The sequence below is a fragment of the Misgurnus anguillicaudatus genome, chromosome 12 (assembly GCF_027580225.2).
Source record: "Misgurnus anguillicaudatus chromosome 12, ASM2758022v2, whole genome shotgun sequence".
Taxonomy (NCBI): Eukaryota; Metazoa; Chordata; class Actinopteri; order Cypriniformes; family Cobitidae; genus Misgurnus; species Misgurnus anguillicaudatus.
In genome coordinates this window covers 23,678,426-23,796,023 of record NC_073348.2, presented here as the reverse complement: position 1 = coordinate 23,796,023, position 117,598 = coordinate 23,678,426, and the positions used below count along the sequence as shown (strand labels likewise).

The following is a 117,598-nucleotide window of genomic DNA, read 5'->3' as shown; positions in this document are numbered from 1 at the left end:
TAAAGAAACCGACGTACTGATATGTTCCTATTCAATGCGTAAACCAACATTTAACCGCTAAGTGTCTTCGGGCACCATGTTTAGTTGCAACAACAAAAAAAATAAAACATTGTCTGGGTATTTTATTTTAATAAGCAGACCACTGTTATTAATCATCAAGTTTAAAAACATGTCCAAGGGTCTTTATGAACCAAAAAATACATGGACTACACATTATAACAAAAGGTAAACTATAGGCTACTTTACACTAAAATGAGGTCACGTGATTACATATATCACATGATGGCCAAAAATGGTACATGATGACAAAGCAAAATAAATCGACACATATTTACACAAACATCATATGCACAGTATGACTGCTAACAGATAATAAGTAATAAAAATCTTATGAATTCTTACATTGAGTAACTCTATACAGAGATGTTATTACTCTATAGAAAAGGACTGTTCCTCTTATGCTTTTTATTTCATCTACATTTGTAGCTTTAGTTTAAGAGGCCAGCCCTCTTTTCAACCAGAAGCTTGTTAAATAGCCCCCACTAGTGCCACTTTTAATACTGACAACACATAAATACTATGCAGCACATTTAAAGACTATGCAGAATTTTTAGTCCATGCAATACCAATACAGAATTCATAGATTGTACACGCATATCTCGACTTTCATTATGAAACAATGAAACAACTTTAAATGATTTAATAAAAAATGGCATGCTAATTTATGTGAGCACACAAATATATACAATGACAAATGGAAAAAATGATAAATGGACTTTATCTACATCATCTGGTGCTAAATATAGTCACCGAGCTTTATATCTGATATAGGATAAAGAATTAAGATGGATCAAGTCACATGCAGTTTTTGAGCCTTTCATCTGTGCCTTTAACAACATTAGGCCCTCAATGTGCTCACAGCTTGGGGTTTCGTGACATACAAAAAGACTTTGTGTCAGACAAAAGCATATTTATTGTGAATGTCTTCAAATTCACACATTGAGATGGTTTTATTTTATGAGTGGTTTTGTAAAACCGATGTGAAAAACTGGTGTGACTTTTTTAATGTGACAAGGCACTGTGTAATGAACATATACAGGCTGACAGGCAAAACCAATTCAGAACTCATACACTGAAAAAAGCAGCATAAAGTAAAAACAACTTAATTTTACTATTTATACTACCAAATTACTATTTTAAGATTTAACCTGTAAATAGTTGACATAACTTATAAAAACTATAGTTGAAGTTGTTTAGCTTAATTTTGTAAGTTAAAGTAGCATGATTTGACAAAAATGCTGCATTTTATTTACAGTGTATGTGTCTATATTTAAGCTGTACTTCTAACCCAAAAATGCAAACATATTTGAATGATTTACTTCCTAACTTATTTTGTAGTTAACATTTTGCTGTTGCATGATCTTGAACTTCACACATTGTGATGGTTTCATTTTGAGGTTTCACAGAAAACAATTCTGCGAATTTTTTACCATTTTTAACGTTAAAACAGTGACATTTTATATATATTCATTTCTATTCTTAAACACAAAATCAATTTGTAACTCAAGTTAGATAAGCAATTAAGTGATGAACAGTGGGGAAAATAAGTTTGCACTTAAAAAAACTGAAAATGTTTATAATTTTTTTAGTAGGTTTTTTTAACTGATAGAGACCGAATATCAAATGTCAAGAAAGAATTTGCATTTCAGTGAGTCATGCAATATTCAGTACATGAATTGGACAAAGCTGTATCCATCTCAAAGCTTATGTTAAATCACTATAGAAAGAGCATGCAGCATTAGAGCAGTGTAATGATTATGCTTATTTCATGAAGATATTTAAGGCTTTTGAAATAATGTATGAGGACATGCTGTTGTGTTTGCTTTTGTAATATAAGTGTTGTATATTTGCATATGGTAAATTCATTCATCTACATACTCCATTAATGTGATAACCGTGTAAATTCTCTTCTTCTGGTATTTAGCTGTTTCTCTATTTTTCTGTTCTGTTGTAGTAAATGGCTGAAAACTGTGTCATCATTTTACAATTTCTTTTTTTATAAATGTTTGGATAAATATTTACTATTGAAAAAGCATTTTTCAGTTATGTTTAAAATATGCATCAGAGAAGACTGTGGGCAATCCATGGGCGTGCCTTCCGGGGTGGGACACTATTTATTAAACCCCAAAAGAACAACATTCATCATTTGCAATATTCCCTCTAAGAGATCAGAGATGTCTGAAGGTACTTTTGTCAACATGAGCATTCTTGGGCCACAGAAGATACACAGAGAAGATAAAGAGGAGATGCATATCTATGCCAACTCAGAGACTGTAAACTGTTATGATTTTCATACAGGAACAGAAGACTCAGACAGCAGGAGAAACCTAACAGGTAATAAGACTCATTTCATGATACTGGATCAAATATTTAAATATTTTAAGAGGAACAAGTAAAAACAGTTAAAGGGATAGTTCACCTTAAAATGAAAATTCTGTCATCATGTTGTTCTAAACCTGTATGAATTTATTTTTTCTGATGATAACAAAAAAGACATTTTGAGAAATGATGGTTGACACACAGCAGATAGTGACCATTGACTTCCATAGTAGGAATTAAAAAATATGATGGAATTTAATGGGTACCGTCAACTGTGTGCTTACCAACATTTATCAAAATATTTTCCTCATCATTTATCTCAATACTTCCAAAATATTTTTTTCCTACTATGGAAGTCAATGGTCACTATCTGCTTTGTGTTTACCATAATTTCTCAAAATATCTTCTTTTGTGTTCATCAGAAAAAATAAATACATACAGATTTAAAACATCATTAGGATGAGTAATTGATGATGAATTTTCATTTTAAGGTGAACAATCCCTTTAAGGTACTAAGTCTATTTCTTTCTATCTGACATTTCTAGGAAGTGAATGTTTGTGGATGAGAAGCTACAAAGCAGCTACAGTGTGTTTGGGTCTGCTGTGCGTTCTTCTCCTGGTGGTGTGTGTGCAGACCAATGTCCAGTGTCAATTCAAAAACAACAAATTAACAAATGTAAGAGATACTTGGAATATTAATCTCACAGTTGAGAGAGATCAGTTACAAACTGAGAATATTAATCTCACAATCAAGAGAGATCAGTTACAAACTGAGATTATTAATCTCACAGTCAAGAGAGACCAGTTACAAACTGAAAATTATAATCTCACAGTCAAGAGAGACCAGTTACAAACTGAAAATTATAATCTCACAGTCAAGAGAGACCAGTTACAAACTGAGAAAGCACGACTCACAAAGAAGTTACAAAACAATACCGACACCACAACAGTGTTACTAGCCAATAGTACTTATGGCAACATTAACACCCGATAGTCCCATATTCACTAAAGAATTGGGAACTGCTAGGCAAAACTTTACTTTAAAGCTTTTAAGTCTCCACATCACTGAAAGATGGCATCGTTATTGGTGTAGTGTATTAGTCAGGTGCAGGGTTGTGAAGAATAGATACACTCTTAGAAAGATGTGTTAATTTTTTACACAACTTTTTATGTTAAGCTTGTGTAATTCCACATCATTATGTGTCATTTTGTGTTGATTTTGTGTTCAAATAAAACACGATTTGTGATAAAAGTGACACAAAATGTGTTCTTTCAATAATAACACAGAGATGTGTGGATTCACACTAAATGCATTGTGCCAGAGTTAACACTTATGTGTTGTTTTTAACACACCTGTTCTAAGAGTGTATCTGGGAGTTGATTCTGTGGCTCTAGTTTTGACATTCGAAATAGTATGATGGCTAAAATCTATCACCGATATTTTGCTTTATTGCAACTGCTTTTGCGCAAGCCAAAACAAACATTCTGGGCCCATGAGTGTATATGAAGAGCTCAGATGCCAAAGTCACTACCTCCTTTAACAATGAGATAACTTAGAGGGTTTTAGAGTGAACGTCAGTCAAATTTGTTAAATAATGAAGGGACATTTGTGAAAATAAGACTCTTTTGTACTGTGCTGGGCCTCTTAACCTGTGGATAACAAAATGTGAGATGGTGAGATGTGGGTTAATGCAAAATGCACATCCTATAGTGATTATTTCTGTGACAATAATGTCTGGGAGTTTCAATCCAGTTTACATCTATTTCTGATAAGCATATATATAGTTACTTTTTTAGGTTGACAAATTTGTAAATGTGCTGTTTGTAGTGTAATTGCTTGCATTATTATTGTTTGAAAATGTTTGGTCTTTTTAAATTGACAGCGTTTTGCTGACTGCATAGTAAGTGATAAAGCCAGGTCTGACATTTTATTTAAAACACATTTTACTGTGAGACAAAGATATTTTTTTAATTGTGAATGTGCAGTTTAAAAATTAAATGCTTTATTACTATTTTTTTTCTACCCTAATGTCATCCAGGATTCTCCTTTTTTTTTTTTGCTATTCCACCTAATGATTTTAAAAATCTTGTATGACAGATGAAGATGAAAACGTGTTCATAAATTTGTAGACTTTGCAAAACCTGTTTTTAATAAACTTATCTCGCACTCAACATTGAGATGGTTTAGTTTTGTGGTTTAGTTGTGTGAAAAACAGATAAAAAAGATGTTTGACACGTTACTCTGTAAAGTCTGTAAAACTAAACAAATACAGACATACTTACTTGTAATTCAATACATTTTTAAAGGCATATAAACCAATAAATTCTGGAACATATTAATGCAATGACAACACATGTTTGAAAATAACTTCACTGTAAAAAATTTCTGTAGAAATTACAGTATTACTGGGTATTACTGGCAACTAGCTGCCGGTAACTTACCGTAGATTTTACATTTATGTTATTTACTGGCAACATTTTGTTCGAAGTTAAATGAACATGAATTTTTTTTGAATTCATCTTCTACAGTAAGTTACTGGCAACCAGCTGCAAAATTACAGCAAATTTTTTACAGTGTTTCAGTAAGAATCTCCCTTCAACTATTGCACACCTAAAGGGAACACTGAAACATCTTCAAATTACAAAATTACAAAAAATGACAAATGTTGCAGTACTAAACTCTTCATTTGAAACCAACATGCAAAACAGCTGGGAAAACACATCTGTGGAATTTACTGGGGTTTGTATTATTGAAAAAGTACACTTTTGTACCTAAAAGTTGCATATTGGTATACCTCAAAGGTACCCATCTATACAAAATGGTATATATTAGGATCTTTTAAAAGGTATACCATCCCAGTGATGTCTTTTGTATCTTTTTTCAAAAAGAGTGTAGTAATGAGATGTTTCAGCTAAAACACATTTTCGGTAAAGTGTGATTAAGGCAAAATTATTTGTTCTTATTATTAAAATGTGATTGTATGATTACTGCATGATTACTTCTATGTGTTTGAGATTTAGTATGAGTTGAATTTAATGGAGAAGTTAAAATGAAGAACTATTAGTTTCGTGCCTGTAGCCACAGACCAACTTGAGCGTGTCTGTGGCTACTGCTCAGTTCTGCACACTGGTTTGTCAAGTCTATCCATTTTTTTATCAATTTTACAATCATATATATATATATATATATATATATATATATATATATATTGTAAAAAAATTTTTAAAATATATAAAGTCAAAAAAGGTAACAATAATTCTTTGCTAAACAGGCCCCACTTGTGGCAGAGAGGAGTGTTACACATATACCTGCTGCTCAACCCAATGCAACATCGTTGAAGTGTCCAAAGAAGCAATGAATCATTATTACACGCTGGGTGACATAGGTAAATTATACAAGAAGGGGTTTTCACAACCTGTATTGTTAAAAGGTCAGGGCCAATGTACAGCAATATACAATCAGATACTACAGCCCTGCTAGTGCTTCAACATTCAGCACAATTCAGTGCAACTGTGTGATGTGTTCATTTTAAAAGGGTCTCATCAGGTCTGTTTTATTTTATATATTAATTATAGTAAATAATAAACTCTTTCCCTTTAAATGTGCCTGAAATTTGATTTAATTGAATGCATGTTTATGTTTGTTCTTAAAGGAATATTCCATTTTCTTAAAAGAAAATCCAGATAATTTACTCACCACCATGTCATCCAAAATGTTGATGTCTTTCTTTGTTCAGTCGAGAAGAAATTATGATTTTTGATGAAAACATTGCAGGATTTTTCTCATTTTAATGGACTTTAATAGAGCCCAACATTTAATACTTTACTCAACACGCAACAGCTCTTTTCAACAGAGTTTCAAAGGACCACAAACAATCCCCAACGAGGCACAAGGGTCTTATCTAGTGAAACGATTGTCATTTTTGACAGGAAAAATAAAAAATATCCACTTTTAAACCACAACTTCTCGTCTAGATCCGGTCGTGATGCGCCAGTGTGACCCCACGCAATACGTCATGACGTCAAGGTCACAGAGGACGAACGCGAAACTCCGCCCCAGTGTTTACAAGTGTGTTGAAAGAGGACCGTTCCGACGTTGTTGTATGTCAACTGATACTAATTAATGTCTTTGTGTCAGTTTATTGTTTACAATGGTCTGCAAATTTGCGTTTTATGTAACACGTGACCTCCCTACGTCACTACGCATTTACGTTATGTCGCGCTGGACCGGACCTAGACGAAAAGTTGTGGTTTAGGAGAGCATTTTTTTTCTTCTTGTCAAAAATGACAATCGTTTCGCCAGACAAGACCCCCATGCCTCGCCCGGGATCGCCCATAGTCCTTTGAAACTCCGTTGAAAAAAACTGCCAAGTGTTGAGTCAAGCACCAAATGTTGGGCTCTATTAAAGTCCATCAAAATGAGAAAAATCCTGCAATGTTTTCCTCAAAAAACATAATTTCTTCTCGACTGAACAAAGAAAGACATCAACATTTTGGATGACATGGTGGTGAGTAAATTATCTGGATTTTTCTTTTAAGAAAATGGAATATTCCTTTAAATATATTTATACAAAGTTTTTGATCGATTGAACATCAATGTGTTATGTTACAAAAACGATACAAAAATGTATCAGTCTAAAATCTGCATTTGTATATGTGTTTGATAAAGAGAGAGAGAGAGGGGGGGGGGGGGGTCTTCAAATCTGAAGAGATGTTGTCATGGTGACCGTTTCTATGGAGACAGTGTTGCCTAGCTCAGCACCAATAAAATGTGTGGTTTGTTTTGACATTTATCCTTGATTTGCCACATACACTCAACTCACTCTCCACCTGACAATCTGACAGTCCAGAGATGTACTGTAAAAGCTTTTATTCACATTGCTGTATTTACAAGCAAAGGACAAATCATAGAGTCCAAAAAGGACACAAAGGCATTGGTTACTTGTTGCATAAGGACGTTTTGCAAATAAGGCAACAAAAAGTAAATACAAATACTGAAATGGAAAACAGCAGATGTCGGTGAAATTGTAAACATTATCATGTAAAAAAAATGAACTATCTATCTATTCACCAGCTGTTTGTTCCATAAGAAACGAATATTGTTTGTGGCTTTCTATAATAACCTTTATTTCAGATGGCTGAGAAAACAATTTTTACCTTAAGGTCACTCATAGTTCCAGGCACGTTTTATTTCCCCACCCTAAAGCAAACAGCATGCAGCATTTTTTTTTACTTGTGTCATTTATCTTTAATGCTACACGCTGCTGCCAGGTACTCAAATGTGGGTTGCCATATTTTAGAAATGTAATCCGAGGAACAGAATAAAAAATGTGTGCTGGTAGTGGCTGGTTTCTTTTTTGTGGTCACCAGCAAGCACTATTTCCATTTAAATACAATTCACATGTCTCAGGTGATCTATATTCCTACAGTTTTCTCTTGTACACCTCTTTTCTCTAGGAAGTTTTAATAGCTTTGATATCACAATTTTTATTTCTGTTATTGTATCCCAGACAAAAGACGACTTCGGGCCAGATCTGCATCAAAGTCGGCAGCTCCGGTGTGGATCCGGCGTGGAGTCGTCTGCTATCTGGAAAATCTGCATCTTCTTAATAATATAATGAAACTACCTATACTAGCAATAATACAAGCTTAAAATGCTTAGAACGCTTAAAACATTTCACTCATAAAAGCAGCATTAAAGATTCGTTTTGTAATACAAAACAATAAAAAACACTCCAGTAAACAAAGCCAAAAATTACATTGAATAGCAAGGTTATAGTAGACTTCTTGTAGAAAAAAGAAAAATGGTTTCATTATTATTATTATTATTAATACTAATAATATTATTGTTAATTCCTGTTTGTGGCAAGATAATATTGTAGAACTGGCTACACATATCTCAAAAGAAGGTAGATACTGTAGGTAATGTGATGAGCCCCCAACACATAAACAGATTGTTTTTTACACTGAGTAATGTGTTGTCTTCCTGCTTTTCGGTGAAATGATGTGGGAAATCACGGCAGTTGCCATCCTGATGTAAATACTACGGTTTCTAGTATTTGTCTAGGATACTTCAAAATCATCTTGGCAGAGTTCATTTGGTTGACAGCAGTAAAAAATATTCATCTATACACTGTATGTGCACCACACACCTGTCAAACCAAGTTTTTGAGGTATAGGCAATGCCTGACTGATTAGATTGTGCTCATCAGATCACAGCTTTCTTGTCACCACATTGTCATAGAAATGGTCCCCAGCTGTCAATAGGACGGTACCCTTTCAAAATGTACACCTAAAGAGTTCATAATAGTACCTCAAAGGTACATATTGGTACCAAATGTATACCATCTGAACCTAAGTGACTGTTAGGGACCACTTTTGACCATTTTTCTGACAATACACGAAAAATACACATATTTCCAGAACATTTAATACATTCTTAGCTTTTTTTAAACTGTTTTTGCATTTCATGTCTTGCTGGAACCATCAATATGTAGTAGTCCAAAATGAATAAACATGATGCTTTTCACTGTGAATCAGTTCTGTTCCTCATGTAGTCAGGAAGTATCACGTTGTCCTTGAGTCAGTTTAGAAATCTTAAAAATTAAGAAGGTCCATCCGTTTTTGCCCTATAGCCATGCAAACTCATGCTCAATAAGATATTAATGTTTGACACTGTCTTGTCTTGAAATAACAGTAAAACTTAATTGTATTAATCTTTTCTTGCAGATAGTGAGCCTGGCAGAAGATCCAGCTGTCCAGATCATGGTAAATCACTGCTTGATTCCTGTTGACAAACAAAAAACATGATTAATCATCAGTTTAAAGTAAGGGCTCAATCTCAATTGCAAAATCCTTCGAGTGCACTGGATCATTTGTTCCCTAAAAATGCAGAATAAATAAATTTAAACTGGTTTGTAACAACATGAGAGGGAGGAAATCATGACAGAATTTTCATTTTTGGGTGAACTACCCCTTTAAATAAACCTTATGTATTGCAGCAGTGGATTTGTCTCACACTTCTGTCACTGCTTATCACATTTTTTTACCACTTACAAATATAGACACACACTATGTATTATAAATATCAGAGACAGATCTCTTTACTGATGTTTGTGTATGCATTTAAAGTATGCACATAACTATGCACAATATTTGGACACATGGACCAAGTTGATTTGTAAGCAAGTGATGATATACCAATTCTTACAACATTTTTAGCAATTTTTGAAATTACTTTGGTGATTAAAAGGATGATTTTTAGCAAATGGGTAATTCTCACGAGAACCAGACTTAGAAGGTGTCCAGCATCAGATTTTTTTTAAAAAGCCCTTGAAGCATTTATTTTTTATTTTTTTGCACATATAAGATTAAGGTCTGAACTTACTATACTCATTATTTTTAGAGGATTTAAAAAATATTTCCTAAAGAATTATTTAAATTTTTTAGATTATCATTATCAAAAAATATCATTAGCCTACCGCAACAGGATATTCCATTAAATATATGCATTTACAAACTCATGTTTCGGTAATGAGAACAAAAAATTTGTCTAGGTACTATGACAAACAAAATTTCAACTTTTATCTGGAGAGAAAATATAAAAAACTGCTTTCCTGGTAGCCATCTTGAGTGTCACAGTCAATTATGTCCCTTGCAACACATTTTTTTTTTTAAATGTTAGTTCTTGAGGGCTTAAACAATGATTGAAAATTGTTGCGGAGGATGAGAAAATTTTTCTTGGACACATTTATATTCCTTATTATTGTCTCTACATTTATCAATGATCACCAAATAGCACATGTTTCTTTACTGTAAATGTTTAAAGTAGTATAACATGCACTGAAGATTTTTATTTTTTAGATTTTTTATTTATAAATATTTCCATGTCAAAGAACCAAAATCCAGTCATGGACACGTTGCAGTAATGAAAATGTTTCCCTTAAATGTGGGGGAAAAAATTGGTCCGTATGATGTTATTTGAAATCATGTGCAAAATAGTACATGAAGAGATGTTTGTAACTGTATGCTTCTCATTTTGATGCTCTTACTTTGCATTTACTTTTTTTACCAAAATGTTTCATGACACCTCATAAGTCTAATTTCGCGAGCATGCAGTCGGGTATATCGATGTCTAATCCAAATGAAGTGCATTCTCATATTTTTAAGGTGATGGAGATGTATGACCATACCTGTAATGTGGAAGATCTTGATGCACTGGTCTCGGTAAGAGCAGCACTTCCTGGGATACTTGACACGATAAACCCCGCCCCATTAGGGAGGGGCTGTCGTACGACCACGTTTCCTTTTCTAGTCTCTGCCAGAAACAGACTGTACCAATAGGCATCACTGGAAATAAGAGTAGAGTCAGCAATGGTTGAGTTCCTCTGGCTAACGATGCTGTTCCTTCCCTGAGGAGTCGCTTTCGAATGTTTGGGTTCTTGACATTTTAGCACGATGATGACCAGAACCGTTATGAGTAACAAAAACAACACCGAGCCCAGACCGATCAACAAATACAAGTTTAAATCTGTGAACAGGTCATATTCGATCGGCACCTCTGTGGTTTCTGTAAAATGTGTCACTACTTGCTCCACCGTGGAGACCTTGATGGTCACCGTGGCTGAGTGAGGAGGTTCTCCGTTGTCTCTGGCTATGACAACCAGTCGTTGATGTCTGGGGTCCCTGTAGCTGAACATGCGTGTGGTTCGAATCTCACCATTGTACTGATCGAGGCTGAACAGCGTAGTGTCGGTGATCTGCAAAAACTGATATGTTATACGAGAGTTCTGCATCGAGTCAGCGTCCAATGCGATCACTTTGGTGACCAGGGATCCTTTATCGGATGACCTTGGGATTATTTCCTCAATCACAGCACCCTGTGGACGCCATGGTGAAACTATGAGCGGGGTGTTGTCATTTTGGTCCAGGATGATGATGTGTACAGTCACGTTGCTGCTAAGTGGAGGGACCCCTGAGTCTCTTGCTTCGATATGAAATAAAAACTCCTTCTCCCTTTCGTAGTCGAACGTGCGTAAAGCGTAAAGGTTGCCATTCTCTGGGTTGATGGAAAACAGCATGGACATTGACGTGTTGGCAATCTCCTTTTCGATGATGACGTAAACAAGATACTGGTTTTCGTGTAGGTCTGGATCGTGAGCACTGAGAGAGGCTAACAAATCCCCAGGTTCATTGTTTTCCATTAAATGGATAGTGTAGAGGGTTTGGGAAAACACGGGTGCGTTATCATTGACATCCAGAATTTCAATACTGATTATTTCATTATCAGTCAAGGGTGGAGTTCCTCTGTCAGTCACGTGGAGTATGATATCATATTTAGAGATTTTCTCACGGTCCAGTGTCTCTGTAACCATAAGGGCGAAAAAGTCCTCGGATGACTTGTTCAGTGCAAAAGGTAACACCTCAGCATTATTGATGGAGAGAAGAAGTTTGCCATTGTCTCCGGAGTCTCTATCACTCATACTGATGACAGCTATTACTGTTCCTATAGGGTCACTTTCTTTAATTGCACCTTGAAAAGATTTTATAGTAATTTCAGGATAGTTGTCATTTAGATCAGTGATGAATACTAAAATTTTACATTGAGCAGACAGGGGAGTTAAAGCCTTGTCTTTGGCTTCAACATACATTTCAAAGCTTTTAACTTCTTCAAAATCAATCACATCCTTTACTCTTATTTCTCCACTGCTGGGATCCAAAGAGAACTTCTCCTGTGTTTTCTCAGATGTATATAAAGTAAACGAATATGTGATCTCTGCGTTCGTACCCTGGTCCAAATCTGTTGCATTCAGCTGCATTATAAGTGTCCCAACCGGTGCGTTTTCAATTAGATCGACCGAGTACACTTGGAGATCAAACTGTGGCGCGTTATCGTTGCTATCCAACACTTGTATGATAATACTTGCTGTACCTGAACGCGCAGGTGTGCCACCATCCACAGCAGTAAGCGTTAACGTATGCACAGCTTGCTTTTCTCTATCCAAACTCGCTTTTAGTACCAGGTCAACGTATTTTGTTCCGTCACTTCCAGACTGAATTTCAATGGTAAACTTGTCACTCTCAGTTAGATAATAGGTCTCTATGGAGTTCTCCCCGACATCGGCGTCCACTGCATTGGTTAAAGAAAACCTCTCCCCGGGGGTGGCCGATTCCGAAATGTCGAGCGGTATCCTCTCCCTCCTAAATTGAGGCGCATTGTCATTTATGTCCATAATTTCCAATTCGATATTAAAGATGCGGATCGGACTTTCAATAATCACATCCATCTTTAGAAAACAAAATGAGGATGTCTTGGCCGGGCACAAATTCTCCCTGTCTATTTTTTCAGCAATGAACAGCTCCCCGGTGGTTTTATTTATTTCTAGGTATTTTTTACTATGAATATAGTCCAGCTTTACCTTGCGCTCCGCGAGGCTGTGCGCGTCAAGGCCCAAATCGTTGGCAATGTTTGCAACCACGGAGCCCACAGGAATTTCTTCAGGAATGGAGTATCTTGTTATAGATAAGGCGACAGTCCACATAGCCGAGAGGACAACAAGGCAGAGGTGCCGCCTGCTCCAAAGCGCGCTTGGTTGCGGCTCCATTGCAGAGCGCAGAAACAGTGAATGCCAGCGCAGTGTCTCAGGTTCTAACGTAAAATGCAACGGAAGCTATTAGAAATAAAAGGTCGAAAGATTACATTTACTGACATTTTGTTTGTCATAAATCGAGCTCAGCGAGTATGTTGTGTCTTAAGAGAATCCAATAGCGCCGTGCTGTGGATTTCATCAATAAAGACCTCCAAATATCACACATCGGCTCAGGCAGGGCTGATGCTGTCCAACAGCTTCATGAAAGCAGCATAATGGCATGTGTATCTACTGCACGTGCTCACTTGTCTGCTTTTAAAAGTGATTTACAGCAGTGCAGAGACATCATGTGAACATTAAAGTTAACCTAAAATATATAAAAATCGTATTTATAAAAAATGTTCCGTTTTGCACTGCACGTTGACTTTTATTTTGAAATACTGTGAAATCATCATTGTTTACGTCCTTACTGACGGGTTCTCATTAAACCAAACATGTAGAGTGTTATTTTGCTGTACATTAACGAAAAAAAAAATTGACTAAGCAGTGTGGAATTGTTGGACATCATTTAACCTAAAGTGAGTTCAGCACCACGGACAGTGACACATTTTGGTTTGTCGTTTAATTTCAGATTTCTTACAGCTATTTTGGGGTTAGAACTAATAAAAACAATGACCAAATATTTTTCTTTGAACATGAAGCAGTGTAATTGTCCACGTTTGTGTACAACAGGTTCCAGTTACACACAATTAAGTATTATGGTGCAAAAAAAAAGAACATTTTGATGTCCATGTATGTGAACATCCAAGTCTTAGGAGGTTAAATATAAAATACTCTTTTAATAAAAATAACATTTATTATTAAACGATTTTGTACATAAAGAACAACAGGTATAGAACTGGAAAATAATAACTATTGCCTATTCTTAAAAATAAATTAGGCTACAGTTAAGCAACCACTTGTTTACGTTCCAGAGATTTTTCAAAATGCCTGACAAACAATTATAATAATAATAATATAAAAATAATAAATATTTAGTTATATTTTTTTGACAATTATGAAGCTAAAGTATACAGTACAATTCAATTAAAACGCACTATTTCTATACAGGAAATGCTTTCATGCACTGAAAAAAATTATTAATTGAATTTAATAAATTTTTTTAAGGTAAGTGGTTGCAATCAATTTAATTAAGCTACATTTAAACAAAAAAGTTTAGTAAAGTAAAATAAAATATAAACCTTTTGTTTAAATGTAGCTTAAATAAATTGATTGCAACCACTTACCTTAAAAAATTTTATTAAATTCAATGAATCATTTTTTTCAGTGTGTGATAAATTCAGGTTTTTAAAATATTACTTGAAAAAATCATTGGTTATTACTGCATCCTCTTGTTGGTTATTGTTTGGCATAAGCTTTATCTTCTTTCCAAAAGTTGAGAACGAGCTGTAGACTTCGATGTCAGCATTGTTAGCTAACTTAAGCGTACATTGTGTAGATGGTGTCCCTGGAATGTAAACATTATGTTGATAATCCGGTGGGGGTTGAGGTGGATCTGGTTGGTTGTAACGTGGAGTCCATGAGCGGTTGGAAAAGCTCCCAACCTTGGGTGAGCTCTTATAATCTATTTTACAAGATGAAAAAAAGCAGATTAACAATGAACCAATGGTTCAGCTTAAAAGAACACAATATTAAGATATACAAATGCGGCATCTAAAACAGGGGTGGGCATTCCTGGTCCTGGAGGGCCACAGTCCTGAGTTTAGCTCCAACCCTAATTAAACACACCTGAACATGTCAATCAAAGTCTTCAGTATTACTTGCAAATGACTCATGTGTGTTTGATTATAGAGTTGGAGCTAAAAGAACCAGAATAGCTCATCACTGATCTTAAATAGTTTGGTTTGCTGTTATTTAGTTTTGTTCTAAATATGTAAATATGTTTTACCATGAATGTGATTCCCCCAAGTCCAGTACTGAGAAACAGATTGATAAGCATAATTGTCCGAGTCCTGCATCATTCTGCGCTGCAGTGTCCTACCTGTATTTATTGAAGTATGACTGGATGGATAAATAAAACATGCATGTCAGATGTTTTGTATATGTAGGTGTGATGGGCAAAAAGCATTAATTTTACTTTACAGTAATCACCTTTTATATGTAGAATTGAGCTGGTTTTTGGTCAGTGTTTGGTCTTTGTTGCCCCATCTGAACTGTAAAAAAGAAAGGATAAAATATTTACACATAAAATGCACATAAATACAATAAACATAATTTTGTATGGCTGTAAGAGAAGAAAAACACATCCTAGACCAAATCAGTAAATATAGGAGCACCTGGAATTGGAGCAGTGATTTTTTTACAATGCACATCGAGAAATGGTTAACACTTTACATTAAGGTTGTATTTGTTAACATTAGTAATGCATTACATTAGCAAACATGAAATAACAATGTACAATACTTCTTAAACATTTATTAATCGTAGTATGTACTAATACATTTATAAAAGTAAGCATTGTAACAGTTAACATTTGTTAATTAATAATAAATACTATAAATAACTGTATTGGCATTAACAACGATTAATAATACATCCAGAATAGTTCATTGTTAGTTCATGTTAACTTATTGCTAAGTGTGACCACTTAGAAATGTATATTTTGTTATTCTACAGCTATACTGTATACACATTATTTTCAATATATTTTATTTTCAACACATTTCTTAATGTTGCATTAAATAATTACGTTGTAAGTCTTAAATAAAACATGACTGTATTTTTTTGCTTTTTTAGTTATATTCTCTCTCTCATTGCCAATATCTCATTTATTAAGTTACTGAAAAAACAAGGAATGGCATGAAAAGTGAGTTTAAACACTTTGCTAGGTAAAGAACCTTTGAAGTTCACAGATCAGCAACTTAAATGTCTTACTTCGTTTGGAGAGATCATCTCATTCTTTGTTACGAGACTGTGGCTTGCTGGGCTCCAAGTCAGAGTTTTGTGGCCCACATCCTTGATATTATTTCGAGAACTTGTTCCGGCAGGGCTACATGGCTTGAGGAACATAAAGTCACTTTTCGATGACTCTGGAGTTAAGTACATTTTATAGCAGTAGTTTTGACCGACTGGATCATTCCCGTTGACTTCCACGCAGTGCACCGCTTCCTTATGTCTTGGTGATACGTGAATATTCAAGTTAGACTTTTTATTAACATTATCACTGGTAGAGGCCTTAGAATGAAAACCACAACATGACGAACTGTAATGAAGAATGGTGTTTCTGTCCCTGTATCCTTTAACTGTAGCCAGGACAATAATAGCCACTAGAAAGGTAAATGAAACTGTGCCCAGGGACACTATTAAATACAACGCGAGGTTTGAGTACTGGGGGCTGAGTGCGAGGTCACCGAGATCAGGCAAAGATTCGGGCGCATTGTCCACAACTGACAAGATGATGGAGGCCGTGGCCGAGAGGGGTGGCTGACCGTTGTCCTTGATCAAAACCATCAGTTTATGCCTCGTGGGGTCGTTGTCCATCAGCCGGCGCATTGTCCTTATCTCTCCAGTGTATAGGGCAACACTGAATAAGCTAAGATCTGTAGCTTGGCGGACCTCATAAAAGAGACGTGAGTTTTGGCCCGCGTCTGCGTCCATGGCAGTTATTTTGGCCACTAGGTATCCAGCATCGGCATATCTGGGTACAATTACAACAGCTTCTGTATCATTCACGGGCATTGGTGCAACAACTACTGGCGGGTTGTCATTTTGGTCCAAAACAAATACGTTTACAGTGACGTTCGTGCGGAGGGGCGGAAAGCCAGCATCTTCCGCTTGAACCACGATCTGAAAGTTTCGGACGTGCTCGTGGTCGAAAGAGCGCAATGCGTAAATATTGCCATTGTCTGAATTGATGGACACGTAGGTGGACACTGGCATCCCATGGATGTCGTTTTCCAAAACAGAATATGACAAATAGGAATTCTGATCCACGTCTGCGTCTTGTGCTGTGATGGTGCAAATCGAGGCACCTGGCGCGTTATTTTCGGTTAGGTAGACTGTGTAGGAGGGCTGCTTAAATCGTGGCGCGTTATCATTGATATCAGACACCTGGACCAAAATGGTTTTCCTGGTGAAAAGAGGTGGCGTTCCCATGTCACGGGCAGTGAGAGTAATGTTATACTCAGAAATGGTTTCTCTGTCTAGAAAATCACACGTAACCAACGTGTAATAGTTTTTAAAGGAGGAGTGTAGCTGAAATGGCACGTGATGAGGAATTTCACAGTCGACGTTTCCATTCTCCCCAGCATCCTTATCCATAACGCTAATAACTGCGATAACTGTGCCAGGTGGTGCGTCCTCTTGGACAGGTGTGGACACTGAGGTAAGGATCACCTCTGGTAGATTGTCGTTGACGTCTAGGATATTAACCATAACTTTGCAATGTACAGCTACGGCAGACGGCCCGTTATCTTTAGCTTGCACATATATCTCGTGCATTCTTGCCTTTTCATAATCAATGAGTCCTTTCACCTTAATTTCTCCAGTGCGGGGATCCACAGAGAACAGCTCACGCACTCTCATCGGAGCGTGCCCACTAAAAGAGTAAGTGATCTCTCCATTGGGTCCTTCATCAAGATCCGTGGCATTTAGTTTAATGACCACCGTGCCTCGAGGTGCATTTTCAGCCAGTTTAACTTTATAAAAGTTCTGGTCGAACACCGGCGCATTGTCATTCGCATCCAGGACTGTGACGTTTATCTGCGCAGTACCCGTCCTTTCTGGCGCGCCCCCGTCCACAGCTGTAAGAACCATTAGGTGATTTCTTTGCTGCTCTCGGTCTAGCGGGGTCTCGAGAATCAGCTCAGCGAACTTGCTGCCGTCGCTGCGCGTCTGCACGTCCAGGATAAAGTGCGCGTTTACGCTTAGCAAATAAGAGCGCAGAGAGTTGTCGCCGACATCCAGGTCCTGCGCGCTTTCCAGTGGGAAGCGCGATCCAGACACGGACGATTCTGAGATGTCTAGGTTGAATTCACTCCACTGAAAAACAGGTGAGTTGTCGTTGACATCCAATATTTCAACTTCCACTCTGTATAATTCCAATGGATTCTCGATAACAACCTGGAGATGAAATGAACAAAAGGGATTTTGTTCGCACAGCTCTTCTCGGTCAATTCTTTCATTCACAAACAAAACGCCGTTTTCTAAGTTTACCTCCAAATATTGTTTTTTGGCGCCGGAAACTATTCTAAATCTGCGGATAGATAGTTTGTTGATGTCTAATCCAAGATCCTCCGCTATATTTCCAACAAAAGCCCCGTGCTCCAGTTCCTCTGGAATCATGTAACGAATCTGTGCCAGAACCACATCCACCGCACATGCGATTAATGTCAGGCAGGTTACCTGCCATGTCCACATCAGCAGCTCCATTTAAAAATTTAAAGTATGCTTTCAAATTCAGCACTCATAACTGGATCAAGAAGCTTTAGTAGATTTGCAAAAGCCCCCTCAAATGCACAGTAACACCGCAAGAAAGAACGGGCGTGATATTGACAATGAAGTGTTAAGTCCCTGCATCTCTTACTTTAATACCAAAGCGCGCGCCTCTGGCCAGTGGCAAGTGCGCACGAGTGAGATTGTTACATTTAGTGTATTTGGGCGAGGGAGAATGAGGGGTGGACGTGGGATGGGTAAGCTACTCTGTGTTAGGATGGAGAGGCACATAATTCATCGACTTCAACTTGAATTTTACACACAAAGTGATGTTAAAATCTCAGCCAAAATGAATTAGTCTAAATTTATTGAGAAAAAAATTAATCTAACAAAACATAGTAAACTATAGTAAAATTTCTAGGTAGTTTAGTGTTTTTAACTTTACCATAGTAAATATTAAAGTACAATATTTACTACAGTTTATCAATTCACTATTTGCTACAGATTACTGTGGTATGCATTAACAAAGTAGTAATTACTGCACTGTAAAAAATACTTTGCTGCCTTAACATTTTTTGTTAAATCAACTCAGATTTACAAGTCATGTCAAGAGAGATGAGTTGTCATAAGTCATAAGTTATAACAACTCACCTGTAGTTATAACAACTCATCTCTAGTCAAGATAAATAATAGCAAGTTGAAATGACTTGTAAATCCGAGTTGATTCAACAAAAAAATTTAAGGCAGAAAAGTATTTTTACAGTGTGTAAAAAGTGAAAGTTGGATTAAAAATGACTTTAGTTTGTAACACTTAAGAAAAATACAGAAAATAAAGTAAATATAGATTCACTTTAAGTGAAAAAATAAGCTTTTTTAGATGTTTTTTTAAAAAATCCCCTTACATGTTCACTTTAGGTGAACAATTTAAGTTGACAAACATTCATTTTTAACACTGTTAAAAATATGCAGCATTTTTGTCAAATCAAAATATATTTTTGTGTTACTTTAACTTAAGTTAAACAATTTCAACTTGATTTTATAAGTTATGTCAACTATTTCACAAGCTTTTCGTTGAATTGACTTGCAAAACCAAATTATTTTAAATTAATGCAGCTTTTTTAAAGTAGATCCAACTTTCACTTTTGCAGTGTAATTTACTACAGTTGACTTAAAAGTATAGCCAGCAACAGTAGGCCTATTTTAGAAAGTTAAGTTGATAATTAGCCTTTTTATTACAAAGTTATAATAAACAATCATATAAATGTACAAAATCATGCAAAAAAAATTAAATGGTAAATAAAACAAGCAGAATTCCTTGACAACAAAGGTGAATGCAATATTTAAAAATAACTCTGGTTTATTTCCTCTATAATTTCCGTCAGTCTCATCCCTTTCCCATCATGATCTGCCCTAAAACAAGAACCTCCTTGCTTTAAATAAACACAATCAGTGCGTGAAATGAGACCACAGCAGATGGCATGATCTTCCAAGAGCTCGTGCTCTTTTTAATTAACGTAGTGGGGATTAAAGGATCATTAGTGAACAGTGGTATTAAAAGGTTTTCGAGGCATAATCCCAAAATCGGGCTCCCGATTGGTTGAGCATCAAAACGCAGGGTTCCCATGATATCCTTTTGCTCTCCATTACCTTAAGTGCATACTAAATATCATAGAGCCGAGTCGGAAATAAAGCAACTTAAACTGATCCACCGAACAACCACATTAACTCTCATTAATGCCCGAAAGGGGGACACTTATATCCTCTGTGTGGTGGTAAACAGATTTTCTTTATCTTTGTTTAAGTTGAGGAAAAAATGTAAGCCATCATTAGGGCACTACATGTATAGCCTAGACTAGAGGTTTCAGCGGCAACAATTTAAACAAATGGCTTTTGTGGCCCAAACGTACTTTCCGGTAGACTTCCGCAATAAATCAGTAACAGAGGCCGTTTCTCAAATGGAAGCTGCACCCTCCAGAGGTCGCATAGGCTACGTCATCAACCCTGGTTTATTTCAGTTAACTAAGCATTCAATTTCATAAGTCATAAACATATTACTACAATTTACGATTAACTAAAAGTCAAATTTATAATTGATAATATTCTGAAATAATACGTCTTGATGACGTATGCAGCCTACAAATGTGACCTCAGGAGGCTGCAGCCTTCCAATTGAGAAATGGTCAGAGTCTCTCTAGAGTAGATTATTTATGATAACAAGCAAAATTGGATTATTAGAAAAATAAAATGAGGAAAAAGTCGATTTTTTTCTGATAACAAGCAAAGTAAGTTCAAATCATATATCTAAAGCACATTAACACAGAGCTAACGTTGCTACCGTGTAAAATGAATGCATGTACTTGAAATTCAAGGCTTAAATACTTGCCTGGCTGTCAAACCTCCCTATTTGTTACAGAAGTCACTTTAGACACTAGACAGAAAAATAAACAAACACAGACCGGAAGTTAACTTTGAGGCATGCGCGTAACCGTGGCGACCCGCCTGACTTCATATTTCTGTTCAAGTGCGTGCCAATAACCAAAATCGCTAAATTGAAAAGAAAGACACTGAATAGTAAAAAAAATGACTAATTTAAAAATAGTCACATGGAAGTTCAAACACCGAACTTGCTATAAAAGCTCTTTTTTATCACTAAATTGATTTTACCAGAGTGGTTTAACGATTTTAAATTAGTCTGTAGCCTCCATTAGTCTTCGGTAAACTCCATAAATGCAGATTGACCTACAGCATTAGGCTGTACTACACAACGGCCACTGTTATAATCTAACGTTAGTCTATAATATATTGTCTAAAATTTTAACATTAGTGTAGCAAATAGATCTATTTACAACAAACAGATATTGCACAGTCGGATAATCAATAACTTATAACAGTGAAGTCACTGATTGCAAATGAGAACGATTATGAAAATAAATTGTTTCAGTTATATGTTTAAAATAAATAATACAAAAATATATAATAAATATAATAAAATATATAAAAAATAAATATATAAAAAATATCGGAGCCATGTCATGACCCAGATAGACCTTCATTAATTGCACTTTCATGGATCGCCACAGGGGGGAGGCAAAGTCTTCTGCTAATTACCCCCTATTTCTCCCCGAGGGTCCAATCAAAACAAAGTGTACACTTTTATTTACACACCACATCTCTCCTCTCCCCCTGCCCTCTCTGTCTCTCTCACAAACTTACTCAAACACACATCATGTGGAGATGGGGCAGAGTGCCACAGGCATACAGGGAATATCAGGAATGCCATAGGAATGTGGGCAGTGTCCTCACCTCACAGACATAAACAGATGCTCCCACACATTCACATATCAAGATATAGACATACAGTTCAGGATGTTTGTTATTTTAAAAAGGCTGGTAGGTCTAATTCCATCTCTCTTTTTCTGGTAAATGAAGAAATGGAAAAATGTGATACGTGACAATAGATTTAAAGATCAGCCAGACATACAGGAGAGAGGATGGAGGTAAGGAATTATTGGACGTGGGAAGAGAAGTAGTCAAGACGGGAGCAGATTGAATAACACCTGCTCCTCAGCTGTGTCAACTGAACAATTCCCACAGAAGAGACGGATATTTATGGAGAGACTGAGAAATCCTGTCATACACCTCATGAGCTCATCCAGACGCCGCACTGTTGATGGGGCACAATGCTGCTCCGAGTTGGTGGTTGGAATCTACAATGAAGCAGTCAAAACGAAGCGAAGAAAAATACCAAGCAGACAGGCCCATAAGGACATCAACTTTACAGATATGAAAAGAAACGAGTGCTATAAAACACTTGAGCATAGCTCATCATTTTTATTTCACTGCAAAAACATGGAAACATTCGGTACACGCTTTCCAAAAACTTCTTTATGTGCCCAAAGGGGGGCAGCAGCAGCAGTGCTCCAGAGTGAAACTTCAGCTTAAGTGAAAACAGATGAGGCACATGGCAATCAGCCACATGTAATACATCTAAATCAAATTTCGCTCTCACAAATGCTCAAATGCTTTAGTGCTAAATGACTATCATGCAGTCGTAGTGACCACAACCAAACCCCCTCCCAAAAAAATAAGCCATTTCCAGATAGATAGCAGATATAAGCTGGTTATGTTTAATTATACACAAGTGCATTTAATATCAGAAATGGATATGCAATCCTGATGTTCAGCTTTATTACGGATTATATTGTGTGTGTGTTTACTAATCCTATTGACTGATGTGTTTGTGAATCTGATTTACTCATTTACACATCTGCCCAATATGATGTACGGTGCATTCATGGTACCACATTCTAGTTAACAAGAAACCATTTTCTCACCTATTGTAAATCAGAATAACTCATACCTGATGTTCCCAAAAAAACGGCTTTCATTGCACATCTGCTGATCTTTCCACAACACTGTTTTTCTGTCTGAACATCATTACCAGTTAAAATAGTTTCACTCTGAACACTACGCAATGGTTTCCCGGATAGGGATTATCTTAAGCCAGGAGTAGGGCCTTAGTTTCATTAAGAAATATAACTAGTTTGAACAAACATGCCTTACTAAAAACATTACCTGTGTGCATTTAAAGGCAAAACAAATGGTACTGATGTATTTTAAGATATGTCAGAGCAAGGTGTTTTCAGTTTGGACAGCGCTTACATTTTTTTTAATCTAGGACTATTCAGGACTAGGCCTTAGTTATATTAAAACATTTAAGGAGTTTTTACAAACAAACCTTACAAAAACATTACTGGTGGGCATCTTGAGTCAAAACAGTGGTACTGATATATGTTAAGATACTGTATGTCACTACAACATGTTTTTAAATTAAGGCAGGTCAAACATGCATTTTAGTCTGGGGCTACAGGATAAGCCCTGCCCCTAAATTTACATAAAGTTTGCAGCAGTAAAACAGTGTAAGACAATAATACACTCTTTAAAATGATGGGTAATTTTTAGCCCAGCGTTGGGTCAAAAGGGGACAAACCCAACACTGAAAAAAATTATTCATTCAATTTACTCAATTTTTAAGGTAAGTGGTCGCAATCAATTTATTTAAGCTACATTTAAACAAAAAAATTTGAAAAACAAAACAAAAAACTTGTTTAAATGTAGCTTAAATAAATTGATTGCAACCACTTACCTTAAAAAAATGAGTAAATTGAATGAATCATTTTATTTTTTTTCAGTGAACCTGTTGCTGCGTTGTTTCAACCCAAAATGCTCCAGTGTAAACTTTTTATAGTTTCGATTTTTGAGAAGTTGGCATAACTTGGAAAAACAAGTTGAAATTGTTGAAACTAATTTGTTTAGTTAAAGTAACATAAAAAGTGATTTTTTTAACACAATCTCTCGGAAAGTTGTGTTATTGTCACAAAAAAAATGATTTATTTATTTTAGGGCTGGGAAAAGATTAATTGTGATTAATCGCATACAAAATAAAAGTGATTTTTGGCATAATATATGAATGTGTGCTGTGTGTAATTATTATGTATATAAAAATACACACACATTCATGTATGTATTTAAGAAACATTTACATGTGTATATATATTTATTTATATTTTTATATATTCTATATTATATATAAATAAAAAATTATATATAAATAAAAAAAATCTGACATGAATATATGTATTTGTGTGTGGTTAAATATACACAATAATTACACACAGCACACACACATATATTATGCAAAAAATAACTTTTATTTTGTATGCGATTAATCATGATTAACCTTTTCACAGTCCTAAGTTATTTGTGTCCATGGCACAAAATTCAGCTTTTCATGACTTGAGCATGAATGTCTTTTTCGTGTCACACGCACACATTTCTAGAAATACTTTTTCGTAGTCATGGCACGACTTTCTTTTTCGTGTCATTTTATGTATTGTTTTCTCCTTTTTTCTATTTTAAATCATTGTCGCTTGGGGTCGAGGTTAGATTTGGGGTTTGAGTAAGGATGTACTTTTATGTATTGGTTTCTACATGTTTTTCTTTCGCTTTTAAAAATATTCTAGGAGTTTGGATGTCAAAAAAATGTAACAAAGTGATTCTAAAAAAAAATTTAACTAAGTGATTCTAAAAATTTGTGCGAGTGACATGAAAAAAACATTCATGCTCAAGGCACAAAAAAGCTGAATTTCGTGCCTGGGACACGAATAAATTAATCAAATATTTCGTGACTATAACACGAGTTTCCATGAGATCATTCTGATTTTTTTACAGCGTGGGTTGCAGGGCTTGTCCCTTTTTGACCCAAAGCTGGGTTGAAAACAACCTTGCGTTTATTTTTCATAGTATAAAATCCCAAGTGTATGTGTAACCTCATTTGCAGGTGTAAATGGTTATTTGAAATACCACAGACTGACAAATGTACGCTAGGTGCGTTAGGGTTTGACCTTGCAATCACTGTGTGTGTGAAAAGCCGTGTGTGTCCTCCCAACATCTGTCAAATGAATTATATTCGTTCTCTAATCTTTCATAGCAACTAATCTACCTGCATAAACTGCAACACCCCAACATTCGTACTTTATTAAAACACATTCTTTGTAAAAAAAGAAACCCTGAAAGCTGTTTCATATCAAATGTTCCATCTACACAGGCTTGTTTTCTCATGTAAGACGGCAACGTTGCTATGTAGTAAACTTTAACCAGGAGACAAGTACATTGATGTGTGATGGTGTAAACACCACGTTAATCAAATCAATCTGCCTTGTGTTGAGTGTCAGATATACGAGTGTGATTTGGGTTTATGGGCATCTTACAAAATTGATTTTCTTTATTCTTAATGTTTGAAGAGGCAGATGAAAGTTTAGTTTTGAAGATGATGAACTGTAACAAACTTGTTGTCCAGTTTAAGGAATTGATTTCTTACAGTTTTAATATGAAATGCACCTGTTGTTGTTTGTGTATACATCTTTCCTCTCCTCATTCACTCTCAATTTAGGGCATTTACTGTAATAATTCTGAGTCAATAAGTGTGATGGGTTTAAACATCAGCTCCCTAAAATATACAGATGGACTCAGTAGAATAGCATGTTTGCTAAGGCACCTGGCAAGCCACGCAGCTCTTGCAAAACTTGACGCTAATGCAACCCAACATTCCAAAATCCGAAAACTATAAAAACTGCTCCTCGCAAGACCGTTTTTTTTTCTCGGGTGCATGTGTGCGTGAATTTCCCGAGCAGTCGTGAGGTCAATTATGCTGTAGCAAAATTGGAGGTGACTGACAGCTGGCTGGGACGGTTGACAGATTTGAGGAATTCGGGCCCTGGCTGAATGTTAAACACTTTTTCCACAAAGCTCAAAGGAACAGTTCTACCTATTAGCAATTCAAACACGGACGCATTCCTTTACCTCTTGCTACTTATGCCATGCAGTCCTGGATTTAGCGAGTTGTTTTAGGCAGGACCAATTTCTTTTTTCTCCCGAGTGCCAAGAATACCTACATATATACTTTAAACTAGCAGCGAAACTGACTGATAACTATCAAAACAACGATTAGGATGACAAAGCGCCATTGCGTGCCATACATAAAAACAGAGGGGCCGTGCATGTGCGTGGTTACAGGAGACCTGTGGTCAGCAAACGAAAACAAATTCATCTCCACTATGCAGAAAGAAGGTAGAGAATGTCCATTTACGTACTTTCAATTCACCGGCTGCGGTTGCGCGCTTTCGCCAACATCGAGAGAGAGGAGACCTGTGGTTTTAACTCAGCCAGCTCGAAGCAGAGGGATCGGGGGGGGGTGTGGAGTGATGACAAGTGCATGATGTTATACATTGCAAATGCGAGTGGGAAGTGACCAATGTGGGTTAATAAGCCATAGGATGAGGAAAGAGTCCAGAGCTTGCAACGCAATGGGAGCACGGAGGGCATACGGGGTTTGGGAAAGTTACGAAAACAAGTCTGGTGGTATTTTTTGACTGTTTGTGGGCGCATCCACCATTTCGCTTAAGACGTAGCTCTACTGTTGAAGCTTTGCATGGTGAGCGATTCCAAGGTTGTGGGTTCAAACCTTAAAGAATGCATAAAATGTAAACGTGTTACCTACAGTGACCTTCTTTGTCATTCCTCTCCCTTCGTTATTTAGCTTCCCACTTCCTTTTTTTCCATCATTCAGGCCGTCTTTTCACACTTCACTCCTTTAAACACCTTCGTCCCCCTCCGTCGGCTTGACTCTACCACTGTTTCCCCTTCCTCCCTGCCCTGCTAATCTATTCCAGAAGAAAGGCTACCATGGAGAACGCATAACAAGTGCTCATACTTCACCACGGGCCAAAAGAGAAATAACACAGAGAAGGAAAAATGGGAGTGGGGTACAGACAGGCAGAAAAAAAAAGGAGAGAAAGTGTTTATTCAAACTCAAAGCTGTCTCCTTTGTTGTGGTAGGGACCTGTCTTATATTAGAAGCCCGAACTCCCTTCGATGTCTGGAAAGATGGAAGATGGGCCAAGAGGAAGAGAAAGAAGGAGACGTTCGGAGACAAACATGTGAAGGTGAAACTCCTACTTTGTCTGAATCTGGTGGAATTGGACATGTCAGGCTGAGAAATGAAAAGAGGGGGGGTTTGGAAGTGGTGAGATTTAAGGGGGGAGAGCAACTCCATTGAGAGAATGGATAAACTATGCTCAGTTCTGGACCGTGCACACATTCACAGCATTCAGGCAGCGCTCCAACTAATCCTTTGATTTCAAATATTGATATTCATAAAAGCCCTTTGGTATCCGAGAAATCCTGTCGATAAAAAAACGAAACACTTTGAAATTCAGAGAACACTTTGAAGAGGATGGAGAGAATGTGGGTTTGATATCTCTCACACGAAGATCATTTTTGTTGATCTGCATTTCATCTGAAAAATTTTGGGTGGAGGGTCTGGCCGACCCAGACACTGAAAGACAAAGAGCAGAGAAAATGCTGGTACAAAAGGTTATCCAATCACAGCGGCGTATTGGGAAGAGAAAATGTGAAGTCATAGTTTCCTTATTTGGTAGCTTTCCACACATCAACGTGTCTATATATCACATCATTACGAGCTCCTAATTGTTCAGCAGAACTAAAACATCAAACCATTAAGATGATTAGTTGCATCTGGATCTTTAAGGTGAGGAGATTTCGGTGAGTTATGGGGTCCTGTGTTTTAGAAATGTTACACGGACCATTTAGGATGTTCAGAATTGGCAAGCGTGCCATGACCTGTCTAACTACCCACCAATTTACATCTACCTCCGTCTTTCTCCTTCCCTTGCTAACATATAACGCTCCTGCTGGATGGGGCACAGGGGTACTGGGGCGAGAAAGGGGGTGGAGGCGCTTGTTGGCTGACCCGGGTGTCTGCGGTTCTGTCGTGGTCAGAGGAGGGGGGAAACGGGCGGTGTTTCTGAAATCCCTGTGAAATGTTCATTTTGGAATGCCTTGCTGCTTACATACCACTCTCACGCCCTATCTTCTATTTTGATGTGTTCAAATATGTACTAATAGATTGTTTCTCATCCAGGGGCGCACTAGAAAGCCTACAATAAATTAAGATAAAACAAAACAAGCATTAAAATAATCTATTTTGAATGGTTTGAAAAAATGTATTTATATGTATGACATCACTTTATATAAAGGTAGGTTTGTGTTAACAGTACATCAATAGCAAATATAAAAGTGCAAAGGTTGCGTCGCTTTCCTCAATCGCTCCACCTTGGTGATGATAAGTGAGCTCGAAGCATCGTCCCATCATCCCTGCCCCTGCGCGCACCCCGCCCATCTCCGTTCCACTTCAGCAGCGCTTCCTTCTCATTCAGCAAACGCACTGTCCTGTGGCGAGAGAGAGGGGTCCTTTCCAGCCCACGGCTGAACAAAAGAAGCCTGAAAGGAAGAAAATCTATCAAACACTTCTTTAAAGCCGGGACGTCCTCTGAATTGCAGTTTTTCTTCCAGTTTTCCATTGCGCTTTTATGATACCTCTGCGCATTTTGGAGATTCCAAAAGGAGACGCCGGGAATCTTTGTAATAGCCGTCTATTGTCAGCGTGACATGGGGTCACAGCGCAGGGCGATGACCTGTTTTTCACCTGTCGTTCTCCGAAACGTTGGACTCGTGGACGTCTAAACAGGTTTACACGCGGGAAGACTTTCTCCAATACGCGCTCAGATGCTCACCCGGGTCTGTGTCCGGTTTTGGCACCAATTTTTGAAACGATCGCCCGAAGCCGGCGCAGAGATCTCACTGTCCGGGGTGTCGTTGGAGCGATGCAGTCCATCCTCTCCTCGGCAGTCTTGCTGTAAGTCAAATTTAAAGAGATCGTTCGGCGTAAAGGTTTAAAATAAGTAAAGCGCGTCCATTTAGTTCCTACTGATGGTGACAGTCGTGCATCTGTCCTGAACATTTGTTGTGTTTCCCATCATTGGGTCAGTAGATAGCTTCAGCAGATGCTGCGTTCTCACAACAACACAAACCCTCCTCTGATAACAGCTTGCGCAGTAACAATGAGCATTTATATCTTTGCACTGTTGCTATTTTCATTTTTGATGCGTTTGCTGTACAATTTTCATGAATTATGAAATTAGTTTTTTAGTCAAATAGGAAGTGTCATAAAATAATAAGTATAAGCAGACTCACAATCTTTTTTTGTTTCACCAGATGCTTCCAGGCTCTGTTACTGCTGTACAGCCCATTACAGGTGCCCACTATCTGTATATATATATATATTAATTATCAAAAATTAAAGGATTTATCAATAAATAGTAAAAAAAATAAAACTTTGGATGATGTGTGTTTGACCGGCTCCTATATTTTTTCAGGTGTTAGCAGTGGAAAATGTTAACTTTGGAGTGCACGTGGAGAATCAGACAGGGCTGCGGGACGGTCTGAGTCGGAAGCACCACAGAGTTTATCAACTGTACAGCCGGACGAGTGGAAAACATGTGCAGGTGCTCGGGAAGAACATTACCGCTGTGGGAGAGGATGGAGACAAATATGGTAAGAAGTTTAAATGGTCGTCTGCAAGTAACACCATGGATTTAACAGACATTTTGGGGCGGCTTCCCAGACAGGGCTTAAGTCTAGTCCAAGACTAAAATTCTTGTTTGAGCGGTCCTAACTAAAAAAAGCTTACACTGACATATTTTTAAAATATATCACTGCAATTATTTTGTCTCAAGGGTCACACCAGTACGTTTTTTTTTAAGGTTTGTTTGTAAAAACTACTTACAACGCCTAGTCCTGTTTTAACTTAAACCTTGTCCCAGAAACCACCCCTTTGAGATTAAGTACACTGTAAAAAATTTGCTGTAATTTTGCAGCTGGTTGCCAGTAACTTACTGTAGAAGATAAAGTCTAAAAATGTTTCATTTTCATTTAACTTTGAACAAAATGTTGCAAGTAAATAACATAAATGTAAAATCTACGGTAAGTTACTTGCAGCTAGTTGCCAGTAATACCCAGTAATACTGTAATTTCTACAGAAATTTTTTTACAGTGTACACTACTAGAAAAATGGCACAGGAGCCGACACTGCAGTGGTAACGTTAAAAAAAGTCCTAATATCTACATCCTATACATTTGGTACGAATATGTACCTTTTATGTATAAGTGCACTCTTTAAAGGTGTATGTTTTGCTTTATTCTTTTATAATAACCGTCTTTAATGTTGCTGGCTGTCTGTGGTGTGTTTCTTCACAAGCTCAGCTCGTGGTGGAGGCCGACACCTTTGGGAGTCAAGTAAGGATACGAGGGAAGGAGACAAACTATTATCTGTGCATGAACCGAAAGGGCAAGCTCGTGGGAAAGGTAAGTTACTAGGAATTATTGCAAAAAAAGTTGGTCCAACTCAAAAATGTAAGTTACATGGTTGTCTTAAAATTTTGAGTTAATTCAATAATCATTTAATATATTTTTTAAGTTGAATTAACTCAAACTTTTAAGGCAACTATGTAACTTACTTTAAGTTGAACCAACAAAATTAATCTTTTTTACAGTGTACATTACACAATATTTTTTTATCCAAAGCAACTACCAGTAAATTCAAGCTCACTATACATTATATACTGTACTGCAATGAATGCTCTACCAAGTGGACTACAGGAAGACTACAAAATAACAGCAATTTACAGTTAAAGTGACTCATTTTCAATAAGCAACTTTGCCAGTTGCGGAAATGACTTAACGCAAATGAGATGTGTTGCTCCATGTCACTGTACTGTTACCGTTCGCAATAACATCGCCGTTAAGAGTGAACGCCCCATTATTTCGACCACTGTCTCTTTTGCGTGCATCTTCGTTGGGCTGCTGTTGACGCATCATCTTTCAACAGCTGGCCAACAAGAAGCTCATTTCTCAACAATTCCACTGAGATCACAATTCGAGTAAGCAGATTTTTGCAGAATGAACCGGCTAATATTTCTGAAAACAGTCGGTGTGCCAATGTTCTTGATATATCTGGCTCTAATCACATTAATGTAATTGTTTTTCCATTTCAGAAAGCCAGCAATGTAAACGGAGGCTGTGTTTTCATTGAAATAATGCTGGAGAACAACTACACCGCTTGGATGTCGGCGCGTTACGCGGGCTGGTACGTGGGCTTCACCAAAAAGGGACGGCCACGCCGGGGACCAAACACGTTACCCAATCAGCGAGACGTGCATTTCATGAAACGCTTCCCTCCGGGTGAACAGCCCGACCTGCAGCCCTGTAGCTTCACCACTGTTAGCAAGAGGAGCAAAAGAGTCCATCCGGCCCCCACCTCTCCTCAACCGCTCCCATAATGCAACACACCCGACAAACACTGGCCAAAGGACGACTTCTTACAAAGGATATAGAGACGCTCGAGTGAAACACGACTCGGACCGACCTCTCATTAGAAGTCAAAGGATGAGGCTGAATGAACACTGTGTAATCACGCAAGCATAACCAAAGACTTCTGGGCAAGCGTCCAGAATCTTAACCCTGACAAGGGGACCAAGCACTTCAGGCACTGTGCAAGTCTTAGGCCACCATTAGATTTGTTGGTTGGCAATTGACCATATAGAATTATTTCTCAGTCTATTTACCGATACACAACAAGAACATATAGGAAATTTGTATGCGGGATTAAAAATAAGCTAAGCTATAAGCTAAAGATGTACCACGAGGTGTCGCACTAAATACCGACTATGTTTTGTGTACATATTTCCTGTATTTTATGTTTGAATTTTAATAAAGAGAGAGTAAAAGATAAACCTGTATGGTCATTAAAACTTGCTAAAACAACAGCTGGTGGTGGCAAAAGACTTTTGCACAAGACTGTATTCCTCGCAAACGCCTAGTGTCCCAGTAACTTGTACATGCCTGGAAGACTGGTCATACTCGACCAGACAAGACCTGTGGACGAACATGTTCACGTATGAAGAGGATTAAAAGACCCGTTTCGTGTGCCTATCAATGTGTCAACTTTGGGCCTATAAGATCCTTGCTCGACTGGGTAGGGCTGGGTATCGATTCGGATGTTCCAGATCGATTCGATTCACAAGCTATCAAATCGATTTGGTTTTCGATTCCGATTCTCGGGTCAATTTTTAGACTCGATTCATCTCAATAAATATAGATTATATAGTACATTATATTAGAATATTATATATTTTATGAGAATATAGACTGAATGAATGAATGACAGGCTCGCCTCTCGCACCTTGGTAACATCGCGGAAGGCAAAAAAAGAGGGTGACATCTAGTGGAGAAGACTAGTAATTAGATTAACGTTAATGTTACGTTCAATGTTTGCGGAAATAACATAGACTGTAAAAAAAGATGGACGACGCGACGTCGCCTCCCTCCATTGTAATGAATTGAAGCCAAAAATGTCCGGCCACGGTCTCCGACATGTAACTTAAAAACTTCAGTTTGGAGCCAAGGCATGCGCAGAAGGAATCGTCCGTAGAGCCAGAGCTGCGGTATCAAACTTCCGCCCAAACGCTCGTGTGACCAATTCAACCACGCCAATCATAACGACACGCCCCGTTTCTATAGCATCAAATTACTAGCTAAAATGAAAACGTATCACAAAATTAACAATTGAACATATATCAGCGTGATAACAACTACTTGAAAGTACCAAAACCATCTTTCAGAAACTTTATATTTTTTTAATTTACAGCAGAGTCCCATTCGTTTGAATGGAAAGGGCGAGTTTATAACTTGTACTGCAGCCAGCCAACAGGGGGCGATCAAAGAGCCAGCAGCTTCTCTTTTCAAGACTAATGCTGCGTTTACACCAGCCGCAGTAGAGGCGGCAAGCGGGGATGATTTACATGTTAAGTCAATGCAAAGACGCGATTAGGCATCCTGCGGCACAGTACGTGCGAATTGAGCGTTGCCGCAGGAACCGCAAGAGCTCAAAAATCTGAACTTCGGCGGATTTCCGCACCGCGTTAACCAATCAGGACCTTGTAGTGACGTGATTACAGAAAGCGAGCGGAATGGTGGAGTCGCAGAAGCCCCTCCCATCTTAATTTCCGTGTGAATTTCTCGAATGACTAGAATTTCACGCAAGAATGAAACAAGTGAACTCAAATGTTCAAGCGTCCAACTACCGCGGCTGGTGTAAATGCACTATTATGAGGCACACCCAGGAAATAAATATGAAAAAAACAGGATTCGTGGCCTTTGAGAATCGATTTTGAATCGACCACGTAAAAAACGATTAATCCAAAAATAGATTTTTTTGCCCAGCCCTACAACTGGGTCTGTAGCCAAAGTCCATCAGAATGTATTTGAGAGAGACTTTCCAGGTGAACGTCTGTTGTTTGCTTGATCTAGACAAGAGCTGATGGTTCCAGACATCAGTAATAGCATAAAATATAAATACAAGAGATCCAGAATCTGTCCACAAAAATACAGAAGATAATGAAATGCTAATTTGATAAACATTTTTAGCTACCTAGTATTTAAAGTATGTGCATGCTGTGTGGGCCAAAGTATTCCGCATACATCCGACAGAGACTTTTATCCAAAGTGACTTACAGTGTGTTTAAGCTGTATATTTTATGCATTTCCTGGGAATTAAACCCATGACCTTGGTGTTTCTGGCGCAGTTTAAAACCGAATTCTGATCAGCACTGATGTTTAAGCTGGTAAAGTTACTATCCAGCGGGAGCAACTGCATGGGTTGATTTTCACATGTACACATGTATCAGAGTTATTATAACGGACTCAGGAGCTTTCGGCCCTGCAAGTAATGTTATACAAAAACAGTTGGTGTTCGGCAAATTCCTATGCCCCCAAAACCTTGAGATGGAATATTTTGATACTATTCGTGCTATTAAAATATTTATTTTGTGTATGCAATGAGTAATGGGTTTTATATTGTCCATGACAACTGCACTAAGGGTCCAAAAAATCTCTACAGCACCTATTATTGCCACCTAGTGGTCCTGGGGGATATAAACCAAGATGTAAATGTTCCATAAAGGGCATTTAAAAATGATCATCGTTTTCCGATTTTCATCCCTACATCCATATTTCCTAATTCGGATCTAAATACAGATCATTTATGTACCAGATAATGACCATCTTGGAATTACTACTCAAGCTGAAAAATTAATGGGTGATAGTTTTCGGAACTAATAATAATAAAGTTTTAGCTTCGCCTACATTCCTGATCACAAGTATTATGCAGTAGCTGTCTGTATTTTGCTCTCCCTCTGTCTGCAGACTTACTTTGATCCTCCCTCTTTATAAAGTATCCATCCCTCTCACACATACACCATTACATCTCACATCCCGACAGCTCCTGGTGTGAGCCTGCAATCATTCATACTAATGACGGAATCCATGGAATTCCATTCTGCATTTCACACAGTACGGAATTCTCGGCAGCGATCAAGATAAACTTTACGAGTTCTTCGGATTTTATTACTGACGGCTAACGATTTGACATTTAGACATTGCTTTAAGTATGAAGCATTGAAACGCTCTACCAAATTGGATTCATATTGTGCCTGTTGCTATAAGAAAATTAAAGCGCTGCCAATTTCCACATTTTCTGAGCAGGAGGTAAACTTAAATATTTGAACAGCGGCCCTGCACCCTCGCAGTGGTGCTTGTGAAGGATTTTGGCAGCGGTTATGGCAGGTTAATGAAATCTGGGCTTTGCCGGAAAGCCTTTATCTCAAACAGGCAAATCTCGCATGGATACACACACATACACAATCGGAAAAACTCAATGTGCTTGTGCAAGGTTCAACACTCCTCCACAGTCAATTACTTTATTCTTATTAATAATGTTTTTTCTTTAAAAAATCTTTTCAATATACAACACCATTTTAGACGAGACAATTCTGCTTACAACTAAATTCAGATCAGTTATGGGTCATTCAGAACCTAGACGAGCAGACGGAGACGGAAACGAGACGGAGAGAGGAGAAAGACGACAACAGAGAAATGGAGGGACATATCAGGAGAAGAGAGTCAAAGAACTACAATTATTCATACGATTTCACAAGAAAAGCAAAAAAATTAAGTCATTTTCCCAAATAAAAAAAAAGGAAAAGCATAAAAAATCCATAAGACAGAAACCGAAGGTTGACCAGCACGCGTTACGTCCCATTGCTTGCTCATTCATGCAGAACAGTGTTCTGGGAAGGACGAGGCCTTCTCACTTTAGTTTATTCTTCTTTAATCCATCAATGAAAATGAACGAAAACAAAAGATAGATACAGAGTTCGTTTGCCCAGTGGGCGGAGCTGGGGCAGCAGTCACTCTGTACGTGGGGACCGGGCTCTACGCCCACCTTCACAAGCTCTTCTGTATGGCAGTCGCTCCCTCCATCTTGTCCCCTCCTCCGCAGAGAGGGAGAAAGAGAACCGATTCAGTTTGTGTGTTGGGGCAGCCCTCAAAATGACAGATGAGGGGAGAAATCAAATGGGCAGATGGAGAAAGGAGGGTAAAGGGGAGGGGTGATGGTGGCGTTCCTCGACCTTTGATCCTGGCACACTTCCACAGAGACTGGGTCACCCGAACAGTCCCCACACGCACTCACACACACGCCGCACGCCACCAGGGCTTCCCTGCTATACAGATCACAAATGCAATTTAGAGTTGTATGTAACCAATAATACTGATGAACAGATCTAATGTGAGTTTAGTACTCACTTAAGCCAATGAAATTGTAATTTAAAGCAGAACAAAGCTAAAAAGAATAAGCCTATTAAAAGTGTACTTATCCAGGTCTGGAAAGCGAATTTCCTAAACTTCCCACGGTCATGAAAAACCCTAAAATTACATACATGTGTCAATAAAGTCCATGCTAGCACGGCTTCCCTGCTATCTGGATATGTAGGTATACGTGCGGGACGGCGACCGTCCTTCCGACTGTCCGTTGGTCGACACATTGAGGAAGTCCCAGATAAGGATAGTGTCATCGTGGGAACTGCTGATGATCTGGAACTCGTCAAACTGAAGCCGGAACACTCGGCCAGAATGTTCCTAGAAGGAGATACACAGGAACCGACAGAGACGGTTATTGAGATTGATCCTTAATATCATAATAGTAGAGCCATCAATATCAATCACGGAGCGGATGACGATGCAAATCTGTCAATCTGGCACGATATAAATGCGTGACTCACGCGATGCGAAGCTGAATAACAGCTTGGAGACTGGTAGGTGTAGTGTGAGTGGGTGTGTGTATTAGGCAAGCAACAGAGGATACAATTAGATTGGCATTAAGCATCATTTTATTTGATAAAATTTTACCTAATGGACATAAAAATGTAGTATGACTGTTACTATATGCTATATACTAGTTTTGAATATGTTAACAGCTGATATTGGCATTTATTGTGGCATTTGCAATACTGATAATTACTAGCCAACCAGAGCCTTTTGTCAAAAGGTTAATAAATTTGTGACCCCGTCTTTGAGATCTATAATCTAAGTATGAGATTAAGAGCATCAAAGTTTGATTTAATCATTGACCTTATTCTGGCAAATGGGTGATTCTCGCAAAATTAGATTTATGAGGTGTCTTGAAACATTTTGATAAAAGTAAATGCAAATTAAGAGTATCAAAATAAGAAGCATACAGTTACAAACATCTCTTCATGTACATGTTATGAACATCTCTTCATTATATTATAATTAAAAAAATCTAAAAAATAAAAAGCTTCAGTGCTTGTTATACTATAAACATTTACAGTACAGAAACATGTGCTATTTGGTGATCATTGGTAAATGTAATAATAAGGAATAAAAATGTGTCCAAAACCAATTTTCTCATCCTCTTCAATCATTGTTTAGGCGCTCAAGGAACTAACATTTAAAAAAATAGTTTTAAGGGACATAATTGACTGTGACACTCAAGATGGCTACCATGTAAGCAGTTCTTATTTTTTCTCTCCAGATAAAAGTTGAAAGTTTGTTTGTCATAGTACCTAGACAACTTTTTAGTTCTCATTCTCGAAACATGAGTTTGTAAATGCATATATGTTGTGGCAATGATACATTTTGATAATGATAATCTAAAAAATTGAAATAATTCAATAGGAAATTTTTTACTGTAAAAATAATGCTTATAGTAAGTTCATACCTTAATCTTATGTTAAAAAAAAATAAAATAAAAAAATTCTGATGCTGGGACACCTCCTACATCTAGACTTCGTGAGAATCACCCAAATACATGATGTGAAGTGTGCGCAGCGAACAAGAGTATGTTTGATTATCATTTCTGTCCAGTTCACTGCTTTCACCGAGTTTAACCACTGCCGTCATCATTTTTAGTTTTGGGTATTTCATGTCATAATAAATTGTTGATTTGAGAACTCACCACAAGTGTACGCAGACAGAGAGTGCTGGCCGGTGCTCGTGGATCAAGAGCAGCCTGCAGGTCCCATACTTTAATTTTACTGCCCACACAAAAACGACACATTACAAAACATAACCACCATAAAGCATGCATCAGCCAAAATCCCCCTCTCTATACATCTCTTCTGTTGTAAAGCAGTCTTTATACATAATCTACAGATAATCTGATTCAATTGTGGGATTAAATGTGACTGCTCCCTCGGCTGTAAGGGTATTGTGCACCGCTCAAGTATTAAGTTAGATTATAACAAAAAGCACAGCGAATACAACTTCGCAATTAAAAATGAGAATAGAGATTATTTACCAGCCATAATAGCTCAGATTTAATCCTAAACTGCACAGCAGTGAGTGCAAGAACAATTTACTTATAGGTTTATTTTAAAGTTACAGTATCAATAACCACACTTAAACGTACCCATCATATGCTCCGCTTACGATCCGCTTGTTATCGAAGCGAATGCAGCGAACAAGCTCCTCATGCCCTTCCAAAACTCGCAAACACGCTCCACACTCAATATCCCACAATCTGATAGAAAATAATGTCATGTTTTGATGTCAGACCAAAGACATTGACTATTAACACCACCTGTTGTTTAGCTTCTGTGTATTCATACACACCTGATGGTGTTGTCCGACGAACCACTGACCACCAGTCTGTCCCTATACTGCAGGCAGGCGATTCCTCGCTTGTGACCATTCAACGTCCGAACAAACTCGCAGGTGCTCGTACTCCACACCTGCAGAAAACAAACACACATTTGTATGACACAACCGATCAGTGGGATTAAATAGGTAAACATACTTATTTACAGGAAAGTGAATCTGCAAGCGTATTTTCAAATTAAAGCAGTGTGTGAATATCCGTCCTTATGTAAAAACACCTCTACACACACACACACCAGTCGTACTGCCCTGTCTCATTATTTGGGGAATGTTTTAAGAGGGTGGGGTCTGCAAAATGACTTGGCACATCTCCCAGGGCGATGGGTGGGTTGGGGCTGTCTGTTCCTGGAATCCTGACTGCCCACAAATCCAGCATCTGGAAGAGAGAGGCCGCAGAAACGAAGGGCAAACGCGATCCTTTACAAATGCAGTCTAGAGCAAATTCAGCTGTTGGTGGACTGCTGCCCTCTTCTGGCAGCTTCTGGCATTGCACAGGTCAAGTAGATACCAAAATATTAACCTTGATCAGGCCGTTTAATCTAGCAGATGAAGCAGACAACTGGCTGACTAACTTTAATTTCCTAGTCTTGAGGTAGTGGTACAACATTTACATCGTACAAGGTTGAAACACAGATTTGTGAGGCTTGTGACACTGAATAGACAAAAACCTTTATGGTTCGATCCCCCGAAGCAGACACAATGTACTTGTCATCAAAATCGACAACGTTGACGGCAGCTCGGTGGCCGACGAGTACGCGACGAAGGCTTATGTCCGTGGGAGAAGCCATGTCCCACACGGCGATCGAACGATCCTTCGAGCAGGTCACCATTAGCCCGTTACAGAACCGCAGGTGTAGCACGGCCTCGTTGTGATGTATCAGAGTGTTCAGAACCTCCCCCGAGTTCACGTCCCACACTCTGACAAAAGAGACAGAAAGGCGAGTCAGAGCTGAATTCATCGAAAGGGGGTGGGGGAACAGGGACAAGAGAACAGAGGACTTATAGAGAGCAAGTATGTGATAGAAATCTGACCTGACAGTGGAATCAGAGGAACCGGTAACAATGACTCTCTCATCGTATTGCAAACACAGCACGGATCCCGTGTGCCCCGTCAGGATCTTCAGGCACTCCAAACTCTGTTTATCCCATATCTGAAATCAAACAACAAATGACATCTTTTCACAAGAGCAACAAAGGCATTTCATATGAGCCCTATATAAACAGGAATACTAGACCTATCACTTCTGGGTTGATGTACAAGGAGGAGAATGATATAAGATTATGATATTTTACAATTCCCACACTGATTTTGGAATGGAAGCAAGCATAGGAAAATGTATAATAGGGGTCTTAAACGACACCTTATCAATAGCGTTGTAAGTAGATGTTAGCGGCATCTAGTGGTGAGATTGTGAATTGCAACAAACGGCTACATCCAAAGCTCACGCATATGTTTCAAAATGCATAGAGAAGCTACAATAGCCACAAGACAAACATGTCATGTCCGAGATAACGTAGTGACAGAATACAGGCTCAATACAGCAGTTTGTCTGCTAAGGGCTACTGTAAAAACATAATGGCGACTTCCATGTAAGGCGACTCGCGGTGCATGTAGATAAAAACGGCTCATTCTAAGCTAATAAAACAATAGAGTTCATTATGTAAGGTCTTCATACATGACTGATAATGTAGTTATGCATGCATTTGTGTCAAGAGATCTTTCTAAAAGTTATGCAATGCATAGAGATGCATAAAGATTAATCGCGATTAATCTATAAGCAGAATAAATGTTTTTGTCAACTGTATATAATAACTTTGTATAAATAAATGCACACACATGCATGTATAATTTAAGAAATGTTTACATGTGTATATACACATTTGTATATTTATGTATCATTTATATTGTATAAATATAAATATTTAATTAAAATTATACATGCATGTGTGCATATTTATATATACACACACATATATGATGTAAACAAAAACAACTTTTATTCTGCTATAGATTAATCACGATTAATCGTTATGCATCCCTACGACCAAAAATAAGTGAACTAGGGATGTCTCAAAACCACTTTTTCCATTTCCGATACAATTCCTATACCAGAATTGCACACACACACACGCACACACGTTAAACATGTATATTGCTTTCTGCTACATCTAGTATAATTTTACATGTAAAAACCAATAATTAAAATTGTTTACAAGTTACAAGAACATTACTAATTATTAATCATGGCTGTGTTTAGGAGAACATATAATGGGTACGTTTAATCAAATAAGTATGCGAAATAATTTTCACAGTAAAAAGGCTTTAGTGTGCAGATGGTCATTTTGGGAATTATACGCTTGACCTGATCTTTTATGCACATCCTGGGTGCAGAACTGAGGCACCCAAATCATCCTGTATGCTACGATTATGTGCTTCATGGGCATATTAGAATTTCGGATCGGGACATCCCTAAAGTGAACATGTAAGGTTTGTGCAGAACATCAAGATGAGCCTCTTAATTTGCAAGCAAGCAGATTCAGTATGAATGTCATAAGCAAATTTACAGTAATTCCTATTTTAGAACCATGACTTTGTAATATTTGTAGCAGGAATGCATGGTTATACCGATAGTCCATCACTGGTTAAAGGGATAGTTCATCTAAAAATGAAAATAATGTCATTAATGACTCACCCTCATGTCGTTCCAAACTTGTAAGACCTCCGTTCATCTTCAGAACACAGTTTAAGATGTTTTAGATTTAGTCCGAGAGCTTTGCTGACCCTTCATTGAAAATCTACGTGCTGTTGTAATGCGCATGAGTTAGACTACAGTCACGTTCGACGCGGATGACGTGTTATCTGGTGCGCCCCAGCTGTTTTGGGGTTTGTACACCCGGGCTTCGTTACAGACTGAGGGAGACACACGCTGTAAGTTTGAAAAAAAACAACAACTTCGCAAACATGTCTGTGGATAACATGTCATCCACGTCACTGCAGTCACGTGACTTTAGTCTCGCGCATGCGCTTCACAACAGACGCGGAAGAGAAGACAAAGCCGAATAAAGTCGTAATTTTTGCTATTTTTGGACCAAAATGTATTTTGGATGCTTCAACACATTCTAACTGACCCATTGATGTCACAATGTCACATGTACTTTGATGATGTTTTTATTGCCTTTCTAGACTATCAGATTTTCAATGAAGGGTCAACAAGCTCTTGGACTAAATCTAAAACATCTTAAACTGTGTTCCGAAAATGAACGGAGATCTTACAAGTTTGGAAAGACATGAGTGTAGGTCAGTAATGACATTATTTTCTTTTTTGGGTGAACTATCCCTTTAATAAGGACAAAATTAATAGCCTAATAACCCCTAAGTCAAAGTATAAGTGAAACTTGTCTTAGCAGACACCGCAAATAAAAACAAAACTCCCAAACGCTGCTATACCGATAAGATCACCAACACCATACATCCGTGTGACTGCTAATAAAAACTAATGCAAGATAAAAATCTCTCCTGCAAGATGACAATGACACCGTGAACAAAACAAATCAGCTACTCTGCTTCATACCATTTCATTTCCTCTCAAGAGTTTCAGTATTATTGCATAAGTGAAAGATTTCAAGTCTGTAAAGCCAAAACTCACAGCATGTGGTCGTTTCGGTTTACAGAACTTCAAATGCATCACTTCATCTTAAATTTAGAATCTGAAACCCTTTGTGGGTGAATTGTCGTGTTACTCCAATACAGTGGTTCTTAAACGTTTGGGGCACGCCCCATCTCAAACCAAATCTGAATTTAACATATTAAATGTTACAATGTGGTGATGTTGGTTTGTAGCCTTTTGAATTTATGATAAATTAATGTACTTTAAAAATTGTAAAAAAAAATGGATCCAACCTGGCACCATCTCAAACCCCAACCCCAAGTTTGAGAACCACTCTAATATTCTAATACAACATTTTAGGTACAAAAAAGTACCAGGATTAAACATTTTAGGATTACAAGCGCTTAACGTCACATGTGGTCTACCACTTGAACAGCATGGAAAAACATCACAAGTGTGAGGTGGAATCAGATCGTGTGGTTTCCACCAGTGACGGCCTAAATCGAGTCACTAGCCTCGCACCAGATTCATAAGAAAACCACAGAGCACATCACACCTTGATTGAGTTATCTCGCAGGCCGCTGATGATCTTCTCATCGTCGTACTGCAGACAATAAACTCCCTTGCTGTTCTCCGACCTGCACTGGATCCTCTGCAGGTTGTGCCGTCCACATCTCCAGTTCGCCTCGATGGTCTGAGAACGACAGTGGAGAGCAAATGATGACCATTTAGCTTACGCATCACTTCAGTAACAGGCTGTAACTGATTTTGCTAAGTTTTTCATTAAAGATGAATGCTTAAGTGATCATTAACATTAACAGAGAGCTTTGCATTTTATTACTGCATAAAAAAATGTACATTAAAATAGCTGATGACTGCGCACTCCCATTATTCAGGAGCAGCTATAAAAACACAGAGCAGTGGACTACAAGAACCATGCCAAGTTAACAAATGTTACTAACTTCTTTGGCTTATAACCATTGGCTCATGTGTGGCATGAACAGCTAAGGGGTATCATATTGTTAAAAATTGGTTTGATAGATGCTAGAGTCAATATATATTAAAAATATTCACTTATATAAAAAAGACCCACAAATATAAAATGTAAGATTTGACATCCTGAAAATTTTCTCATAACAGTGTGAATTGGTCAAATAAAAAAGAAACAAAGAAATGATGGCTGCTGTGCCCACCTCAATGTCCTGAATAATTTTCGGATAAAGAGAGCGATAGTACGAGTTGGGAGGAACTTCTGTCGTTCGATTCTTAAACAAATATTTTTCCCTGTGAAGGAAACAAATAAATAACCCGGTTAACCATTGCAAACAAACATCTGCTTGAGGTATTATTAAATACTGACAAGTCACAATTCAAAGCAAACTTTAAAATGTTGCAGACAGGTTTAAAGTGTCTGTCTGCAAGAGAATAACACTGTGCAGACATAATGATGAGTTTGCCGTTAAACCCCCATGTTTAAATTAAGGGGTTCCCGTGATGTAAACACGAGTGACTCACCACTGGTGTCTCTCTGAAAGGCCCTTCCACAGCGGGTCTGTCCGAACCATACGCTCGATCAGCTTCTTCCACAACATGCCTTCAGAAATCACACGCTGCCATTCCTTGCACACCAGCTCAGCCGAACACAGCGAGCGTGCATCCAGAAAAGACAAGATGTTCTCCGCTATGTGATCCAGACCCTGAGCTGAAATACAAAAAGAGATTTTGCTACCAACATGTAGGGCTGTATGGTCCATAAAACAGAATTAGGGGCCGATCACACCAAACGCGTTTATGGCAGTTGCAGGTGCGTTTTTTTTATGATTTTCTATGAGCAGAGAGCGTTATGCGTGCCGTTTATGCCGCCGGATGCAGCACACGCTTTTGAAGGAGCGCAGAGGGCTAAAAAAGCACCCAACGTCATCCGTCTCTTTCCATTGTCCAATCGAAAAAGGGGAGAGGCGGGCCTTATGTTGTGGTTACAACCGTTTTGCAGTTGCTTGAAAGAACTGGACTCCACTCGCTCACTCTCTCCTGTGTGTTTGTGCACGTCTCGCCCTCAAACAAGGTCAGAGCAAGTGCCCTCTTTTAAAAGTTTCTGCTAGTATGGCAGTTAAGAGCAAAAGAGCGCTCACGCTTCAATATTTGATTGAAAAGCAAGCTGACTTGCGTTTCCAAGCATTCAAAGCGTGTTTGGTGTTATTAGCCCCTTAGACCGCATGTATGCGTTACCTGGTAGTGCCGTGATGAAGTCCCTTTGGAGCATGGGTTTGAGGTAGGAGTTTATGTGGCCGTGTTGGTAATGGCACATGCGTGAGATCAGGTGTTCCACAAACTCCACCTGGTCGGTCTCAGACCACTGATCGAAAAGCTGAATGCACACGTCCTTTTCCTTCTCGTAATTTCCCTCCGACGGCCGCTTCCTGGAGCCCGTCAGCGGTCCATTCACCTGAGGACAGAGATAGGTAGACTGGGAGGATTGTATGAGAAAAACAAATAAATAGATATGTTAGGCATGGTAAGACAAAAAAAATGTCCATCTGTCCTGGAAAGGATCAAATGCATAAAGCATAAAAACGTAGCATTTGTTGGCAGGCATGTTTGTTTAGCCGAGTGCATAACGGCAGGTGCTCTACATGCAGTTTGTGGCTCACAAACTATGGAGCTGTTTATACCTGGTATTAAGATGCATTTTGGTCGATCGGATTACAAGTGGACAAGAGGGACACATTCACGGTTATCCCTTTTGTCCATTTTGGACCGCTTGTCCGAATGGGTGGTCTGTGGTCGAGTCCCTCTGCTTTCGTTTAAATGTGAAATGACGGGTTTTAATAGACACAAATAATATTATGTCAGAGTCTGATGCTTGCGTTGTTGGTAAACATGCTACACAGAGTTTTGTACATGTAAGAGCTTTCTCTGATATTTCAGCGCAATTGATAAAATAAGTTAAAATAAGCAATTTTCACACACTCAAAAAATGAAACAACGACACTTCAGTTTTGTTAATAAAAGCATAAACACGACACTGAACACTGTGGGCTCGCGCTAGAAGTGATGTCCGATGGAAAAATATTGTGCTCGGTACATCACATTAGATCAATAAGCGGAGAGTAGGCGTCTCTAGTGGCTGCTCGAACACATTGCGTCACGTAAACCGTAAACACGTCAGACGCATATTGTCGTGTCAGAGCGATATCAAAGCCATAGAAAGAGTGCAGATAATCCAGAAAACGAAAGAACGCTGAAGGACGCACAGATCAAATTTGAACAGGTGTGATACACAATATGGACAGTGAATTTGTCAAAGATGTAAACAACACTGGTCCAGAAGCACTTCCTGTTTCAGTTTTTTAACACTAGATAAACGTTGGGATAAAATACAACCAACAGAACATATTGAACTGAATCAAAAAGTTAAACAAACATCTTAAAGATAAAGATATATGAGAAATAATAAAAAACAGTCACAAACTGAAACAGGAAGTGTTTCTGGACCAGTAGTGTTTACATCCTTTGAAATGGTCTACAAGATGGCGTAAGTTTGAACATTCAGGGCTCTCAAAAAATATTAAGCCACACTTAAAATGTAGGAATGTCACAGTATTACATAATAACACCCAACCAACAGACAAGAACATTTCGCATTTCACAAAGATCTTTAAATTGCAAACTAAAAGAAACATTGTTCAGATTTAAGTAGAACATGTCCATACGTTTCAATAACCTATATGTTGTTACTATGTAGTAAACAGGGGTGGTTAGTTGGTTAAAAGCAACTAAATAAATAGGACAAAAAAGTTAGGTCAGTTGAGAGTAGGGGTGGGACGGTTCTCAGTAAAAATCCCAATCGTGCGGTTCACCTCCCTCGGGTCGGTACGTATATAATCTGCAGTTCATCAACACATCTATAATGTTTGTTTTTTTATAATAAATGCGATGCTCCGCTATGCCCTGCATGACTGTACTGTAGATACAGAGTGCCTGAGTCTCACGTTCATCACCGTTACAGTTAGGGATGGGCACGAGTACTCGATTGCTCGAGTACTTGAACGTGGCATTGATGATCGATCACAAAAACGCTGATCATGTGGGTTTATTTATTTATTTGTGGTTATGGCAGCATTTGGATGTCTGGTTAGCATTACAAGCGGCTGTGGTAAAAAAAGACTGGGTGCGCTTGTTTGACGTTGTGCTGAGCTTCACAGACCGGCGTATGACATCACATCAGTAACGTTACCATGCATGATTGATTCAAAAACAAAAAAGATAAAGAAACGAACACACCTCACGTCACTGAGGCACTATGGTTTAAGGATGCCGTGATTTTGGGATTCACTCCGGTAGGACGAAAATACAGTCAGATGTAAAATGTACAGCGCCATCACAAATACCATCTAATCTTTAAACATCACATGTCAAGAGATACCAGAAAGCCATACGAGCATTAACATTACATCTTGAGAACAGGTGAGTGGATGACACGACACAGCTAATCGCTAAAATGATAGCAAAAGCTGCTTAATGTTATGAAGCTTGTGCTTTGGCTTGACCCGTTTCAAAGCGCGCTGTTATTGTGCACATCCACAACAGGAGTTCTATCAAGTACATAACTTAGTTGAAGTCTTGCATTTTGTGCAGATAAATGCACGTTGTATAATACATTTATGTTGTATATAAGGCTTAATTTTACCAAAGAGTATAGAAGCAAAAGAGGGGAAACTCAATAGAACGTTCCATTGCAACAACAGCGCCCAGCAGCAGCAGCAATCATTTAGCACTTGTTACAGCTTATTTTCAGATAATTAGACAAGTCTTCCACTTTTATATAGGCTAATTTTACAAACATACCGACATAAACTCATCCACACATACTATTTTGGCTCCATATACATACACATAAACACACATATAAATCTGAATTGCTCGCAATAGATTAAGTAAAAAAAAAAACAGTTTTAGGATAACAGACAGAGCAATGCATCATGCATAAGATTATCATGTTTGTGGCGGGATATAGGGGATTAATATGTACAAAATATATTTCATACCTAGTGGAGTTGGTAACTAATAATAATAGTCAATGTGTAAAGTAGCATAAAATAGAATTACATAAAGCAAGAAAAAACTACCTCAAATGTGTATATTTAATGATTGGATTTCACAACTGATAACAACAACAACACAACACATACATACAAGACAATACAGCATTTCGTGTAGGTGAAGCAGGTGAACAAAGTTTCAATTTAAGAAACTTACTATTGCGCTTCTGATTTGGCTGTGAGATTCGCTGAGAATAAATTGAGAATGAATTGAGAATGAATTGGCTGTGAGAATTTTCATTCCAAAATGGCGGCCGCGCTACTGAAGCACCACTCGTGACTGTTGCCAAAAACGAATGAGAGTTTCCCCTCTTGTGCTTCTATACTCTTTGATATTATGTAGAGCGCGTCGGCAAAGAAGCGCATCAGTTTGTGTTTATTAACCCTTTAGTTTCACTTCATGCAGCTTTTCCTGTTAGAGGTTTCTGTTAAGAACATTTAATTAATTAATAATCTAGTATGTGTTCATTTTTTTCTGTCATAGTTTCTTCAAAATTAGGTTTTATTTGAGTGTTTTTAATAAAAATATTTTCATTTTCACCATGATGTATACGCCCCGCCCCCAGTTAATCGAGTACTCGTTTTTCAAACCTATGGATTAATCAAAATGAAAAAATGACAAATGCACATCCCTAGTTACAGTAAAGTAGAGCAGTTTAACTGTACTGTAAGGCAATCACTTGATGAGACTGCATATGACAAACCATTAATCATCATATAATTTTACTGTCTGGCTGCACGCAGCAACAATGGTCAAAATGGGAAAAAACTGTAACTGTAGGCATTGCTCAGCGCAAGTTTCGCAGGGTACGACAATACGTTACACTTTTGACGAGTCCGGGCATGAGAATACTGAAGCGCAGGTAATCCCGAAACCATTTAAACAGCCACTCCACACAATGCTAATTCAGACGGACACATATATTTTACAATAATACTAGCAGACGAGCAAAATGTTATTTCCAAACTATTGCAGCCTTTCTGCTATAGACGATGCAGTTTAAAACTCTTGCACAGCACCTTTTTGTATATGTACTTTGGCAGCAGTTATACCAGAGATCTGTGATCAAAATCGCACCAAAACTGAGAACGAACTGACAAACGCACAACAACCCACAAAGACTCCAATCTTGACATTTCGACTTCCATGGCAGCAGATTATTTTGGATTGTCAAATGGAAAGCTCTGTGTTACAAGCATTGCAGTTTGAAATGCACTTTGTTTTCGCTTGTGAAATAATAATTCAAATACATCTGATGGGAAGTGTCGTCACAATTTTTTTTTTTTTGATTTGGCAGTAGAATGTGTATCTGAACATTGCTAGTACCGATACCATGACCATAAAACCGCAATACGAACAGAACAGTGTAAACCGTCACACCCCTAGTTGAGAAAAGATCTAGCATCAATGTTTGATTGTATCAGATTACATCTACAGTTACTACCTCTGACATTGAAATTGGACAAAAAGAGATTAATCCGGCAAACTATATAATAAAGGGCTGTGAAATATGACACAGATAAGCTCACAGTCTATATATCAAGCATCATTGTCTTTCACCCACGAAAAGTCCTCGGTAGTCCATGGAAAAGCCAAACAATGGCCGGCTATTGTTTAATCTATTACTTTAACAAACTTTGACGTGTATGTCCAAGGTACGTCTCGTCCACCTCACCTTAAACACTGCGGTGATCTTTTGGGAGCGATCTGCAGTCTGCGAGTCCATGACAGAGGTGTTCTGCAAAAGAAATCGCACCGTTATTTCTTTCGATACACTCGAAACCAATCAAACTAATCAAATGATCCAACCAAACAAAAAAATGACACAATAGAAAATGGATCAAGTGGTATTTATTGAAGTAAGAAAACCATTCGTGTTTCTTATGCTCACGTATGTCATTTGATCATGGAGCACTGTTTGCTGACAAGCTGACCAAGAGCCTAGGATCTGTATATGGTAAACACATAAACAGATTCTTCATCAGTGTTTGGTATAGATGGGGATCAGGAAGGTTGTGTAGGGGTTTTGATAACAGCTGTTCCCTAGCCAAGGCCACGGTGTGGATACCCTTACACCCCAAAGCAGGCACAACGGAGATAATGCCATCCATATCACCGCTCTTAATATCCACGTGCACCTGCTTTAATCCATAATAACGATTCTTATTATGAATATCAGTCAAATTCTGCAAACTTAAGACGCATTCGGGACTAAATAAAGCTGATGACACATACAACTCAAACAATGACAATGTAGGGTTTCATTTGAAGTCATTGTGCACCTGCTTTAATCCATAAATCATATTCTTATTATGAATATCAGTCAAATTCCATAAACTTAAAACATACGCCTTCGAGACTAAACAAAGCTGATGACACATACAACTCCAGCAATGACAATGTAGGGTTTCATTTGCAGTCATCTGTATCAAAAAGAGAAAGGTAAATATATAAATGTACACGTTTGTTATCAACCAAAAGGCATTTATCCATCATCCTCATGTTTTACATTATAAATGGACAAAATTAAAGAGTATTCACTCCTACCCGTTTCATTGTAACCATGGCAACAAGAAGCAAATCCATTCTTCACAAGTGATTCTGTTATTGTATTGACTACCATATTGATCGATTCAGACCTTATATGAATGCATTATTGAACGAATAATACGAAGTTTAATTTAAAATAAAACGTACTGTTTTATATATCTAAAACGATATCAATTATATAATATTATACTGCCAAATGTATTTAAAAACTATGGTGATGATAGTTAATGAAAAGATAAACGAAACACACAGAAGTGACCAAATGCTGCACGTGAAACCAATAAGAGGAACAATGTTTTCCTCAGGAAAGAGTTTTATTTGGATTGTCTTTTTTTAAAGTGTAAACTGGTGTCTGGTAAAGTTACACACAGTTATACTTTAAGAAACCAAAGCACTAAGTTCTTATTAGGAAATAATAGCCATTCGTGTTTTTTTGCGAGGTAACGTTAATGATTTGTATGGTTAACGTTAGCCACCTAGCTGCTAGATGTCGTTGTTGATTTTCAACCGTGAATAGTTACATATTTTATAATCAAAGTGGCCACTATAATATAAATAAACACGTATCCATTCGTTGTACTTATAATAGTTAACAAAAATTGTTTTATGTCATCTTCTTTGGCTCGGAAACGTCACCTTAAATTGACAGCGCGAGCGGTTACTTCCTATTACGCAGCTTTAAACCCGAGTTATAATATGTCCTACTATTAAAACAATGAGTCTTCCTACGTACGAAATTATACTTTTGAACACTAAATGTCACTGTTAAGACTATAGAACCTGTATATGAAACACAACCTTCCTTTATGTGTCAATTTTACGCAGGGTTGAGTGGCGCAGAGGCGCCGCAGTAAAGCTCAAGTCACCGGCTAAAGTCGTTGAGACTCCGACTCACCACGATGCCGCGGTAGCGTCGCTCCCTACATAGTTCACTACATATCCTCAACCTTTAACGTGAACGGTTATTTGTCTTGTTTACAAACCCCGCGGCCGTTCAATCAAATGAAAGGCAAGCGGGAGAAGACAAACAAACGAGCAAGAGAGCCAAAGAACCAGCGATCCAGAAGTAGGGCCCTCCCTGTCAGGCAAGCCAGCCATTTCTCTCGCTCTCTCTCTCCTTCCTCGCCCCTCCTTCCCCCTGCTAACTCAATCGATCCTTACACTCTTCGCAGGCGGGTTATCTTCAAAATGGCCGCCCCGATAAACGGCCATATCGATGTATAATTTCTAAAGTATCGAAGACGGACCGAACCGTATTTTACAAAGTATATCCGAGTACTCACCATCAGCTCTAAGGTTTTGTCCTCCATCTCCGGCTCCATGTTTGTTCCCCGAAACTCGCAGCGAAAATGGAAACCCCGCCCTGCGACACACGCGCGTCAGAGACGGAGGAGGAGAAAGAATCCGTGAATCGACGTTTCCGATTGGCCGTCAAATAACCAAACTTGACCAAATGGGCGTTGTCCGCGTCGTGATTGGCTAATTTCTGCTGCTAAGGTACAAAGCGGGGACAGCTACGCTACGTCATAATCGAAGGGATATAATCCGTGAAACTACATTCGTGGTTGGTCGGCGAATGACAAAAAGGGTTTTGTGCGGTTCTGAACAGAACGGCTATTGGCTAATCTCTGGTGCTAGGGTAAAGAATGGGGGTTATCCCCAATGAATCACATTTTTGCTGAGATTGGCGGATAAAAGTGATGTTAGCAGGTGATAGCGATACCTGCAGTAAAAATAATTAAAAAAACTCCTACACCAACAATATACTGTCATGGGTAATAAATGCACTAGGAATATCTAATGCATCGTTTATACTAAGCTTTTAAAAATGGGCGTTATTATTTACGTCTTTATCTCCCATAGAATATTGTAAAATAAACAAATACTTTGCAAAATAAACAAGATTAAAGTGCAATTAGCAAACAATGAGAACGTTTAATGTCTGTGTCCAGATGTAACAAATGATTTATACAAAATAGTGATGGAACAAAGAAAATGATAAAATATACAACATAATTAAAATATCGTGGATCATTTTGATTTTCTCCTTTTACATTATTGGATCAGTTTATTTTAGTAGGTGTCAAAACACCGACTATGCCACAATTAGTAAAGGTTCAAAATGTCATTGGCAGTCTTTATCTAAAACCAATCTGTTATTACAACATAACTGGGGCAAATGAAAATAAATTAGACCCTTTAGAGTCTGTGGTTCAGGAATATGACTTCTAAAAGGAAAAAAAAAACAGCCAAACTGACATTAACTCACTCACACATCACAGTTAAACACAGTAATCCCCCCTCCCCACCCCATAATACGTCCAACGTGACATTCCCATGCATGTGTTCAGCCGGTAAAGACGCCATCATATGCCAATGAGTGCTGGGAGCTAAGATTTGACGTGAAATAGCAGGAGGCTGAAGTTAGGGTCCGGATGCTGGTACACTGTGCGGTCATATCTCGCAAACTGCAAAAATCAGGCACTCATATATAGTTTATTTCGAGAATTTGCATCTCCTGGGGCTGAGGAAAACAAGTGAGAGAGGAAAACTGGTTCTCGGTATTCATGAAGGAAGTGGTGGAACACAGGGGGATGGGTCCGGTTACCATATGGTCCATTTGAGGGCAAGATGTGGGCACAATGATGTGATGGGAGGAGCGGAGTGTACCGCTGGCTCAGAGTGCATCATCACCACCACTACCTCCACCACACTGGTTTACAGCAAAAACAAGGCAACATATATCAAGTCTGAGCTCACCAGAAAATTATAATGGAGGCCTGGTAATAGGTTTGTAAGCAGTACAGCGCGACTGCTTTCATTATACACTGAATAAAAGAAAATATAATACATTTGAATAAAATAACAGCAGCATATGCATTATAAAAGAAGAGTTGGAAGGAAGAAAGGAGTGAGATTAGAAGGGAAGAAAAAGTAGATCTCAAAGCCTAAAGTGTGTTGTGAAGAGCCGAGGCAGGATAGGCAGAGACAGGCCATGCCGTTGCGATGACCCGGTTATTAGTGTAGAGGAGATAACTCGGCCTCTTCCAGTTCAGAGATGGAGTCACTGTATTTTTAAAAGCCAAGGACACGTAGACCCTCTGACGTGTTTTCAAATGCTTATTCTCCCTCCTGCTGATTCGATCTCCTTCGCTCCCCTGTCGTTTGCGGGGTAGGTGAAGGGGGAAAATCTTATTTTGGAATATTCTTTTGTGTCAGTCCCGACTACCTAGTAGTCATCTAAATCAAAGAATTCGTCATCATCCCCCTGGTACTCCATGCCTTGGAAATCCACCCGGTACCGCAAAATTCCTGGAAAAAGAGCAAGTAGATAAGCAAGTAGATAGAACTAACACCAGAACTAATGTTTACTCATATGATCATTTACAGCGAGCACGTACCACCAATGCCCCCAAAGCCTTTCACAAACTGTGAACCTTCCTGGCTCTTATCTGTAACGATTTCCAGCGTTGCTCCGAACTTCTTGTAGTTATTGGCGAACCACTCAAGCAGCGGCATGCTCTCAATCAGCTCGTGCTCCTGACCCGTCTAAAACAAACGCATACTGCACAGTTAGCCTTACTGTTTATAGGGCTTTCTGGAAACACAAAGATAAGTAAATATTACACAACAGGAATGATAGATCAGTTCAACCAACTGTGTATGTTTATACCCAAATACATCAAAGCAAAACTGTTATGAGCTCATCATGGTATTCTTAGGATTTAAGGGTTTAACTACAAAAAATGGCAATAAGATTTCAGCCTAAGGATAAACCTCAAGTTATTGAGATTATCAGTGTGCCCAAATATGGGACCTCCATAAGGTTGTTTAATGGGAATTGTTTAATGCTTACCTCCTTATCAGTAAAATGAGACTTGTCCTTCTCCTGTTCTGGTGTTAAATAGAGTATCTTTTCATCTAATAAAAAAAGAATGAAGTTAATATGAGCAAAATCAACTTTCCAAAAAAATTGGTGCTAAATAAAAGCATGTATACCATTTTCAGGTGTAGTGTTTTCTCCGTGACAGCGCAAGACATAGCGCATGGTGTCCAGGTTCTCGTAAACTATAAGAATCTCCACCGCTCCCATCTCCAACGCTTTAAGCGTGTCTTCAACTCCGAAACAGTATTTCCCTGTGTCCTGACTAATCTCATCGAAATATCGTCCTGAAAGAGAAAAAAAATCCAAGGAAGATCATGAAACGTCAAGCATGAAACAAGGGTAAATCAATTTCTTTGAAATTGTATGTATTGACTAAAAGTCCCACTGTGGGGAAAAGCATTGCGTTTTTTTTATTGCTGTATGTCTATGTGGCTTTTTAATGTTTTCAGTCATCTTTAACACCATTGCTGAGTATTTTCCTCATAAAATTGGAGACTCGTTCCTGCAGTTAAAAATCGCCTTTGTTTCCAACGTCACAAACACGCAACCAATCATATCAACACAGTTGAACGTGTGGATCAGTGGGTTCATTTATAGATATTATGTATGGATGCCGCATAGACTCAGTGCTCACGTATGCATCGTGTGAAATAGTGCTGCCTCACAATTAGTCGTGACTAATCGTTTGCAGAATAAAAGTTTTTGTTTACATAATATATATGGGTGTACTGTGTATAGTAATTATGTATAAATACACATACACACATGCATGTATATAATTATATATAAATATAAACATGTATATACACATGCAAATGTTTCTTAATCTATATTATATATAAATATAAATATTTATTAGATAAATATATTTTTTCTTAAAATTATACATTTATGTGTGTGTATTTACATAAACATAATTATTATACACAGTACACGCACATATATTATGCAAACAAAAACTTTTATTCTGCAAACGATTAGTTGCGACTAATCGTGAGGCAGCACTAGTGTGAAACTGATCTTAGCAATTATGTGTCTGAAACTGCCGAATGTAGCATCTATTTACGTATACATCTATGGCCTAAAAGGATGGAGGCGGGACTAATTCGTATAATCATAGATCCACGTATAATAAATGTCGTAAGGGTGTAGAGTTACATTCAAGCAGTTAATTAAAGCATCAAGAACTTAAAACTGTTACATATGCTAATATGATGCTCAAAGATGAGTTTAAACTATGCAATTCTTGACTAGAGGGAGACTCTAACAAAAAAATTTTTTATTACAATAAATTAAATGCCACTAAATAACTTTGAAATGTACATTTGCATATAACTTTCAAAGCCTGTAATTGTTTTCTTTTTAAAATACCTATTAGTTTCTTTTCTTGGATGAATTTGACATTCGACAGAACTTCCGCTGAGAGCTCAATGGCCTGGTTAAACCCATTCTCTCCTCCGTACGATATGTCGACCAGCTTCAAAACCTTCGCTTGTAACCTCTACATGGACAGAAGAATCAATATGTCAGAAAAAAAAAATGTATACGGTTTGCTAATGTAAAAGTTTAGTTAAAGTTATTTTTAAAAAGAGCAATCTCCACTACACGGGCTCAGAAAAGTCTGCATTTTTTTAAATGTGTAGAAATATCTAATACTTAGTATGCAACTAAAAGCATTCCTTAAAACATTAGAAGAATGCAGAAATCACACAGAAACTTTCATGAACACTTCTGAGCATGACATCCCTATCTTAAAGGAATAGTCTACTCATTTTCAATATTAAAATGTGTTATTACCTTAACTAAGAATTGTTGATACATCCCTCTATCATCTGTGTGCGTGCACATAAGCGCTGGAGCGCGCTGCAACGCTTCGATAGCATTTAGCTTAGCCCCATTCATTCAATTGTACCATTTAGAGATAAAGTTAGAAGTGACCAAACACATCAACGAGTAGTTATACGAGCAAGTTTGGTGGTACAAAATAAAAGCGGATTTTCTAAGCGGATTTAAAAGAGGAACTATATTTTATGGCGTAATAGCACTTTTGGGAGTACTTCGACTCGCCTGAAAAGTCCACTCCCCTTCTCACTCTCATAATGGGAGAGGGAGGGTGTTACTGCGCCGAGTCGAAGTACTCCCAAAAGTGCTATTACGCCATAAAATATAGTTCCTCTTTTAAATCCGCTTAGAAAAGCGCTACGTTTTATTTTGTACCACCAAACTTGCTCGTATAACTACTCGTCTTAAATAGGAAAAACGTTGATGTGTTTGGTCACTTCTAACTTTATCTCTGATTGGTACCATTGAATGAATGGGGCTAAGCTAAATGCTATCGAAGTGCCGCAGCGCGCTCCAGCGCTTACGTGCACGCACACAGATGATAGAGGGATGTATCAACAATTCTTAGTTAAGGTAATAACATTTTAATATTGAAAATGAGTAGACTATTCCTTTAACACTTTTATAATGTGGTCAGCATTTGGGCTGCACAATATATATAGAAAATTTATTGTTAGTGCGATGGCCATATATGCGACATCTATATCGCAGAGAGTTGCGATAACTTTTATTTTACGTGTCTATCATTTGTTTGTTGCATGCTTAGATTGTCCAAATTAGAGCAATCAGAAGGTGTTTCCCACACACTGACTTTACTTGGGCGGGCTTTCGCGTGCTCTCTGTTTCTCGATGAATTGGGTGAGTTGTAAAGCAAGCTCCATGTCACAGTGTATCCTTCCATGTTTCTGAACTTGAGCCGAGTTGTATGCACTACAGGTCTTCATGGAGGACACGTACGATTGCAGGTCTATATTTTAAATGGTCAGTCGGGAACAAGTCGGTCCCAGTTTAATTACTTTGGGTCTCAAGCGTGCCTACGGTTTCTATGGCGATAACAACTAGCTCTTGTTTATATAAAGTCATGACCACTCACTGCACATTATTTTTCCCATTTGAATAATATTATTATTATTATTAATGACCCATCTTTTCATATTCAAAGTGTTTGCTCAGAGAGCACAGAGATGGGAGCAAATAAGCAATGCTAATGTCAAGCCCATTGCACTGAACGAGCAATTATAGCTCAAACAGTTCTTATGTAAGCTGACACAAGATATAAAAAATGCAAAGCTGTAATGTAAAATCACCATGACAGCAAGTAGACTTTTGAATCTAAAATAATGAGTAGATTAAGCTTTTTTTAATCGGCAAGAGAGGAATAGAAAGAGAGGCACTTTTACTGCTTCTACATAAACCTATCACATTTATAATATTTAGAAATATTTATAATCTATAGACCTAACATTGTCGATCTTTAATATACCATACATATTATTAGTGATGCACTGATGTATCGGCCGATTTTTGATGAATTTGAAACCATCGGCATATCGGCAATAGCCCGAGACAGGCCGATACCGATTGTTTATTAATTAACTGCATAAAGAAATCCATTATATGTAAAAAAAAATGAGTTAATGTTGTTAATAAAATAAATGCTGAATAGCAAAAACCACCTTTGAAGGTTGTCATGCTGTCTTATTATATTTGTTTTAGCTTAATTTGTGCCTCTCTTATTATGTTGGTCAGTTGAATATTAATTAGATCCAATCCATGTTCAGTAAAAATAATTTGATGCAGAAATAAACTAGCTAATAAACCAACTGTATAGTATTGTATACAAGTGTTTAATATTGGTAACGGCCAGAAGTTGTCTGTTTAAATCGATATCAGCCCCAAAAAAAATCGGTGCATCCCTACATATTATTGTAAAAAGATTGATAGTCTTTCGAACCCTCTCACAATGTTAATAAATCCCGTCAAAGGGAGTCATCTTTACAAGTATTGCAGTAAAGTAACAGTAAAGTGTAGTATAGCTTTGTTCATGCCAACAAGGCGGCAAACATAGTTTAGGGTGGTTGGATTTATAAAACTAACATAAATCTTCAATAAATCAAAGTGTTGGGTTATGGTCACACATTACTAGTTGTTTGTCACACGTATAGTAGTTTTTTAAATTTAACTACATCAGAAGAATATGTATTACCTGTTTATTTCAGTATGATAATTATATATATATAAATGATAACAAAATAAGCATTGAAATAGCATTTCTCTAGGGAAGACATATTGTTACTGCATCATTCAACAGTAGTATCGCATACTTCTCAATATCGTGCAGCCCTAGTCAGCATATAAACCAATGTTTCAAAAGAACGTTTGTCCTAACAACTTTGTCTGTCTGTAAACAAACCAGTACAGAATTTGCATATTCAACATAAAATGCATCGACAATGAAGAAAAGCACAAGCACAGATTGAGAACAACAACATTTGCACCGAAGCTGAAGAAATTTGTTACCCTTCCTGAGAAAACCCAGCTAAACTCATTGTTTTCTACATAAAATCATCTTGCATAGTGTAAAAAACATTGTGTAAAATATAACCTTGATGTCTTTAATACCAAGTAAGGTCACGGCAAAGGTTAAAATCATACTTTGATGCACCAAATCTCAAAATTAGATGAGATTTTACCCAGGATTTCACAGGAAGAGACATATTTCATAGGGGTGGGAATCGCTTGGACCCTCGTGAATCGATCCAGAATCGATTCTTAGGGTCCCAATTCTTGACGTACTAATTTGCATATCTGTGACGTCATTACCTCACATTTGCTCTCAAAGCCAGGTTAATGTTTGCGCTTTTGCTACTAGTCTCTGAACTGTCATACACTGTACTTGAATGCAGCTAAGGGATAAATAATGTCATTCTTATATACATATATGTCCTGTTTCTATTGTAAGACATTAAAACCAGTAAAAATAGTAATTAAACGTGACATATTAGTTCTATATGTTAACCGTCATTAACTTCCACAAACTGACGTGCGTCTAGCATTATCATTATACACAGTGATCGGCAGTATTACTGTATTTATATAATGCAGCGCATCCAGCGACTGAATAACAAACTATGTGCATATTTTTACAGAAGTATATTCATGTCATATCTAAACAGTTAGCGGATGGTTTAGGGAAACGCTATAGCACAGTCAGAACTTAGAGTCATTAAATTAAATGCGCTGTTTCTCCCTGCCGCTCACTGAACAGAGAAAAGGCAGAGCAAGACTATCCCAAAGTGTATCTTGTTTTCTTGCAGTTTAGAATGAGTCAAACAGGGCTGTTCTAGACCTTATTTCTTTCTCTTTTGCTCTTGTAAGCTCCGCTTTGCGCTCGCGCAGTGCGCACTCTCTTAAGTTGTCCGTGTGGAGCACCGCTCCCCCAGATGTGTTCCGCCTTTTGGTTCTGATAACGTATTTTGTAAACTAACATTTAAGAATCGATTCTTGACATTTGTGAATCGATTCAGAATCGGCCCACGTCCGAATCGCGATTCATCTAAGAATCGATTTTTTGTCCCACCCCTAATATTTCATTTACATACATTCAGCTGTGCATCTTTTTAGGTCATTTAAAGACGATTTTAAAATAGCCTTAAATCAGAAGGTAACTAAGGCATTTTAATAAAATCAAAATCGCAGACATGTACTACTGTTAGCAAATTACTACATTTAAAATACCTCGGATCAAACATGTCTGACTGGCTCAGCTCAGTCTTGAAATCTGCCGATCCAGCAAGCACCAGGCCTGCCACATTCACCTTGTCATTGGACACAAACAGTTGAACAGCCGTCTCTGCTACCTTACGCACGTAGTTGTGTCTCTTTTCCATCCTCAAACGTGCAAATCGAAGAGCAGACTGACCTCCTCTGCCTGAGGGTGTGAAAAATACATTTGCTTAAGGAACTCAAAGATATACAAATACAGAAACTCAAAATGAAGAGTTTGGTTCCAAAACCAAAAAACTTGTTCCAGTACATTCCAATTAATATTAATCAATCTGCAGTTGGTTTGTTTTAAGCCTTCATAACTAAAAGAATACAGCTAAGTAGCACAATAAAAACATGATAACACAATAATAAACATGTTTGGACCAAAATCTCGTTTTGGAACCAAACTCTTCAGATACAAATTGATTCCAACATTACCGTGTTTTTTGGGCAGATCCACAGTAAATTTGTGCAGCACCTCCCGCGTGTTGCCTTGTAAGGTCCCAAACAGGGCGCCGCTACCATCGATCACAATAAAGCCAAACTTACTGTCGTCTGACAGCAGCGCTGTTAGTGCCTAGGGACATAAAAATTGTTTAAGACAGATGACGTGCAAAGATGTTTTAGAAAGCTGTTATAAATTAACTATGAATTATGAACCTGGTAATACATCTATACATACACACACACACACGAAGAGCTCAGATGCAACACCCACTAAGTGCGTCTGTGCGGATTTAAACTAAAGTATTTTTATGAATGTATAATACGTGCATATGAGCATTTGGTTAATATTATCATCATCTCGTTTTTAACGGAGGTGGCGTTTATATACACATTATATATATATATATATAGACTGGTCGAATAATCAAATCTACAATAAATATTTTAAAAGATACAATTATATTTTAAAAAAAATTTAAAGCGCCTCTGAAGGGTTAAGGCATATAGGCTTCTGCTATAGAACACTCATTTAATGTTTTTTCACTTAATCTGTATTGTATTATACATATTTTAAAGTAAAATATACATGAAAGTTCATTTGTATCTTTTTGATTGTTTTGGCAATTATGATCGTAGACTAATTTAAGTATTTAATTTTAACACTGCCGGGTAGTAAAAAAGTTTTCCTGCTCGAATGTGCTATGCATCCCTGCATCATGACAGATTTGTGAGCTTCCTATACTTTAGTTTACTTTGTTGATACAATACAGACAAAGAAGAACGAAATCTGTTTTTGATTTTCAATTTTTGACTAAACAATAACAAAAACAGGATAATTGAAGTGAAATAATTACTGTGCGCTAAAAATATAAATTGCATGCTGCTGGACTGATGTATTTATAAGGCACCACTGCTTTGACACATGTAGCCTGTAATGCAACACTCCCTTAAAGGGATAGTTCACCCAAAAATTCTGTCATCATTTACTCACTCTCATGTTGTTACAAATCTGCATAGATGACTTTGTTCTGACAAACACAAAGGAAGATATTTTGAGGAATGTTTGTGCATTCCATTTACTTCCATAGTATTATTTTTTTCCTATTATAAAGCATTTTGGGGTGAACTATCCCTTTAATAAAATGGTTAAATAAATTCATGTTTTAAAGTCATAGCATAGTCAGTGATTATGTTAAATAATCGTGATAATGAAACCAAAATAACCTGGATTTTGCCCATAACCGAGCAGTCCTACAAAACGAAGAACATTTATTATATGCGGCCCTCTTGTTAGAATGAGGATAACTGCAGATGCTCGTTTAAAGCAAACAGTAAAACAACAAATGCTTAAATCTTTGCACAGTCAGCAATAAGGTATCAAGTCAGCTTACGTTATTTGTTAAACAATGTTGTTTTTGTTAGATCCGTCTGTTGTTCTTACCGGATAACCACTTTTCTCCGCAGCCGGCATTTTTGTAGAATGAAGAACAGGCTTTCACTGGAGCAGGTAGGCTAAATATGGTCATCTTTCTTCACTAAAACATGTCAAACTAAATAAAGAAGATATTTATATGCCGACTGTGGAGTCTGTTATGTAGCCTATGGTTTTTTGTGTTTGCTCCGCGTGGGGATTTTAACGCAGTTTTTCTGTATTTTTAAGAAGATACAAGAAGAATTTTAAATAGATATTTTTACAATGTTTTTAACTTAAAAATACATATATATACAAAATATACAAGTTTAGCTTGTTATGGATTTTTCCCAATTATAAGCCTTCTGCGAAATTGTTACAAAAAGAAAAATAATGCAAATATTTGTTTTTATGAGCTTTCAAATATTATATTACTGAAAAATGACCTTTCCTTATTATGACAACAACTGACAATGAGAAAAGCCATAAACGCAAAACAGTATCACAATTTTCTCATGCCATACCATTACGAACACTGGTTACAATCAAACACATCTTGCTCACCTCAGTATGGAATTTGTTGTCACATAAATACAAGGATGTGTTGATTGGTTTAAAAGGTTCAAAATCGATGTTTACTTTCTTTTCTTTGCCTTCCTCTGTCACTATGGTGCCACAATACACCACCAACCCATTAGGAGGCACTGCATGATGAAAAAAAGGGTTATGAGAGGGGATAAGCAGAAACCACACCCAAAAAAAAAAAAGATTAAATCAGCCGCCATACAATGTACGCTCCATTGAACCTATACACACACAGCACATCTGTTTGAACTGCCAGCTTAATGTTTAAACACCACCCATGTGAAAACCGCAAACCAAACCAACAAAAACCCCTCAGATAAATAAAAAGGTCTCTGCCAAAAACACACACACTCACCTTTGTTGTAGAGCTTGAGTCTCTGCTGTACTGAGGTAATGGCTCCCAGCACAGACAGTCTGTTGACTCTGCTCTTTATGTTGGAGGCCGTGCCAAACTCATCGGCTAACATCTTCGCTACACGTGAGATTTGATCCTTGGGTGGAATGATGAGAGATATCATACTGGTTCCATTTCTGAGAACAAAGATGAAAGTTTCACATGTAAACCCATATGATTTACACCTCTAATTGAGTATTAATTTAAAACAGTGGTCTCCAACATGGTGCCCGCGGGCACCAGGTTGCCTGCACGGAGTCTGGGATTTGCCAGCCAAAGCACATTCTGTTAAAATCCTCAATTTTAATACTTATTACATATTTGTATATTAGCTTGACTTTTTTAAGTATGTTAACATTTTAAACAATGATTAAAACATATCAACAAGTAAAATCTAATTAAATTAAGTAAAACAAACATTTTGAGTAGAGTACATCAAAAAAGTAGCCCCCAAGCTTGGTTTTCTATTGTGGTAGCCCTTGCTTTCAAAAAGGTTGGAGACCACCGATTTAGACTAAAGTCCAAGTAGTCAAAAATGCAATATGCAATAGCACAGCAGTCTTTCATTATCATACATACATTGAATGCATACTCACAAAGTGATTTATTACATCACTTAACAGCAAAACGCTTTTTAACAATCCATAAATGTATGACTTATTTACAGCGATGTATACAAATTCGTCATAGCTTCATCTTTGAATCAACATTAACAAGAAGATATGGCTTCATGGCGACTGATTGATTAAAGATAGCCATTACACACGGACACGTCATTTAAACAACAAGAAGCAAAACATTTGCACGCGATTTAACCACATCATCTCAACCAACCAATTTTTAGGTCATCCCGGAGCTGCTTTGAATTTTAAAAATATATCACAAATAATATATAATTAAACTTCACTTTAGTGAGATAATTCAAAAATGCAGCGATATATTTCCCGTATTCTCATTCTCCATCCATCATGCTTCTCTCCTCAACAGCTGTTAGCAAGCAGGCTAGCATGTGGTCCACCCAATCTGAATCAAATTATATTAGATGCTGCTGCTTGTCATGCAATTTGCAATACATTTACTACAAACACAGAGGATGAGACGGGACAAGACTCACCCTCTGGCCGCCTCCAAGCTTTTGATCAACTTCTTAATCTTCCAGATTTCCACGTTCCTATCCGCTGCGCTGGGGTCGTCCGCCATCTTCCTCGCGCTGTCTGGACCTGCGGAGAAACAGCATTTAACTTTAGCTTGCTAACATGAATTAGTTTAACAATCCGCTATTTAAAACAAAAACAGTTCGTTTAAAGGCTCACTAAAAGGGATTCTGCGATGGATCTGAAACGTGAGGTGATTTACGAGATGGTTATTATGTGTTAAATAATAAACAGGAATGAAGTTTGATGCGCTAACATGCTAACGCATCGCGGGCCCCGATAATAACATCCCTGCACTATGCCACGCGCAGCTCGCGTCCTTCCACAACCAGTATTACACACATATTATTATTATTTTTTAAAGTAAATATACATATATTGCTAAATAACTCAGATGCGCTGTTACATGTGTGACTTTGAGGTAGCCTACTCACACACTACAATGATCCGCTCCGCCGTGTCCGTACGGCAGTTATTTTGTGGTCCACAGCGAGTTCGCCGTTGTTTTACAGTGACGTGATATTATCGTTAGCAGCCGGTTCAGCCTTGCTGCGCGTGGTGCTTTGGTGGAGGCTCACGTGGGAGAAAAGCAGAAATTCCATGCAGTATCACTTCCTGAAAACGCAACGCTTGCTGGGGTGATTCAAGGGCTGTTATTGGATGATTTTGTTGTCAATCAAAGAGGGTGTAACAACGCTGAATTGTGAGCTCATCAGGCCACACAGTGGCGAAGGCGAATATTACACACTTTACATAAGGCTTTACATCAATTATTGATGGAGATTTATTGTCATACACAGAGTTTCTTGACAACAAATTTAAAATCCCAATTAGACCAAGGGAATATGCTATTGTGATAAATGCTGTGCATTGAAAGATTGTTTCTTCTTTAATAGAATTATTGTGAAAACCGAACTTTGATTTATATAACAAATCCAATATTTATTGGAAAATTATTATCTAAAAAAAAAAAACATTTCAAATAATTTTTTTATTCTCCAATGTTTATTGGTAATATTATTATCTAAAAAAAAAAAACATTTCAAATATTTTTTTATTCTCTGGTTTTGTAAAATTATAAAAGAAAAAAAAAAATTCATTGATAAATAAAAAAAGTCTACATACAAAATATGTACATAAAAACACTGTACAGTCAGGTAGTTTAATAATATTTTATTTATATATTGAAAACACATGATCATAATGTTCAATGCTATACCAGGTCTACAGTTCTCATATTAAATATTAATAATATAATATCTATAGTAAAATATTCATTTGAATTTATTCTTATTAATCTATAGAATTGAATCTCTCCTGAGTTTGAATGATTGCTTAGTTTAATTGCTTTTTTATGTAGCATAGAGCCCAGAAAAACAACCTCAAGTTGTATTTCATAAAACAATAGCATAAACAGAGTAAAATTATAAATACACTTTAAATCAGTATTTTCAACACACATCAATTTATACGGCTGTAAAGGCGTGGCATTTATATTTGGCCTAGGGCACTTTCAAATACAGTCACAGAGGTACATATTTAAGGTCTTTTGGTTCCTTTGCTAAGTTTGTCTCCAAGCTGCTGAATCAGTTCAGCAAGTTCTTCAGTGGCCTGTGACTTTTCCTCCAGGAGCTCATAGCGGAGACTGGAAATGTCCTGCTTGATTTCCTTTAACTCACCTGTGCAAAACACAGGAGGCACAGAAATGGGGTTTACTGGTTATACTTTGATACCAAAATTAAAAGAAATGCACAGTTATAGACGTTTCTCGGTTTATTACCTTCATTGATCTCATCGCTTTCACTATCAATTTGGGCCTTTAGGACATATCGCTTAATAAGGCGTTTCATGAGATTCTACGAAACCAAGAGAGGTAAAAAAAATACTTCATGTGGCAAATATATAGAAATATGAAAATATCGTAGGGAAAATCCATCAGTACCTGATATCTTGTTGGGTGCTTGATGGTATTTTTAACTGTGAATCCATCTGTTCCTTGATAAGGTCTAAACCGATGAAGCTGTTAAATAGACATAATAATATGTAAGATAAATATTCTTCTAAATCTAAAAAAACAAAAACACTGATTGACCTCTGACCTTTGACTGTGAATTGGTCATGCCCATTTCTTCCTGACTGCTGTTGTTACACCTGCCCTTATGTGAACTATCCAGGTGTGCTTTAAAGCGTTGAGCCAGGTAATAGAAGTGTTTAGGGCTGGGTATTAAATTAAACGGAGGTGGAAGAGTGCTTCCTTCATCAAAATAGGAGAGCCAAAGCTTAGCACGTGCAAACTTCCATTCAACATCAGCGTCCTCCTGTTTTCACACACAACCACAATATCATCTACATCACATTATCCCAATATTGCTTATTGATTTCCCAGCATTTGTAAGTAAATCTAATTACCTCAATTTCCTGATACGAATGGTTGATCATGGCTATAAGCATGTTGAGCAGCACCACCACCATTATAACATTGTAAACCCCATACAGCACGTAACCTATGTTCTCAATGAACTTATGATCGTACTTCAAGACCACGGAGATAACCTCAGACAAGCCAAAGATGGACCAGAACAGTGTTTTAAAGCTTTCCTCCACTCTGCAATGACAATTAAGACATGCAATAATAAAGAAACCCTCAAATATAATAATTTTGACAAAACCAGATTCATTTGGGTTCATTTACGACTTACGTGGTGAATGCAGCGTTGTATTTAGCTCCCAAATAGTATGAATACAAATTAAACATGCCGATCATAAAAGCAAGGAAGACCATGAGGAAAATGACCATGAACTTAAAAATATCCTTAACAGTGCGGCCGAGGGATATCTGCAGGGGTCCGAAACTCTCATTGGCTGGCAGAACGTAAGCGATGCGTGAGAAACTCAGCACCACGGCGATAGAGTACAAGCCCTCGGAGATGAGCTGAGGATCAGAGGGAAGCCACCTGTTCCTGGCTGAGAGAGAGAGAGAGAGAGAGAGAGAGAGAGAGAGAGAGAGAGAGAGAGAGAGAGAGAGAGAGTGAGAGAAATTATTTTGCTCACCACTTGATGGCAGCATTTTGTTTCATCACAGAGAAAAGCAGAGAAAAAGTCTGTGCCACATTTCATTAGTATTTCTTTGTGAAAAGAAGCAGGCCTTCTGATCTTATATAAAAAATAGTTCTGCTTCTTGATGCTGATTGGTCGATAGCTGAGGCTTATCCATGACACATGCACAACACCCGTTGGCATTTAATTCTATTATCAAGGCTTATATCTTTTAATGGAAGCATTGCATTTATTAATATATGATAAAAAAGAATATATGTGAAATAAAGCTAAATATAGCACAGCCTCTATTAACTTATAGCTTACATAATAGAGACAGTTAAAGTGATACTTCAGCCAAATATCAAAATGACCCCATGATTTACTCATCCTCAAGCAATCCAAAATGCATATGTCCATCATCTTTCAGACAAATACGTTTAGAGTTATTTTAGTAAATGTCCTTGCATGCTTTTCCAGGCTTTATAATGGTAGAAAGCGGGGACCGGGGAACAATTTCTGACTTTAAACCCCAAAAAAGTGCATTCACCTTTCACAGAGGTAATCCACACTAGGGCTGTCACGGTTACGAAATTTGGCTGACGGTTAATTGTTTAATAAATTGTGACGGTTATGGCGATTAATTACCTGTTTATTGCTTTGACATTTAATTCTCATACTTTTTTTATTCATGAAATAATTTTCACAGATTGTTGTGATTATTTAAATTAAATCTTTTGCAAGGTTTATCTGGCAGTAAATATTTATACATATAACACATTTTTAAAAGTAATCTGATACGGTCTCGTTTATACAGGCGCTGCAGCTCCCCCTTGTGTTTTTTAGAGAGATGTGCAATCATCGCGGTGATATGAAATCATCGCGATGAGGTCAAACAAATGCGATGAGAAGATTATTTAATCATTGTGACAGCCCTAATTCACATGGCTCCAAGGGGTTAATAAAGATGTTCTGTGGGTAATCAATGCAATTTTGTAAAAAAAATACATATTTCAAACTTTATTAACTGTAAAAACTATCATCCCGTAACAACATCATCTTGGACTTATGCAATTCACGAGAGTTTTAGCTTAGTGAGCATTGGTTGCCATAGGAAAGTTATACAGTGACTCTCATTACCAGAAGCTAGTTATTATAGTTTATAAAGTTTAAAATATGGATATTTTTCTTACAAAATCGCATCGATCATCCCCAAAAACCTTTATTAACCACTTGCACCCGTATGGATTGCTTCTGTGAATGATGGATGCACTTTTTTTGGGCTACAAAGTCAGAAGTTGTTCCATGATACCTGTTATAAGCCTGGAAAAGAAAGGACATTTACTAAAAAACCTCCATGTGTTCGTCTAAAAGATGATGGACATGTGTATCTCGGATTGCTTGAGGGCGAGTAAAACAAATGAAAACAATTTGGATGAGATAATGCTACCTACCGTAAGTGAAGTAGGCTACTTCGGCTGGTAATGAGGCATTGCTCAGGTCTGCACTGGTCACATACAAGTCCACATAGAGCTGTGCGCGGGAGGCCTGCTGAAAGGCCATAAACCGCGCGGTGAACGACGCCACAAATACAGACAGCATGCCGAAATCTAACACGTTCCACAAATGCATGATGTACTCACGCGGCCCATCAGCCCAAACCTCCTTACACTCTGTCCAGATCATTCCTAATGAAAGTACAGAATTCAGGTCAGATCATTCATGCTTATGTTTCATTCAAGATCAGAATGACAACGCTCCTCAGGTTCTGTATCCTGTACAAACTGGTGGTTCTGTGGTGAATGAGATTGTGCCTCGTTCTGCAGATGTTGGTTATCTCGTCACTAAAGTAACCTAAAATAAATCTATTTTAAGGGGACATAACATGAAATCTGACTTTTCCATGTTTTAGTGCTATAATTGGGTCCCCAGTGCTTCTATCAACCTAGAAAATGTGATAAAGATCAACCCAGTATCTTAGTTTTAGTAAACCATTCTCTGCAAGCATTTGAATAGGTCATTGAAATTTGGCTCCCCTTGTGATGTCAGAAGACCGCACCTTAATCTGCACTATCCAACCACGGCACTGCCATTTCGTGCAGAGATTAGCTAATTTGCATTTTAAAGGACACACCCAAAATGGCACATTTTTGCTCACACCTACAAAGTTGCAATTTTAACATGTTATAATAAATAATCTATATGCTATTTTGAGCTAAAACTTCACATACGTACTGTGGGGACACCAAAGATTTATTTTAAATTTTTAAAAAGTCTTGTGAATGTAACCTTTAATGGACATTTGGAGATCATGTCTATACAGGGTTGACTGATACTCACCTAGCACCCATTCCATTATCAACAACTCTGTCCAAGAGAACTGAGTGGTTTTGATGCGAAAGATCTGACGCGGATGATCGGTGATGGTTTCGTTAGGAAGGGTTTTGACCCCTGCGAATCGGTCTGAAGCATTGAGAACCAGGAGGCCCAAAAAGAGCGTAAATGAGACGGCGTGAGCTACAAATTTCATAAAGGGACTGCGGAGAACCTGGCCTACCTGGAGAAAAAAGTAAAACAACACAGAACCAAAAAGCAGCCACGTTATATATATAAAGCAACGTTTTCAGAGAATAACACAAACATTACTATTAGCATAGGCACTCAAAAAATGCTGTTTAAATTGACCTAAAATTGATTCTCCACGGTGATGACGTACTTTGCTAAAGGGCATAATCCAATAGGCGATAGCAAGAAATGGCAGGCCCATCATTACTCCCAGCACTGTCCAGCATTTTACACCTATTGACTGTTGCCTGAGACCGGACAGATTCTCATACCACAGTGTCAACAGCTGCTGCTGGCAGTTAGGATGAGCCACGAACTGCACAGGAATAAAAAAAAAATTAGACATTGGCTTAAATAAACATTACGTTCCTACAGTACACCACATTTCTTTGTACCTTTTTGACTTCGTAGTTTATGGCCAGTTTGACCCTACTTAGGCAGGGCCTGTGGTGCTCATTCGGAGGGTCCTGGTCCACGTCTCCATTCAAGATGGCTTCCACTTCTTCCGTGTTCCTGCAGAGATCCAGAACTCCAACCACAAAGTCCTTACACTGCATGGAGAGCTTCCTGTAGTCGTTCTGCATCAAAACAGAGCAACAAGATTGTGACTTTCCAAAAATGATTCACTTTACAGCCCAAGGGCCTTATTTTAACAATCTAAGCGCATTGTCTAAAGCGCACGGCCTAAATGGGCGTGTCCGAATCCACTTTTGCTACTTTAACGACGGGGAAAAATGGTTTATGCGGAAAGCGCGCGGCACAAGGGGGGCCGCACGCTGAAAAAGTTTGGGAACCACTGTCCTAGATAATCATTGTAATCTCATAAAATTATTTGCAAATATGCAAGAACAAACAGGAGATAAAGAATTTACAAATGTGCGGAGAGCCTTTAGCCTTTTTTTAAAGCATTTAATGTTACTTATCCCACCATATTCACAGGTAGCATTAAAAAAAAACATTAAAAAATATATGCATTTGTTTAAAGCAAAGCATTTATTTACTTACCAGGCTACAGGTAAAGCAGCTCTTGACGCCTTCTAACGTGTTATAATTGGTCCTCATTTATATCCAAGAGACTCAATAATAATCTTTTACATTTAAATCCTTTAAATTTTTCATATATAAAAGCGTTTTTGTGCTGCTGCGCATTCATGTATGTGATAAGCAAACGTGCGTTGTCGTCCCGTATAATTCTAACGCGCTCTTTAAATAACAAAAACAATATTGCGCCATTGACTTTAGAGCAGGTTTTTGTTGGTAAATGGTGTAGTATATTTTAGTTGCCTCAAAATACCAACCAACAATGCGCCTGATCACACCTCGTTTTCAGACCAGAACGCCCATGGGCGCAAAATTGGGCGCAAATGCATTTGCTATTTAAACAACGTGGCGCTAAACGTGAAAATTATAATTGCGCCAGGTTGAAACTAGCAAAAGACACTTGCGTCGCGCATTGCGCTGGGTGTATGATAGAGCTCCAAGTCACATCTTTCGACTGTGGGATGTTTTGAAAGTTGGCCCGAATCCCAAATCACACCTCTAAAGCCTTATTGATGTTTAAGTTTTTTAAACAGAACTTTATCTAACGCAAGACACCCCAGAGAAGCCCAGACCAATAATTTAATCTTGACTTTGTTTTAAAGATCAAACATTTTACATCGAATTGCAAACGCAGAACTATTTATGCACCATTACAACTGTCGAAAGCGAGAAAAATGGTGATGAAAGAATAATAACTGGGTGATTACAGGAAGCTCTCGATGGAGCATTTTTAATATTAGCTCACTAACCACAATAAGAGGAAAACTGTCTGGATTTGAGAACTCCTGATTAGATATTTCCCAGGAGTGGCCTTCGGAAAGGAAGTTCTTCCTAAAACATTTAAATATAAAATAGTACACATCACTGAAGCGTACACAGCTCTCTGGAGAAACATCTTCTTTCAGACAAATTCGGTGTACAGAGATTACGCTGAACCCGAAACTGTCATCGGAAAGCCTCTAATTTATAATGAGGCTACTCTCAGGGGTGGGAAATTGGTTGTCATGCAGAATATTCGGCTGGTCTGAGAGCTCAAATGAGCAAAAACTTTCTCTCATTGAGACACAGTTCATTACAGGGTCATGAACATGTTCTTCATGAGTGGATCCTTCCTGAATTAAGATGCAGTTTTTTCCTAAAACTGATTAAAATGTGTATACTGATAATAACCCTGAGGACTTGGTGTCGTCCACAAATTCCCTTTAAATCCTTACATATATGCCCTGTATACACCATCTACAAAAGTAAAAGGTGCTTGTGTAACTTTTAGAAAGATCTCTTGACAAAAATACAATAAAATATACATAACTATATTATCAGTGGTGTATTAAGACCTTACATAATAAACTGTATTGTTGTGATTTCAATGTTAAGTCAATGTGAAGGCACGTTGACGTGCTTCTGGAGGTCTCGCGGCGCGAATGAGGCGTTTAGCGCGGTGCGGTAGACACAATTCCGCCTCATTGCCGGAATTGAGCATTGCCGCGGCAAACGCGCGAGTTGAAAAATTCAAACTTTGGCGAAAAAACGCACTGTGTTAACCAATCAGGAGCATGCTCTAGTAGTGACGTGATTACAGGATGCGAGCGGAGTCACAGAAGCCCCTCCCATGACGTGAATTTCCACATGAATGTCTTGATTACTAGAATTGCATGTGCGGCTTTCACCCGCTAATGAAGCGAGTTAACTCAAAATGTTGAAGCAGCAAACTAGACACTGTAGTCGAATTTGACGCCTCAAACGTGGCTGGTGTGAACCCATGGTTAAACAATGACATGTTTGTCTTGTGGTGGTTACCTTAGCTTCTGCGTTTCGAAAGGGAAGGGTGAGCTGTGGACTGAGCCGTTGGTTCACAATCTCACAGCTAGAGGCCACTAAAAATCACCTTTAAGGGGCCAGTCACACCAAAAGCGCTTTAAACGCTTGCAAACGCAAGGCGCGACGCACTGCCTTTTTTAAAAAAAGAGCAGTGCAACGCGGCTTTTCATATTGCTAAGCAACCACCGAGTCAGCTGTCTTGTCAATCAAATATTGAAGCGTGAGCGCTCTTTTGCTGTTAACTGTCATATTAGCAGAAACTTTAAAAAGAGGACGCTTGCTCTGACCTTGTTTGAGGGGGAGAGGTGCACAAACACGCAGGAGAGAGTGAGCGAGTGGAGTCCGGTTCTTCAAAGCAACTGTAAACTTCCCTCACCACAAAGTAAGGCCCGCCTCTCCCCTCATTCGATTGGACATTGGAAAGACACGAATGACGTCGGGCGCTTCTCCGCTCTCAGCGCTCCTTCAAAAACGCGTGCGCGGTAGGCGGCAAAAAACCGCAAGGCGCTCGGCGCGCATAAACAGTGCGCAAACGCGCCCTGCCCATAGAATATCATTCAAAAAAGGCGCCTGCAACTGCCATAAACGCTTTTGGTGTGACTGGCCCCTAAGACTGCATCTCCTTACCTTAAATTCAGTCTCGATGTTTGCCAGTTGTGCCAACTCATTGCTGAGTTCCAGGGCTGTGAGTACGGGGTCTTCACTGGACAGTGACAGATAGGCAGCGCTGGCGAGGCCCTTATAAGCGTTCATCCTCAAACGTGAGTGGCTGAAGGAGTCCTGCTTCTGTTTCTCCGCACACTCGCCGCACTTGCAAAAGTAATCGTGGGGTTTCTCAATGCGAGCGCCCTTGAGTAAAAGGATGTGGACGATTTCGTACTCTTTGCAGTGAGCAGCAAGAATCATGGGCGTGATGTCTTGGGAGAACCGGGTTCCGTCTTCGTCGTACGCGTAGAAGTCGTCATCGCGCTGCGCCTGCTCCAGGGGGCTCAGGGTCAGGCGGAGTCCGCCTTCAAATGCCGGATGGGCCAGGATGGCTTCCACTATCCGCACGTAGCCCTTGCTGATGGCCAACAGCAAGGCGTCGCCCACTCTTGCCAACCCCTCTTTCTTCAGCAGCAGTTCGGTGACCTCAAGGTGCTCGTTGCCTACGGCGAGCTGCAATCCATTCTGGCCCATGTAATCCACGCAGTTCACGTTCAGCGTCTTGGACTCCTCGAGCATCTTACGGACTACAGGGATGTTTCCGTACTCGGCGGCATCTAGAAATCTCTCTTCTTCGGCAGTGAGGCTGGTGCCCCTTTCGCTGAACATGTACGCCGGTCCACGAACGGCCTGTCTCCGGCATTTCTCTCTTAGGGTGGTGTGTCTGCGCTGCATGGCCTCGAACCTAAAGAGAAAAACAGAAGCATGTTTTAAAACAGCGGGAAGATGAACATGAAAGTCAAGTAAAGATACATTTATAAACTGCTTGCATTATGGTACAGCACAGCAGGTGAATAAAACTGTTGTCGAGAATATCAACTCTAAATGCTTTTTTCATTAAAGAAACATACCAGCAGAAAGCACCCATGGGAACAGATGTTCATAATGTCATATTTTGTGTGTGTTCTTTACCCTTAGGACTTAATTCATTTACTTTATTAAATTAACCAGAGCTACTTTGTAGTGGCATTTCCCCTTGAACATAAAAAGGCTTCAAAGAAGAAGAATTAGGTTAAATCATAAGCAAGTTATATTTCAACACAAGCCAGGTATACAGCAAAGGCTGAAATCTAATTTTGTTCCAATTTGCACAAGCCTCGCCGCAAATTGTGGGTGTCACATTTAATAAAACTCCTTATTTGCCTTCAACATGATACATCAAACATTCTCTGTTGTATACGAAATGGCATTTTGTTCAATCTCCAAATCTACTTATTGGGTTTCTAAATGCACATTGGAGAAAGAATTGTGCGCTTGCAAATGTATCTGTCAATAGCCCCGAAACTGAACAGAGATTGAAATAAACAGACTAAATCATTTATGTTTCAATATGCGGTGCGTCAATAACTTTTACGCCCGTTCATGCAGGCCAAGAGGACCAAGAGGGAAATGTATTGATCATGGGTTGCTCTCATGACTCAAGAGACTTAATGGAGTTCTTGGTTGTATGTCATTGACATAACTTTGAGTCAGACATTTCAGAATTTTTCAAATGACAAATGGCAATAGAAATTGTTGGCAAATGGTAATATTGTACAGAACTAAAACAAGTAATAGCAAAGATTTTGATGAGAAATAGCTTATATAAAATATACTGAATGAGGAGATAAAAATAAAACCTCCAAAATAAACCAGGCCTTGATGATACAGTGGCTCTAAAACAAATCCCAAAGTGATTTTAAATACAAAACAGCATTTTTCATGTAGATAATTTCCAATTTAAGCGTTGTGTACACGATTACAAATGACGTCTCATACTTACGAATGATATGAGTTACTTTCATGTGAATGCCAGTGGTGGTGCCCATGAAAGTCAAGGTCATCATCGCTGTCGTATAACCTGGGCGTATGGTGTCCAAACTCCTCGCAGAGCTCTGTCTGTTTAGATACCTCCCCATCATGAGGATTTGACATACAGATATCTGCTTTGTCCGGGTAACGTTGCCGGTCCGATTCTTCAAGGCTGTTACCAGGCAGAGCCGTACACCTGCTTAAACGGGGTCGGTCATGAAAAGAGTTTCTGTCACCTTGAGCGTCAGAAACGCCTCGCATAGTCTCCGCTGAGGCGACAGCAGCATCTCCAGTGGCAATCCCGAGCGGGATGGTGCAAAGAGCGGCATGAGATATGATGAATTGCTCCTTTGCATGCATATCACAGTCATCTCTCTCATTCAACATTTTTAGGGCACATGAGAAGTCTGATCCACAGGTGTCCTTGCTTTGCAACAAGTGTGTCAGTTTCAGATTGAAATACAGGCACTTTACCTCTCTGACTCTTCCCTCCCTTGGCTTTCTCTTTGATCACACCCTCCCCAAACACAACACACCCCTCCCCTTTTATGGGTGTTACCAGCAAACCTATTTAGCACGGTTTACCTGTACAGTAAGCTATATGTGTGATGAGAATGATTTAGAGTTCATATGAAAATGACTTGACTTAAAGCAACACTATGTCATTTTTACCTTTAAATAATGTCTCTAAAATTATCTCAGTGATAGAACAACTTTTAACTGGACAAATTGTACTGTTGCTGCAACCTGAGCAGCCTCCTAGCTGCTACAAGCACACTCTGAAAGTGGCGGTGGAGGGTAGAGCACACAGCCCCGCCAGGAACTGTTGCCTTTTCAACCACATGGGGGAGCTGTAAGTCATTTTTACATGGAAACTACATAGTGTTGCTTTAATGTAACTGATTTTAATAGATTTGGCAAACCTGAGAACAGCTTGTTCTAAATCGAGAAATACAAATGAGCTTGCAAGTGGATACATTGTATCTTACACTGTTCTCAAGTAGAAACTTGTTCATTTTATTTGGATATATTCCTTTACTTTGTTCACAGCTATTAAAAATATGTCCAGTCAATTTGTGTCCTAAAATAGCTAATTAATATGTCTAATAATTGGGAAACATTCTATAAAAAGGGTGAAAACGTATCAAATAAATGTAAAATACACAAAATCGTACCATTTCTGTCACTGGGGTGGTACCTGTTTTGCACCTTAAATACAATACTGTAGCTTTTTGGGTACATTACTGTACCTTAAAGGGACACTCCACTTTTTTAAAAAATATTCTCATTTTCCAGCTCCCCTAGAGTTAGGGGTGTAACGATTCATCGTGCAAATGCGCGTTTTCTCAATGAATGAATTTGAATGAATTACGGTGAAATCCAGGCACATCCGAACACCAGGGGGCGCTCCCGTGCAGAAACTCCCTTTTGTGCCACACAAGAAGTAGCATTACAAACGCTATTCCAGGAAATGTCTACACATGAATATTTATACGCTGTTCTTCAAATTGTTTCAGGTATTTTCATGATAATAAAGAATATTTTGAATTATTTTGTTTAACGAGTGTTGCTTTTTTAAATGCACATTATAAACGACTCCGACTCATAAGGATTTTAGATTGATAAGGACTTCCTACTGACCAAATGCCGTAATACAGGCACAAGCTGTGTATAAAACGAAGAATCGCAGCCTTGCGATTCAGAATCGATTTCAGACAGGCATTTTTAATGAGGACCGCGATTGAATCGTGATTGAATCGTTACATCCCTACCTAGAGTTAAACACTTGATTTCTACCATTTTGGAATCCATTTAGCTGATATTACGCATGATATACGCACTGCCTGAAAATAGTCCCCTTGGTTACCTTCAAAAGCGGGGGACCGTTTTTAAGCGCTGCGTAATATCATCGCACTTCCTGCTGCCATTTTACGGCAGCAAAGTTTTTGATTATTACGCCAGAATGAGAGTATAGTTCCAAGTCATATCTGCCAAGAAAATAGCAATTTTTAATTTTCGTCTGTCTTAGTACACGATGTAACTACAGAAGAGTCAAGTTTTAAATAGGAAAAATATCGAAACTCTTTGGTTATTTTTTAGCGCAATGCTAATAGTCTAATCAGATTCAATGGATTATGCTATGGTAAAAATCTAATGTTTAACTCTAGGGGAGCTGGAAAATGAGCATATTTTTTAAAAAAGTGGAGTGTCCCTTTAGGGCCTATTGCGTACCTTTAAAGGTACAGTTAAATGTTTTGTACCCCTAACATTTAACTGGTACAAAATTCGTCCTTAAAGGTACATAATAGGTGCTTCAAGTGTTGTACCCATAAATGTACAAAAATTAACTTTTCAGTGTACCACAAAGTTTCTTTACCCTTTTCTCTGACACTGTAATTTAAAAAATGTTATTCTGAAATAAGCATTTTACATCTCAAATTATCTCAAAATGTTGGCAAATCCTGATTGATAACCTGTAACAAATGTACACGTTTGTCAATATTTCACTTGCAGGTGTTTACCTGTGCAGAGGACAGTATCTCTTGGGGATGCTTCTGCCATTAAGGAAATAGAGCTGTCAATCAGAACAGAGACTTTGCAGTAGAATCTCATGCAACAGATGTTGGGAGTGTGGGTGAGACAAGGTTATGCTGGGAATTTGAACAAAGTTTGCCATTTATATATATATATATATATATATATATATATATATATATATATATATATTACTACAATATGAGAGATTTTAAAGGAGCCTTTATGACATTCATAGCAGATGCATCTGTAATCTATTCACTGATATAATGCTGTCTGCATCTTCTAATTTACACGACTGGATTGAGACTTGGGGATCTACATTTGGTAATTTGTTTGGGGGTCTTTAATTAAGACTCAAAAAAGAAAATGATTTCGAAAAAATTTTATATTTATGCATTTGGCAAACAATTATCCAAAGTACATTGCATTTAAAGCGTACATTTTTGGAGTATGTTTTTCAAACCAATGACAGAGCATAGACATAACAGAAAGTGTAAAATATTTTAATACATATTTGAGTGTTCTGAGAAATTGTGTAATTTCATTTTTTCAGGTTAAGTATATACCGCACTAAATATATTTCCACATTTGAATAGTTTGTTTTAAAGTTTGTTGTAAAACTAGTAGTATGTTCACACTTGATAAGTTCATGACATGCATGTCCACAGCATTGATCTGTGTTGCCCAATGGGACAGGGATTACAGACACAGCCATCACCCAAGTGACATCATAATCCTTTCAGAAAAGAAAGAGAAATCACACGTACACAGATGTACACACCTGTTCTTCCAAAAGGTGTTGACAGAGAAATTCAGGTCACTCCACGTACAGGCTCCAGCTTCAAGCAATATTTTCACAGCAGTCTTTTCTCCAGACAGAAACCCATGAAAATCTGTTCATACATACAGCATACATTTATGAATGTATATATAAAATATACATGAAACACCCACACACAACCAGCAACCCACACACCCACACACGCACGCACCAGCATATAAGAAGATAATAAGTGAATACAAAAAAATACATTAGTGTCTCTTATGTGAAATGTCACATAAGTATTGCCTGCTTGCAGAGTGAAGACAAAAATGCCACACAGGGTCATGTAGCCAAGAGTCGTCTCACTATGTTTACTTACTGAGTGAGTCATAAGAGGAAGAATTCCTACTACATCTGTACCACATTAAAATTAACGAAGACCTGTTCCCATTAAACCACCAGATAATGTGGGAATGGAAAAGGTCATGATGAATTGCATGATCATTACTACAATATGAGAGAAAACTGAATTTTTTAGCATACAAACATGTTCACCAAGTTGAATGTTAATATTATGTCTGTCATGTATGCATGCAGATATGGACATTTTGTTTATATGCGTACAATGAACAATAAACTGAAATATTCCCATGCTTATTTGAATATAGATATTAGTTGTTTGGGGGCCTCTCTCTGCTAAGTAAATTATTTTGCTGTTCATAAATGAACGAACAAACAGCTCACATATTAAAACACTGAATACAAAACATAATGATGAATATGTTTGTATGGACTATGAGTAATGTATGCAAACAGCACCCACAAATACTATATAGAGAGCAGGGGTGGGCATTCCTGGTCCTGGAGGACCACTGTCCTGCAAAGTTTATCTTAAACCCTTATCAAACACACCTGCAAGTCATTTCCTAGGCCGTTTCTCAACCCGAAGGCTGCAGCCTGCGGAGGTTGCATATGCAGGCTGCATACGTCATCAAGCCTAGTTTATTTAAGTTAAAAAAGCATTACATTCGCAAGTCATAAGCATATTACGACAATTTACGATTAACTAAGAATAATAATCAACTTTATAATTAATAATATTCTGAAATAAGACAGTCTTGATGACGTATGCAGCCTAGATATGAGAAATCCTATGGCTTGTTCGACTTCATGCAGCGCCGCAAGGACCGACAGCCGGATGACGTTAAATACCGCGAGAACGGTTCGAGAAATCATACGAAGTGTAATTTCGTCTCGCGGCAGTTTAACGTCATTTGCCAGTCAGTTCTAGCGGCGCCGCATGAAGTCGAACAAGCCTCTAGTCATCATCCTGCAGCCTTTGATTAGATTTTTCAGGTGTGTTTGATTAGGGTTGGAGCAGAGCGTACTTATTTAACGGTCAAGAAGTGCCTACTTTATGCAACACTGCGCAGACCGATCGAATGATATCAAAGTAAGTTACTGCGCGAGCGTTTCAATCACAGTATTGGCGTGGGTTGCGTGAGGTGAAATATTGCCCAGGTCACGCAAAAGTTGTCAATCACAATGAATTCGTTGGTGTGGTCGCTTTTTGTGAGTCTATTAACCTACCATGCGGTGTCTGGACATGAGCATCATTTTAATATAAATAAGAAGGTAATTTAATTTAAACAGAAAGAGACTGAAAATTTAACCCTGCTCCGTGTAAACGACATTTTTAACTGCATTCGTTTTTATCACTTTTTAGGTAAGTGATTGTAACATCACTGGCGCATGGCGCAATCAACTGGGCTCAACCCTGCGCATAAAGACGGACGGAGCGGAGGTCACGGGTGTTTATCAGACCGCGGTGGAATCCACCCGTGGCTCAGCGGGCCATGAACGATCAGCAAAAATCTTCGGAGTGGTTGGTGATGGACCACAACCCATTGTTTCATTTGCCGTGATGTGGGAGAAAGGTAGGCTAACTTACCCAAAACAGACACTTCAATGAAGAAAATGATAAACTCTGATAGACGATCAAAATCCTATTTAACGTGCATTCTCGAAAAAGAAGTCACCGGCCGCTACTGGCCCTAGTATGTACTGTTTTTGGGAAAGATTGTTACATTGCATACTAGAGTACGCAAGTACATGCTGTCAAAATACAAGTCATGCATTTTAGCTTTTCCTTATTTATTATTTCTTATGTAATGTATCATTTAATTTAGTAATGCATCACGTATTTGCTTTATTAATTCAGTGTAGCAGCATCACTAAACTCCATCTTGCAATAAACTGTGTGTAATATCAGCCTATATTATTTGAGATACTAGTAGTTTTGAATACTGTACAGATATTATGCAGGATAGTATCATGAATTGGTATGCAGGTATAATAACTTTAATATATACAGTATCATATTTGAACTACGTTTTACATTTTCTTGCAGGCTCGTGTTCTGCTTGGGTTGGTCAGTGCTTTATTTTACCTGAGGGTGTGCCGGTACTGAAAACCTTTTGGCTGTTGCGCAGCAAAGCTGATAATTTAGCAGTCGACTGGGGAAGTACCAGGTGAGCTGAGCATAAATGAAAAGATTTGCTTAAATCTCTAGTCTAGTGGAATGTGATTGACATTCTGGTTCTCAAAATGTCTCTCTTTTCATTTTAGGCTGGGAGAAGATCTTTTTTTCATGACTTGAATTTTAAATATTGACTCTGTAATAGATCTCGCATCACTTATTTAAGTGAAGTCAGTGATTCTTCAGTAAGCTTATGTATTGAGATTTAAAACCAGAAATCACTTAAACATAATAAAAGAGAACTAAAAGATTTGTGACAGTCTTTGAGCACCTGATGGTTCTACTGCAAGTTTAGACTGACAGGGTCTGATATGTCTAACTGCCGGAGAGCTTCTGCAGTCTGATTTTGTAGAGCGGGAACATGTTAAAGAAACCTCTGTGATTCCCATATGTTCCCAGTGTCACCGGTCAAAGTGAATCCTACAGCTTCCTACATTTCTTGAGCTTTCATAACCCCTGTACACACGAGCTTTAGGTGTTGTTGGATTAATATCCAAGCAGGTTTAAGCTCTGAATGCAGTTAGTTGGTGAGCTCTAGTTTGGAGTGTGAACCTTTCCAATGCTGACGAAGGCAGTTTTCTGCAGTTTAAATTATGCATGATCTTGCCATGGCTTGCTGTATCTGTGCTTGCTGTGCTGTTAGAGTAAAAACCTTCCAATTTACGTAGTGGGAGAATACACAATGACCTTCACAACTTTTCACTTTTTAGCCTGTAGACCAAATGCTGTACCACTACCGCTTGACTGGAATGAAGTAAATCATTCTGCACATCAATCTATCCAGACATGGACATAAATGTATAGAGGGTATGCATTGATGTCACTTTTCCACGTGACCACACGAGAGCTTGCCCGGTTGAGTGGTAAAACGAGCAACAAAATGGCTGGTGTTCGTAGGGGCTGCTGCGAAAATGCTAGTAAAACTGACTATTGTCAGCTTAAATTAAATTTAGTTGGACTTGATAGCAGAGGTGGACAATACTTGGTTACATTAGTTACATTTTCCAAGCATCTGTGCTTTATTAGGATGTTTGTATTGGGAAAAATTTTACTTCACTACATTCTAAAGCATAGAATCATACTGTGTATTCTTTAATATCGCATATTAAGTTATTTAATACCTAATTACATTACAATTGTGTACTTTTACTTGAGTAAAAGTACGTTAATGTACTTAAATATTAAATGTAAAACAAGCGTGTATTTATGAAATGTAAGAGAATAAAAACTATGATAATATGCTTTGGAATGTGTATTTTCCAAAAAAAAGATAAAATACAAATGCTTGAAAAAAATACGTTTAAGTAGAAAGTAAAACCTCTTGATAGTGACCCTAGCAACTTATCAACCCATCTGTGGACGTTGGCATGAACAATCAATTTACTTCTCCTTTTGGAATTATAGCTCCGAATTCTTGTTAATCTTTTAGTACAGTCTATCGCACAACAGCTTTTTCCCATTTCGGTGTGTTTTCGCCGATGTCACGCTGTACTCAAATGTGCATACCCTCTATAGTCCGGGTGTGCCTCATACATCTTGAAAAGTAAAGGCGAACAAATTCATGTGCGTACGCTAGAATTAGGTGGAAAGTTTTCGTGAGACGTTCATGTGTGCATATAAAAACGAAAAATGTACGCGATTATTAGTGAATGAGACCCATTGTTTGGGTGGTAATATGTTGTTTGATTGTGACTTCAAGCGATTTCAGAGATCTGTTTTTCCCCCATTCCAGTAGATGTGACTTAAGTTGTGCATGACTGAAATAACTGCCTGAAAGAGCTGCAAACATGGCTGCCTAGTGGTGTGATTTCCCTAAAGGGTCTTTGTTGTAAATTCCTTTTAGTTCTGTCATAGTGCTTTTGACTACTAGGCAAAAGCACTAAGTGATTTAGCATGTAGGATAACGCAACTATGGCTGTATTCCCATTTGGGAGAGCATGCTATGTGCTCGTATGATTCTGGGGCAAAAGTATTGCGCACCTCCACCCAAAATGGTACGATTTTAAACTTCATTTAATATGTTTTAAGGCAGTTATCTGAATAAGCCACAAACAGGCACTAATGTAACCAATGAATCACTGTATTCTTCAGGCAGAAAAACTGTACGAGAGTATTAAGTGCACTGGCTCTTTGGATGGCCGGTTATAGATGAGAGATGTCAGATATTAAGGCACAGGCATTCCATTTCAGTAGATTATCATTATGAACATCAGTAAGGTGCACTAAACAACGAAGCAGACCATTCTTGGGTAGGACAAAGTGATAATGTTTTACTTAAAAAATTACAGCACTCATTTTACCATTCCCAGCGTGCGTGAACTAAAATGGACCCAAGCAAATGAAATCGTTCATAAAAATAATGAAATACCATTATTTAAATATGGTAGTAATGGTTATTTGCATAGTTTGGATTGAGAAATTTATTTCAATGTGCAATCCTACCAGGGCCACGTTTTTAGACGTGTGCATGTGTGTACATTATATACTCACCTAAAGGATTATTAGAAACACCATACTGATACTGTGTTTGACCCCCTTTCGCCTTCAAAACTGCCTTAATTCTACGTGGCATTGATTTAACAAGGTGCTGAAAGCATTCTTTAGAAATGTTGGCCCATATTGATAGAATAGCATCTTGCAGTTGATGGAGATTTGTGTGATGCACAACCAGGGCACGAAGCTCCCGTTCCACCACATCCCAAAGATGCTCTATTGGGTTGAGATCTGGTGACTTTGGGGGCCATTTTAGTACAGTGAACTCATTGTCATGTTCAAGAAACCAATTTGAAATGATTCGAGCTTTGTGACATTGTGCATTATCCTGCTGGAAGTAGCCATCAGAGGATTGGTACATGGTGGTCATAAAGGGATGGACATGGTCAGAAACAATGCTCAGGTAGGCCGTGGCATTTAAATGATGCCCAATTAGCACTAAGAGGTTTAAAGTGTGCCAAGAAAACATCCCCCACACCATTACACCACCACCACCAGCTTGCACAGTGGTAACAAGGCATGATGGATCCATGTTCTCATTCTGTTTACGCCAAATTCTGACTCTACCATCAGAATGTCTCAACAAAAATCGAGACTCATCAGACCAGTGGCCAGTTGCATAAACATAGCCATGACGTTAAGCCTGCGTCTTAAGTATGATTCTGACTAACTAGCAATTAGTTAGGGCTAATCAGTCTTATTATTTGGATTTCAATTAGACCAATCTACCTTTCTATGTAACATACTTGAAACGGATATGATCAGTCTTGAAGAAAAAAAATCATGACTAACTTTTAAAGCTAGTCTTAAAGTTTTATGCAACCGGCAACAGGCAACATTTTTCCAGTCTTCAACTGTCCAATTTCGATGGGCTTGTGCAAATTGTAGCCTCTTTTTCCTATTTGTAGTGGAGATGAGTGGTACCCCGTGGGGTCTTCTGCTGTTATAGCTCATGCGCCTCAAGGTTGTGCGTGTTGTGGCTTCACAAATGCTTTGTTGCATACCTTATTTGTAACGAGTGGTTATTTTAGTCAAAGTTGCTCTTCTATCAGCTTGAATCAGTCAGCCCATTTTCCTCTGACCTCTAGCATTAACAAGGCATTTTTGCCCACAGGACTGCCGCATACTGGATGTTTTTCCCCTTTTCACACCATTCTTTGTAACCCTAGAAATGGTTGTGCGTGAAAATCCCAGTAACTGAGCAGATCATGAAATACTCCACCAACAACCATGCCATGCTCAAAATTGCTTAAATCACCTTTCTTTCCCATTCTGACATTCAGGTTGGAGTTCAGGAGATTGTCTTGACCAGACCACACCCCTAAATGCATTGAAGCAACTGCCATGTGATTGGTTGATTAGATAATTGCATTGAGAAATGAAACGGTTGTTCCTAATAATGCTTTAGGTGATTGTATTTGATCTTAAAATATGGTGGTCTTGGTGAATATAAGATGCGCACTTTCATGTTTTTGTTCATAAGCTTGTAGTGATGTTCTATTGTCACTGATTAGAAGCCCCATTGACTTGCATAGTATTTTTTCGTCATACTATGGAAGTCAATGGGGCTTCTGATTGGTTTGGTTACAAACATTTCTCAAAATATCTTCCTTTGTGTTCATCAGACCAAAGAAACTTGTACAGGTTTATAACAACATGAGAGTGAGTAAATGACAGAATTTTCATTTTTGTGTGAACTATCCCTTTAAGTAATTCTGGAACGGGTGACTAAAGAGCATTCAGTACAAATTAATTTGAGGCTGCGGCGTTACGACACCAATACATTTTTCAGACCATTTATCTATTGATGATGTTTTCTGTTTATGTTCTTAAAGCTCATCTCAGAAAACGCTTCAATCAGACTTGTCATAGTGATTTTTTTCAGCTTTCCATCCTGAGCATATTTTATGTAGTGGTGAAACCTCTTTAAAAAAATCATAAATTGACGCCGCCTTTTGTTTGTCTTTGTTCTGTCATACAAACTTTTTGTCAGTTTCTTTTTAATTAGATTTTTTTTGCCCTTGGCTCCTATGATGAAAAATAGGTGAGCTGTAGGTAAGATGCAGCCGAATTTGATTTGCCTCCATTTTTAATCTTCAACTCGTCAACTTCTCCTTGAAAATCTCCCGACAAAGTGCGTTGACTTTGATCCAGACTTTTCTCCATGAAGATAATCTCATCATCCAGCTTTTGTTGAAGCTGAAAGCATGGAGAAATTATTTTTGGAAGACAAACTAACAAGAAGTGCCTTAAGGATGACAAATTCTCGCAGGCAGGTGTCCTACTGAATATACACTGCGTTGACAAAATGCCTGCCGTTTATTGTGTTCTCTCTGATCAAAATGTCACCGTTTTTCTATCCCGACCAAAAGATTTCCAGTAGCGCCAATCTTATCGAGAGCGTTCAGCTTATGACCACGAGTTAAAATGTATGTGTTTAAAGGGCAGTGGTGCCTACAATTTATGGAAATATAAAAACCTTTGCGTTTAGAAAACTGCTGCGTCAGTGTTTGTTTCGTCTGACCGACATTGTAATGAAAAGAAGTTTGCTGTGGGCTACTTCACCTCAAAACACAAAAGTTCACCTTCACTAGAAATAGAGCAAGATGCATTTTCTGCCATACGACTCTAGATTTGAAACAGATTGGAAATAACATTTTGGGGATGGAGCAATGTGTCAGTCGTCTGTTAGTGTACAAATACTGCGTTAGCATTTTTTTTTGTATTGTAGGGCTTGAGTATTTGAGTTTGTGTATTCGTAAAATAGGCCCTGGTACCCATTTAAAGAGTTTTTATGCCTATCTCAGGGCAGTTAGGTTCATGGTCGAATCCATCATTAGTGCCTGAACCTTAGTACTGTGAATCTGTTCCTCAGGGCAGCCGTGCACAGATTTTGTGCTAAAAACATTAAGCGTTTCCCCCAAGCAAACTCGTATTCTGTGGTTTCACTTGCTCAATGCTGTTTTCACTGAGGGTCAGCCTTTTTCAACAGTTTATCACCCAAAATGTTATGTGAATCGAGAGCAAATAATACTGTATCTTGTAACATTTCTTTGAATAAAGAAAAATAATTCAGTTTTGGTGTTTGCTTTTTATAGAAAATACAGTTTGTAAAGGCTGCAATGAGTATTTTGCTTTAGCATTTCACATATGATATACTACATTATAATGTACTGCATACTATACATTTTTAATAGAATGTTAGGGCTGAATTAAGATTGAGATTTAGTACAGCAATATGTGCACATTAATTCTGCAGGTGGCACCATTATATTTTCATAAAATATAATATATATGATGATATAAAGTAGGGGAGAGAGGGGCACAACCTAAAGCTTTTTGGTTTTGGCTCAATCATTCAAAAAATATTTGAGTTTGATTAATTATATTTTTATACAAACAACACACCTCTGCTACAAATGAACATTTTAATTTTTGTTTCTCGTACTTACCATTATTGGACAATTACACCAAACAGGACAGAAGTGCAAACGTTACAACTTACCCCATAGGTGGGGTTCATTGTAACAGGCAGGGGCTTAGTTGTAACGCTTGCAAAAAATTTAAATACTATTTTGTCTAAATACTTGAAGTGGATATTGTTTATCTATCTGTCTATAATAGACAGGTATCCACACTGTATTCATTCATCCAGCCCTTTTCTAACAATAGTTCAATTGTAAATGGATACAAATGTCTAAATATCTGTTTTTAGTCATATTTAAAAACAAAGGCAAGAATTACGCTAACGTTAGCGGTTTTCATATCATAAGCCCGCTAGAGGCATCAAGCGCGAGTGATTTCAATGTTAAGTCAATGTGAAGACACGTTGACGCGAGTCTGGTGTCCTTGCGGCGCCAATGAGATTCTGGCTAATTTGCGCGAATTAAGCGTTGCCGTGGCAAAGGCGCGAGTTGAAAAATTTTAACTTTGTTGGAAAACACGCCGTGTTAACCAATCAGGAGCTTGCTCTAGTAGTGATGTGATTACAGGCAGAAGCCCCTCCCATGACGAAAATTTCCGCGTGAATGTAGCGAGTAAACTCAAAATGTTCAAGCGGCAAACTAGATGGAAATTTGACGCCTCAAATGCGGCTGGTGTGAACCCACGGTAACACATTTACAGTTAACCCCGCTGGGTCAAAATATGTTCAAGCCCACCACAAAAGTTGCTTAGAGCTGCAGACATATTTCAAAATGATGCTATGTTTTAGTCAACAAGACACTGATTAATATGACACAGCATTGGACTTGGTATCTTACACACCCAACCCGAAAAAACAACTGATGAAAAAATTTATTTGCATGCCACCAAAACACTCGTTCATCAATAACTCTCTGAAAAAACATTATACATTTCCAATAATTTGCGGGAGATCGTCTTTTGGCAGCGTGAAAAAATACCAGGAAAAATAAAACGCTCAACCTTGTGCAACAATGTAAACGGTCCGTGTTATGCTGCATTTACACCAGCCGTGGTAGAGGCGTCAAGAGCAAGTTATTGTAATGTTAAGTCAATGTGAAGTGCATTGCAAAACACTTGTTCATCAATAACTCTCTGAAAAAAACATTATACATTTCCAATAATTTGCGGGAGATCGTCTTTTGGCAGCGTGAAAAAATACCAGGAAAAATAAAACGCTCAACCTTGTGCAACAATGTAAACGTCCGTGTTATGCTGCGTTTACACCAGCCGTGGTAGAGGCGTCAAGAGCAAGTTATTGTAATGTTAAGTCAATGTGAAGTGCATTGCAAAACACTTGTTCATCAATAACTCTCCGAAAAAAACATTATAGATTTCCAATAATTTGCGGGAGATCGTCTTTTGGCAGCGTGAAAAAATACCAGGAAAAATAAAACGCTCAACCTTGTGCAACAATGTAAACGGTCCGTGTTATGCTGCGTTTACACCAGCCGTGGTAGAGGCGTCAAGCGCAAGTTATTGTAATGTTAAGTCGATGTGAAGTGCATTGGAGGTCTCGCGGCGCGAATTTAACGTCTGGCGCGGTACGTGTGTGGTGATTTTTGTGCAACGCAGCATTACAACTAACCCCACATTCGTTTTTGCCCCGCGCAACCCTATATGAGGAGCTCAGATGCAAAAGCCGCTAAACACCACCTCCATCAAAAATGAATGAATATTGATCGAATACTCTAGGCATAAATTTTACGTTTATCAAATACTTTTGCTTCAAATCCACTTAATCAGGCCATACAGAAATACCGGTTTGTTGGCAGGATTCGCTAAACTAGTGATTCTCAACTCTGTGGAGTCCCACTGCTCTGCACATTTTGTATGTCTCTCTTATCTGACAGACTCTGTTCAGTTCATGAAAATTTCTACTAATGAGCTGATGATTTGAATCAGGTGTGTTAAATAAGTGAGACATACGAAATGTGCAGAGCAGTGGGCCTCCAGGAAAAACGCTGAGAACCGCTGTGCTAAAAAATATGCAGATTTTTTTTTTTAGCCTCTTACTAGGGATGTGCATGATATTTGAAAATTCAATCTGCAAAAATAAATCGATAAAATGCTTTTTGAATGTTTGTTTGTTTTTAATGCACCACCACAGGATTAATCCTACTGCTCATTTAATGCTTTTCACTATATGTACTGTCTTTTACAGACTTTAAAATGCAAATTATAAATGTAAATGAAATGTGAAAATGAATTTATATGTATTTCTGAATTGCCAAAACATTCAGATCACGGACTAATTTATGTATTTAGGGGCGGTTTCCCGCAGGGTTAGACTAGTCCTAGACTAAAATAAATGTAAGAGCTGCCAAACTGAAAACAGCTTGCACTGACATATCTTAAAATACATCAGTGTCATTTGTTTTGCCTCATAATGCACACAAGTAATGCTTTTAGAAATGCATATTTGTTAAAACTAGTTATATTTCATGATTAAAGTAAGGCCTAGTCCTGGCTTAGGCTAATCCCTGTCTGGGAAACCACCCCATAGAGTTTTAACGGAAGGTGGTCTGCGTCCATCGGCTCTATTTAGACATGCTGCATGAGCGCATTATGAGAGATTTGTTAGCTTCCTGTTATATTTATTTTATGTGATGTTATGTGGAAAATGAACTGGATAACTACAGATGGCTGTTTACCGGCAGTTCCGTCTTTGCAAAGTGTTTTTAAATTAAGCTCGTAACTTTGCACAGTCAGCAATAAGGTATCAAGTCCGCTTACGTTATTAATTGTTAAATTCAGATATACTTGTTTGATTCGTCTGTTGTTTTTACCGGATAAAAACTGAGTTTTCTCTACATCCCTTGCATTATTGTAAAATGAAGTACAGTCTTTCACCGGAGCAGGTAGGCTAAATAAGCCTTTCGTCACAAAAACATGTCAAACTAATTAAAGGTGCAGTGTGTAATTTTTAGAAGGATCTCTTGACAGAAATGCAAAATAATATACAAATCTAAATTATCAGGGGTGTATAAAGAGCTATCATAATGAACCGTTATGTGTTTATTGCTTTAGAATGAGACATTTTATCTACATACACAGAGGGTCCCCTTACATGGAAGCCGCCATTTTGTGCAGCCATGTTTCTAGAAGCTCTTAACAGACAAACATTTTTACTAAGTTGTCTCCAACGATGACATGTTTGTCCGGTGCCGGCTAATGTAGCTTCTCTATGTGTTTCAAAAACAAGAGGTAAGCAGTGGACTGAGCCGTTGGTTGCAATTCACAACCTCACCACCAGATGCCGCTAAAATTTACACACTGCACCTTTAAAGAAGGTATTCATATGCCGACTGTGCAGTCTGTTATGTAGCCTATGTTTTTTCGTTCACTCCCCACTTGGTGTTTTGAGTCTATTTAAATGATGATAGCTTACTTTGTCAAGTCCTCAAACATTAAACTCCACCCCCGGGGTTTGAGTTAGGTTGGGTAATAATATGGTATAAAATAATTTCTGTAAGATCAAACAGTAATGTTTTCATATTAACGACTGACTTATGTATGACATGTTTTAGGCTATTTTTAACTTTTTTTTAAAAGAAAAATTGTTAAAACAATTTTTATGTGCGTCCACAGCTTTCTGGGAAATTGTGACAAAATCACAAATACAAAAAACTTCAAAAATGTGTCTTAATAATCGTCATTTAAATAAACGAATATTCAAATTTTTTTTAGCTTAAATATTCAAATATTACTGAAAAATGCCTCATACCTTTTATTCAGAAAGGACAGTGAAGAATGACTGGAGACTTTTTAAAATGAAGATTTTTGCATGTACTTTGAGGGTTTTGCAGCAAAAACAAACTAAAAATTTAAGTGACTGAAGTGACATTTAAAAAAAATGAGGCCTTTTTAAATTACTGACTAAAGTTTTTCATTGCCTTTAAAGTGATATTACTGAACCTAAATGTTAATGAGCTTTTTAATCAGGCTCTTATAAGAAAACATGTCAGACGTACTTTGAGGCTTTCTTCATTTTTATTTTTTATTTTTGTGTTTTTGAACACACTTTTTTTAGTATCTTAACTCTTCACAATTAATAAATGAGTCTAGTAAATGTTAATTGCAGCCATAATGACTTCCAATCATTTCGCTACATTGGAAATGAAATGTCACGTTGAGCACATTGCATTGTGGGATATAATATTCCTCCTCCTGTGCTTCGGTTGTATGAAACATATTTCTGCAAGTCATTTTTAATCAATTATAAACTCATTCTCATGTTCATCCAAATCATTTTCTCTTCTGTGAAACACAAAAAGACACTATGACAGCCTAACTTGGCATTAACCTTGCATTGCATACACTAGCAGCAGCACTGCAAACTTTTTATTTCTCCTGCAGAAGTCATTCATATGCATTATATATTAATGATGACAGAACGTTCATGTTTGGGTGATCTTATTAACTGCGTTCATTCCCGTCAGCTTTCCCACACATTCAGGATTTTGATTTTAACCTTTAGATCATTCAGCTGTGCTGTGTTGTCGGCCAGCTGGCTCTCACTGATCAGTCAGCTTGGGTCCAGCCCTCGCACCTTTGTCCCCTGACCTGGCCAGCCCCTAGCTGCACCACCTGTGCGCAGTCACGGTTTTCTGCTCTGCCACCACCACCTCTCTGGCTTTCAGTGATGCATCTATCAGAGTTGGTTTTCCAGAAATTTCCCCTGGAGTCATTATTAGCCTTCTGACCCTCATCTTCTGCCCAGATGTCCGTTCTGATGCTGGATGGTTCTAAGGCGAAGGCAACTTTATATGGTGGGATAGTGTGATTGCGTTTTGAAACCATACCAGACTATTATGTTAGCCCATAGAGGTGCAGTCCAAATACTGCAGTGCACAGCAAGAACACCTTATTTTGCATCAGACAGATGGATGATCATTCAGGAGGAGTGGCAATGGTCACTTCTCATTTTCCAATACAACCTGTCATGTAGTGTCCTCACTGTAACGTAGTTTGATCTAATACACTGATATTAATGCAGTCATCTGCAAATAATGTTTGATCTTTTCTTACAGTTTTGCAAATAAAACTAAGTTCGAAGACACACAGGTACAAGGAAAGCGCCCTTTTCCACGATACCCATGACCAGGGGTGCTGTAAAGGGGGGGGGGGGGGTAAACAATGATGATTCTCGGGGCCCACGAGTAAGAGGGGGCCCAGAGAAGCCCCCAAAATTGTGGTGCTAAAAAATATTTAATAGTAAAAATTATTAACTTTAAATAATTCTATTTGCTGTTTCCTGGTATCAAAAAATGTATTTGTTTAGGAAACACAAACGTCTGGGGGCCCCTTTCCCCCCTCTCAATTGTCATAAAATGGTTCAGTCCACCCAAATTGTATAATCCAGGCAACACAGCTTGACTTCACTTAAGCCCTTTTCACACAGAAATTCCGTAAAATACACGGGATAGGCATCCTGGATTTTTCCGGAATAGTTAGATTTTTTTTCATTCACACTGCCAAGTTTACCCGGCATGTGATGGTCCCGGAAAGACACGTGACCTATTGAAAGTCCCGCCCTCTCTTCTACGCAGCGTCTGAAGTTTGCATATTATATATTATTTCTCCCTCCAAGAACCACTCGTGTGCATTTTTGTTTATGATAAGATTATAAAGGAGCGCGTGACGCGCCGTTCTAATGCTGGTGAATGATCTCAGCTTCTGAGTGGATATTTGACGAGCTCCCTGAGCTTTGCTTTAATACAGTTTTCAGACATTTCTCATCGTGATTGTTTATATGCATTTAATACCCGCATTTTTAGGACGCTTGTCTGGCAATTTTACGGGAATTTTCTGGGACCAGAGGTCTGTGTGAATGGGGTTTTATAGTGCCGGCAGAATATCAACTTTACTGACAAGGAAGTGAAAATTCCTCAAAAATCTGGAAGTCAAAAAACGGAAAGAGAAAAAAATAAGAAGTGAAAGAGGCAAAGGGTCGACATTATGTTACCCAATTTTTCACAGGAAAAGGTGGGTTTGTAAGTAGGCCTAAATTGTTAGTGGACCGCCCGTCCGTGACAATGATCGTAGCTTACGGTACTTTTCTGTGCTAACGCGCACGCTTTGTACACGAGGCCCCAGGTCTCTACGGTAGCATTTTTTCGACAAGTAAGCACGTTTATTTATGCACGTGATTTATTTGGACAAAGTTATTGACTATGCAAATTTCAAACGGTCAAAATGACGCCTTGTTGGTTCTAGTGTTAAAGATAATTACCACACTGCAGAAAATTATTTTCAAGAAAAAATTCTTGGTGTTTTTGTCTTGTTTTCAGTAAAAATATCTAGAGTTTCTTAGATAGGGATGCTTTTTCATGATGAGCGAAGCGACCCAGGAAAATGGGTCTAGTTTTTAGACCAAGGATATTACATTTAAGGGATTTTGTGCATAAAACAAGCAAAAAGTCTCCCAATGGAGTAAGCAAAAATCTTGAACATTTTTCTTAAACACTAAATTCAAGAAAAATTAGCTTACCCCATTGGCAGATTTTTTTGCTTGTTTTATGCACAAAATCCCTTAACTGTAATATTTTTGGTCTAAAAACTAGACTTATTTTCTTGGGTCGTTTTGCTCATGGAGAAAAAGCATCTTGATTTAAGAATTTTTGGATATTTTTACTGAAAACAAGAAGAAAATACTAAGAATTTTTTTTCTTGAAAATCATTTTTTGCAATGCATAAGTTTAAATGTTGCGGTTAAAATGACTACTGGTGGCCATTCTAGTGTTAAAAGTGCATGATAAGGGAACTCAATTTTCTCCTCATGTTAGGTCAAGAAAACGCTGGAAAAAATAACAATACACAGTTTTAGTTAAACATTCAACACTGCAAAAAATGACTTTCTTACTTAGTATTTTTGTCTTGTTTTCAGTAGAAATATCTAAAAATTCTTAAAGTAAGAGGTCATTTTGCTCATCAAGAAAAAGCATAAGTAAATGAGTTTAGTTTTAAGACAAATGAATATACAATTTAAGTGAAATTGCCCTTAAAACGGGCAAAATGATCTGCCAATGGGGTGAGAAAAAAATTGTGAAATAAGATTTCTTTTTTCTTAAACACTTAATTCAAAATTAAATAAAAAATTTCTCACCCCATTGGTAGTCAAAATACAATAAAAGCGCATGATTTTATGTAAATTAATATGAAAAAAGTCTTAGCTGTGTTTGGGGCCCTGTCAAGATTCTTTTCATGGGGCCCAAAATCCTTAGCAGCGCCCCTGCCCATGACAATAATAAAGTATCCAAATACTGTTGCTATCTCTCTTTAAAATAAATATAACTTGGTTTAAGTCCATTATGGGGTGATTTTCACACATTTATAAGTATGGCTTATAGGTCCAAAATGTTTTGGGGCCATAACAACGACCTGATTACAGTATAAACACTTAAAAACCCAAATATGCAGTGTTTTATTGTTATAAAATACTAAGCTCTTTTGAGCTCTTAAAAACATAATACTTGTTAAAGGTGCAGTGTGTACATGTTAGGAGGATCTATTGTATGTTTTATACATAACTATATTATCAGTGGTGTATAAAGAGATGTATAATGTACCGTTATGTTTTTATAATCTTAGAATATGCCAATTTTATCTACATAGGCCCTGTCCCAAATGGTGCACATCATGTGGACTTTCGGTCTCGTGGCCTTAAATTGCGTGGCTCGCTTAGTCTACGAGTCCATAGGTGTCCAATTTGTCATTTTTAGGCACTGAAGTGTGCTCATCAGTGCCCCCTTTACACCCTTGATGCAGTCTTCGGCGAAGCCCATACTGCAGCAGGCTTTGCGCACTTTACCAACCCAGAACTCTGCGAAATCAGAACAATCAGATGACGGAAGGGAGGAGTTCACACTGATGGGTATTATCTTCCTATTTTCAGGGTGACGCTCGAGTCTGTCCCAAAATACGACTCTGGTGTGCCCTCCTGGACTCGCGTCCCTAAGGGGTCCCTAAGGTCTGCACTACATGATGTCATCAAAGTGTGGACTCTGAGGAGGTCCACAAGTCCGGAGTGTGCCATTTGGGACAGGGCCAGCAAGGTCCCCTTATGTGGAAGTTGCCATTTTGCACCACAATGTTTCTACAGTAGCCCTAAATGGACAAACTGCTCTATAGAGCATGTTTCGTCACTAAATAAACCTCATTGCTTGATTAGTTACTCTTTGCTCTAAGGTGACATCTTTGTCCTGTGTCGGCTACGTAGCTTCTCTATGAGCTCAAATGTACACATTGCACCTTTAAAGTCATAATGAAACGGAAGATTGTCTTATTAACCCTGTCGTGATTTATATCTGAGTGAAACAGCTTCTGAAACGAAAAAAATGTAGGGCGGGATTTGAATTTATCTATCCAATTGATTGGATTGTTGGAAGTTGGTCATGTTGCCATTTGCTAGTCACTGTGATCTTTTCCTGAGCCCCACCCACAAGCAATACTCCATGACTGGAAGTAAAGAGATATTGTTTCAAGTAGGGGAGGAGATGGTTGGTTAAAGATTATGTGGGCACATACATTTTTTTTTAAAAAATAATAAAGCTCTCAGATAAGTCATTAGTAACAAAAGCCCACAATATTAAAAAATGGCCATTTCATTGTGACTTTAAAGAGCACCTATCGTCCGATTCACGATTTTACATTTCCTTTGGTGTGTTAGTGTGTATTAGTACATGTTAGCGATATGCAAAAGGTACAAACCCCAAAGTAAACAATGACGTGAGTTAGCATCTCCAACTTAAAACTCTTTTTTGGACTACAACCAACACAAGGATTGTAGGAAACAGTTTACTTCCTGGGATTGGTGATGTAGAGAAGACCGACATTATCATAATTCCTCCCGCTTCGGACTCACAGCCTGTAAGTTAATTAGCTGTTAGCATTGCTTTGTGAGCGAATCTTTCAAACATAGCAAGGAGCGTCTTATTTCCAGCTGACGTCAGAGGTATTCAGGCCACTCACAACGTACAGATTAGCTGGCCAATCAGGGACACAAAGCTTTTTAAATCAGTGCGTTTCAGGAAGAGAGTGAAATCTGGAGCTACAAAAATGTACAGTATTTGGAAAATAGTGTGTTTTTAACAATAAACTATGCAAACACATTGTATTATACCAAATACAGAAAATAACGTTGATTTTAGCCATAAAATAGGTGCCATTTGAATCTGGGTACTGAATATTCTTGTAGTGATGTGTAGATGTGATCTATAGAAGTTTAGTGTATCTATAAAGCATTGCATTAGCACTGCAAAGGTCATGGGTTTGATTCCATACTATTAAAAGAAATGTATAAATTGAATGCACTCTAAATCACTTTGAATTCATAAATGTAAAGATAATCTGTGTACTAATGTCTATGGCTGAATGTTGAGGCTAAGGGCAGAGTGACCTCGCTCTCTGTGTGATGTGACAGTCCTACTGATACTCCTATCACACCTGTGATGAGATAATTCCTACTGCCAGGTTAATAATGTTTTTTTTACCATTTCAATACTGTTCAACTTTTCCTCTACTTTTTTGGCTTCGTGGGTGTAAATTGAAGCTATGGAAAGAAATGAGGTCTTCTCACACTTGTTCACCTGCCCTCTTCAGCAATCTTCTGGACCAGGTTTCTGCTTCATAAAATATACAAATATACAGCTCTCAGGAGCTTTTCATGAAGTGTCTGTAACAAACAGGTGGTCAGGACACAGGGTATTGAGGTTGTTTTTAGATGTATTTTTTAGATATGGCAGTTTAAGTGGTCTCAGATCGCAGAAACTCTTGATATAATGGCTTCAAAAATGGTGTGCAGCGGGGGCAAGTTGGATAACTGTAAGTCTACCAGCCATTACAAACTAAAGACTTAGAAAAGACACACTGTGCAAAAAACTTGAGGTTGAACAGTTAAGCCGTAGCGTTTTGGAAAGTCTCAGAGGGGTTATGGAGGCGAAGAGGCCAAAAAAGTGTGTGGGGCCCGGGCACTGAGATGCAGATGCTGGATGTGGGTAAATATCTATCAATGTTTAATTGTGGTTGGTGGGCATAAAGTTACAGTAGAAACCAAGTAAACTATGTTTACTCATCAATATTAAATAGGTATTTTTAACATAACAGCATGCATTCTTAAATCGTTCCAACTAGTGCTTAAATTTGGAAATTGCACCTCAAGGATGTATTTTGCAATAATAGTGTTCAACACTTCACTGGAAGCATTTTATTTGATCAATGCGCCGTTAACTGTTTTGTTTGAATATTATTATTTAATGGGAACTTCACAAAGAAGCTGTCGGTTTTGGAGATGTGGTCTTCTAAACTACCAATTTATAATTGCGTACCCTAGGCTTAAAAGGCACCTATTATGCAAAATCCACATAAATGTTTGGACATAATGGTTGTTGGCAGTGTGTGAACGCAACAACCCTACAATGTCGAAAAAATCCACCCACTTCTTTTTTAATTCCCATTAAACTAAAGCAGTCTCATTGGGGGTGATTCACATATCGTGTCTTTTGCGCGCTCAAGTTCGTTATTTAAAATGTAGGCGCGCAGTATGCTTGCTCATAAGGGCCGATTCACACCGGCTGCGTGGCGTATCTGTTGCATGTCAGTTGCGTGGCGGCTGCGTCGCGTTTTCTGTGTCTGTACATACCAAAAGCGTGCCTGTTGCTATAGGTGACATATATTTTGCCTGGAAACGCTTCCAAGACACTTACGTGTGGCGTGAAAAATAGGCGTCGGTCCTATTTCTAGCATGCACGCGTTTTCGGTGTGGCTCGAGGCGTGCCTGAGACGTGCGTGTCATGCAGGCGGTGTGCACAGTCAAACCTGCTAACATGGGAGCCTAAATAAAAACGGACACGCCACGCAGCCGGTGTGAATCGGCCCTAATGGAAGCAACGCAGTCGCGGCACGACGCACTCATTTTTTTCTAGGCGCGTCCGCACCACATCAAATTAAAAACATTTCAAATATTCAGAATGACGCAAGCGCAGGTCATGTGTAAAGAACCTACGCATCTACCGTTTTTTATGTGTTTTTACATGTGTAAAAAGCGCTAAAATACTTTTTCTTCATGATGCCATGCCGTATATCTCATGTGGTTATGAAAGATGTTTAGTAAATTGACCTAATTCATTGTTTCTAATGTCAGAACATTATTTAGAGCATCTCAAGATGTGTTTTATTACATTAACTTGTTTTATCTTAGTCCCCAAACCTACGAGGAAAGATTGTTGCTCATGTAGGTTACTCTAAATGAACTATGATTGGTTCTCCAGGGCTTTGAGACCATCTGCCTGAGCTTTACACAGAAATGGTGTCAGGTAAATTAAATACTGTTGCATGAAGCACAAAAGCATTGTTGTAGTGAATTATATATTCAATTAAATATCTGGGTGAACCTGTACCAAACATGACACCATTTATTTCGCACCAAATAAGAATGTGCAATCTATTTTAGGAGTGAGATTTTTTTTCAGTGACATTATTATGACAATTTAGCAAATCCCCACCACCCACTGCTTCTCATTACCATAATAGAAAGAAGACGTATGGTGATGCATCATGGCAGGCTTTGTCGTATAACCTTAAAGTGCTGTAATACATTTCCGACTCTCAATTACAAAACAATGACCTACAATCTAAAATATCTGAAGCCATAATGGTAATAAGAATGAGATGTTTTTTGTTTTCATTTTTAGGCTGATACGTGACCCAGACACACTGTAGTATAAAAATTTAGCATGAATTTAAAACAACATGGTTTTGCAAGTGAATTCAACTTACTATTTTTAAGTTTTGACTTGTTAAGTTAAAGTAACATGAATATATTTGTTGATTTAATAAAATGTTTACAGTGAATGTTTTCATGCATCTGAGAATATTTCTAACCAAAATCCACTAAAATATAAGCATTCACAGACACGTTTTTGGCACCTCTCTTCTCAGTTCCCAGTTTTGTCTCTCTACCTTCCCCTGTTGAGATTTCAATGCCTGTGTATAGGCTAAAGCCACACATCCTACGTGTCATTTGGAAACAAGGTGGCAAAAACAGGGGAACACAGAGTTTGTCAGACCCTCCAATTACCTGCTTGTCTTTCCTTAAGCTCTTCCAATGAGCTGAACCGTAGGAGACCTGTGTACTCGCCCTAATGAGGCAAAGGGAGACAAAAGGCGCTCTCCTGGGAGTCATGCGGTTCTTCTGTATTTTAGGCAAATAGCTCAGGTAATTACTGCGCTTGGGGGAATACTCCGTCCTCATTAAACTTGAATGAGTCGAATCAGACCACTGCTGTTACTGTACATAATGCGTAATGTGCATTTATACATTACTGTTTTATATCTGGACGTTTATTTAGTATGTAAACTAAACAGTTTTATGATTTTGGGTTTGATCGCATGCATCATAGCAACAGCAAAATAATCAAAAAACATTTCTGCTGTTTTTAATTTATTTTAGTTTTTTTTTAAAGGGGGCCTGGTGGGGTTGTACTGAGATTGTACCATGATACTCCTGCATAGCTTAGTGGTAGTAGTAGCGCAAAAGGTCATGGGTTCAAGCCCAGGGAACACACATACTATCTATAGTTATACTAAAGCACAAATGTAAATATGAAGAGTTTGGTTCCATAAAGCAATAAATGCCTTTTTTTTATTAGTCACCAGCGAAATCAGTATTGTATCAGGTCAGTAATACAAAGTGAATTCATCATTTTACGCTGAATACAATATCTGCCATGTTATTCTGTCATCTCTTCTTTTTTTTTCCCAAATCGCGACAAATGCCAGTCCTCCATCTCTGCAGAATGCTATAAATCCTCTCGACAAATCACAGCGCACCATTCCTCGCATTGTAAACAACAATGGTGGCGCGTTGAATACACACAGAATCCCAGTTTTCTTCATACTTTGTACTTCGTGATCAGCAATCAAACAAACAAAAATTATACTTTTGATGGCTTTAATAAACCTGTGGTGGGGAAGAAACGTAAGCCATCAAAATCGAATAAATTACGTGTGAGGCACTCGGGCGAAGGAAAAATGCCGGCTGTTGCTTGTTTTCACACGACAGCATCAAGATTATCTCATGTTAACACATAGACCCCACGGGATCTTATCTTATGAAAAACTTTCCATTATTTTACTCAAAGTCAACGAATATCGAGCAGGACCAGAACATTTTACAGCTGATGGCTGTCAAAAAAGTTCAGCGACGACGTCCCATGGCTGACAGCATCAATGACAGTTTTCTTAATATGACAAAGTAAGTGTTTTGATTAATGCCATTAATGTTTATTGTTTTAATCAGTCTATATCGTCAACTAAATGAATACATTTATATATTGATTCAATATATTTATAGCATTATTAAAAAAAAACTTAGAATGGATTTGTTGCATTTTCCGGAAAAAATAATCAGTTTTTATAATAAATATTTGAAAATCAAATTATTGTTTTTTTTTATGTTATAACCTAAATATGTTATGTGAAAGTTTGTAACAGAAAATAGTGGTTTTCATCTCGTCACTTTCTTGGTATAGAAAACACATTTTTCTTAAATGTAGTTGAGCTCATAAGTTTACATACCCCTTGCAGAATCTGCAACATGTTTGTATTTATTGTGTTTTTGACATTATTTTGTTTGCTGGGAAACATAAACATCTAAGGTAGCTTCTAATGGGCAAGAAAATACAGATTTATACTGATCATCCTGTTCAAAAGTTTACACCTCTTTTGCCTTTTCGAGGATCAGTATATGTGTGCATCTTGTACATAATAGTTGTGTATGAGTTTCTCAAATGTTTGAATTTCAAAAAAAGGGAAAGGGGTCAGATATTAAATTTCACAAGACTTTTTTAAGATGTCAAATAAATCTGTGTACACAGAGTACATGTGAAGTTCTAGCTCAAAATACCATATAGATGATTTATTATAACATGTTAAAATTGCCACTTTGTAGGTGTGAGCAAAAGTGTGCTGTTTTTGGGCGTGTCCTTTTAAAATGCAAATGAGATGATCTCTGCACTAAATGGCAGTGCCGTGGTTGGATAGTGTAGATTAAGGGGCGGTATTATCCCTTTCTGACATCACAAAATGACCTATTTTTTCACATGCTTGCAGAGAATGGTTAATCAAAACTAAGTTACTGGGTTGATCTTTTCACATTTTTTAGGTTGATAGAAGCACTGGGGACCCAAGTATAGCACTTAAACATGAAAAAAGTCAGATTTTCATGATATGTCCCCATTAAGAATCCAAAGAGTGGTTTAATGGCTCAGATCAAACAACAGATAAACATACTTGATCAAGTATTATCATGAAATATCAACATATGTAGACTGCCTTGTTTTTGTAATTTCAGTTCTTGAACATCTGTTTTGTTAAATAGCCTGTTCAGGGCCATTCTAAAAGAAAAACATACAATTTGTATAATCCCTCTCATTTTTGCTAAACTAACATGGGTTATTTGTAATAGTGCTATTTGTGGACATAAAATTTCAGACCCCAATTTCTGAAAATATCTATATATTAGTAATTTCAAATAATATTTTGAGAACCCCCACCATCGACCCCCTGTTGAAGATCCATAATGTAAATGAACGTGGTACACATATTTAATGACATGATGATACCACCACAGCACTGTTTAGTAGAGGGAAATAAATGTTAAGGTTAACCATCCGAAATGAACTCGACCGTTCTCTATATTTTCCAGCTTATGTTGTTTTTTTAGAGCAGATTCTCGGTGGAATTAGACTTCCTGGCATTTCAAGGTCCAAGGCCTGGGCTACCATTAAGATTTAAGGCTTAACAGAGCATCTAAAAAGATTGGAGAACAAATGAGGTGTGGACTCGAATTTCACAGGACGGTCGGTCATTAGCGAGGCTTATTGTATATATCAGACCAAACGTATAGACTTTTTACGAGATTAGGCTGTTGGTTATATTTTTTATGAGCTCCACTTAATCAATTTTGCAATATTTTATATTTCTGCAGGACAGTATTTCCTGTGAATTATTTCTCCACCAGAGCGTGCTAGAGAGCCAAGAGAGTTTCAAATTGATGCTCATTAATCTCTGCATGAATGTGCTTGCTTTACAGTATATACACTGCCGTTATGCACATAAGGTCTGAAACTAAGTTTAAATATTCAATTCAAACTGTGTGTTTACAAATGTAATTTTACTCATCCTGCGATGGCTCTTCTCTATCTCTTCCAGAAGTGCAGAAAAAAAGCGACGTTGAGCCAGTTTTATCAAAACTTGTAAAGCAAGCAAACTGCGCACACTTTGACAGTAAGATCTTATCTGCTATTTGGAGTGAATCCGTTGGACATATCTGTACTGTCACAGCAGTGGATGGTTAAAAAAACAACCAAACGTTCGCTTTCTTGCTTTGAGAGTGCACCGTCTGAGCACAAAAAGACTCTCTTATCTGTTTCTGTCCTGTCATGAGCTGTTTGTGTGTGTTGCCATAAACAGAAGTGAATAACAGAGTGTGCTTTACCTTTCTCTCTGTTGGTTTATGTGCCTTTGTTTGAGTTGTGCTGTCTGAATCTGAATTAGATCTGTTTTTGACTTACAGAGCTTCAAGAGACAGAGTCTGGGCTACACTAAACACTTGTGATATCTGTTAGAAAAGAAAACTGAGATAATGCTATTTTTTCTATACGTTTGCTATGGATTTATGGCAGCATTTAGATAGTTTGCTGTTTTTCATTATGCGTTGAAAAGTAACATATGACAGTGGTTTGTTATTTATAAGAAAAGGGCAAAAACAAGGGAAATGGAATAAGTCGGCGCTTCTGAAAATGCTTTCATTTCTACCAGTAAATGTATGCAGCTTCATTACTTGTATGTAGATTTATTCTTTCAACCTGAAATGAAATCTGCATAATCATTTTAAAAACACAGAAATAGGGGGGGAAATGATGAAGCTACTTTTTTTTGACATTTAGTTTTTTAAGGAAATGTAAATGTCGCTTGTGCCAAACTCGCTGCCAGTGCTACGGTGTTTTGCCATATGGTTACCAAAGTGTTTTGAGTGGACTTAGTGGGGATTTGTTGTTGCTAGGGTGTTTTAGGTGGTTGCTAGGGCATATATGTGATATTCTGGTCTTTGGCTTTTAGCTGAAATCCTTTTATGAAAGTAAACCTGTTTTTTTACCTCATAGATCAAACTGCCAGAAACAATGGTCCCTAACTATCACTCGGGCAGCACCCTTTAAAAGGTCCCATTTAGGTACAGACATTTGGCACCAATATGAGGTACTAATATTAAAATGCACCTATTACATTGCTTAAAAACAATGTTATTTTGTGTATATACGATGTGTTCGTGTTGTTAATGGTTAAAAAAACTCATTATTTTTCCACATACCGTACATTTTTGTAGCTCCAGACATACTGCTTTCCTCAAACACTGTGATTTTGTACAAAGCTCATTGATCTGAAAATCTCTGTGGGCCTGATTGGCCAGCTACATTGTGATTGGTACGTTGTGATTGATCTGAATACCTCTGACGTCAGCCTGAAATGTGACACTCCTTACCATGTTTGAAAGATTCGCTCACAATGTAATGCTAACAGGAGTTAACAGGCTGTGAGTCCGAAGCGGGAGGAATTATGATAATGTCGGTCTTGTCTACGTCAACAGGTCCAGAAAGTAAACTGTTGCCTACAATCCGTGAGTTTGTTGTAGTCCAAGAAAAGAGATTTACGTTGGAGACGATAACTCGCGTCATTGTTTACCTTCCAGTCTCTCTCGTGAAGCCAACACGGAAGTGACTTAAACTGCAGTTCATTGACTGGCCACTAGAGATTGGCTCTAAAAGGGATTCAATCCTATAAAACCCCCAAGTTAAAATAAAAGAAGTATTTTTCCAGAGGTGTAAAGACCTCAAGTACTTTTTGATTTAATCTAGTCAATTTTTCAAATATCTGTGCTTTACGGGGGCAGTCGTTGCTAAAGCTATAAGTATAGTCCCGTTTGTTACGCATATGCAAGGGCCGCGTACAATATTCTGATAACAAAATTCGCATTAAGCCGGATTTTTGTAACTGTGCATACTTTGTTTGCATAGGTCACATATGCGCCTAAAAGAGAATGTACTTAGGGTATGTAGCCCAGGAGATGCATTGCAATGTGCATGTGTCAAACGTCTGTGTACACGTACAAGTAGGGCTGGGAATTGTTTAAAATTTATCGATTCTGATTCCAAATTCGATTCCGCTTGATTCTTGGTTTCGATTCCAAAGAGGTGAACCGCAACAACAGTCAAGCCTTTATAGATCAAAAATATTTATTTTGTGCTATTACAGCTGAACACAATAAAGGAGGCTACCTAAAAACTTATTTAGGAGCTACAAAACATAAACCAGTCCTTCCAGAAAAACGCAGAGTTTTTTTGTTATTTTTGCGGGCAAAAATCCTCGATTTTGCGGCACGTTTTCTTAAAAAATGCGATGGAATATGCGGGATATTTATGCAATTTATGCGATGGAATTGCGGGAATTTGCGAAAATTGTGGAACTTGCAAAAACTGCGGAAACTTGCAAAATCTGCAATGATGTTTAACGTCACATAATCACGTCACTTCATAACGTTCCCATGGCAATAGAGGACACAGCTGCGCTTTTGGGAAGTAAATGCAACATTTTTCAACTTTCTGCTAATATATATGAGACTTTTTGCTACGAAAATGCGGAGATTATGAAATCATGCAAGCCCCGCATATTTTGTGCGCGGAAATATGTAATTAATGCGGCGAAAGTGCGTCGTATTTGGAAAAAATGCAGCCCCGCATAAATAGGCAGACTTTGGCTGATTGTGCGATTGCGCGATATATTGCATAATCTTGTTTTTCTGGAGGGACTGTAAACAAACATGGCTAGGCTAGCTTAAAATTATTTTTTAATAATTTTCCCTCGTAACGAAACACCTACCTAATAATGGCGACACAACAACAGAAAATGCATGCAGCCCGTTCACTATAAATGTTGTGATCAATCTGTAACACCCCTCAGCTTTTGATGTGTGAGCCTTCCTTTCGAAGCGAGGGAGAAGGGGGTCCCACGTGTAGCATGTGCCAGAGCTGCAGCCGCACTACTGTCGGTGGCGGCTAATGAAGAGCACTCGGCAAAGACGAAACTCTGAATGGGCAGCGCATTAAACAGAGTGCTTTTTTATTCGATACGATGAACCAACCACAGATGCTTTGCCATATTGCTGGTGACACTCATCTTGCAACATAATAGTTTGTCAAAATAATTACGCTTAGCTTTGTCTTTTTCTAATTTTGGAAAATGCAGCCTCACTTTAGAGCGCCTTCCACCACAGTCCATTTTGCGAACAAAGTGAACAAGTGAACAGTCCTGCGCACTGTGTCAGGCGCCTCAGGTCTTGGCAGATAACGTAAAATTATGTTACCGTGCAGTCCGGAATCGATAAGTGGAATCTAAATTTTCATGTTTAAAAAAGGATTCGATTCCTTTCTTATGGATCCGATTCCAGAATCAAAATTAGATTCCTAACCCTACGTATGAATCAAATAAACTATGCTTTGCAAGGTCATGCATTCTACCATGCGTGTACGTTCGCGTACACGTTAAAAACAGACTAGACTCCGGACTCGATTCTCAACAATTCAAGTGTTTTTCTTTAGTGTAATATCATACTTTTTATTCCACAACATTTCATATTTAACCTAAAAATTTTGTACTTAATTACTTTTACTCAAGTTAATTTTCAGTCCCTCCAGAAAAATGTGATTATGCGATTGCATGATTCAACGCATAATCAGCCAAAGTCTGCATATTTATGCAAGGGCCACATTTTTTCAAATACGCGCACTTTCGCATCATAAATTGCAGATTTCCGTGCGCAAAATATGCTGGGCTTGCATGATTTCATAATCCCCACATTTTCGTAGCAAAATCACATATATCTTAGCAAAAAGTTGAAAATTGTTTCACACAAGCGCAGCCATGTCCCTATGATGCCACGGGAACATTATGAAGTGTTGTGATTATGTGACGTGAACATCAATGAAAAGCTGCAAAAAATTTTTGCAAGTTCACGAAATTATTGCAAGTTCCCGCAATTTCCTCGCATAAAATTGCATAAATATCCTGCATATTCCATCGCATTTTTTTAAACGTACCGCAAGATCAAGGATTTTTGCCTGCAACCATCACCGTAAAACTTGTTTTTTTGGAAGGACTGGTAAATACTCAAGTAAAATAATTTATACTCAAGTAAAAGTATAGGTGTGAAAGTACAATATTATGCATTATTACACGGCTCTCTGGAATGCTTGATTCTGATTGGTCAGTTGAGACATTTGCAGGTTTGTTCTTTTCAAATAATAACCGCTCCAAAGTAATAACGCATAGCCGGTGCTACTTGTATGTTTTAAAACCCTCCGCGCCAACAAAGATTCCTGTTGGGCGCCATCTTGTGACAAACACTGGACAACCACAATTAAGAATGGAAATTTTTGACATTCATTTTAACATGTACGGAAAAAACAAAACATTTAAACAGCGGATAGAAGAAAGAACAACGACAAGACACGGAGAGCTTACTGAGACTGAACTTGACAAAATAGAGCACGACAGCTACGAAGCCAACACACAAAAAAATACAGAATGGGCATTAAAACTTCTCCAAGACTGGCTAAAATAGAAAAAATGGAGACAGACAAGTATGAAGCAGAGGATCATAATAAGGTATTACGATCATTTTATGCATCTGTGCAAAGTTTCGCGGAAGGATAAAAATGTTAATTTAAAACAAATATGCCAATAAAATGTTTCAAATTCATATTCATGTCCAGTTTTTTTTTCTTATGTGGCAAGTAGCCGTGTAATAAGCGGGATAATGTAGAGGATGCCGGTAGTCATCGGGTAAATAAGCCCCTTCAGTGTCCTGATCACACTGTCGGGGCTTATTTCCCGATAACTACCGGCTGCCTCTACATTATCCCTTACTTGTAATGTAGTGCAGCAAAAGTTTCCCAAAGAAAAGCACTTTGATAAAGTACAGATATTCATTAAATATTCAAAGAAATACTACTAAAAAAAAACTAAACTAAATCCTCTGTATTTTTCTTTTGTATATCATCTAAGTCCGTCTGCAAAACATGAAGTACTTTTTCCTTTGGTATGGCCAAACTGATTATAACCTTTCGACTAAGGGCTTCAAGGTCCAATTCTTACACTTGAAAATAAGTTATGAAAATGAAACAAGAATTTGTTCGCTCTGTGTCACTAAGTTCATTTAGATGTTTCAAAAGCTCTCCCACGCTCACTTTACCATGCTGAAATAATTCAAGTGCATATTTTAGCGTAAACGGCTTATAGAAGCGGAGGCTCATTGCCGTGCGTCGTTACTGGCATTCGCCAACTACATTCACTAATTTGGCTCCCTCTGGAATTTGGTCTGGCCTTTATGACAGCAATGACATTGACATCAATTAAATTAAAATATGTTTCCAGCTAAATGAAACAAGGCTGCGGCATTGTCTGGCGAATGAAAAACAGACTTAATAGTAGGAGGCAGGAAGGTGAGAAAATCAACTTGAGGGGTGGCTAAATTGAACAGAAAATAAACAATGTGTACGTCTTCATTAAGTATATCAAGACGATGCTGTCAACAAGCGTGCGTGACTCGACCCATCTGAGCACTTTTTTATATCCCAGTTGTCGAAATGCACAATGCATGACATAGCCTACCGTCTTTATAACATCAATAAGATTGTTAAATACTACAGTAGTCTGTTCAAAAACAGGTCACCTGTATTTACACCTCTGCTCCGCTCCATCTGGGTCCTTACGGCTCGCACCCGTAGTCACACAAAAACCACTTTGATTCTTAGCTCGTTTTGATTGGCTCGTTGCTCTCTGGGTCACTTCCTCGCATGATTTCTGTCAGGCGTCCAGCTGGTGTCACTTTTGAATTAAAGCCGCTGGTCACCTCTTTCACAATCTTCTGATGCAGGACTGTAGCTTTTTGGTACTTCCACTCACCTTGATTCTGCTCCACAATGAAGCCACCCGGCTCTGGTCGTAGCCAGGTCAGATTTGCCCAAAGTTCCCAGCTGAGGCACAATAGCTTATTCAGCTTAGCCAAGACGTCCAGCTGGTTATTCAAGACCTCAGCTTGAAGTCTCCACACTTCTGTTTGCACTGTGTTCTCCGTGGTAAATAAACTTTCCTCCGAGGCTGTGCCCTGTAAACAACAGACGGCAGGGTAAGAATCTGAGACCCTCATCTTGGAGTGAGGTTTGTGTTAACTAAGCTCAAGACAGATTAAAGTGGCCAACAATTGCTTTTTTATTGGTAGGCAAGAAGCCAGAATTAAAGTTTATTGTGCAAATTTGTTCTTGCATGTAGGTATTTTCATATGTAGATGGGATTCTCAGTAGTTTGTCTCCGGCATTTCTTCAAACAAGTTATGCCTTAAAATTTTAAGTCTAATTAAATTGGCCTCGCAAGTCATTTTAAATGTTAAGAAGCTGTAACTTATGAAAATAAAAACTTATTTTTTTTTCTTCTGTAATCAGAGCCACAAACATTACTGGTATGGTGCAATTTTTGTACAGTTTTTATTATTTATTTAGATCTTTTCTCATATACTGTATCTTGTATTGTGTTGTTATGTTGTTGAATTGTCTTGTGTCTTGCACTGTTTGCACACATGCACTTTATGTGGCTATAGGTTAAAAATTTACTTTTTTTAATCCTTAGCTCTGTGTTGTTTTATGTTGTTCACTGTCTGTATAGACCATTTCAAAAGATGTAAACAACACTGGTCCAGAAGCACTTCCTGTTTCAGTTTTTGTAAAACTAGATAAACATTGAGATAAAATACAACCAACAAAACATATAGAACTGAATCAAAAAGTTAAACAAACATCTTAAAGATAATGATATATGTTAAATAAATAAAAAACAGTCAGTCACAAACTGAAACAGGAAGTGTTTCTGGACCAGTGTTGTTTAGATCTTTTGAAATGGTCTATATAGCCCCATGGTTCGGAAACGTTGTCTCATTTCACTATGGACTGCACAATAACAATAAAACTTAATTTGACTTGACTAGTTGAAGCATTTAACAAAAATAAAATATTACACTGTAAATTTTTGACCCATAATGGATAAATATTGGACAGAACAGGTGTTGGGTTAAAAATGGACCCAATGCTGGGTTAATATACTCCATGGTTGCATAACAACAACCCAACATTGGGTCATTTTTAATCCAACATTGGGTCATTTTTGACCCAGCATGGGGTGATTTTTGGCCCAGCACGTGTTTTGTCCAGTATTTGCCCATTATGGATCGGAAGTTACTCAGCCATTTTTACAGTGTACGTTGAAATGTCCAGTAAAGCCAATTTGATTGAAACAAAAAAGCAGCAAAAATAATGGCATTACAGTTGCAATAACAGGCAATTGTTGACAAGCGGTACAAGCCAGTCCATTTACATTTTATGCATTTGGCAGACGTTTTAATCCAAAGTGACTTACAGTGCATTAAATCTATGTGCTCCCCTTTTATTCATTGACAGACACTTTTATCTAGTGATGTACAGTGCATTACAAGGTACACTGTAAACAATTCCTTGTTGTACTTACATTTTAAGTTTAATCAACTTGAAATTACAATGAATTAGACTAGTGAGAAGTTGCTATATATTATAAAATATATTTTTAAAGTTATTTCAACTTTATTTTTTATAATTTAATTAAACTTAAACTCCTCACTAGTCAAGAAAGTTTAAATTTATTGTAATTTTAAGTTGATTAAACATAAAAATTAAAGTGTAACAAGGAACTTATACATTGTATATATTTTTATCAGTATGTGTGTTCTCTGGGTTCACACCCCACTGTAAAAAATACTTTGCTGTCTTTAAATTTTTTGTTAAATCAACTCAGATTTACAAGTCATGTCAACATGATGAGTTGTCACAACTTATAAAATTAAGTTGACTTTTCTCAATTATATTTTATAAGTTATAACAACTCACCTGTAGTTATAACAACTCATATCTAGTCAAGATAAATAATAGTAAGTTGAAATCTGAGTTGATTCAACAAAAAAAAAATTAAGGCTGCAAAGTATTTTTTACAGTGCATAGACTATAAAAAAATATGGACGACGCGACAACGCTTTTTTCCATTGTAAATTAACTGAATGTAAAATGTAAGATGAGGGGTACTGACATGTTACGCAAAAACATCAGGGGCACGTTCAATCAAGCTCACACCGGTGCGCAAAGTTTTGCTACGGTTTCCGGGTTGAATGACATGTTTCCTGGAAACGTTGTGCAACGGTGTGCAACCGGTTTTAGATGCATTTTCTCTTGTTTGGTGGGTGTGTCAGAAATGTTTGCCCAATCAGCGGCAAGATGTATATAAACCCACGGTACTAAAGAGACTTGGGTTTAAGTTGGAATGGTGTCTTTCATTCTGGACGGCAAGGTTAGTAACTGTAACATCGAGGGTATTTTACAGTATTAAACAAACATTTATAACGATTTCATCAGGCTTCAGAAACATAAAAAAAAACACAAAGAATGGCCCCTCAGCTACCGTAGTTGCAACTCTTGCGTCATCACAACAGGATGTCACTGTTTCTGTTTAATAAATCTTGTGCAACGTTTTGTCGGGGCTGAACGCAGCCCAGTTTGGAGCCAGGGCATGCGCAGAAGGAATCGTCCATGGAGCCTGGAGGCGGAGCCATGGTATCAAACTTTCCAACAAAACGCTTGCGTGCCCAATTCAACCACGTCCCTTGAACATCTCTTTTAATTGGCTTGCTAAAATAAGGTACGTTAAATACAAGTACAACCAACGACATAAATTAAAACGGTGTATATTAAAACAGTACGGCTATTTTTTAAATTATTTAAAATGAACAACTAGTCTATCACAATGTGTTGGACAGCAAAATTAACGATCATTAGTTTATGTATTCTGTTTAGCCGTGTTATCTTAGCTAATAACAAGTATTTATTAGCTTATAAAGCCCAAATTTAACGTTACCAGAAAAAAACGCAGTTTATTGCTAAACAACTCATTTTTGTCGGTGTGAAATAACACAGAAATCCAAATATATATCTTCGAAGTTATATCTTCAATCTTTCCTCAAAGCTCCGACAGTCCACTTAGAGAAGCTGTCAATCATTATTGTCGATCATAATGACACACCCCGTTTCTATAGCATCAAATTACAGGCTAAAATGAAACTTATCACAAAAATGAACAATTGAACATACAGTATATCAGTGTATATCACACTGATATACTGTATGTTCAATTGTTTATTTTTATGATAAGTTTCATTTTAGCCTGTAATTTGATGCTACCTTAAAGGTCCAAAACCAAAATCTTTCAAAAAATATCATTGTAAGTGTAATTTTTTTCGATATTAAGACCCGTTCGTTTGCATGGAGAGAGCTGGGTTTATGACTTGTACTGCATCCAGCCACCAGGGGGCGATCAAAGAGCCAGCAGCTTCACTTTTCAGGACGTATGAGGCACACACAGTTCACACACATGACCTTTTGTGCTGCACTGAAAAAATGATTCATTGAATTGAATCACATTTTTTAAGGTAAGTGGTTGCAATCAATTTATTTAAGCTACATTTAAACAAAAAAGATTAGTAAAGTAAAATAAAATATAAAACTTTTGTTTAAATCTAGCTTAAATAAATTGATTGCATCCACTTACCTTAAAAAATTGATTAAATTCAATGAATATTTTTTTTTCAGTGTAGTGCAATGCATACCATACTGCAGTATAGCATACTGTAGTTTGATAAATATTAATAACTGCCTTTCAATAGGTGACTTCGACCTCTTGGCAAATGCACAGTTTGTGAGGTAACACATATGAAATGACTACAGTCTGAGGATAAATGGGATGTAGGCAATAGTCTCCGTTTGTTCTCAATCTAATGGTATTACTCTGTAGGTGAAGAAAAAGAGATATTAAAGAGAGCTCGTGTGAATTTCCTTTTCGATTAGAAGATCTTTTATGTTGGTATACTTGAGAGAAATGGTCCCCAGCTGTATTTTAAACAGTGTGTTTGAAAACAAGATAATCCTATATTAATAAATTTCACTCTGTTCAACCAACCCTGTTTGTTTCTGTCTCTCTGTGGGGAAAAACAAACACGTTTTTTTTTTTGTTCTCAACCATCTGTGCAGCGTGCATGCCCTTATCGCTCACCTGCAAGCTTCCCAATAAGGAATGTGTGTAAAATGCCCAAAATGTTTTCTAGGAAACTATTTCCTCATTCAAATTTCGTAACACGATCTCTAGTGGTGATATTGAATAGCCCGAGCGTTTATAGACTCTTGTAATGGACTGTAGTTTGGCAGTAGCAAAATGGTCAGGAACATGCAAAATACTGAAGGCGGTCAGGCATGGCATGCAAAATAAGTCAGACAGTCAAACGTACCGAAAAACCCCAGAGATCAAATAAATATTATGCGTGCGGAGTATAGTTCTGTGATAGTGTATGTAAATAGAGAGTGTATTTGCATTACTTGCGGCTGTTCAAACAAATCACATAAACATAATTGGAAACACTGACATAAGAGTTACGGAAATCTGGCTTGTTTTATTTAACAAATGGAACTAAGAGAATTTGAGGACATTTAATCTTTATAATGTTCCTAACAGCGTGAAACAAAAGTGTTCATGACAGGATAAATGAGAAACTTAAATCGGAATATAAAGCAGTTGGAGAACACTTCAAAAATAAACTGCTCTGTATTTTGAAACTGCAGGCAATTAATGTGAGTTTATTGTTGCCATCATCTAAAAGACAGAAAGGATGTGCGTATACAAGAATATTAAATAAAACATTTACTTTGAAGTGGAGCCACGTCTTTAAAGTGTGTGTGTTTTGAACAAAAATACTGTAAACTTTGTAGTCGAAAAAAAATTGTTTTCTCAATGATTACAAGTGAATCATGTCTAGTGGGCTTTATATTGAAATTAGATTCTTTAAGGTTTCATTTATCCAGCTCATGTAGTGCTTTATTCTGACTTTGCGTCCACAGAATATTCAACTTATAGTAACTGGTTTTGGCAAACTTTGAAAGAACAAAGTTACATTATAATTGAATTTGAACACCAGTCATGTTCTGCGTATTCTTCATGATTTATTCATGAACATTGACGTTCAAAACAGTAAAGATGCCTACATATTTTTGGCTTCTTAGCTAGTTTTGTAAACGTCCATTCGGCTTGATGGAATCAACAACAAATAACAAGTGAATTTTAGTTTGTAGGACTTCAACGAAGACGAATTACGTATGAAAACAAAGTTCGGACAAAGTGTTTAGAAAAGTATAAATGTTAATACGGTAACACTTTACAATAATGTTGTATTTGTTAAAATTAATAAATACATTAGCTATACACTGTAAAAAAAATGCTGTAATTTTGAAGCTGGTTGCCAGTAACTTACTGTAGAAGATAAAGTCTAAAAATGTTTCATGTTCATTTAACTTTGAACAAAATGTTGCCAGTAAATAACATAAATGTAAAATCTACAGTAAGTTACTGGCAGCTAGTTGTACCCAGTAATACTGTAATTTCTACAGAAATTTTTTACAGTAATAAACAAAGCATTTATTAATCTTAGATCATGTTAATTTCAACATTTTATTAACACTTTTTTTTTATTGTAACTGTTAACTCTTTCTCCACCAGCATTTTCATGGTTTTCACAAAAGTTTAATGCCTCTCAGAAAATGCTCTTCTTTAAATAAACATACAATATATCGAATGAAAGAACAGACCCTCTGCTTTCAAACAAACAAACAAACAAAACATTTTTCATCCTATCTTCATTTGTTCTATTTTTATCACCTCTGAAATATGGGTACACTGTAAAAAAATTCTGTAAAAATTACAGTATTACTGGGTATTATTGGCAACTAGCGGCCAGTAACTTACTGTAGATTTAACATTTATTTTATTTACTGGCAACAGTTTGTTTAAAGTTAAATGAACATGAAACATTTTCAATCTTTATCTTCTACAGTAAGTTACTGGCAACCAGCTGCATAATTACAGCAAATTTTTTACAATGTTGGTTTCTTTAAAAACACCAAATTTTGAGCAAAAAGCTGAGATAATTCAATTCTTGTAAAGGACTTTTGATAGAGATTAGATTCAGAGCGAACCTCAAAAGTTAAACGGACATACAGCTGTTTGCCCTAGGGTGATACTGCCGGGTTTTATAAGTTGCGGAAGTGCGCTTCCGGGTGCGGTATTGCGGATTGACGGGGAAAGAGTTAACATTAGTTGATGCACAATGAACTAACATGAACAATTGTATTGGCATTACCTATAAATATTAACGAATAACTCTTTAACCCCGAAAACATTAAGAGAAAACATTTTCCTGCCAATGAAGCTTCCCTGATGAATTTTTATGGTAATCTATAGGCTAATTCTGCTATTATCCAATTTATAAAAAACTGAAGCATCAACTAATTCTACAATGTTGTAAACTCTGTATGTTTTAATCATCATTGTCATCTTTTTGTTTTTATTTGAAGAAACCTACCCATTTTGAGAGGTCATAAAAAGAGAACAAATGAAGAAGAAACTTTTCCCGTTTTGTTTGTTTATTTGTTTGTTTGTTTAAAAGTAGAGGGTCTGTTCTTTCATTTAAAATATATTGTATGTTTATATATTTATAGAAGAATATTTTCCTGGAATTGCATTTTGTGAAACGTTTGTGAAAATCACAAAAAATGCTGGCGGGCAACTTTAAAAAAAAAAGAAAGTCTGGTGAGGAATGAGTTAATAAATGCTACAAAAAAACCTACATTGTTTTTTGTTAGTTCATGTTCGTTAATGCATTTACTAATGCTAAGAAATACAACCTTATTGTAAAGTGTTACCATGAATTCTAACTCCTCAGAGTCAGACCACCAGCAACTTTGTCACTTTGTTTCACCTTGGGATGCAAAGCGGCGGAAAGTTTCCTGTAACTTTCCGGAGCGCACCAAATTACATTGTATCATTTTTAGTTATTGCGGTTCGTGTTCACATATGTTTTTATTTTACTGTACTCGAAACGCCACACCGTACACCATGTGACACTGGTCAGCGCTGTAATTGGTCTCTGACAGCGCTTACCCCCATGACCCCCCACTTTTGACAACCAGCCTGGACATACATTCCACATATGGAGATAAACGATGCACGTCTTTGTGAAGTTTCTTTGCTTTAAAGGGACTGTAAGTAGGATTTACCCCATCTAGTGGTGAAATTGTATTATGCATTCAAACGAACAGTGCTCTCTAGCGCCTCGCTTTTCCAAATGCGTGTTGCAACTACGGTAGCCGTTATGTAATCACTGATCTCCCTGTCCGTTTCAGCTGGCTCACGAGCTCTGAATAAAAACGCATTGGTAGGCTAGTGCTTTTTGTCCCTCTCTGCTATTATAGTTTATCAATACGGTGGAACGACATGGAAGCCTCCTTGGACTTACCCGTTCAATGTACGTAAAGAAAAGCAATTCTAAGCTTACAAAAAAAGTCAGATCACTGGCAGAGGTCATTTGACACCAACGATGACATATTTATGAATAAAGACATTGATTTTGATTAATAAAACACTTAAAACTTTACTTACTGTGTCTTTAACGCGAAATTGCGCAAGTTATCATTTGTATAAAGTTAAACTTTTCTTAACTTTGTCGTGTCACTGAACATGCCCCATCCCGTCGCCAATGGTCACTTTAGCCATGAAGTTCATTGAAATGAATAAAATCATGTCGCTTTGCTACTGCTAGTCACAGGCGGTCTGAACGTAGCTAGCGTAATTCTGGTTAAAAAATGATATCAGTTTCTGCACTGTGCCAAGGCGGAATTTGAACAGATCTCCATTTCCTCATTTGCTCTTTCTTCTTAGCCGTCTCTGCGCTCTCTGATGTATCTCGAAATGACTGATGTGTGGCGGTATATATGAGTTGATGATACATAAGACAGATTAAAGTTCAAACTGCCTGCACCAGTTCCAGCTCTCAGTATACATTATGGAGTGCCGCAGTTACTATCTCGTTTGTAAGATCCAAAGTTTTAAACGGTAGAGGCATTTGGATGACTTCATAAATCTCCATTAAAGGGAAAAAACGTCAGCATGTTCAAAAGAGGAGGGAGGAAAAGAGAGATGGTGAGGCCAGAAAATGACTGGGAAAAAGAAGAAAGAGACTAGATGATGTTAAATTCTGCTTTATTTCATAAATTGTTCAACTGATGTGGGAACATTTATGACCTCTCCAATAAACATAAGTTTTAAGGGTTTATCTATTTCGATGCATTGCAACTGTGCCGATGGGATTTTATACAGTAGCACATATAGGCCTGGTTTAGTAAATCCTTTAATAAACATGCCTTAGATAAAGACGCCACTGGTCCGTATTTTCAGACAAATCAATGGCCCTGGCATATTTTAAGATCTGTCAAGTTATTTTTAGTGGAGGTAGCTCAAACATGTGTTTTAGTTTAGGACTAGCCTAAAGCCTTGTCTGTGAAACCAGGGGATAAATACGCCACGGTCCTATTGAGAAACAAGAAATTGAGTTTGAAAGAATACGGCAGGTGATCGCATGGTATTATGTGGAAAACCTGCATTCAAAGCATCTCTGAAACAGTTCACACGAGGTGTCCTTCAAGCGTAAAGAAAGCTCTCTTAACCTCTGCTGTTTGCTTTCAAACTACAGTGAAGACACAGAGATTCGCAATATCTTTGGACCGTGGGAGGACTCCACATGTCTTCTGTGTTGTGAAACCGCAGGGCAGTGTTCACTATAGCAACGCTATAACCCGACCGGCAGCCTGACCTTTTGTGCGCTTTTGACGGCTCTATCTCTCTCTGTAAACAACATCAGCTTTTATTGCACTTTCCCTGTAGGACGCGGCTGGAACCTTTCAGATGCGGCTGCTTCATGCCTGCGCGAGGAACATCTGGCCTGGACGGCGACGAATGCGGCATGAGACATCGGCCTGTATTAGATGCTTATGTTGAGAGGTAATTGCTTGTATCCGAATTGCTCTGTGGGAAACATCTGCCACCGTGTGATTGGTGCTATCCGAAACATCTGCTGCAGTGTGATTGGTTTCACGAGACACGTCTGTTTGGATGTGACTACCAGTGATGATGGCCTCATTTCTTCAGGAGGAAGATCCGGTCATGCGTGTATAAAGATCTCCGACGACTCATTGAGAAGGAACCCTAAGCATCTTAAAAACAAGAGCGGTTAACATGAGCCAAATGTAGTATTAGTGACAAACTAAGTATTACTGTTTGTGCAATCCTTGAAAGTGTGGCTTTTTGAAAATTTGAGATGTGCTTTTGCTAAGTAACTGGGCTTGCAATTTTCACCTGGCAGGCAATCAAATCCCATTGATTTACAGAACAACAGGAAACCAAGACATTTCTACCTAGAGGAAAATGTTATTGTGCAGATGTTGTTCTTCAGGAGATTGATGGAGCTCTCTATTGTGTTTTATTAAAGTATCAACTTGGTGTCTGATGTTTCTCGTAAAATTGCTTATTGATTTAGTTCAAATAATCTGGATTTGGGTCAATTTAATAAGAAATGTTTGAGTTCATTAAAATGTTCAATAATATTTGGTAGACTTGGCAAATCTGAGCGCAGTTTATGACATTGAGATCTCTTCTGAAACTCTAATGGAGACATTTGTGAGATTTCTGGGTTTGTAAAAAATTTTTTTTTGAGTTAAATCAACTTAAAATATTATACTCAGTTGTGTAAAAATTGTTATGTCAACTAATATTTTTAAGTTAGATATTTTAAGGCTTAACTTAATTAACTTAGATTATTTGCAGTGCAGGAGAAACAAAGACAACTTAAACAAACGTTTCCACTGATCTCCATTTAACTTTTGCCAGCATTTTTTCAAAAAGTTGCTACATTGTAAAAAATTCTTTGCTGCATTCATTTTTTTTTGTTTAAAGTGCAACAATGGTCCGATTCATGGTTTTATATTTCCTTTGGTGTTTAAGTGTGTATTAGTACATGTTAATGATATGCTAAAGGTTTAAACCCCAAAGTAAACGATGAACCGAGTTATCGTCTCCAACGTAAATCTCTTTTCTTGGACTACAACAAACACACGGATTGTAGGCAACAGTTAACTTCCTGGATTTAGTGACGTAGAGAAGACCGACATTATCATAATTCCTCCCGCTTCGGACTCACAGCTTGTAAGTTAAATCCTGTTAGCATTGCATTGTGAGCGAATCTTTCAAACGCGGTAAGGAGCGTCACATTTTCGGCTGACGTCAGAGGTATTCAGACCAATCACAACGTACAAATTAGCTGGCCAATCAGGGACGCTTTTCAAATTCATGCTTTTTTTAAATCTGGAGCTACAAAAATGTACGGTATGTGGAAAATAATGATTTTTTTTAACCATAAACCACACGAACATATTGTATTATACCAAATGCACAAAATAACGTTGTTTTTAGCAATGAAATAGGTGCTCTTTAATCAACACAGATTTACAAGTCATTACAACTTAATATTTAACTTGTCAAGAAATTAGTTGCTACAACTTATAAAATGAAGTTGACTTATTTCAACTGTATTTCATAAGTTATAAGAACTCATCTCTAGTAAAGATAAATATTAGTAAGTTAAAATGACTTGTAAATCGGAATTGATTAAAAAAAAAAAATAAGGCAGAAAATAATTATTTACAGTGCAGCAAGCGCCAGCATTTATATGCTTTTCAAAAAAGTTTAATACCTTACAGAAAAATTAAGAGTGGAAATATGGATTGCTGTTTTTGCGAGGGGCAACCTTCCAATCTCTGATGAAGCCAATATGGGAGTGATTTAAACTGCAATTCATTGACTGGCCGCTAGAGGCAGGCTCCCAAAGGGAGTATATTCCCATAGACCTCCATGTTAAAATGCCCAACGTTACAGTAGAAAATAATATGTTTACAGCCTGGTACAAAAATTGTTTTTGGTCTGTATAGCTAATTTTGCCCTTCATGACAACTGTGAGGTGGTGAATTTTTTTGTAACTCATCTGTTTAATTTATATTAAGCCTTAAAGTTCTGCATAATTAAGGGTGTGGCCACTTGAGTGATGGTTGAACAGTCACTGCTATCACTACAGTTAAGCTAGGGGG

The 117,598-nt window shown here is 37.8% G+C and overlaps 7 protein-coding genes across 22 annotated transcripts; 2 read left to right on the top strand and 5 right to left on the bottom strand.

Moving 5' to 3' along the window:
* Positions 1 to 7,240: 7,240 nt before the first annotated feature.
* On the bottom strand, positions 7,241 to 13,202 carry LOC129447088 (protocadherin alpha-C2). The gene is made up of 2 exons (XM_055208666.2): positions 10,572 to 13,202; positions 7,241 to 9,166 (listed from the first exon to the last, which is right to left on the bottom strand). The coding sequence occupies exons 1-2, from the start codon at positions 12,981 to 12,983 to the stop codon at positions 9,143 to 9,145; spliced, it is 2,436 nt and encodes an 811-aa protein (XP_055064641.2). The 5' UTR covers positions 12,984 to 13,202; the 3' UTR covers positions 7,241 to 9,142.
* Positions 13,203 to 14,283: 1,081 nt separating this feature from the next.
* On the bottom strand, positions 14,284 to 19,164 carry LOC129447556 (protocadherin alpha-C2). Its single transcript, XM_055209317.2, has 4 exons — positions 15,903 to 19,164; positions 15,120 to 15,181; positions 14,917 to 15,029; positions 14,284 to 14,592 (listed from the first exon to the last, which is right to left on the bottom strand). Exons 1-4 carry the CDS (start codon positions 18,396 to 18,398, stop codon positions 14,324 to 14,326), a joined length of 2,940 nt encoding a protein of 979 aa, XP_055065292.2. The 5' UTR covers positions 18,399 to 19,164; the 3' UTR covers positions 14,284 to 14,323.
* An 8,841-nt stretch (positions 19,165 to 28,005) lies between these two features.
* On the top strand, positions 28,006 to 34,003 carry fgf18b (fibroblast growth factor 18b). The gene is made up of 5 exons (XM_055208689.2): positions 28,006 to 28,677; positions 29,037 to 29,076; positions 29,198 to 29,375; positions 30,079 to 30,185; positions 30,875 to 34,003. The coding sequence occupies exons 1-5, from the start codon at positions 28,646 to 28,648 to the stop codon at positions 31,157 to 31,159; spliced, it is 642 nt and encodes a 213-aa protein (XP_055064664.1). The 5' UTR covers positions 28,006 to 28,645; the 3' UTR covers positions 31,160 to 34,003.
* A 619-nt stretch (positions 34,004 to 34,622) lies between these two features.
* Positions 34,623 to 50,587, bottom strand: fbxw11b (F-box and WD repeat domain containing 11b). Of its 12 annotated transcripts, none has more exons than XM_073874144.1 (14): positions 50,440 to 50,542; positions 48,498 to 48,554; positions 48,282 to 48,344; positions 43,733 to 43,970; positions 43,019 to 43,205; positions 42,697 to 42,787; positions 42,060 to 42,197; positions 38,928 to 39,046; positions 38,564 to 38,813; positions 37,851 to 37,969; positions 37,648 to 37,758; positions 37,195 to 37,273; positions 35,698 to 35,855; positions 34,623 to 35,444 (listed from the first exon to the last, which is right to left on the bottom strand). In XM_073874144.1, exons 1-14 carry the CDS (start codon positions 50,476 to 50,478, stop codon positions 35,441 to 35,443), a joined length of 1,653 nt encoding a protein of 550 aa, XP_073730245.1. In that variant the 5' UTR covers positions 50,479 to 50,542; the 3' UTR covers positions 34,623 to 35,440. The 12 variants fall into 12 exon arrangements, with proteins under 12 accessions (XP_073730245.1, XP_073730246.1, XP_073730249.1 ...); XM_073874145.1 differs by having other exon boundaries at positions 43,733 to 43,949; XM_073874148.1 differs by lacking the exon at positions 50,440 to 50,542 and adding an exon at positions 50,052 to 50,281.
* A 479-nt stretch (positions 50,588 to 51,066) lies between these two features.
* etf1b (eukaryotic translation termination factor 1b) lies at positions 51,067 to 63,275 on the bottom strand. Of its 2 annotated transcripts, XM_073874153.1 has the most exons (11): positions 63,078 to 63,273; positions 62,604 to 62,709; positions 61,451 to 61,626; positions 61,075 to 61,214; positions 59,091 to 59,229; positions 58,623 to 58,815; positions 54,414 to 54,541; positions 53,156 to 53,326; positions 53,013 to 53,077; positions 52,558 to 52,705; positions 51,067 to 52,468 (listed from the first exon to the last, which is right to left on the bottom strand). In XM_073874153.1, exons 2-11 carry the CDS (start codon positions 62,687 to 62,689, stop codon positions 52,386 to 52,388), a joined length of 1,329 nt encoding a protein of 442 aa, XP_073730254.1. In that variant the 5' UTR covers positions 62,690 to 62,709; positions 63,078 to 63,273; the 3' UTR covers positions 51,067 to 52,385. The 2 variants fall into 2 exon arrangements, with proteins under 2 accessions (XP_073730254.1, XP_073730255.1); XM_073874154.1 differs by lacking the exon at positions 51,067 to 52,468 and having other exon boundaries at positions 52,615 to 52,754; positions 63,078 to 63,275.
* A 526-nt stretch (positions 63,276 to 63,801) lies between these two features.
* On the bottom strand, positions 63,802 to 78,951 carry trpc7a (transient receptor potential cation channel, subfamily C, member 7a). 4 transcript variants are annotated; one of them, XM_055208673.2, is made up of 14 exons: positions 78,852 to 78,951; positions 76,919 to 77,030; positions 76,122 to 76,250; positions 71,731 to 72,493; positions 68,640 to 68,822; positions 68,396 to 68,560; positions 68,020 to 68,236; positions 67,134 to 67,367; positions 65,343 to 65,607; positions 65,053 to 65,248; positions 64,743 to 64,961; positions 64,586 to 64,663; positions 64,424 to 64,499; positions 63,802 to 64,322 (listed from the first exon to the last, which is right to left on the bottom strand). In XM_055208673.2, exons 4-14 carry the CDS (start codon positions 72,481 to 72,483, stop codon positions 64,183 to 64,185), a joined length of 2,526 nt encoding a protein of 841 aa, XP_055064648.2. In that variant the 5' UTR covers positions 72,484 to 72,493; positions 76,122 to 76,250; positions 76,919 to 77,030; positions 78,852 to 78,951; the 3' UTR covers positions 63,802 to 64,182. The 4 variants fall into 4 exon arrangements, with proteins under 4 accessions (XP_055064648.2, XP_055064649.2, XP_055064650.2 ...); XM_055208674.2 differs by having other exon boundaries at positions 76,122 to 76,174; XM_055208675.2 differs by lacking the exon at positions 76,122 to 76,250.
* Positions 78,300 to 79,689, top strand: avd (avidin). The gene is made up of 4 exons (XM_055208690.2): positions 78,300 to 78,535; positions 78,627 to 78,837; positions 79,311 to 79,431; positions 79,529 to 79,689. Exons 1-4 carry the CDS (start codon positions 78,446 to 78,448, stop codon positions 79,557 to 79,559), a joined length of 453 nt encoding a protein of 150 aa, XP_055064665.2. The 5' UTR covers positions 78,300 to 78,445; the 3' UTR covers positions 79,560 to 79,689.
* Positions 79,690 to 117,598: the final 37,909 nt, after the last annotated feature.

Excerpts from the sequence above, each read along its gene's own strand:
- LOC129447088 (XM_055208666.2), bottom strand. The coding sequence starts at position 12,983 with ATGGAGCCGCAACCAAGCGCGCTTTGGAGCAGGCGGCACCTCTGCCTT. Across the intron at positions 9,167-10,571 it reads CAAGATCTTCCACATTACAG|GAATCAAGCAGTGATTTACC; the intron begins GTATGGTCATAC and ends GTTTGTCAACAG.
- LOC129447556 (XM_055209317.2), bottom strand. The coding sequence starts at position 18,398 with ATGGAGCTGCTGATGTGGACATGGCAGGTAACCTGCCTGACATTAATC. Across the intron at positions 15,182-15,902 it reads AGATGATCTCTCCAAACGAA|TTCAGATGGGGCAACAAAGA; the intron begins GTAAGACATTTA and ends TCTTTTTTACAG. Across the intron at positions 14,593-14,916 it reads TTGGGGGAATCACATTCATG|ATTATAAGAGCTCACCCAAG; the intron begins GTAAAACATATT and ends CTTGTAAAATAG.
- fgf18b (XM_055208689.2), top strand. The coding sequence starts at position 28,646 with ATGCAGTCCATCCTCTCCTCGGCAGTCTTGCT. Across the intron at positions 29,077-29,197 it reads TGCTGTACAGCCCATTACAG|GTGTTAGCAGTGGAAAATGT; the intron begins GTGCCCACTATC and ends ATATTTTTTCAG. Across the intron at positions 29,376-30,078 it reads AGAGGATGGAGACAAATATG|CTCAGCTCGTGGTGGAGGCC; the intron begins GTAAGAAGTTTA and ends TTTCTTCACAAG.
- fbxw11b (XM_055208676.2), bottom strand. The coding sequence starts at position 50,368 with ATGGCCGTTTATCGGGGCGGCCATTTTGAAGATAACCCGCCTGCGAAG. Across the intron at positions 42,198-42,696 it reads AAATTATTCAGGACATTGAG|ACCATCGAGGCGAACTGGAG; the intron begins GTGGGCACAGCA and ends TGTCGTTCTCAG. Across the intron at positions 39,047-42,059 it reads TGCGAGATAACTCAATCAAG|ATATGGGATAAACAGAGTTT; the intron begins GTGTGATGTGCT and ends GTTTGATTTCAG.
- etf1b (XM_073874153.1), bottom strand. The coding sequence starts at position 62,689 with ATGGCGGACGACCCCAGCGCAGCGGATAGGAACGTGGAAATCTGGAAG. Across the intron at positions 61,627-62,603 it reads AGCTTGGAGGCGGCCAGAGG|AAATGGAACCAGTATGATAT; the intron begins GTGAGTCTTGTC and ends CTTTGTTCTCAG. Across the intron at positions 52,706-53,012 it reads CTCATTTTACTGATAAGGAG|ACGGGTCAGGAGCACGAGCT; the intron begins GTAAGCATTAAA and ends CGTTTGTTTTAG.
- trpc7a (XM_055208667.2), bottom strand. The coding sequence starts at position 73,986 with ATGTTGAATGAGAGAGATGACTGTGATATGCATGCAAAGGAGCAATTC. Across the intron at positions 68,823-71,730 it reads ACATCGAGACTGAATTTAAG|AACGACTACAGGAAGCTCTC; the intron begins GTAAGGAGATGC and ends GTTTTGATGCAG. Across the intron at positions 64,962-65,052 it reads ATTCGTATCAGGAAATTGAG|GAGGACGCTGATGTTGAATG; the intron begins GTAATTAGATTT and ends GTGTGAAAACAG.
- avd (XM_055208690.2), top strand. The coding sequence starts at position 78,446 with ATGAATTCGTTGGTGTGGTCGCTTTTTGTGAGTCTATTAACCTACCAT. Across the intron at positions 78,838-79,310 it reads TGCCGTGATGTGGGAGAAAG|GCTCGTGTTCTGCTTGGGTT; the intron begins GTAGGCTAACTT and ends ATTTTCTTGCAG. Across the intron at positions 79,432-79,528 it reads GTCGACTGGGGAAGTACCAG|GCTGGGAGAAGATCTTTTTT; the intron begins GTGAGCTGAGCA and ends TTTTCATTTTAG.